This window comes from Hippocampus guttulatus, chromosome 10 (genome assembly GCF_054856545.1).
Source record: "Hippocampus guttulatus isolate MCC_2025c chromosome 10, RoL_Hgut_1.0, whole genome shotgun sequence".
Taxonomy (NCBI): Eukaryota; Metazoa; Chordata; class Actinopteri; order Syngnathiformes; family Syngnathidae; genus Hippocampus; species Hippocampus guttulatus.
The window spans coordinates 16,307,177-16,429,072 of NC_141270.1; the positions used below are offsets into that span (position 1 = coordinate 16,307,177).

The window sequence follows — 121,896 nt, forward strand, 5'->3', positions numbered from 1 at the left end:
ATACCTGCTGCCTGACACTATATGTCACTGGCATAGATGGGTGAACAAAGATGCATTCTTTTCAATTAAATATAATAAAGTGAACCAACTTTCCGCGGCATACCTGATGATCGCTGCACCAGGCCTATAAAAATCCATCCAATGATCCAGAAAGATTTTGCCTTCATCATTGTGCAGCTGAATGCATCCTCATAATGTAAATAACACCTTCATAAACATTGCAGTTTAATACGTGTCAACTTGTTACATTGCTGATACAGCTCCCTTGAGAACCGTCGAATTGGCACAAACCCATCAGAGGGGGTACGAGCGATGTCATGATTATCGCAGTGCCCCCCGAGTTTCCAAACAAGAAACAGGCTGTATTATTATCACATGAGAAAGTCAGCTGTAACTCTAAACTGATTTGAATCAGTTGGTTGCCTTCATCTTACATGTACACTGACTGGTCACTTTAATAGGTACACTTGTAAAATCTCATGAGCTCCAGAACAAGAGCTGTATCAAAAACCCTTTAGAAAGGTTCACTTGGAGACAATACACGAAGCAGAGTCACTAGCATGAGACACTCCTCCACAGTATTCTGTCACACAACCCAGACTTCTAGAGGAAAATTACAGTGGCCTCAAAAGGCCGAAAAGCTTGTTCAGCATTGTTCTGGAACTGAATATTGTTGTCTTTGGCGATACGATTCATGTTTCTGCCATAACACTTCGTAGAGCTGTACAGCGAGTAGTGAATAACAGGTTGTAATGCTGACTACAATGCAGTATGCATGTCAATTCAAATCAGAACATTAAAAAAAATATATAGTTTTTTTCCCCTTTAAATACTGTAATTGTTCTTCAGCACTACCGTCATGTATCTTAGAGAATGAACATACCAATAAATGTATACAGTCCTCTATATTTTTAGTGTAAGATGAGCTAGAGATTTGAGTGTTCATAAATATGCAACAATGGTGCACCACATGCATATACTGTATGTAACCAAACAGATGATTAATATCAGAATCCTAACCACGGTAAATTTCTGCTCCTATCCGGACCTTTGAATTTAATTGAAGGGGGGAAAAACAGTGTTAACATAACACAATCATGACTATGTCTGAATTGAATTGTTTTGTGTTTGCCAAGACATTTGTAATACAGTATACTGTATTTGCATCTCTACACTTCTACAATCCATAAGCACCACACCAATTTTTTTTTTTTTAACTCTGACTGTGTCAATCAAAACTGACTGTCATTATCTTTGAAAAGACAGAATGTGAGGTAGAGATCTTTAATTGGAATTGATAATATTTCATGAGTGGTCATCATGTCGTGATTATAATTCCTTAAATCATACACTTTTATTTAAAATGGATACAATTTAATTGAGAGTGATATTGCTTCTTTTGCTCTCTGAACAGGTCAACTTTGCCCAAATATTCAGTAAAGTAACATTTCGAATGCAGAGCCATCCTAACCTTTGAAGCTTCCCCACTTTTTCATGCTGCATTCTGTGCCAAAAGTCAGTCAAAGGAACATTGTCGCATGCTTTCATTCTGTGGCGCCATGCACACACACTGTCGAAATCATTGGTTGTTTTGCCTGACTGTGGCTTCGGAAAAGTACATGACTCCAGCATGATGACAATGCAGGAGCTATGAGATAAGCAAAAGGAAGTTGAGGAAAGAGAAACACACCCATCGAGAACACTGAAACTAGGCCAAGTTGTGTCCTCCTTTGGGAGAACATAAACAAATGAATCAGCTTACATCTTGCACAATTGCTTGTGATTAAAACCAATTTCACAAGGAGATGCCGAGACGTGGCCTTTGTTTTTACGTTATATCCCTCCACATGGATTCCCATCCCCCCTTCAGGCCTTGCAGAAAGAGCAGGCGGGCTGGTAAAGTTGGGGGCAGGGCGTCTCTCTTTCTTTGGGTCTCGAGAGCCGACTGACAGCTGCTCAAGGAGGCCCGGGGCTGCTGCTTGCTGGGCAGAGGCACAACCACATCCTGGGGGAGGACTCATGCATGATCACGGCCGCTCGGCAAAGCAGTTGAAACGAAGTCATCAGCGATGTTGACTCAATCTGTCCACTTATGGAAATATTTGAGGAGTCGCTAAAGGGAGAAGAAGAACAACGTGACAAACTGTTTAAAGCTTTCTGGAGCGTCGTGAGCGGCGGCCGGTTCGTGTAGGCCCCACGTTCTCATTACATAGGCCACAGGGCTTGACCTATGGTTTGTCACGTAAATAGTGCACCGCACCCAACATGTATCAAGTCTCCTCCTGATTTGCTCCAGGCGTACAGTCGTAGGTTAAAAAAGAGACTCGAAAATGAGGCTTTTTTTGAACAGCTTTCCCATCCAAGCATGATGTGTATCGTGTCCAGTTTCAAAATCCTCATGGAGTTTCTTTAATGGAAATCTGACTTGGGTCGAGTCGTAAGTGTATGGAAGGGCAGGGATGAGGAAAAACAACCATGGATCAGGGTCACAGAAGTCACAGGGGTTTCCAGATTGACACAAAGGAGCAGTATCAAAATATGAGTGTGCTTTTAATGGTGGAACGAGTTATCCTTGTCCTTATCCATGTATACGCAACCACCATCTCATTGATTTATTGCCACAGCCGGCTGACTTTAGTCTAAGTACTTACTGTATGTCGTGAGTGTGCGTGGAAGCCATTCTACAGTGTAAGATCCACTTTTCTTTTGCCCCAATAAGCTCTCGGCTCACTTATCTTACTTAGCATGAAGGGATGACGTCTTCTGACTTAGTTTGCTCTGGATCCCCACACACAAATCAAACCCCCAGAGAAACCATAACTAGATGTCATGAAGCAGCGCTGAAAGGTCCCACGCATCCGCATTCCAGTCAGTGGAGCGAGGGGAGCTCTAGGTTTCAATAAGGTCATGTCATTAGAAATTGAATTGAGCACAACCCGGTGGTGTATTTCCATGAGACAGGATGACCTCCCCAAGAAAGGCTGCTTCAGGTGCGACAATAAGGTCAAAAGTCAGCTTTCTTCTATCCATGGAATATCTTGATGAAAGCAACAACATGCAACAGCCGGTTTTAAAAATGTGGAAATATATGTGCATAATGTGTCTCCTTTATGATGACGTTGTGGTTCTTTTGACAGACTGTTGTGTCGGCAGTGTGGGTTCTGCTCCCACTCGGTGACAGTGTGACGTGTTGTCCGTCTCTGCGCTGTAAGAAAAGCAAGGGTTTTCTTTGGACCTCAAACAGTAATTTAAAACCCTATAATGCCATTTGTATCATATTTGATACATGCATTTTCATTATGTAACTCATTCTTTATAGTACATTAAATCATCTGTATCAAATTTGATACTGCAGGTTTACAATATGATTTGCCCCAAATTATCATTTTCAGATCTAATCTATATAATGCTTAGAAATGTGATACGACAAATATCTAAAACCACATGATGTGGCAAAAATATTTTTGTGGATTTTGTTATAAGGGTTAATGAACATCACAGGTCCCAAAAATCAGATTTTTCTGGCTATTCCTTGATGAGTCAGGCATTACAGGGTTAAGTTGGAAAAAACGTTCAAATATAAATTACTGACATTTATGGCAGCGATGTTAGCGAAACAAAGCAAGCAAGTTGGATTTACTTCTATCTTGAAGTTCAATAAAAGGGACAGTCGTTCTCTACACTTATTTCTTTGTTGTGAAATGCAGGAAAAAACATTTTTTTCACAACGGCAAAACCTAAAAACATTGAGTTGAATTGCCTATCTACGTTTTGAGTTCACCCAGCATTTTCTTACAGTGTATGTGCCCAGTGATGAATGGTTACAGATTGACGTGTGTCTCATTTCAAATAATAACACTACAAATATTTTCACCTATGCAAAAATTGGTAAGTTACTGAGTTATGTGCAGTCCTTTAAAAAGGCGCTTCAGTTGCCGTACTACTAAGGAGAAACAAAACAATTTGACCAGGCTCCAAATGCAGTTTAGTCAAGTAACTGCTAAAGCGTGACGAAGACATTCACTGAGTCGGCATGACATGCATGAGGGGAATCACATAACTGGATGTCCCCTTAAGCTCCTTCTGTTTTCTTACCCATTTTTGCAAACAAGTCAATATGGTCGTCAATAACAGGCTGCTGAACAGGGAAACAAGGACTTAGACACGATCAGGGAAGCAGAGGTGGCAAAAGTATTTACACTCTGTACTGGAATAGAGCTACAGATACTTTTGCAAAAAAATAAAAAATACAAATAGAAGTTGATTGCCATTAGCCTTAAATTAAGCGAGAAAGGTTCCAATGATCCTGAACAGGAGGAGCAGAATGGAAAATGAAGGGAATCAACACCATCAAAAGGTGTTGCCACAATTTTGCTACTGACTAATGAAAAACATGCTTGATTAGCTAATGATTATGACTGGGAAAGTACTAGACAGCACCTTCTCAATATGTGTGTTTTTTTTTCTAATTAGATGAACCACAGAAGGTTGTGGTTCTTGGGATCCAAATGTCATCATCCAAACAGATTCAAATGCTTTTATTTCGAGCAAGCATTTGATCCATCCATCCATTTTCCAATCCGCTTTATCCTCACAAGGCTTGCGGGGGCGTGCTGGAGCCTATCCCAGCTGTCTTCGGGCAGTAGGCAGGGGACACCCTGAATCGGTTGCCAGCCAATCGCAGGGCACACAGAGAAGAACAACCACCCGCGCTCACACTCACACCTAGTGTTCAATCACCCTGCCATGCATATTTTTGGAATGTGGGAGGAAACCGGAGTACCCGGAGAAAACCCACGCAGGCCCGGGAAGAACATGCAAACTCCACACAGGGAGGCTGGAGCTGGAATTGAACCCAATACCTCTGCACTGTGAGGTTGACGCGCTAACCACTGGTCCACCGGGCCGTCCAGCAACCATTTGATGCAGTAAAATTGAGTCAATTCAATGCACCATTTTTCCAGTGCAAGAAGTAAAAAGTCCAGATGTCTGTTTTTTCATTTTCACATTGTTCTTTTTTTTATCCTTGTTCTGAGAATTTGTATTGCAAATTAACAAACAAGGGCAAAGGTGTGAAAGGTTATTTTTCAAAATGTGCCCAGTTTTACTGTTGGCGACCAGACCGAGGTGTTCCCCACCTATCACCTTCTGACCCCTGGAACAAAAATACTTTGACTTCCATTCTTTCTTTTGTGGAAAGATTTTGTCAGGCAAACTATTTGAGACAATATGGTCAACATTTTCGCTATTGGCATCTAAAAAAAATGGTGTTGCACCACCTGCATCCCTTTAGTTTGCGTGTGACACTTCAATAAACTTTCAAGCGTTCAATTACTAATGCTGTCCAAATGTTAACTTTGTGGCTACAGATTTATTGCTGACCAAAGTTATCACAAGCTAATTAGGTGACCACTAGCATGTTTCACAGACTAGAGAGGAATGTTGTTCTGGTGGAACTAATTGGAGATAATAAACTGTCGTTGTTTTCAAACCTCAAAAGTAAATCATTTTGTCATGCCGCATTGTGCACAGGCAGAGACGCTTCATTTCTTCTGCTTCTGTATATGTCAGCTCTCTTGTAACCAGGCATGTCTTGTTTGTGTTTGTTGTGAATTTAACCCACGAGTTTTGTTTTTTGTTACTTTGAACCTTGCTATTTGGGGGGGGGGGGGGGGGGTAGGGGAGCACTTTATTTAGCATTTTGATAATCTAATGTTTCTCATTTGCCTTTTTTTTTTTGTAGATAAATATGTTGGTGACCCACTCGGGAGTCCCAAAAGTCCCTTCACACTTCCTTTTTTTTTTCTCTCTCTTCCGTTCCAGGTACCATCGGGACAGACAAGGCCACCAGCATTTGACAGTTTGGGCTTTGTAGTTTTGTAAGCTTATAATTCCTTTGCCACCAGCTCGGGAGCATGGAGCAGCACTGCAAACTTGTCGCCTGGCAAGACGTTTTCCTGTCCCCGACTGCAGTTCAACATCCAAACCGCACAGTAGAAGGCCTGCCACTACCAACACTGATGGAAAACATTGAACCCTTACAGCAGGCGTTCCCAAAAGCCAGGCTTTATTTACACGAGGCTCCAGTGACACTATTGAGGCCAAGTGGTATAGAACATGGATGGATGGAAGAAAAAATGATGATGCATCACATTCGGTAGATGAATGAATAATCTCAACTGTCAGTATGATGCACTGCCGTTGCACACTTCTCTGACGTTATCAATTAAAGCGGAGCATTGTTATTATTGTGAGAGCACGTTTTGATACAGCTATTGGAATCCACAGCGTCTTGAGTAAGCCTCAACATTAGTGGAGAAGCTCACTTTGTATCCTTCACATGTTGCCGCTCACGCTGTGCCACCCATCGTGCCTAATTTAGGGAGGCAGCCATGCCTTTTGAATGCCAGATCAGGTTTGCCTTCCTCGTTTTCGCTCCCCAGAACCTTTCCATCGTCAATCTTCTCAGGCGGGCTGCGCTTCCACTAAAGTTAATTATGGCCACAGCTTGCACGGAGGCATATCATTAGCAGTAATTGCACACAGCAACCCTCTGCTATTTACCTCCCTTTTTTTTTTGCTCCACATTTACACTGCGCTCATCCATGGAGAAGGAGGCACAGTTCTCGTGCAGAGAATATGGCGCAGGGTAAGAAGTGAGCGAAAGAAGTCGAGTTTGTCGTGCGCAAGCATGTGTCCACGTGTCTCGGGGGGGGGGGGGGGGGGAAGAAATCAGGGCCTATGTCTGGGAGTGTGCTGTATTTTACTGACGCTACTCTTGAGCATGGAGGCAACTGGAAACACAGTGTGTTTGTTGTGTAAGTACGGTATTTGTACGAGCATACGTGGATGTTTTTAGACAAAACAGTGGAGCAGCTGTTTTCTACTTGGCGGAAGAACCGGTTCATATCTGCTGAAGCATCATCTGGAGCTTTTTTGATTCCAAACAGTAAACACGGTAGTCGTCCATGAACACACACTTGTATGGAAATAGGGCTGTGCCAAGAACTGAGGTGTTAATATTGAACGACCCTGAAGTCCACTCACTGGCCACACTATTAGGTACACCTAATTCAAAACACTGTCAGAGGCACATCAAAAGAACAAATCCATTTTGCAAGAACATGAAGTAGACGCAAAAAATATGCAAAATGGCGGACCGGATCTGGCCCCCAGGCCTCGAGTTAGACACGTTCCTTAGACTGTATAATAATGTTGTTGCTAGTGTGCTTCTAGCATTCATTTCCAAAGTAATCAGGACATTTGCAGGTTCACTGACGCGAAAGCACCCAACAAGCATTTCTGCTGCTCTGTATTTGTTGTTAAGAATACACTCCTGCCCTGAGCATAGCATAATGCGTAAACGGGAAGAGAAAAGCAATGCCAATTGCAGCTTCTCCTTTGAGGGTGTTTTTATCCATGCCGATGAATAAAATCTAATCTAGAAATCTCAGTGTGTCAGATAAAGCTGGAATGTGTGCCACAAATCCCACAGGGAACAAACAGCAGCAGCCATTTTGTTCTTAAACACTAGCCAAGTTAAATGATTGAACGTGTTGCTCGTTGCTTAACATCACTGCTGTTCTGCATGTGAAAAATGTCTCTCGGGAAACGGCATCAAGGTTCAATTTGTGTACCCACAACCACTGGGAATGCAGTGTTCTGAAGTGCGAGCCCCGTTTCACCTACACAGTGTTTTCAGAGCCAAACAGCCGATTCAGATCGTGAGACGTTGCCTGAAGGAGGCTTGGGGCTAATGCTGAAAGTAAACAAACAGTGCAACAGTCATAAACACACAGATGAGAACTGCAATCAGGATTCTTTTCACTCTCAGTCTGTGGTGTTGCATGTCATGTTACAAATGAAACTACCCGTAGGGGTCACCAAGGTTGGTGCCCCCACCGACCACATGAGGAGCCCGTGGGCCTGTTCTAAACATACAGTTGCTCACCAGTGACATTGTGATTTTCTCGGAATGTTGTGGAAGCGGGAGAATGTGAACACTGGAAGAGATTCACAGAAATATTGATATTTAGGTTACATCATTATTGTGGGCGGCCCAGTGCTGCACTGGTTAGCGCGTCGGCCTCACAGAGCAGAGGTGTTCACCAAGTTTGTATGTTCTCCCCTTGCCTGCGTGGGTTTTCTCTGGGTACTCCGGTTTCCTCCCACATTGCAAAAAAATGCATGGCAGGTTAATGGAACACTCTAAATTATCCCCAGGTGTGAGTGTGAACGCGAGGGTTGTTTGTCTATGTCTGCCCTGCGATTGGATGGCAAACGGTTCAGGGTGTCCCCCGCCTACTGCCCGAAAATGGCTGGATAGGCTCTAGCACACCCCATAACCCTTACGAAGATTGGCGGATCAGAAAATGGATGGATGATTGTGAGAAATCATTGATATGATCAATTTTCAAATATTGTAAATGAATATCATTCATTATGAATAATAACACCGAATACATATTACTTTTTTTAAAAGTCATTCATGGCACATCAATTAACTGCAATCGAGCGGATTTTTGTACGACACTTGTAACAGGTATTTAATTGGAAAATCTTGGAATTCATTTAAAATAATCAAAGTGAACCGTGTAATTTTTTTATGCTTTACATAATTTAAAAGCTCCTAGGCAAACACTTTGATAACCCCACATATAAAATTATATGTATATTTTGATCAAATTATTAAAGGTATTTTGATCAATTTATTTCAAACGGGTTACCCTTCGCATGAATCAGTAACCAAGAAGTATCTCCCAGTTTTCAAAAGGTTGGTGACCTCTTCTCGACAGGCTCTGTCATATACTGTACTTGGGGATTTACTGGAGCACGTCTTTTTTCCAACAGCGCAAAGAATCTTCACATTCAGTGGGAAATCCTGTCCAGTTAAGATGAGGCCAACGCACAGCTTCCTGGAATGCCTGACATTTTTTAGGGCTACTTGAACAATAAATTTGTAGGTACTCATCCAATGACGATCGTTTTCAATTGGGACAAATTCTCCTCAACATATCAAGCTATAGTTTGGCCTGTCGAGGTTTGAAATAAAGTCTAATGTAGAATGGAAGAGAACACAATGAGGGCGTGTAGGTTTGAGTTTTGTTTCCTGATAGTAATGTTTGACTTGAATGTTTGACCTGGTTCTCAGTTTTGATTGTCATGTGAGATGGTGGTTTACCTTTGGTCTTTTCCATCATTGTTTGTGTTCATTAAAACAAGTCGGAAGGGCATTAACTTGACGGAACAAGAACGATCCATGAGCACGACAGTAGTTCTGTACTTCTGTTGACAACCGTTCCATTCCTGCGGCAACATAACCTGAATTTGGAAATCAAAATGCGCTAATCGATGCTGATGCAGTAATAGTCAAAACTGCACTAAATACTAGTACGGACAACACTGTCAGACCTCACATCCAAAACAATCAAATGAATGACTATGGCCGTCGCTTCGACCCTGTTCCTGCTCATGCGTGCGATGACGTTTTCTTAACGCCACTGTGCAAACTAGTTCTATACGAGGCATTCACAACCATGAAACCTGATACATTTTGTCTGTGTCGTAACCAGATGATCTCCTTCATAGTACAGTCGTCAAACTGCTAAAATGAAATGTTAAATTCCCAATCTGGCACGTCACTCCGCTCCCAAAGTATTGGTTCAAGTTCCTCAGCTTTCATACCAAATTAGTAGTATTGTAGTTAGTCTTGAATCCTGCTTTCTAAGTAACACGTAGTGGATGTAATAAAAATCTGAAACCTGCCACTGGTGACTCAATGCGATTTTTGCTCCTGGAGAAACAGTGAAGCATTTCAAAATGCAAGAGTTAGTGCTAGGAAATGAGAGCCGGTGTGTGGGGTGGGGTTGGTGTACAGCTGAGACACCATTACAAAATGTGCGGATCAAGTGATACAGAACAGGGACACGTGGATCAGCTCGCCGTGAATAGAATGTCCACTGAGCTGCGAACTACAAACATGCACACGCCTTATGAAACTCGAACACCACTACTCTTCATGGATTTTTGAGAAAGGCAAAGGAAAGCCCCGGAGGATGCTGATGAAAGAAGATACAGGCAAAGAGAAAGCGAGGGCCCAAAATATATCCGAAAACAAGTGTGCTATTCTTTCTATGGTATTTGATAAGTTTTCCATTACTTATTTATTTTTTAAAAATACATTTAAGTCAATGCTTTGTGACAAGAGCAATAATTCACACCAGCGTAGTAGTTTCAACAGCAGTCTGGAGTTTCTAGAATCCGAAAGTGACCCAAAAGAGGACGTCTATGTCTCGATCAATGGTTCCCAACTTTTTTTGGCTTGTTTAGCCCAGGACTATAATTTTTAGGAATTTTTCATTTTGGTATGAAACCAAATGTAATGCCTTGAAAATAAGTCACAGAAACACAAACATGTAAAGAAAAAAAACTGCCTTTGTTATTCGTGAGCCGTGTAACATTTTCCTGAAAAAGCTGGCGCTCCTTTGAATAAGCTTTTCAACATTTACATTTTAACATCAGAAAGAAAACACTTAAGAAAACTAATCGAACCCACTGTGGCAGCTTTTCATCATTCATTTCAGCTTTACTTCGACACTTGAGTTGACAGTGGCTAGGCCACAGGTTATTGATCTTAGAAATGACACAGGTCAACCATGTTTTTGAATCAGAGATGAAAATAAACTTTTCTAGATAATTTTTTTGACAGTAAATTTACCCTCGTTTTTTCTTGAGCACATCAGATTTTCATCATAATAGGTAATATACTAATATATTTAGTCATATTTATGAGTGAGGGGTTAGGTTCGGCACGGTAGGATTTTTCATTAAACGTCCTAGCTCTAAATTACAACACAAGGTAAAATCCGGATTGCGCAAGATGTTCAAGGCCAAACTTCAATCCAAAATAATTGAAGGATTTCAAAAGATTTCTATTCTACATCAGCATCATAAAAATACATTTAGGAACACATAAAGCCATCTCCAATTGAAATGTATTAAACCATGCACCATTCTTTGGGAAACGCTGGTCTAGAAAAACCCTGATTTAAAATAAATAATAGGTTTCATTTTGCTCAAAGCGTGGGAGTTATTTTTAACCCTTGGGCCTTCAAGCTGGCATAGGACAAAATTGCCAGTGTCCCTACCGACCTGTTTACCTTTAAACCATCTTCAAGCCGAAAAATATAGCAACGATCTTGAATAAATTTTGCTCAAACATCAGCAGGCAGTTTAACACAAAAATGACTTTGGCGTGTTTGTGTTAAACACACAAAAAATACACGTACACAAAAACACAAGTTTTTAGTAACACCAAATATAGACACAGCCGTCCACAACACCCTGATATATTGCTTGTATATTTTATTTTATGCACTGTACATGTAAAAAAAAAAAAAAAAAAAAGGGGGAAAAAAAAGTAGCCAAGAACATTGACCAATATGGGCAACAGTTGATAGCCATGTTGCACATACATGGGACACATTTCCCCTCTCATACATCCATACATTTAGAATCTTGTGTAAGGCTGCCAGGAAAACTAGCCGGGCTTGATGGCAGTCAACGCAAAGAGCATCATCACAATGGTGGTCGTCTGCTCCCATTAAAAAACAAAACAAAAAAAATTACTTCCCTCGTTGGCAATCAATGAGCCATTTTTCTGCTGATCATAGCTAAGCTTTTGGAGCCAGGCGGATATTAGAAGGCCTGTGTGCAGTTTTTTTTTTTTTTGACTGTGCTTAACAGCAGCCGTTTCTGCTTTACTCTGCCCCCTCCCTTATTCAAACAGTGCTGCTTTCAACACTACGAGAAGTTGAATTCACAGTATTCTTACAGCATGTTATTCTTCCGAAAGTCAATGATAAAGCTTTAAGTGATACTGCATAGGGAGTGTCGACACATATTTGACCCATGTCTGTCCAGTGGAAATGTCACGTGGGATTTTTGTAGTGTGTGGTCGATGAGCGGACAATACAGTGTACACAACCATCCAAAACAGGGGGGAAAAAATGTAGACAAGACTAAAATTAAAAGATTTTTTTTTTCCTATCTCCAAGGCCATGGATAGTCAACCACAAATATTTTTATAACGCCCCTGCTGCCTATCAGGGCTGTTTCTCACAATAGTGTTTCAGACAGTGAGCTTACAGCAGGCCACCAAGGTACAGATAAAGTGCTTTTTTTTCTTAATGCTTTAAATAATTACAAGTGATGGAAAACATTGTCACGAAAAAGGAGGGGGTTGACACATCTAAAGTTGAAAATGAAATGTAAGGGTGACGTACAATGGATGACGATCAGTATAAACATGCACTAATCCAAGTAATGTCGGATGGAACACTGGTCACTTGAGAGTCGGAACAGTTACTACTGTCACTGGATGGAGCTGTTCACATTTTGGAGATGTGAGATTATTTTAAAAAAAGAGAAAAAAAAGCGTAAGACTTTTTGAACCCTTCCGTTAAATGTCCTTGTAGAAACGGTGGGCGGCAGCGCTCGAAGTGAGTCATGCCAGCAGCACACTGGGATGTTTTTCCAGATAGAAAGACGGATTGTGAAAATATAGCAATAAATACATTCTGGTTCTTGTTATGTCGCTCGCTGTTGGGTTCTATCGAAATATGATTAGAGGTACAAACCCCCCCCCCCCCCCCCGCCCAGAAACAAAACAGGAATAGTCCCAGCAGACCATGCAGCGCATGGCCCTTTACGTTTGCTCCCACATCCTAAACTATCCTCCACCTTGGCTGCCATTTTACAACAGCCTTGTGAAAAAGAAACGAAAGAAGGGGAGTGGGGGCAACAGCATATAAATAGTCGCCGAGGCAACCGCACATACTCCCTCCTGGGTCTTGATGACAGGGTCTGACAATTCACGAGATCTCCCTTCAGCGCCCAGCTTCCTGCACAAGAAAGAGCGCAAAGTAAAGACAATAAGTAAATAACCAAAGTTGTATTCATTCTTTTGTTGGAAGTTTCAACACAGATGTGAAACCTTGATCGACAACCATCTTGTCTTTTGGCACGGCGAAATAAGCATACAATTTAAATGCTTGTTTTGTCTAACAGGAAGAACAACGATATTCCACAGAGATATGCAAAGTTTGTTCTGTTTTTTTTAAACAGTACTTAATTATGTAGAGTTAAAAAGGGAAATGAAATATATATCGTTATGTGTTTTTGCAACATAGGTATGTCAATGTGTTGTGCAATTCACATTACTCATGACGGCTACAGGTTGCATTCTTCAGCAATGTGTAAGTCGCAATTGGCTGTGAAAGTTTAAAAAAATAAATAAATGGCAGCATTGGCTCTCTCTTGGATCAACTCACCGTGGGTCACAACAAGGTGTAAGGTAAAAATGGCAGACCCTTGGAAATGTGATTGTTACAATCAGCTTGTGATTGATCAAAGTGTTTGTTATGTTAAATCTACACAGACTCTCAACAAAAGATGACAGATTATTTGTATTTAGAAGTAGAAGCGATCACATAAAGTAGGTACATATACACACACTACTAAGTACTACTAGTACTACTACTACATAGCGTGCAAATAATCTGATATGTAATTGTTACATTGGTGATTCGTTGTAAATATATTTTGCCATCAAAACCACATTTTCATTGTTGGTATTTTATAGAAAAAAAGGACTGTTCAGATGTTTGCGGCGTAACTACAGCAACAATTATGAGGATCAAAGTCATTGTTGTGCATGAATTGTATCTTTTCCCAAAAAAAGATGCTTTTCTATATGCTTTCTCATCCAAAATTGCTGAATTTGGGTGAAACCAACCCATGTTTTACTGCTGATTACTAAAACAATGGAATAAGGTAGAAAACGAATTTTTATGATGGGAGACGAGAGTCTAATCTTTCATTTGGTAGTTTCTGTGTTTATGTCGTGGTCAATCACAATATACTGTGAGCCTCGGAAGCTCAGTCAGAATGTTCTAAATGCACTCAATATTCAGTGCAGATGTACAGTACTGAGCTGGCAAGCCTCAGTTTTAAGCATTTTGTCGCTAATGTGCTAATAGTTCCAAAGAAATTGTGAGACTTTAGAGCAAGTTGAAAGGAAATGATACAGTGGCACATCCAAATTTGAACAATTTGCAACTGAACCAAAATCTCTATGAGAGAGAGAGAAAGCGAGAGAGCGCAGATCCGCTTAACTTAAAGCAGTAAGACTCGTAAATTGATGCTCTTGAATATTTTTAGAAACATTTATTCTATTGATTATTCCATCAATGAATCAAATAATTTGCATTAAAGTGTTACAAACAATATATTCCTTTCCGATTACTGTTTATCAACCAATTATTTTGATTTTCTGTTTAGTTAAAAAAAGAACTAAAGAATCAAGCAAAATGACAACAGAGGGATTGATGTCATAGTCACCAACCTTTTTGAAACTGATAGCTTAACTGGTTCGGTCATTGTTTTCCCAAGTAAAAGCCGATTTTTTTTTTCTCCCATGTCTTATTTTGATTCAACACAAAGGCGAGTTGTCTGCTTTTACGAAGGACAACAGAAGTGAATGAATAATTAGAGTTGAGAGGCTCAAATCAAAGCATTTGGGCAATTCTTAGTTGAACAATGGCTCAAAATCAGAGGTGCCCAAGTCCGGTCCTCAAGAGCCCCTATCCAGCCTGTTGTAGATGTCACCTTCCTCCAACACACCTGCCGGACTACGATCCTGATCATTTGAATCAGGGAGACATCTAAAACAGGCTGGGTAAGAGCTCTTGAGGACCAAACTTGGGCACCCCTGCTCGAAATGATGACTCCATTCTGAACCCTTTCAGGGACAGCGGTTACTAGGGTGGACGGCTTATCAGGTTACCAGGTTACAGGTTGTCATTATTGGTGCATGAAAGGGTTAAGATAGTTGTTTAATCATCAAATCGCTGTCGATTAATCGATGCATTTTGACTCCTCTATTATAAAACACAACAAAAACGGTTTGCCAATAGCCGATGAGAAACAGAAGACTCCAGCCTATCCAAATGGGAGTGCCACTGTCCAGTACTTCACTACATGTCATTCAGAGATGATGCAACATACAACCAGGCGTTGACTATCATTAGTCGAAGGGTCAGCTGCTGTACATAGTTCATGGCAAGCATTAGCAGCCAACTGCACAGTTGCTATCAAAAGAAGAGTGCTTTTTTTATTGTCTTCTTATTATAAAGAGTACTATTTAAACTTTGACCTTCAAGTCTCGTTTTAAAATCTCACACTTAAACCTAAAACAATCTGATTAAAAGGTGCATCTGTACAACTTAAATATGTTTTATTGTCTTTTGTATTAATAATAGTGGTTAACTTTTTTTTTCCCCAATTCTGGCATGGCTCATGAGAATTCCAAGTTACTGATGAAAACACACCATCAGTTTGTTTCTTCCATGGAGAATTTGACCCAGGAATGCATCAATTTGATTACAATAAAGGGTCAACACTTTTTTTAAACTATTGTTTTTCAGAAGAGATGCAAGTAAAGTTTACTCATTTTTTGCACTGATTCCGAATCTGTCGAAATCAGGTTTTCATAATACTGTAATATTATTATTATTATTAAAACAAAACAAAAATATATAATATGTACTTAGGCAGGGGTGCCCAACCAGTCGATCGTGATCGACCAGGAGCTCGCGGCATGGTCCAAAGTTGATCACGAGGGGTGAAGAGGGGGGGGGGAAGACCAACCCAAAAAATGTGTTTCTGTGTGCATGTTATTAATATGATATATTTTTGTGTTCGTGCACACTGCACCCTTAGCATCCTATGAGTCTCACTTTCACGAAAAGTATTAAAAAAATTAAAATAAAAAAGCATGTCACCTTTAACCTACAGTGGGGCGTGACCTGCATCACCGGAGGTTGTTAACGGTCAGCAGTCTGCAATTGCAGCTTGCGATCAGAGCTGTTGCACTCTCTCTTCTATCGTTATTATTCTTTTCATTCAATTTGTTTCATGTACAATTCACTGAGGGTACTGGCAAAGAATGGGAATCCGGAAGGCAGAGAGAAGCATTTTTAAAGGGTACACGTGAGCTACGATAGTTAACACGCTGCAAAAGTGGATCCCATAACTCCGAGTCAGGTCTCGACAAAGGTAGGCAGTGATTTCCTTTTCACAAACCCACAAAATCTTGTGCCTACTTTATTTTTCGGTTTCTTTCATCTTAGGGGCCGTGATGGCTGTTGCTCATCATGGCATGCGTGTGCGGTAACGGGTCGATCGCGGGAGGTGGGATTGATCGTAAAGTTGATCGTTGGTCAAAAATGGTTGGGCACCCCTGTACTTGAGTAATCTATTCAGTAATACTTATGAATAGTTAGGTTCAGCAACAGGTGGAATTTTTTATTTATTTTTTAAACGTCAGCTCGTGAACCCAACAATCGCGACTAGTTGTGCTCTTCCCGCTTCGATGTCAACCACAGGCATATAAAAACTGTTTTGGTCATTAAGAAACGTGAGTTCACTGACTATTGCCTCCGTAATCTATTGTAGGTGCAACAAAGAGGACATTGTGTGACAAGGTTGCATCAAACACACCGTAACATGTGTGCTAACTCCGGCTAGCATCCAGACATGATTCTCATTACATCAAAAAAAAAAGAAATTCTCTATTTATTTTTGCGTTCTACAATTTTACTTATACAATATTGCACTGTGTGAAATGTATTGACCATTTAAGATCTTTATTTTGTGAGAGCACGGTCATAAAAAAAAAATCTGATTTAGTTTATTGACTTGTAAATGTAATTTGTTTTCATTATTATTTTGTCCTGCAACAATGGTATGATATTTGAATGTGCTCTTGTTTTCTTAATGCACTGCTTAGGTATTGGGAGTTCAGGAGTATTAGCAGATCATCAAAATCGGGTAAATCGGACTCGCGTGCAAAAAATGTGATCTGACATCCCTGCTACATACACATGCTTGTCCACTTTTAGACAAAAGTCAGTTCTTTGAGCAAATTGATTTGACTTTGGCAAAATACCTCAGAGCTGTCATTGGCACAAAGATGAATCAAGAGCAAAAACCAGTGATTTTCTTTTGAAAGAATTGTAATCTTCAATCACAATAGGAAGATTTCATCTGCTAATTAATTTACGTTTCGTTTTGCTTGACACGTCACATGGATTTTCATGAAAAGGTCAGTGACTCGAGACTCCGTTTTCCAGATCTTGAAATAAGTACATTTCCAAAGACTGACGTACTAGTCGTTTAAAAAATAATAATAATTAAAAATAAAACCCAGGAAAAAAAACAGTGGTATATCTCTTAAAAACCTGAATAATTAATGAAAAATTCTGGCATACCTTTATGCACAAAACACCAGCCTTTTGTCAGCGTGTCAACTAACCTATGTGTCGCAGTGAGAAAGTAGTGATGTAATCTCTGGGCTCATGTGTCCAACAGCTTTGGCTGCCTCCAAGATGGCTCTCCGGTACATCCCTTTCTTTTTGCGGTTGAAACGGGACCTGAAGAGCTCTCTGAACGGTGAAAGTTTGGCAACAGAGAGCTGAGATGTGGTAGGGGAACCAAACCATGCCACTTTTGCCTGGGGCCACTGGGCCTCGCATGTGGGAGTCTCCTCTTTTCGGGTGCCGCTGATGCTGAGGACGCGTGCCGGCCACCAGGGGAAGCCATGGATTTTTCCCCACACAATGTCTCCCACCGCCACAGCGTGACCTTCTTCGGTCACACATTTTGTCATGCTGCGAGTGTGTAGACGCACAGTGAGCGGGGGCACTGTCTTGCAATCGTCCCGTGAAGGTAATGAAGATGAGGTGACAGAGAGGTCTTCGCCAGGTGCTAAATCACAGAGCTCTGGTGACGTACCATCAGAGCTGAAGGACTTGGACTCGTCTAGGCTGTCGCTGCTGCAAACTGACAGGCTGGACGAATCTGCTTTTCGTTTACGGAAATTGATGAGAAGTGTTAGGTCATTGTGGCCACGCTCCGCTTCCTCTCCAGAACTCCCTGACCACAACTCCAGAGAGTTCTTGCCTTCCCCCGAGTCCTCAGAGTGGGTGAGGCAGGGTCCTGGCGCCCGTGGACTTCGTCTTCTGGCATCTCCCACAAGTTCAGCTTCATACTCGACCATGCCCTCGTCACGTTCCTTCTGTGGGTGTCTCAGGCGGATATTTGGAGATGGTAAATCCTGACACACGGTTGTGAATGGCCTTGTCAGTTTGAGTTTGGGAATGGATACAGTGAGACCAGACCGTCGAGCGTCTAAAATGTGTCTTTGCTCCTTAGTAGGAGTGGAAGGCAGCTTGCCGTTCTCTCCCAAGCCATTATGCGCTAGCTGCTTGGGACAGAATGGTTTTACTGAACCGTGGACTCTCGAAGGGATCTTCATGACCTCTCCCTTGCCCTGTGGAGTGCTGTACGAAATCTTTATGACTGGACTGTGGGGAATAACGTCGCCTCCAGGGAACTTCTCCCCTTCAGGTTCACTCCTTTTGTCCTTCCTGAGACGTTTGCTGTCAATGCTGGTGCCATTTTCCCGTCTCTTATTGTCCTTGACTGCGACTACATCATTTTTCTTTGAGAGCTTATTAGGTGTGTCTTTGTCATCTCCATCGTTGTCACTGTGTAGTGTATTTTCTTTTCTGGAGTTCTTTGCCATCAAACCATCTTTGCTGTCCTCATCACTATTCAAGGTGTTTTTGCACTTTTCGCAAAGTACCTGCCGAGGCCGCAGACGTATGGTACTCATCGTCATGCGGCCAGGCTCTCGTGTCCGTCTCTTCTTCCTCTTTATGGGTCGGGGAGGGGGCTGTGGTACCCATTGGTTGTAGCTGTGGCGTACCCATAAAGGCTGGGGGAAGGGGGCTCCTTCAAAATAAGGAGGGTATGGCGTCTGCCCAGCTGGCACTGGTGTGGGAACTGGGCAAAGTGGAGGCGCAGCAGCTATACTGCTTTCAGGCAGAGTATTTTCATCCTTTGGTCTTTGTGATGCCTGGCTGGGAGCTATGGAATCTTGCTCCTCACCCAGAACCTCTGGTATTTCACACGTTGTTTTAGATCCAGGGAAGTCCACTGGTGTTGTTGCAAAATCTGGCAAACAGAAGAGCCCGGTCCTGAAACGAAGAAGAGGGGAGAAACATAAGAATAAACTCAATTAAGAATCTCGTGATGTATTAAAAGTAAAGTAAATTCAAACACTCCAAACACCTTTTTGAGGTTTACAGAGCAATTACATTCACAGATTAAGTTTAGTGTATTTTATTTTACCACATCAGATCCATGTGAACGCAGTGCAAATGAATACATCGGTGTTTGATCTCAACTTAAAATACGAACAGTCCAAAACGTAAAAGAGTAATAGAGAGAGAATGAAAAGAAAAGAGGAGCTGAAGTCATTACTTTAGAATAAGTTGTAATATTACTGTCATAAATAATATCTGCTGTACAGTTTCACAAAGAAATGGTCAATGTAATTGTCAGTTTAGCACCATTATAAATACAGACGGTCCTCAGTTTGTGATGGTACAGTGTGACAATTTCAAGGTTACAAAAAGCACCCAAATGAACTACTTTGTGCAGCAGTATGAGAATATGTCATTTGCATCACAAGAAGGCAGTATCCGCCATACTGTTTTGAGTTTTCACGTTTTAATATTTGTGCCCTGGAGGTGTTTTTCATATTATTTACATTTTATGCCATTTCATAGTTAGCGACAGCGTGCAATGATCTATTTTGTGCAGCGTCATAAGAATACATTACCATGCTGCACAAAAAAGGCACACTCTGTTGCTGCCATCAAGCTAAAATCCGTGTTTCACACAGTTATTCTCTGTAATTATATTATTGCGCATTGAACTTGGTAGATTTCTTCAGACTTTTGCATTTAGTTCCGTGAGAGAATTTTGACATTCACGTGTTGAAAGTTTTAATTTATTCCCTTGAGGATAACTTTTTTTCTTGTTATATTTTACTTTTCTAACTTCATGAATGTGCTCACAACTACTCTGAACATCACATACTGTTTTGTTAAGCGCTTTGTTACAGCTGCCGCTGTTGTGAAAGCGCTATGTAATCAGCATGTATTGTATTGCATTGCATAACAATGTGACTCTTTTCCAGTTCAGCCTGAACTCATACTTCGTAGATAGATAGATACAATTACATTTTTTGATTTAAAAAAAAGAACCGAAATGGTATTAAAGCAGACTTTATTTAGGGAGATCTTTTTTTATTTTACTTTTGTTTGACTCTTACTGGATGAACTGTGCAACCCTTCTTTTCACCTGTACCTTGAAAATTTGCAGGTCTTGGGGACAAACGAGTACCATCAAGTTATTTTGCATCCAAGAAAAGATGTAATATGGTGACATATTTGTGTTTATTTTCATGTATACTTGCCTAAAACTGACCAAACAGACACTTTGTGATGGCTGCCCTGCAATAGTGTTGTTTTCATTTCATTTTCACAAGACAAAGACACTTAGGGATACCCAGGAGCCCCAATCTCCTAATCCCCAAACCTCTTGACTGCAAAAAAATAAACCCACGAATCACTTGGGATGCTGAGGTATACTCATGATGAGGAGTCAGGAGATTTGTTAATGTATTTATTTACACATTCCTGGCTACTTTGGGGTAATGCGTGTGGTGAGATTATTCATTAGTGCACATTAAGTGAGCTGGCTATCCCAGGGGAAGAGGCAGTCACCACTGAATAAAGGTCTCTTGGTGCCCCCCCCCCCCAACCCCCCTCAGCCATTGATGTGGCACATTGGTACCACAATACTCACCTGTAAATCAACTTCACAGTATGCACACAGTGCTACTGCCTGTGACAGGGAACAGACAAGATGGGTCATGCATACCACAAGGACACAGTGTATAAAGCTCAATATGATGACATGTCATGTTGTATGCAGCATTAAGTAAAGGTCTAAAAGAAGATGACATTAAACATTCTATCTATTTTCGAATCAACAACAGGATATGTTAAGAAGCAAGTACTAAGTCAGCATATTGTGACCTTAAATTGAGGCCTATTTAAAATGAGGGAAGGGTCATGTGAAAAGCAATCTACACATACTTTGAGAGCAACTCTGTCCCAACTGATTCTGCTCATCTATTAATAGTATACACCAGTAGCTTTGAAAGGGTGCACAATGCTTACAAAAAGGCTGACATGTGACAGACACACACACACTCAGAGCAGAGAAGACATTATTACACATTGGGACTTGCCAACAATCTCTGCCTATATGGCCTTCTCATTTGAAAAGTGCTGTCTTTTAACTGACAGAAGATTCAAATTATCAAACAGAACCCAAGTTATTACTTGGACACTCAAGTTAAAAACTGTCAACACTGCGGGATCACCTTAAATCATTATACTATGCCATCTGCAAATAGAACAAAAAGATGTTATGTTTTTTTAAATCAACCCAGGTACAATACCTCAGTTTATATAAAAGAGGCACCACTAAGGAAAATAAGTCAAGAGTGCATACAACGATGTTTTGAAACACTACATATTTACTGAATGCCGTACAGACAATTCGTTATTTTTACTGAATGCGTAAGAGCTGATCTGTATGATTAGCGCTAACAATAAGCTATAGATGAACCCACTGACATTAGCTATTGTTCAAATAACACCATTTCCAATCTCACTAAATGGGTCAAATATCTTGACATCCACGAAACACAAGTGGTGAAAGGACGCACTTACCTAATTTACCGTCAACTATTACGATAATAGAGATATTAGCTACAAGGCTAGCGCGATAGCTACACTGTCAGCTACCATAACCCATATGCTTTTCGTATTGGGGCCCAGGCGGCTAGCCCAGGCGGCTAACAAGCCTTCGTAAATCGTTAGCATCCAAGGTGCGTTAGCCAAGTCAAATTAATTTGAGCCCCAAATTATCAAAGTGAACAGAAAAGAAATGACACTCACTTCTTGTTGCAGTCAAGTAATATGCCCGTGTAGCTCCTTTCTCGGTAGGTCAGCGTCACCAATAGCGTATCGTTAACTATTTGATCGATAGTGACAGGTAGCCGAGAGCCGGCCAGCAGCTCCTCGGCCGCAGCCTCCATGTTTCCCGTGGTGAGGTGTCCGGCTCGGCGGTGCTCGATCCGGGCCAAGGGAGCCACGGTCGCGTCGGCTAAAGCTCCGTCTCCCCTTCGCTATTGAGGCAGGAGGCTACAGCAGGGCATTAAATGACGCCATCACCCCAACCGAGTCAATTACACCAATACTGCCACCGCTGACATCACACTGGCTGTGCAAGCAAGAGAAGCGAAAAGCGCCCAAGACAAGGCCTTCCCTTTCTCTGCCTCACGTTGACTTGCTCACAGTCATTATTGGCAACCTTTTGCCTCGGAAATGTCTAAGGTTTTGTCGGCTTGACGAACACCGCGGGATTTTTACACGATGGTTTAGGCAAAATGTATTCACATTAATTTGAAGAGAATGTATGACAGCTAACATAATACACAGTACAACAACACCGGCGATAGCTATGTCACATTTATTTAGTACGTTCATACTTACTATAGATATTAAATGAGCACTCCTGATAGGTTTATTTGTTGAAAATATTAAACTTCATTCAATAACATTACAACACTTATAAATGGATTTCTATAGTCTATTTTGAATAGAAATGTGATGCATCATTATCATTCGGATGTCTCCTGGGTTGATCGCAAAGTAATTTTCACCATGTCCAACCTGATCCAGCAATTCTCTCATCTTACATCCAGAGAAAGTCAACAAAAAGCAATATTTGACAACAATTAAATAATAATAATAATACATTTTATTTATAAATGACATCAACATGGGTTCTTGCTTATGAAAGTAGGTCAGACTGCCTTCCACATCTTCATGTGCGACTGCTGAAATGTGCACAGCAGCGGTGCCCCTCAGGTCTGTGTTTATTCTCAGCATTTTTAAAATGTTTTTTTTTAACCTTAGGATGGCTGCTAGGATGAGTTTTCATTTCAGATCTGTCTTGACGGATTTGGAGGGCCGAAAAATGTTAGAGATAATAATTATTTTTTCGTCAGTGATTCTGATTCACAGTCAGGGTGATGTGACACCCAATTGTGTGGTGAGAGATCCTCAGGGGTGCCGTGCAAAGCTATCCATCCATCCATTTTCTAATCCGCTTATTCTCACGAGGGTCGCGGGCGTGCTGGAGACTATCCTCACTGTTTTCGGGCAATAGGTGGGATACACAATGAACTAGTTGCCAGCCAATCACAGGGCACACATAAACGAATAAATTTGCACTCCCAATTACACCGAGGGACAATTTAGAGCACCTGGAGAAAACCCACACAGCCATGGGGAGAACATGCAAAATCCACACAGGAAGGCCGGAGCCAGAATCGAACCCTGCACCTCTGCACTGTGTAGCCGACGTGCTAAACAGTAGACAACCAACCATTCGTGTTCACAATCATACCTAACGACAATTTATAGTCTTCCATTAACCTGCCATGCTTGAAATGTGGGAAGAAACTGGAGTACCCGGAGAAAACCCAAACAGGCACGGGGAGAGCATGCAAACTCCACACAGGAAGGTCGGAGTCAGAAACGAGCCCTGCACCTTTGCCCGTGCAAAACTATTCAATTTCATTTTATTGGTCCAGAAATTGAGATGTATTAACTATTGGCTATCTGATCACCTAGCTCTGTTCAACTAGATATGCCAGTTATGCGTAGTCAAAGGCAGAACACATAAAATGTTCTTCCAACTTCTCTTATACAGCTAACCGGTGTATTCACCTGTTGCCATCCATCCATCCATCCATTTTCAACACTGATGATCCTGAAGAGGGTCACGGAGAGTTGCTGGAGCCCATCCCAGCTGACTTCAGGAGGAAGGCAGAGTACAGCCTGAACTGGTTGCCAGTCAGTCGCAGGGCACATATAGAGACAAACGACCATTCACACCCACACCGTCACTGAGTGGGAACCAATCCCACACTGCCCGCACACAAATCCGGTGAGTGTACCACTACACCATCAGTGACTTCACCGGTTGCCATAAAACTCAATAGTTCATGGCTTCATTTTAATATTAGCTGTGTTCAATCATACGAACATATCAGTTTGTGAGTAAACTGAGACAAGATCAACCTGATTTCACAATTAATCCTTTTTATGGGATTTTTGTTTAGTGGTGTGTGGCTATTTATTGGTCAGGAAACACTGCTTATGTCATGTATCATACCCTGTTATATAATGTGTTGGAAAGATTTCACACATGTGACTAATTCGACCGCAGACAACATATTGTCTATCAATGAAACTAGGATGGTTTAACATATTGGATGTGCATTCTCAATCCAAAGTGGAACAAAGAAGAGTGCTGATTTTCTTCTGCGGGTGTTAAAAAGTCCACTAGGTGTCTCTGGTTTCCTGCAGACACAAAGAGACCAATGGCCTGTTAAAGGTCAATCTTTTACCATGTTACCACGAGTTGACCTTATCTCTCTAACGTCCATTTTAACTACACACTATTGCCTGACACGTGATGCTATAGCAAATAGTTCCAACAAAGAAATATTTTAACAAACTGTATTCTTGTATATTTTCTCAGCCCGGGACAGAAAGAGACTGGAGCGACTGGTCAAGAAGGCCAGTTCTGTCCTGGGTTGCTCCCTTGACACTCTGGAGGAGGTGGGCAACAGAAGGATGCTAACTAAGCTAAAAGCTATGATGGACAGTCCCTCCCACCCCCTCCAGCCCGCCCTGACAGCACTAGGTAGCTCCTTCAGCCAGAGACTGTTACACCCGCGCTGCAAGAAGGAGAGATACAGACGCTCGTTCCTACCAACTGCTGTCAGGCTGCTGAATAAAAAATAGCAACAATAATATTTAATAATTGAATGATGTGGAAAACAACTGTAAATAGCACTGCGATTTATCCATTTTGTATTTATATTGCACTTAATTGGATGGTGTTTGTTTGTTTTTTCTTCTTCTTTCTGCCTACATTCTTGCTGCTGGAGGCTGTAAATTTCCCCAGTGTGGGACTAATAAAGGATATCTTATCTTATCTTATCTTAAACAAGTGAAAGTTAACATACTGTATGCATAAAACATCCATGCAATTATTTTTAACTAAATTATCAAATATGTAAATACAATATATAAACAGGAAAGTAATTTCATCTGTGCTGCATGTTGCACATCGAGCATATTTGACAATAAAGCTCGACTTGACTTGATAGAATAATACCGTACATGGAAAACACTACAAAAATTGACTGAAATTAATTTGGCTGCCTCAGCTATGACTGCATTCACTAAAGTAGCAGCCCATACATTTGGTATCTCCAGTGGGGTCTTACTCAACTTGATCCACCTCTTAAGACTATCACTCTGACATTGCCATTAGAATAAAACAATACTACAACACAATATAACTGCATGCAACTGTGCTGTTTACATATCTAGAACAGTTCAGAAGCAATGTGTATCTAATAAAATGACAAAATCATAATATCTTTACATAAAATAGGTAACATCATAATCACCGGAGACACTAATTACGAAATGTATTAATGTATGCAGATTGCAAGAGCGTTTTGCTTGTCAAAGTTGGCTGCAACAGGGTTTTTATGTTTATGATCCTCTGCCATTATCATCCTTGTAAGAATAAAAATGTTAAGCATGGATGTTCATACCTCTATTTTCTGCAGTACAGTAGCATTTCTATCTTCTGATGGTTGATGTTCAGTTCTGGCCAAATCTGTCAAATGTAGGGCTTTTCTGCCCTCTTGTGGTGCACAATTGTCAACAGTTTTTTTTTAACTATTAGAAGGTATTGTGTACATTACATTTTTACAGTCCATTTTTTTCTTCCGTGAAGGTGCTCAAACTGGCTTTTCTTAACACTCTTTAGTTTTCAATACCCCTCAAAAGCTACCTGGCTTCTGTGAACGAGCCAGATAAAGCACATTGTAGTGTATTGTAATGAAAGAAAAATAAATTTGACCTTCAATAATGAAAATATGATCTTGTGGATATTTAACATTCTTTGTATTAAGAGGATACAGTAATGTGTGTAATATGACTTCAATATTGTCATAGCAGGATTAAAATAAATCTTTAAGGATACATAAATACTTCTTTGTCTTGAGAATAGTTTGTTTGTTGTCCACTGATTTCCTCCAGACAAGACAAAAAGTGGCCTCGATGAGAAGGGTCTTTTTTGTTCAGCCGGAAATCTGACAGTCATCCGCATAGCAGTGGAAAAAATTGTTTTTTTTTCCCCAAAATGGAACAAAAAAGTATCTGTTACAATGAAAACAACAGAAGTCCCAGAATTGAACCCCATGGAACACCATATGACGCTAGAATATGATTTGATATGACCATACAACATGTTCATGTGTCTTTTAAAAATGCCCCAGTTCACCATGCCAGTTAATTACTACCTAAAACAAACTGCTTAATCTACTGTTACAATAAATTCTTGTTTAATGTTTTTTTTTTGGTGGATTGGACTAAGAAGGAAGAAATAATAAAAATAATACATATTAGCGATGATACAATTTTTCTCTTTTAACAAATTATTACAAGTGGCAGTAGATAGTAACCACAACAGCCTGTCATTATACAGCATCACACTGCTTCCACCAAGAAGTGTTACTCTATCGGTGCAGCAATCAGCATTTCTTTCACGCCATCTTCGTCACACTCTCACCCTGTTTAGGCAGACTCTGTACTCATCACTGAAAACAACATCCCTCCACTCATTCAGGATCCGGTGCAGGAGTTACCAACAAATGACTGTATTACATCAAAATAAGACTCAATAGTAAAAGAAGACTTAACAGTTTTGCATGGGCCAGAAAGACTTGCCACAGTAGCGCAAAACACAGTCAGTCCAATGTATGGTCTTTAAAATGGTGCATCATTTAAAACAGGCTCACCATAGATATCAAATGTGTTGGAATGAAGGGAAAACCAAACCCTTTACTCATTGCTTATCCCTTTTAAAATTGTGCACGAGCAATAGGAATGCAAATGGTTGGCAAATGCTGCATCAGAATGCACACGTGATCAAATGTAAAGCAATTTGTGGAAGATATTGTCCTTACAAAGGTTTCAATGTACAAAAATTGTGATGACAATGCAATATTTAATTTAAGTGTATTGTAAATTACATTTTTAGGCAGTTATCACAAGCCGTCGGATTTCCCTCTTGTGACTGCAGGCTTATCTTTTCTAATAACCTTTTCAGTAGTGAGATGAGCAGAGTGAAACTGCTCATTGTGCAGCAGCAACCTCTCCTGTGGAGGGCTGTCTTGGTCTTCTCACGGTGATTAACCATGGACAGCGCTTCGCGTGATTGCTTCCGTTTTGAACCCGCAGGTTATCGATCTTTTTTCATCTGGCTAAAAATATTACAGGGTTGGAACGAGAAGGATTTAACTGTGTGCCACATGCCGTCTCCAAGGGAACAGAGGTGACACCGGAGAAGCAGGCTGGGGAGCTATTTTAGTGGACAGCCAGAGTCTCGTTGAAGAGAGAGCAGATGGCAAGGATGCACGTGCATGGTGAACCATTTTTTGCTCAAAGTTAAGGTGCCTTTGATTCACCTGGAGGGGTCCCACTCACTGGTCACTTAGCATAGCGCTCCTCAGGTAATGGAGGGTACAATGGAGCCTTTAATGTACAATGTCAGGTGAAGGGAAATTGGTGGGGCACCTACTCAAGTTCTATGGTTCTTTGTGGCTTCCCACACTTCATTTGCATTAAATGCATGTAGTAAAAAAACGACAACATAATAGTGTTGTTGAAGTGGCGGATGGCAATAAATCAAATAATAATAAAAGTGCATTGCAGATTATTTTAATTAAGCGTTGTGATCATGTTGAATAAAATTCAGTTGTTCGTAAATTTAAAACAATTCTGTGAATCACAAATCTGCATCTGCAAAGATCAGTAAGACAGCAGAAACAGTTCTCAAGCCACAAGAGATCCGTGCAGTTCGAAGGGAATCTCTGAAATTGGATTTCCTTCAAGTGATAATCTTTGTAGAGATCTAAATGGAGAATGCAACACCTTAAACATGCATGACTCATTAGCTACTGATATGTAAGCTTGGAGACAAATAGATACGACATTTATTGATTTGACCATGTGGGTAAAAAGTAAGGTAATAGTATATCACTGTTTATTTTATTTATTGTTCTTTTGTTTATTAAATGACGCAAACACTTCACAACCACTTTCCATGAATCCTTGTGGAGTGGTGCCGTGCAAGAATGTGTTATATTTTGTTGACAAAATCTGGATGAAAAAGCTGACAAGAGAAATATTTGTTTTTCTTCTATTCGCCAAGGAAAATTATTAATGTGGTGCTCGGCTTGTTGTTTATGCAGTGGTTGACAAATTTATGGGACCACCACACAAAGTAAAGCCCAAAGAATTGGTAAAATATTTTTTATCCATACATCTGTGACGTAACCAATGCAGTGGAGTCCTCTCTGGCAACTGTCCAACTGCAAAGCACTGTAAATTGGCTTTATGTAGTCATTGAGAGCTGTGAGCAAGAGGTAGTCTACTAACTGCACTCTCTCCGGCCAAACAACTTTACTCTGACACTCTCTATGTTAGTAACCTACTAACCTCATGATATAGTGACAGGCCAGCAACCGAAAAAAGGCATTGTTAAAAATTACAGTTCAACATATTGAGCTTTGCTTCAACTGTAGATGTTATCTATCGAGTAATTCTCCGTGTTGTATGTGTTGCATGTGTTGCATGCCTCTATGAATTAGTGTAAGGATAACTGAATTAAGTTCATATTCAAATAAGTCAAGTCAAGTCAAGTCAACAGTATTTATAGAGCACTTTCAAACAGCCATCGCTGCATACAAAGTGCTGTACATGGAGCAATTTAACATGCACAATAAACAGTAAGACAAATCGGTAATAAAGGCGGTAGAAAGCACCAAACAGTAAAACCAAGAACAAATCTAAGTCATGCTGAGTCGAATGCCAAAGAATACAAGTGAGTTTTGAGGAGGGTTTTGAAGATGGGCAGCGAGGAGGCTTGCCGAATGTTCAGTGGGAGGTCATTCCAGAGAGAGGGACCAGCAACAGAAAAGGCTCGATCCCCTCTGAGCCTCAGTTTAGTTCTTGGTACTTCTAATAAGGTCTGGTCCACAGACCTGAGGTGCCGGGCAGGTGTGTAGGGGCGGATGAGCTCAGAGAGGTAAGGTGGCGCGAGATTATTCAGAGATTTGAAAACAAATAAGAGGATCTTGAAAATAACTCTAAAATGAATGGGGAGCCAGTGAAGGGATGCCAGAGTAGGAGTTATGTGCTCCCTCTTACGAGTACCAGTCAAGAGGCGAGCAGCGGCATTCTGGACCAGCTGAAGGCGCTTAATGGAGGACTGGCTGACTCTAAAGTAAAGGGCATTGCAGTAATCGAGCCGGGATGTGACAAAGGCATGAATTACCGTCTCAAAGTGTTCATGTGAGAGGAGAGGTTTTATTTTGGCCAGCTGTCTAAGGTGAAAGAAGCTGGATTTAACAACGGCACCAATTAAAATAAAGAAATAACCCAGAGAGTGATTGTAGCATGAAAACTGAGGAGGACAAGATTTGAGCCAAGTGCAGGTACTGCCATGGCGACTATTAGAGGTGAAGCCCCCATTAGCATCAACAGAAAAGAAAACAGCATAAAAATTGAATAAACGACTCCAACTACATCAAATTTTATTTGATTTGGAACGGGAGCGAGGAAGAGCCAAGGCCACAGTGGGTACCATGAGGCAAAGTTTTTAGCAATGAATTCATGAGACCAGTGCTTCTCAGATGCCATGATACAACCAAAAACAATCCCCACCCCCAAGAAGAACTGAATGGATCAAACAATTAAAAACAAAACAAAACAAAAAAGTTCACTCCTATGGTTCACCAATCCATAGCCAAAGTTCATGAAGCTACTGGACATTTCTCCATATCTTAATCTTATTTTAGTGTTGGTACAGTGCATTCTTAAGGACAGTTCAGTTGTGTTTAACTTGTAAGTATAAACCATTTTCATAAAATTTTCAAGAACTGTATGTTTTGAAAAAAAAAAGGTTTATTTACTTTTATGTGCAGTGCAATTTAATGGCATCATTATTTCAGTAGAGTCATTACCCCCTATTTTCCAAATATTTAAGCACATTGTTCAGGTGATGTTCCTATTGGAATTATAAAAAAAAGATACTGCATAGTTCAGTTCTTTTCTGAAACATTTATTTTGTGCAATGAAACACTTTATTCCCCCCATTTTGCTGCTGTAGACTGAAAATTCCCCCAGTGTGGGACAAATAACAGTTATCTTATCTTATCTTATTGTGCATAATGTTATAGTGTCTTACAACAGTATTAAATAGGAATAACCGCTGTCTCATCATGATGGTGGTACTTGGAGAGCTTTGCAGTTTTGCTTCGGTGGTACGAGTAAAACGAGAACCACTGGACTCTTCCTTGCTGATTGTCATACTTACGTGACAGTCGCCCGACCTCGACTCCATTCCCGAACAGACGTTAAGATGCTCGTACAATTACGACTTCCGGTTTTTAAGTTTCAACATAAATCATCCTTTGAAACGTTCTGTAAATACGCGCACATAATCAGTCCTGTGCTAACCTATAATTTAGACGACAAAACATACATTTTAAAAATATGTTACTCGAAAAATCTCCCAGGTATTGTTTATTTATTTATTTTTTTAAATATACATGATATTAGTAGATCGGAATTTACACTTTTAATCAAATTAATTAAAACGACCATATAGGGTCTTTCATGGTATTAATTCTCCTTGGCAATATAATAATTGAACATATTGCAATCCAAAAATTGAAAATGAACATAGATATTATTCTTAAAACTGAATCGAACAACTTCCGGTGTGGAAAGCACGTCTAGTTTAACTCAGCTCTCACTCGGAGCCGGAGAGGATCGAGTAAAGTCCGAGTGGTTCCTCTCAGATTACGGAAGACAACCGAATACAATTGGCCAGACTATCGTGGCCGTGGAACTTGCTTGAACACATTTTCACGTCGCCGCCGTTGCTCCCTTCTCTCTAGACAACAAAACGACTTAAACTCGCTCTGCACCTACATCAAATAGTAGTAACAGTAGCGGTTTAAAAAATAATGATAATAATTTAAAAAAATGAACAAAGGATTGGGTTTGCGTGAAATGTGTACCCAAATTGCTCCTATTTAGCGTTTAGAGTCTCCCACTCTGAAGTGTAGTTTCTCTTCACGAGGCGAGGAATGCTATCTGGGCATCAATGTTTCATTGGGGAAAGTGGAAGAAGAGGATGGGAGCCAATAGTTCTTCAAAGAGACCAGTTTTTGACGAAAAGGAAGATGGTAAGTGATGACAAAATGCTAGAGAAGACTCCTTTCGGAGTTGCTGATAGTGCCTGTTTGTCAATATGTATTTCCTTTACATCGGCTGTCACCGATCTGCTGATAATTAGCATTAGCTTGAGGGGTTGTTGCTGCCTACACGGGAGTTGTCCCAAGTTTCTTTAGAATGAAGCGAAACTGCTCACGTATTGTTTTGTCTCAGAATAATGGCGTTCTGTTTTCCTCTCTGTATATATAATAAAAAGTGCAGCATAACATCCACTCTCCAGACAATGAAAAATATACTTGAATGAACCCTTTGAGAGAGGAACTAGTGGAAGACAGAGAGTTAAGTGCATAATTAGGCAAGATTAGTGTCATGCATGGAAGTAATGTTCATTCATGATGGCTTGTCAGTGAGAAAAATAAGCGTCTCTGAGGTCCACTGCTGAATCTTGATGATAAAGTACAGAGCTTCAGTGTTCGAGGGAGTTAAAGGGACAACTTGAGTAAATGAGGTCATTTCACCACAGGGACATGGTCATGTTGCCTCCACAGCTTCCATAACTGCAAGAAGAAATAACCCATTTGCTAGTCATCGTTATTAACTGTAAGGCAATATCCCAAAGAAATATTTTTACATTCCTAATGGTGATGAAAGTGCAAAAAGAAGTTAACTGCGTTTTAAATGTGAAACGATAAAGATGCCACTCCTGTCATTCCCAAGAATTTTCCTTTTTACCCAGGTCACATGCAATTCTGTGCACTGACAAAGAATGTGAAATAGAAGTCGCCGAATTTGTCAGCTGTAAGGTAGTATCAGAGAAGCTGGATGATGACTGTGTGAAAGAGAATAGCAGAGAACTGGGGTGTAAATTTTAACACATGAGACTCACATTGCACTCTGTTGTGTTGAAAGTGATTTTATGTCACACCACACACTGGTGCGGACATCGCCATGCATCTCATTTATCTTTTTATGGAAGGTGTGTCGCTGGCGAATAAAAGACATTCTTCGTGTTACCTCTCTGCACATTTTTCGTAATCTCATTTTGTAAAAGGTCTGTGACGGTACCCTAACGTATTGAAAAGTGCTGAGGTATTATTGCTGAATTTAAGACATGCAAGTGTAAAAAGGGGTTAACTCAGGGGTGGGCAATTATTTTTTGCATAGGGCCACATGAGAACCAGAAAATATTATGGAGGGCTGGATCAAAAGGGTGAACTAAATTCGACATAATATTAATTGGATTTCTTTATTTAAAAAGCAGTATTTTGCATTTTTTGGCACATTTTTCAGACTTTAAGAGTACATTATTCCGTCGTATCAAACGGGATTTGCTTGACTTGGCGCTACTGCGGGCTTCCGTATCGTCTCCCCCTTCCTCCCTATGCTCTGCAACTTCAAGTAACTGTGCCACCTGGCGTTGAAATGCCTGTCATTACAAGTCCAAATGAAATGAATGCGGTCATTGACATCGAACCTTAATTGTGCACCAACCTTCGGCGGGCCGGATTAAAAAGACCAACGGGCCGGATTTGGCCCGCAGGCCGTAGTTTGCCCACCACTGGGTTAACTTCTGTACATTCAAGATTAACCAGACTTTTGGACTCACTCTTAACTCTCTTTACAAATGAAGGAGTCACTGCCATGCATGAAGAGGCAAATTGGTGTTCTGGTCCAATTTCTAGACGACGTAAGGGACATTCAATGTTTAGAGGGTCGAATTAGCTCTCCCAGGCTGAATTTATACTCCATGTGTCCAGTGACATTTTTTTCCTTCCTTTGCTGGCCAATTCAGATATGGGTCATGGCATCACTGGAATCAGACTTCTTTCAAACGTTTCAATCAGAAGAATCAGATATCTGCCAGCAAGGGCTGGACGATCATAGAGAAAATAATATTCACCATTATTGGGATTGAATTGAAATCAGAATTAATAAAAAGATGATTCATTGATTTCAAAACTTCGTATTTATTCAACAACTGAAACTCAACTGCTCAAATCTATCATCATAGACTCATGCATTCATTCCTGCATGTTGAACATTATTCTTGAAGACAAACCTTTTTTGTATCGGTATCATTGTATCTGGTACTTAAGTGATCATAATATTGTGATGAGGGTTTGTACTGTATATATTATTGCAACGTAATGGCAATGAAATTTTGCACACCACAAATCATTGTTTTTGGACAGAACTTTTCGTTGGTCTAGAGTTATGTTATTTTTTATTTTTTTTTTTTTTTGCGTACAGGTCCGGGCCAACAATTTAGCCTTGGCAGAGATCTGTCTCTTGAGTGCTCTTGCTATTTCATTTGCTTTAATTAAAAGGGGTATATCAGCTTTGGAGGTTATTTTCTTTTCTCCTTGAAAACTTCAGAAGTGAGGATTCTGCACTGTGTCTCCTTTGTGAAGCAGCGGATTCTCTTTCATCCTGTTTCATCCAGTGCACCGATAAGAAACAGTAAGAGGTGCAAAGTGTTGTTGATGCTGTCTTCCGTGCCTGCCTTGTTGGAAATCTTTGAAAGAAGAGCATGTGATCTACATTTGGTAAAAAATAAAACCTGGGGTGGCAGTAGCTCATCTGAGCTTTGAATCCAGAGGGTCACAGTTTGAGTCTCTGCAAAAAAACAAAAACAAAAACGTTGCAATAACCGTAGTTATGTGAGAAATTCGGGTCTTCATCCTGACTGCTTTCAAGGTACCCCAGCAATGCACTGAACACCCCTAGATCACTCTGACGTGGCTTGTTGCTTGCCGGTTTATATACTGTAGAAGGTCTGGTACTCTGTGATGTGCAACAAATACTGAAGATACACCAGAGCGTGAATTGAATCTCCCTTTAAGGTGCAGGTGTCAAACTCCAGTCATCAAGGATCACTATCCTACATATTTTAGATCGGGGGTGCCCATTACCTCGATCACGATCGACCGGTAGCTTGCGGACTGGTCCCTCATCGATCGCCAGGGCTGTAGAGGAAAAAACCCCCAAACATATTCTTGTCTCGATGCATGTTCGTAATATATTTTTTGTGTTCATGCAAACTGGACCCTAATCATCCCATCGGTTTCACTTTCACAAAAAGTATTAAATAAAGAAAATAAAATAAAGCAAGTCATCTTTTAACCTACAGTGGCGTGTGACCTGCGTCACCGGAAGTTGTTGGAGCTCAGCAGTCTGCAATTGCAGCTTGTGAGAAGAGCTGTTGTGGTTTATCTTTTATCACTATCATTATTGTCATTCAGAGTTTGTTTCATGTACAACTCACTAAGGGGGAACGAGCAAACAATGGGAATCTGGAGGGCCGAGAGAAGCATTTCAAAACGCTACGCGTGAGCTACGATAGTTAACAGGCTGCAAAAGTGTGTCCCATGCCCCTGCGTCAGCCTGTTGCTCATCATGGCATGCGTGGGTAAGTTGCGTGTGTGTGCTCGCGTGCGCTGCAACGGCTCAATCGCGGGAGGTTGGTTGATCGAAAAGTAGATCTTCAATCAAAAAAGTTTGGGCACCCCTGTTTAAGATGTTTCCCTCCCTCCATTTGTATAAAAAATACTGGAGCATAGAGCAAACAATGAAGCCGTCAAGGTCAAGTCATTCCGAAAATTCTCCAGTCTGAAAAGAATAAATGCATATTTTCGTCTATTTCATTCTATTTTAAGAATAACTTGTACCAGGGTAGTATCGAAGCTGTAACAGGAGCTGTTTTAGTTTTTCTTTGGCTTTTTTTACATTACTTTGTCAAACGGATGCCGCCCCCCCCATCAATACTTTTGTCATAGATCACGTCACTTACCAGTGCAGGTTAAGAACTTTAAAATGTCACTTAAAAGATTGCCTGTATTGATAATAAAGGCGTTGTAATGTAAACAGTTTGACCGTGGAGCAGATCATTTTACATGGATGTCTAGGATGATTGGCATCCTGGATCAAATTGTGTTCAGTCTCAGAGGTTGTGCCGGACGCAGCTATATTACTAGTTTGATTTTTTTTCTTCTTCAAATTATGTCATTGTCACCTTTTTATATAAATACTTGGTTAAGGTTTCTGCAACAATGTTGAACACATGCTAGTTAAATGGGAGGGAACACTTTTTATATTTTCTTGGTCAGAGCCAGTTTGTGTTTTTTGACAGCTAATCTTGGATTTGTTTCATTACATTTTCTAATAAAGTTGCCCGCTGTAGCTTTTGTATTGCTCCCTTGAATGGCATACAGTGCATTGTTAAAACGCACATGTGATCGGGGTGCTGTGTGTGGGTGTGTGTAGACTTAATTGTATTATTATTTGTGTATTTTTAATAGTCTTTGTTAAAGCCAAAGGCAAAGTTTCCACTTATGTGGACAATAAGCTTCCATTCTTGGTTTGTGCACTTGTGCGCGCGTGCGTCTGCCTGAATGTCTGAGTGTGCGTGACTGCTCTTCCCGTCAAGAATAAGTGTATGAGGCAATGAAAGCAGATTTTGTTGAGGATAAAGATAGCTGCAGAGAGATGGCTGATTACTTGCACTGAATGCTGAGACACTCACTTGCTTTCATCTCTGTTACAAACGCCCGGTTTCGGTGCTTTTATTGGACTCCACTTCGTGGCTGCCTGCAGCTCCTGGCCTCTTCCAGAGACCACCATAATTGGTCATAGCCATGGAGTGCAATATGTGAGGAATACTGTCACAGTCCTATGGTAGTATTTTTAACAGTACATTTTCATAGAGTTGGTTTGCAAAAAAGAAAAAAGCATTTAGTGTTTAGTCAAGACAATTTGTGTTCACGAATAAGGACTTTTGACACTTTTTGCGAAAGTGTTTAATCCCTGCTCACAGACGTTGCGAATTTTATGCACCGAAATTCATTGTTGAAAGGCCATAACCTTGTGTCTGTGGAAGATTCATGAAAAGTCCTTTGAACAAATGATTTAAAAAATGCAATAGACCTGTAGCAAATGAGAAATACAGCTTTCGCCACCATCAAAGACGACTCCCTCTGTCGTTATGGGAAATTGCTCTGATATCAATGCTGTGAATGTGCATTCGTTGGAGCAAGGCATGCGAACAAACAACAACAAAGGTGGCGAAAGAGGGTATTTTTCACAATTTATCGCCACTCTGTTGTCAACGTCGACTTCCAATTTAAAGGTTGAACACCCACACCATAACAATCACACTAGGAAATAAAAAGCAGCGTTGCTTGACTATAAGCCACTGACTTTAGCACAGGGCACATTACACAGCCAAACACCATTTAAAAGAGGAATATTTTTGTAATTTTTCCTTAAATTAAAAGTTTCCAAGGTTCTTAATAGCACATCCATGACATTGTTTTGCCAAAATATGACTGGTATCAAGACATACAGCACACTTTTGGACCACTTTCAAGGTGCGTAGAAATGAAGTGGTTTTCACGGGCGGCCTTGTTGAACTTGCCTATGTCAATTCAATTAAGGCTGAGTACACAAGTTAAGAGAATCAGACTGTTTTTGTCTCAATTTTGCCTCTTCCCTGGTCAAGGACATCAATCGCCTGACTAGCTAATGTCACACAATGTTGCTCCTGGTGATTATAGTTGAATGAGCTATTGTAACAGTTTTTCAGAGGCAGCAGATCATCCCGATGCAAAATTGATTTTGAATTATTATTTTTTTCACTGATGTGTGCTCCCGCAGAGGCACAGGATTAGGACAAGTGACAAGTTGAAAACGGTATGGTCAGCGAAATATCCACATGGATTCTTCACCATCTGCTATCTCGACTTTTTCACCTGAAAGGGGCAAGTGTCTACCATTGCGGTGTTCAGTAAATTGTAGTCGACAGTTCTATCAGGCTGCTGGGGGCAGTTTGACTTTCCAGAGAAATATTTTGCTTCTTTCAGGCTATCTCAAATCCATGTGCACTGCTGCAATTACAGTAGTACTGTAGATTCATCGAAAAAAAAAAAAAAGAAGAAGACAAGCAGCAGTTGTGCCAATTCCTGAAGAGGAACCTGAATTGGACTGTTGGTAAATATTTGGCAGTGACCTGAATGCCAGTGGGGAGCAATTACTAAATCATCAAGAGTCACAAATTGTACTCGTATTCATTAGGTAGAGTGTACGACTGCAAATTTGTGTGTATTTGTGGAAGTACTGGTCTCTTTTTTTCCATCCGTGTAGTTTTCATGTCAGTTAGCTAGAATAATCCTCTTTCTGCCCACTGACTCAACCAAAAATAATATACAGTTATTATATATAGTCAATTCAACAATATTCATACGTTGGTGAAATTATCTTTTATTTATTTATTATTATTATTATTTTTTGGCAAAGTGGCAAAAGATTCAAAGAGAGATGAATGAAGATATAAGTTGCCAACGAGTTCACCTTTCTGCATGAAAGACCTTGGCTTGGATACTTTCATGATGGAGTGGGCAGTTTTTATTTATTTATTTATTTTTGGTCACACTGTGTTCATTTCACTTGTTCAGGCTTTGTTGCAGACTTGGCTGCTGAATTTAGAAGCCTGCCACAGAAAATTACAGAAGAAGCCAGCCTGATTTGTCCCAAGTGGGCCAGACTTTTTGACAGTGATAGAGGATGAACTGATATGTCTGCTTACTCCCGGCCCATAATTAGGTATTACAAAGTAATTAATAATGCTTTCCGTGAACGTTTTTCAGTACTGTAGATAAGGAATGCCAACACAATCTACTTCCAGTACATTGGGCAGGTTGTTTCGTTTTAATGTTAAAAAGAAACATTTCATTTGAATGTTAGTAGTTAAATACTGTATGTGAGGAAAAAGGCATTATCCAAGTATGGAAATCTTTTCACTCGCAACAAAATAGGAGCATTGCCATTTAACAGGACTGTCCATGTGAAACGAGGTTGGAGGAAGGTGACTGTGCTCTTCACATCGCTGCTAGAGGACAAGGCAGACCCGCCGGTCCGTGGCTTCGCCTCCCTCCATCTTGTTCTTTGTTTGAGTTCACTTGGGTTGCACTTGCCTCCACGTTTGTTTATGAGTGTACATGTGTGGAAGATGTTTTTTTTTTTTAATAATATCAAGAAAGTAAATGAGCATGCACTTCAACACAAAATGCAATAACAAGGTTGCTGTAAGACCCATGTTTACATGCTGTAATCACATTTTCTCCTTCTCTAACCACATTTTGCTAAACTCGGGCTTCAAATTCGATTATTTTAGATGCAGGGATGCAGAAGCACCACTAATATTTTTTTATTTGATCATGTTGCTCATGAAAAGCTCCAGTCTGAAGTCCTCTTGACGTTGACTTGCTTCCTTCCGTTGAAGCTTTCACTTCATTCGAGGGGTTCCTTCTACTATTTCCCATCTCTAGTTAATCAGTGTGGCATACACCACTAAAACCTATTTTAATAATTTGAAAATCAGTTCTCTCAGCTACCTATTGCACCCTTGAATAATTTCTATGCAAATCATTTGTGTGTTAGAAGCCTGTTAAAAATGTTGCTATATATAGGCTAAACTTAGATCGACCGATAAATCGAGACTTTGCCTTCCGGCTCAGCTCACTCTAAATCGGAATCAACCAATACAATGTCTGCATTACTGCAAACACCGCCTGTTGCTCTCTCGCACCATCCCCACCTCAGTCGTGAACAGGACCCCAAGATAGTTGAACTCATCCACTTGGGGCAGAATCTCATCCCTGACCTGGAGAGGGCATTGCACCCTTTTCCGACTGAGCACCATGGTCTCAGATTTGGCGGTGCTGATTTTCATTCCAACTGCTTCACACTCGGCTGCGAACCGCAGAAGCCAACAGTACCACATCATCTGCAAAAAGCACAGATGTACTAAACCGCGAAACCGGACCCCCTCAACGCCTCGGCTGTGGCTGGAAATACTTCCAATGAATGTTTTGAACAGAATTGGTGACAGAGTGTAGCCTTGGCAGAAGCCGACCTTTTTAGAAACTAATTCAACTTACTGCCGGCAATGCAGATCAAACTCTTGACACCAGGTCATACAGGGATCGAACAGCTCGTACTCAAGTATCTCATACCCTATTATCTTGTGTATATAACACACACATATAATATATATGTATGTATGTGTTCCTCACTCAGATTTCTTGTGCATTATTTGTGGAAATTTGCTATTCGTGGTTGGTCTCAGTCCCTTTCTTGCATAAATAGCTGGTGTCCACTGTAATTTTGGTTAGCAAGTTGGTTGACCACAGATAAGTGATTATTGTGTGTGTGTGTGTGTGTGTGTGTGTGTGTGTGTGTGTGTGTGTGTGTGTGTGTGTGTGTGTGTGTCATCTCATTTGTCGAGCAGAAACTATGAAATATGTTTGGGATTATAAATGCTCACACATTGATCATAAAACCACATGGTGTTTTGCCCTCAGGGTTTCGCTCACCCTGAAAATTCCTTTAGTTTTACTCTGATCTACCCCTGATGTAGATCTTCTCATTTTTGTCCAATTATCACTGGAGATCCTTGACTGAAACTGTTGAACCCCAATGATAATGAGCTATGTAATGCCGAATAATATTTATGAGCCTTGTTTCGAGAGCCCCGTGACTATGCTACAGTAGTGTTCATAGAACAAAGCAAATGGCGGCTCAGTGATAGTCGTGATTTAAGTAAACAGAATAATGAAAGATGGCTTTCAGCATCTGCAGAGATACTTTGTACAGAAATTATGGGATTGATCTTCGTTGAGTCAATCTTAGATGCTGAAAGTCTTTGTTTCATGAGGAAACACCACCAGAACACCATCATCTTGAATGAACCCACTGAGAAGTGTGGCATGTTCAACCCCCCCCCCCCCCCCAATTAAAATTCTGTCTTGTAAAGGAACCACCTGAGAAACGGAGCGGGATCTGCCTATCAATGAAGCCTGTGACTAATGTGAAATATGTCAAGCCAAAATGTCCTTCATCGCCATCCAAAGCATGTGCAGCTACTGGTAAGTATTCCCGGGATTCAGGATGCATTGAACATTAAAGATCAGTGGAAGGTCACAGTGCTCATGTTTGGAGCACTTTAATGGCATATTTAAAGTGGCGGGAGATTCCCTGCAGCAAATGGAATTTAAATTGTTTGTGATATCGTTACTACATAATACATCCACCTTAGTAAAGCTCAGATCCAGTAGTGGGTTGACTACAATAGGCTATTAAATATGTCTTGGTGGTGTAATAAAATATTAAGTTACCACACAGAGGAAATAGCTGCAACTTGGTTTTGTTTGTGTTATAATCCTTGTTGATACTCATGACGCACACACTCCAATGTGGGTGGCTACTGAAAAACTATCAACTAATGCCTTGAAAACGTTCCCCTGCAATGTGGCTTCATTGCTCTCAAGGCTTTGCATTTCTGCTTTGGTTTTATGCAGCATGCATGTCTCTCTTACGTGGGCTGGTATGGTAGTGCATAGAATTTGATTAAAATATGCTTTATCAAAAGGCAGAACTGGAGGGTGTTCATTCCAGGAGGAGGTTGGATTACATTCCACTGGACTTTATCTATACAGTTAGTTTTCATTTCAGTGATAAGAGTATCATGGCTAGCTCACAATGTTCTGTGCTTTAACAATTCAGAGCTGACTTAAGCCACTTTTACGTGGCATTCCTGGCAGATTGGCACATCAGAGACGCAGCAGTTGAGCAATGATTTATTCGAATGTGCCTTTCAGGGAGGACCCACTGAAGTGGCTTATTGCAGAGAATGTGCGTGCTTCGCTGCAGCAGAGACAGAATCCCCCTTTCAGATAATTAAATGCTTTCAAACGTCAGAGTGACAGCGACAAATCCATTCAACACAAAAGGATGTGGATAGTAAGCCTTTGGTGTTACCTGTCAAATTTTGGTCACGTTAAACCTGGTTACTCTTGCACAACCTGGCTGCTATTCCTTTATTATTGCTGCCTTACACTTGGTTTTTTTATTTTTATTTTTAATCAGTGCCTATATTTTTGAAGAAATACTTTTTAAACTAAAATGTTTTTGTATTTGTGTTTTCTTATTTTTGTGTTTGAATTTGCCTCTTTGGAAATGTTTCAAGACAAAAAAAATTGTAGCTATGCACAATGTGAATGAAGAAAAACAACCCCGTTGGTGACACTGCTCAACAGCAAATTTTAATCAGAGATTACTTTGTGTCACCAACTGTATTTGTTCACGTTGATTTCAAAAAAGTTTACTTTTTTTTCTTGCACATTAAGTTTTTGGAATGTTTCAATTTCGCTCTTAAGTTTGACCTGTAAAACTTTTCACAGTACGGATTTAACCATGAGTTGTAATTAATAGCTTTAATGTTTCAGAAATAAATTCCAATCGAACCCATCCATCCATCCATTTTCCGATCCGCTTATCCTCACAAGGGCAGTAGGCAAGGGACATCCTGAACTGGTTGCCAGCCAATTGCAGGGCACACACAGACGAACAGCCATCCATGCTCACACTCACACCTAGGGACAATTTTACAGTGTTCAATCAACATGTTTTTGGAATGTGGGAGGAAACCGGAGTACCTGGAGAAAACCCACACAGGCCCGGGGAGAATATCCAAACTCCATACAGGGAGGCCGGAGCTGGAATTGAACTCGGTACCTCTGCACTGTGAGGTCGACACGCTAACGTCAATGAAACTTAATTCATAAATGTGGAATCAATGCCAAAAATCATCTTAAGTTTATTTGCCTCTCTGTTAAAAAAAAAGTACAAATTTGTTCACTTGTGTTATCTAAAATAGAAAACCAATTTGAACACAGGTGTGAGCTGAAATTCACACCCAGAACCTTTGACAGTGAGGCAGACATGCTAACAATGTTCTGATGTGCAACACAAGAAAATATGGGAATAAATAAAACCACACTTGGCAAAACACTCATTATTTTGCACTTAAGCTGCCTAGTAATATAAAGTTAGAAGTGAATAGGAGGTGGAACAATAGTACTCTTAATCCTAAAAATGGGATTGCTGACACGTAATAACATCAAAGATATCAATTTGCCCCGTTAGACGATGCTTTGGCCCCTTCACAGTCCTTGGTAGTGTTAGAGCACAGCTCAATGTACCAGCTGACAGGGGAACTGTATACCCTGTCCAATTTATTGATTATGTAGGGATTCTGTTTTCGCAGTAGCCTCCTTAGAGTGAAACCGGAGGACACATAATGGACAATGTGATGATGTGGGTAGAAATTTAATTTACAGAATGCACACCTGCTTCTGTTTTCGACAAGTAAATGACATGTTCTCAAAGCAAACCAAAGCTTGCTTTGTAGAATTATACAAAGACACATCCTGTTACTCTCAACATAATGCCGTATCAGACTAGAATTACCTCCAATTGGGTCTCTTTCAGTATTCCCTCACATTGCACGTCCCAACCTTTTGTTCCATTGCTTTAACCATCACTTTTATCCATCTGTGCACATCAGCAGTGTGGAGGTGCGCATGCGTGCGAGATTCATTGTCGTGTACATTGCATACGAAGGATATTGCACCTCAGCAGGACATTGTCGTCAGGGTAGGCGAGGGAGGCAGTGCCTTTCCTTTCCCCTGCATGTGAATACTGTAATAAAGAACAACTTATGGTTACATTAAATTATGTTGCATTTTAGTTCTATGGTTTGTGCTTTCCAATTATTTTCCCTCTATATCCAATAATTTCAGGCGGCCCGGTAGTCCAGTGGTTAGCACGTCGGCTTCACAGTGCAGAGGTACCGGGTTCGATTCCAGCTCCGGCCTCCCTGTGTGGAGTTTGCATGTTCTCCCCGGGCCTGCGTGGGTTTTCTCCGGGTGCTCCGGTTTCCTCCCACATTCCAAAAACATGCGGTACGGAAGGTGGTACGGAAGATCAATGAATGAATATCCAATAATTTCATTCATTTTTTTTCATTCATCTTCCAAACCGCGATAGCCTCACTAGGGTCGCGGGGGGTGCTGGAGCCTATCCCAGCTGTCTTCAGGCAGTAGGCGGGGGACACCCTGAATCGGTCGCCAGCCAATTGCAGCGCACAATCCAATAATTTCTTTGATTTTATCATGAAAATAGCTGAATTTGCACATTTCCTGTTCAAATGCTTGGGAAGAGAAGCTGGGAGAGTCGCATGAGTCATCGCTCCCTTTGTGCTTCACGCAAGCACGCATACACGCCGGCAATGAATGATGCTGTAAATCTTGGTGTTTCCTCATGAAATTGCCAATAATATACATTTTATCACATATGTAATTTCATACGCTGATGTTCAACCGTCTAATTTACTTGTTTTCAATATGACATTTACTCTTTCATAATGACCACAAAAATGACTCAAAGTGCACAGTGGAGTCCGGTATCTACACATCCACAGTCAGCATATAGCAGTGTTGTGCTCCATGGCCCGATGTGTAGAAGAAGCCCAAAGACATACTTAATTAATCACGTCCAAAATATTATACGCGTACATGGACGTAATCATGTACAAAAACATTCAAACTATATGAGTGCATGGATGGAATCCTCTGTAATGGTTTGCAATTAACAATGCTGCTGATATAATGTGCGGAGTGGTCGACAATGTAACAGAATTACCATAGCGGAGCGCCGATTTGGAACTGGGAGTCGCGGCTTGGAATTGAAGTGGATTTACATGGGACAGGAGATGTGAGCCAATCTCTTTTTCATCAATGGACGCTACAGCTTCGTGTTTGCTTTCAAAACTTAGCTTGTAGCAGACGTGTGCACATTTTCAACATGGCGTCTCTGATCCACTGGTGAAAGGACACTTTGATCCTCTCCTCTTTCATCTCTAACTGCTTCAGACAACAAAGTGTATGCAGAAAAGTGGTGAAGATTGCACGACTGTCTGTGTCCTATGTGTTGTGTTGTGTTATTTTTGTTATTTTGACTTCAAAATGGCGCCGCGTGAGTGGCTGCCTTTCCAGCAGCTCCTATATTTTGTTGTTCTACTTCTTCCTTTCATAACTTTGCTGCTGTGAATTGGGAATTTCTCCATTGCGAGACTAATAAAGGTTTTCTTATCTTATCTTATAGCAATGACAATGTATGACACCAACCCACTATGATGTGTGCTCTCAGTGCTAGCCGGAATACATGGACCAATTGATAAGTGTTATTTCAAAATTGAGCTTTTCACACACTTTTCAGGTCAAAACTGTTGCGAAAACAGCCCCTTAATTGAGATGTAGTTTTTCCAAGTACTTAAAAGTTCATTCAAAACATTTCAGAATATCATGTATGCCGTAGCATGGGCTTCTTGCCAGTAGCAGCTCCTCCACAGGAGCCAATCTCCCACTGCGGAAGCCAGTGGAGCCCACTCAGCATATCACCCTGGTGTGTCAGCAGCTTTCTAACCCAACAGGGGAAGATGTTGTTGTTTTGCGTTGTCTTTGATAGATGAAATCCTATTACGCACGCTGCATGCTGTTGGGTCTCGTCAGTCTTTTCTAAAGCGTCAACTAAAATCTATGTAAACTGTTTCTCCAAATTCCTATTGTTTTGTTGAATTTAGGATCCCCTTGTTTCACAAGTAGTTCTCAATAAATGTTGGGAAACACTGCTCTAAGGGAGCACCCTAATCAAGTCAAGTCACATTTATTTATATAGCTCTTAATCACAAACAGTCTTAATGAGATCCAACACGTGATTAAATTAGCTCATGTTTCCTTTTATCATTGTTACCAACCAGCGATCTGCAGGTGACATTTAAGGATTAATCATCTCCGATCAAAGGCCATACTGTACTTTCACTATTGTTTTTTTTTTTTGTCTGTCAATGTTTTATCTAACATCAGCACTGTACTGTATTTTATGGACTATAAGCCACTATTTTTTTTCCCCAAACATGTGATGCATTTTATTTCTTAGTTTTTACTGACGAGCCACAAGCCATCAATACAGCAGATTCACCCATAGTCTCATCATATCTGACCAATGAAATTACTGAACAAGTCACAGTGGATCAGTGACCCTAGTCCACCCTCATACTGAATATTCATCAGAGATTTGCGATCGGAATGTGCACGTGGGCTGCGAGAGAGAAATATGGAAGTGCTGGGAGTGCGTAACGGTACATGGCTGTATAGGAGCGAATATCGTGGACATACAGTACATAGTACAGGTATGTAGTTGAACGAAAAGGGAACGAGTGCTGTAAATACGGCAGTCTCAACAGTGCAACTCGCGATTGTCCGTTATTTTTTTTGGCGACTGACTTCAACCATCGTGTGGCAACAGAACACAGGACAGCAAGTCCGGCCATGGAGCGACATCCCTTCACTGACTGATTATATACTGTAAGGGTTCTAGCAAACACGTAAAAAAATGGTTTCCAATGGATACGCTACTGCGTGGTGAAGCTCGTCTGCGAATTTGCCTCGTGTGACAATGAGAGATTAATAGAGGTTCTGCGGCGCCACTGTGTCATTAGCTGTGTTTGGTACTGTTTGGGGGAAAATAGATAATCTATTGATGTTATACTGTAGGTGAAAAAGTTAGATTAAAAAAAAATCCAAATGCATGACCTCATTCTTTGTAAATATGCCATATTCAAATTTAGAGACATGCGGCCAATGTGTGTAAAATTTGTTTTTATGTCTAAATTTCGCTTTTGCGGCTTTTAATCAAGTGTGTTTTGTTGTCCAGAAATGATGATACTTATTTAGGCTTTATGGGTACTACACACTATCATCATCAACTGCTTTTTTTCTGTGTTTACTTCACTTGATTAACACTCTCTGGCGAGTGATGCCATTTATAAAGGCCATTAGCAGTATACTCATGATTGAACGTAACTTCCATAAACACTTGAAGGATAGCAATAAAGGTAATTGAACCTCCTGTGCGGATGCTCTTTACGGACTCTTACGGATTGTCTTTTATGAATGGATGATCTCTGTCTTTTCATCATGCTCAGCTATCCTACTCCACTGGTCCACATTGCCTCCCACATCAGGGTGTGGCAACATGCAGCTCTGAGATTTTTTTTTTTTAGTCCACTTCAATTGTAACCTTTGCTTTGAGGTCTAAAGTGTGGGAAAGAGCATTGATTTTTTTTCTTTGTCAATATGCATGACAATCGGCAAAGGTTGAATCAAGGCAACTGGAGTTTGTTGGATTTGTCTTTTTTCTTTATTTCCCAAACATCTTTCATTATTGCCTGTGACCTGGCTTGTTAGATGGCCTTCTTATGTTTTAATTCCCATCCATCCGCCCGTCCGTCTATCCATTTTCTAATCTGTTTATCCTCACGAGGGTCGCGGGTGTGCTGGAGCCTATCTCAGCTGTTTTCGGGCATTAGGTGGTTGCCAGCCAATCTCAGGGACAATTTAGAGCTTTCATTTTACTTACCATGCATGTTTTTGGAATGTGAGAGAACGCCGCAGTGTCCGGAGAAAAGCCAACCAGGCAAGGGAAGAACATGCAAACTCCACATAGGAAAGCCGAGGCCTGAAATCTCGAACCCTGCACCTCTGTGCTGTGAGGCCGACGTGTTAACCAGTCGACCGTGCTGAAATGTCTGTGAAGCTAAGACTGATCAATAGCCAAATTGTTTTCAGACACTGGTCTGAAAGATTTATTACTTATTATATAAATTAGAAGTACCAAGAAGCAAACGGAGGCTCAGAGGGGATCGTGCCTTTTCCGTTGCTGGTCCCTCTCTCTGGAATGACCTACCACTGGACATTCGGCCCCCTCGCTGCCCATCTTTAAAACCCGCCTCAAAACTCACTTGTATTCTTTGGCATTTGACTCAGCATGACTCAGACTTGATCTTAGTTTTACCGTTTGGTGCTTTTTACCGTCCTTGTTACTGATTTATTGCTTTATTGTTGTATATATGATAGTTGCTCCATGTACAGCACTTTGTATGCAGCAATGGCTGTTTGAAAGTGCTCTATAAATACAGTTGAGTTGGTCAGAACGAATATTTTGAAGTATTTAATATGATAAAAAAAAATTTTATTGATGATTAATTTATTCACCAGTATTAAAGTGCTTTCCATCTTTTTCAAATCTGCATTAATTTGGCAGCTCAGCTAAATTGATGTTGATAAAATCAGTAAATGAAGGGACACATTACCAAAGTCGTGTTCTTTTAAATGACTGTATAATCCAATACTTTATCAGCAATCTTAAATTTGTTCTTTATGTCAGCGCTATATTTGGTCACAGTTTTAAAGCATTTAGCCATTTTAGTTTTCTACAGCATAAGAGTCGGTACAAGAACGCATGCATGCATGCTCTTTTGCTGTCGTATTTACTTACTGTTTATTTGATGGCATTATAACTAGGCCCTTCAAGAAATTCTGTCATGACATCATTCTGAGTTTACATTTGGCACACAATGAACTCATTTGCTCAGAGATGTCACAATATGTCAGCAGGTGAAACAAGAAGGCAAGCTCAATTATTGCCGTGCAGTTTTTGTCATTTGATGTACACAGTAAGGCCGAGAAGTGTCTTTCAAATATTTCATTTAATTGTTTAATCTCGACATATTGTCTGCATTGGCACAGTTTAGGGATGGACTAAGGCTTGTTCCAATTTATAAATGTGTGTAAGAACAACAAAACATACAGAGAAATTGAAATTCAGCGACCAAACTTATAAAAACCCTTTTACAGCAGGAAAGATGTCCAGCTGAACACTTAATATTACAGACTAGAACAGAAACTTTCTAAATATATTTTGATTGTTCTGTATTGTGACAAATTTTATAGTGATGAAGTGCTTTTTCTTTTTCTTTTTTTGCAGTGAACTTTGACCACTTTCAGATATTGCGGGCTATTGGGAAGGGCAGCTTTGGAAAGGTAATGTATCCTCATGCTTTTTAGTAGTAGATTGTGCATCCTTCATCCACTATAGTTGTTTGTTGTGTACCGCCGTTGGCGAGCACAGTCTTTATCTCTGCCAAGGAGTGAGAGAATTTCTGATTGCATTGGTCTTCCCATTACATTAAGCTTAAAGCTTACAAGATATATTATTTTCTGACTTTGAAAGACTAATTAATAAAAGTCACTTAAAGGAGAGTCAATTTGTTTTTCAGCCCATGCCAGCAACTCTACTGGGAGTTTTGACCCATATCAACGTTTAATTACAGAGCAGTACAATACTGTCTGGTTGTGCTGAATAAAGCAACTTGGTTCCCACGTGTGCTTGAGACCTGCATTGAGAAAATGAATGACAGCAGTTCTCTTAAGTGCTGTCCATTTAGTTGGTCACACTTCACATTGGTGCTGAAGAGGACATTTTGGATTAATGTCTAAGCTCCATATTTGTTGAGAAAAAATTTGTGTGTGTTAAGAAGTAAAACTGGGTGAGATGCGATGCGGTCTGTGTCAACGCAATTGGGCTCAAGAGATTAGAGTCATTTATCTTCATTTTGAATCCTAAATATGATGGCAAATACTTAAGCCTGCTGTTTCGGCATGTTTTTGCAAATTCATTCCGTTTTGCTCTCTTAACACAATGCTCCCTCCACTCCATCCACAAATATGTCTCTGTGTTGTGGAAAGTCATTCCCAATGCTGAATACATTACCATGCAAAATTATGTTAATGTGGTGTATTCCTTTGTTCCACCGAGCTGCTGTCACTATCCTTCTGACGCAGAAACGAATATGCTGAACGCGGACCAAGGCAAAGACCCGAGAGGGGTCTTCCAACATCTATAAACAATGATATATGATTTGTGTGGCATAGTGGTCCAGTGGTTTTGTTAAAAGTGGCATCAGAGCAGAAGATGGCCTGTTCTCCCCCACAGTCAAAAATCAATAGGTTTGGTTCAGTGAAGACTCTGAAGAACCATTGGTATGTATATAAGTTGAATTGACATTATTGATTGACTGATGATCAAAGTCAAAGTCGGCAGATATCATACATCCAAGTCACCCTGAATTGGACGTGCAGAATATTTTATAATTTTTTTTGCTTTGTTTTTCATCAATATGATATGGCACAACTACTCAGGGGCAGCATTAACCACGCGATTCAACACTGAAATGTTATGTGTGCCTTTCAGGGGTGGGGTCTAGTGAGTGACGTGAGGAGCTTAAGTCCCATTGCCCCAAGTGGATCAGCTAATTTTGCAAGTGAGCTCCTGCTCAGAAGCTTTGGTCTGGTGTAGCTTCTTATGAGTGCCCTCATTTGGTTGTGGGACTGTTTATCCCATTTGGCAAATCGTCTCATTTCACATCGAGTGGCGGCATATCCTACTGCTAACCCAAGGACACATAACAAACATCTGTATATTATGGAACATTGATGGTGGAGGAGTTAAGTTAAGTAAAAGTTTTTTTTTTAAAATCCATCCCACGTTCTAACATGGAGAAACAAAGCGGCCAACGTGTGGACAAATCTGTTTTTATGGCTAAATTTTGTTGTAGCTTTTAATCAGGGACGTTTTATAGTCTGGCAGTTGTGGTATGTACAGTGCTGTGAAAAAAAAATACATAATGGCACGAATATGACAGGGATTTATTTATTTATTTATTTATGTATGTATGTAGACGCTCAACTTGTGCACAGAGTGAAAACATTTCAACTCATTGATTCGTGTATGAGGTGCATTGTGTTGTGTTTTGTTCGAGCCGAGAGATGCTCTGTCCTCTTCCATAGCCGCGTGCAAGCATCGCTGACATTATGTTCTTCCTCCTTCTCCTTTGGGCCCATCTTTTTGAGCGCAGCCCTTTCTTCAATTCTCTTTATTGTCACGATTCATCTTAACACCCACTTTCCAAAAGCCTCTGCAGGCTATACAGCTCCCAGAGGTTTCCTTTAATTTGATAGTTTGTGGAAAAAATATGCAATTTGTGCTTCGGCTTCTGTTACATTTTATGACCCTGGTGTTTGGATTTTTTAAAGAATTTGATCCTCTATGACTTTCAGCGGTGTACTTTAACCCTGGAGAACCCAAGACCCCTTTTCTTCTTTGGAAAAAGATGAATTATACATTAAATGACTGCTATATGTTCACTGAACACCAAGATATACTGTATGTTTTTTCAAATATTCAATGCTTTAATCCTCATTTAGGATTAGGGGTAATTTTGACCCTTTGGGATTTAAGGGGAGCATTTGAGTAGCAGAATTTATAGGTGCCATATGAGACACCGTGGGTTCTCCTGGGTTAATATTTGGAGTGATAAAAGGAAAGCACTTGGAAAGGAATTGCCAAACAATTTAAATATTACTTGACATACCATCATAATGGTAAAGTTTTAATCTTGCTTATCCAACCTCTATACCAAATTAGAGACCACAAAGTTAAAAAGCCTGTTTAAAGGGCGCTTGTTAAAAGTAGTTCCATCCACAAAGGCAGATGTATTTTTTATTTCGATGTCTTTTTATTCATTTATTGATGACTCTGATTTTCAAGCCGAAATATTACTTTTAGGTTTGAATCTTAATTCCTAAGAATTACATATTAAAATTAATGAAACAAAATGATCAGTTATCTTATGTTCTACTTTGTTAGAATCATCAATATGTCTGAGTGAGGTTGTACGCATGACCTATTGGGACCCACCGCTCTGTACTGCAATTGGTATTCAAGCCATTATGTCCTACTGAAGCAGTTGCACACATTCAAAGTAAAGCAATCTTTTGAAAAAAGACAACACAGCTTGTACATCAGTGATGCCCAAACTCGGCCCTCAAAGGCCCTGGCTCTTTTCGACTTGTTGCGCCTGCAACAAACCTGATTCAAATGATCAGCTTATTAGCATGCTCTGAGGAAACCTGAAAATTAGAGGATCAGAAAATGGATGAACTTTTCAAGTCCAGTCTCATGACAAGTCATTCCTACATTTATTTCATATGTAAGACTAATATTTCCCCCCCCTTTTGTAACGCTCACAATTTACAACTGTTCTCTTTGGGTAAAAAAGTCGATCTGTTTTTGCAAAGTCAACATGCAATGCGGCATTAATAGTTTCAAATCTCTTTTCTCTCTTCAGTTGGGCAGGAAATACTGGTAGGTTGGTGTGATTATATCCACAGGAGTGGAGGATGTATGGCAGCTCATTGATAACAGACCTTCCCATCGGGCTCGATGGCCGTGCGGTGCCACCGAAAAGATAATTGGCTGCCCTGACCGTCTTCTACCTTTCCCCATGTGTGTCAGCCCCCTCAGTTCTTGGTTGCTAGGAGGTGCAGGAGACAGCTTTTGCCTCCACAGGGCTCATTAAGGCCTTCAAATGGAGAGCTCACGGGGAGTAAAGTCTCAGAGACGTGACAGTCGTTGACACCGACAGGAGTTCAATGACAACTCCTTGATGCCAAGAGTCAGATGAAAAAGTAAACACAGAGAGGACAACCGAGAGGAATGTTGATGGACAAAGACAAGGACGCTCAGAAGTAGTGCAGGAGCTCAGCTGGGTGGATACATCCAATCGCTGAACCCCACGTACACACACACTACGCAGTAGTAGTAAGTGCTCATTAGGACCCAGTGTGAAATAGATTTATAATGAGTGGGAATGGAGGAAAGAGAAGGAGAAGGAAGAGCAAAGGAAAGAGAGAGCGAGAGAGAGGGCTGCAACACTTTGTCATGTCGGAAGACACCAGCTCCTTTTGAAAGGTCAGAAGATGATTAAGCCTTTGTTATTTATTTATTTATTTATTTGTTTCCCCTCTCTCCGGGGCTTTCAGCAGTTCTTTGCCAGTTTATGCTTTTTTTAAAAAACGACATAAAACTATAATTATAAACATTTTAAACAAAAAGCAATCTTACGAATAGAAGTGATGATTTGTCACACTGTCATCTCCTTTTTGGGTGACAACAGGCTTTCACTTTAGGTAGCAGACGGGATTTTTGTCTGAGTCTATCCCAGTGATTTTCACTGTGGTATGCGTACCACTGATGGAACACGAGTCTCACTCTGTTGCTACATGATATACTGTGATTGTTGAATATTGTTGCAAGCCTGCCTTTCTGGGGAGCAGACTGTTCATTAGCTCTTAATTAAATATTGTCTATGACGTCAATATAGAGTGTGAATTGTGATTCGACAAGGCAGTCACAAGACAGAGAGAAGTTGTATACTTTGGAGAGGTTGTCTCTGGCCGTCTGTCTCTCTGTCCATCCATCCAGTCTATGTAATCTACAGTATATAGAATTTAATTTATAATCAAATGAGAAAATGTTCACGTTTAATTTAGGTTTAAAAAACTAAAATATCTAAACTATTATTTCACTTTTTTGGATGGCAGTGAGTAATTTTAAACTGAATTTACTTTTTTAAGAACCAAATTTGAGTTTCTTCATTGGGCTTCTCTGAGAAGATAGTACCAATAAATTTGTTAAGCCCCTTTTATAAATCATGAACAAATGCATACATAATAAGCCTTCTGAGGGTTTTTTTGTTTTGTTTTTGTTTTTTGCAGCACTTGTTCTTGCATTTTGTCACTGACGTGATCCCATTAGATCCTCTTTATATATTCCCTTCTGCTTAACCGAGTTACTTCAAAGTACCACTTCGCATAAATTAGAGGTGGGCAAATTAGTTTCAATTGCTTTGAAAGCAGTTTTCTGTTATTTGTCTTTACCCCGAAGGGTTATTGAAACTGCATTTATTCTTTGTTATATGCAAAGTACCACTGAAAAGGCAACTATACAGCCTGATTAATGATTCTTGCTTTTATCTAACCCCTTTTAAACTAAAAAAAAAATTGTATTTTGGTTGGTTTTGTTTTACAAGGACATAATTATTTTATGCATGCTCGGTGTGTTGTACGCATGTGTGTGGGCTCGTGTCTTTTGCAAAAACCGTCAACTGTGTGAAAGCAGATGTCATGAACGGCTAATTTGAGCTCTATTTTAGACATCTGCAATAGAGTAGAATGCTTGATAATGCAGTTGGCCATCAATTCAGGGTGGACCCTCCCTCTTGCCCGAAATGAGCTGGTATTGCCTGCAGCTCACCCACTTCGCTTGTGAGGATAAATGGTGCAGAAAAGGATGGCTGTACATTATCTATGCCAAAAGTAATACCGAACTTTTTAACAACCTCTTCTAAGTTAGTTCTCTCCAGAACATCATTCAAGTAATTTTTTTTTTTCTAAAACCATGAAGGAATATTTTGAATGACTCAGAGGTCTGATTCATAACATGAGTGGCATGTTGTAATGTCATGAATCAGCCTTTGCCGATAAGAGGAAATTATTCCCTCCACTCTCCGTGGATAACATATTCATCAGACCTTGAAAGTCTGTTTGCCTTGCTTGCCACCCTCGGAGTCTTCCCAAATTCAACATCATTCTGAGTCCCGATATGTGCATGTGCTAGTGAATGTGTGCGTGTGTGTGTGTTGGTTAAGCTTGCACAGCTAAATTTCAGTAAGACAAGCTCTTCCGACCCAATTCTTTTCCAATTACTGCTCACTGGCCATGTGTGTTAAAACAATTGTCCTCACATCAATCTCAAACTTAATCAGAGAATAAAGCGGTTTCATCTCTCATGGTTCAGTGCATTTCACACTGTGTTGTCGCGCAGAGAATTGGGTAAGGCGAAGAAATAAAAAAATTCTGAAACAATGCTAGCCATGCCTTGATGGAAACCATAAAATCATTTATCATTTCTGACTGTATACAGAAGACACAAAAGTAGTACTTGGTGATTTAGGCCAAGATTACTAAATATCTGAATCTGCAAAAATAGAATTTTTAAATTCACTTCTATTCAGTTCATTCAGCATACAGGTCAGTGTGTTACAGATCACAACAAAGTTTGCTGCACTACGAGCGACCTGGTTGAAACTGACTGAACGTGAGCAGTATATGAGGTTTAGCAATTAGCTTTAATGAGAGACTGACTGTCCGCCACTGGTTTCGCGCCATTCAGAAGCTGAATTGGTGATGAACGGCACCGCAAGGTTGCAGATGAAAAATGACATCAATACGCCACAGAGATGGCTCCAAAAGAGTTTTGCTGGGCGCACGTAACCTACCGTGAGTAGTCGGAGGTTGCACAGAAGCTGCTACCTAGCAAGAGCTTCGGCTGGCTGCTAGTGCACCAAAACACATTGTGGAGTCGCTCTTGAAAATAATCATTGCTTACATGGCGGCGGATAAGCTACATTTCTTCCAAGCATCGTACTCACAAACGGATGATGAGAAAAGATGAAGAAGCCATGTTAAATTCTAAGCTAAGCTAAGATTGACATGACAAACTCAATAAGTGGTGATCGATTACACATTCCACAGACATCTGGGTGGAACCATGTTAAAGCTGCTAACTTCCAGCTTTGAGTAACATAATAGCAGCACAATTAATACGTGTCTGGATTCTAGAAAGAAATTTATATTTTTTGAGCCTTGGCTTTTCAACAATGCTTACCGACCGGTATATTTATAATTACAGACTGGATACAGATCTGATTGGCTGTATTGGATCGGCAGATATGTTGCATTTCATACAAAATTGGTGATCGGTTGTAATGCACTATTTGCAGACTCTATCAATGTCTGCAGAATAAGACATAGCAAACGCAATATCTGTGTTGCCATCGTTAATAAACCAAGCTTTTTCAGCATATACAATCATATTTTCTAATATATATTTTTCCCGGGGTGGGCGGGGTGTTATTCTTGCTGAAACTCTGCATTAGAGGATGACATGGGAGTGGATTTTCACTCCCATTCCATCCCATTAACTGATTGTACTTCACCTGCATGTAGGTTTTCAAAGTGTCAATTCACTACCTGTGGGTAAAAAAAACAAAAAACAATAATAATAATTCTGATAATCTGTAGATGTACGGATCTGCTGACGGGTATGAAAAAATGGCTTTGCTATTTTTCAATCCTTATTTTGCTTCATGAAATTGAATCGAATGCTATTGCAGATAAATCTGTCAAATGAGTAGGATGAATATTACGTAAATTTGCTACCAACACTAACTTGTAAGTCTTCAGACATTTCCAGTTTAGGAAAGCCCAGTGTGGCGCCCCATCCTTTTCATTAAAATGATTGCACAAATAGGTACCAGACATCATTGCCTTGAAGGCACCCAATCTTTGTTAAATAACCGAAAACCCCCCAAACAAATTCACTTTCTCAATAGGTCGGAGCTAATTTGCATCTCACTTGTTGAGATATTCACTAATATCAAACTTCTTTACTAATATATTACTGGACTTTGAATTTGAAGCTGGTCTTTTGTCAATTGGTCAATTGCAGTAAGACTCATCCCATATTTTGGATGACCCATGAATGTAAGAAGCAGCCCACTGATACACTATTAGTGTTATTCTCTTTTTTTTGTCCTAATTATATAATGACTGTCCTGAGATTAAAAAAAAAACAGTCATGCTTCAGAGATAAAAAGTATTTGTGAGCAATGAAGCTTGTGTGATGTCAAACTGAATATATTTGAGCGCCTGTCTTCAAGGATACTAATGAGACCGACACCGCTCTTCCATCCAGAGAGAAATCAATTTGTTTTTGTGTGCGTGCACCTGCCTGTCTCACCCACTCTAAAAAGCTATTTGGTAGAGTTAAACAGGTTCTATGAGCAGCTGGCGGTCAAAGATTACAGCCAACATTGAGACAGCATCTCACTCCAGCATCTCACTCCAAGCCAGCATTGTTTGACTTGGCCGATACACTACAGTCTGTATATATATATTTAACGTGTCTTTTATTGTGTCCTTAATAGAAACAATTATCACATTTTCAGTTGGCTATGCATCATGCATCAGCTGCAATGCTAAATGCTTTGTCACCTGGACCGTAACTTCGAGTAATAAGATGCAGAGTGTAAACACAGCTGCTCAAAACAGATTTCCAGTTTTTGCCCTCCACCATGTCCCTTTGCAGTCCCCAATGCAAATGAAGGTGAAAAACAAGTAAACAGCAGCCCCTGGTCGTTTAACATTTTAACTGTTGACCAGTTTGTCGTCTAAAAATAACTACATACGGTATTTGTGGTTAATGTTACCCACGTGTTGAAAATGTATACAAAGAGCATCCCTATTATGTCCCATTTGGGACATAATAGTCAACTTTAATTTCAGGTTCAAAATTTATGGCCTGTTTTTTTGAGGGAGCAGCTGGCAACATCGGGCCGAGGCGTGCCCAAATCCGGTCCTCGAGAGCCCCAATCCAGCCTGTTTTAGATGTCTCCCTCCGACAATACACCTGATTCAAATGATAAAGATCATTATCAGGCTTCTGTCAAAGTTTGCTGATGAGCTCGTTCTTGAGGACTGGACTTTGGCACCCCTGACCTCGCCAGTGGCTCGAAAAACCTTCACGACCACTACCTACCCCCAAGGCACTGCAAACTTGATCTATGTCAAATCTACCTGCCTAAAAAGGAGCTTTTTTTAAATTTATTATTTCACGAAGTTTAATAGCTTGTTTGGTTCAAGTGGGAGCTGTTCATTAATTGACTGTGGTCTTTTTTTGATACCTCTGTCCCAAAACGACACTTCACAGAGATTTGCCTTAGTCTGGACGCTACTTTTTTTCAGTTTCGGTGGGAAATGTCTCGATTTATATGCAAATAGCTTTTAAGAGATTGGAGGAAAGCTGCCACACATTTCTGGACCGAAAATATTGGTCTTGCCTTCTCCACAGTTAGCCAGTTTAATGTACTGGATTGCTTCTAGTCTGTATGAATATATGAATAAATCCTTTTGAACTTTTATCATTTTACTGTGCTGACCAAGATTCCAGCCAGAAAAGAGCCACGGCTACATGCCTGACAGTTATGGTTGGGCTTATGCTTGACACACAACTCTTGACCAAAATCCTGTGTAACAGGTTGAGCCACACTCAGACATGATGATCACACTTAATTCTGCCAAAACCTTGATTTATCTCCCAAAAAGATCATGTTTTTACAAACATGAACTAAAATATTGGATATGTCATTATTTAAAGCTCTGAAATTGAAATAGAAACATCAGGTGCAGTGGAAATAGTTGTTGTTCTCGTCGTCTGGTTCTGGTTCTTTTCCCCCTCTTTGTCATTTTTTTTCCAGATTCTTGACTGGGTTCTGTCTGTTACATTTTGTTGCACTTTGTGGTACAATGAGGTCACACACCCATGTTTTGAGCTAGAGTATGGGCTCTAGCTCAAAACATGGGCGTGTGACATTGTCTGAATGAAAATGATTGATTTTCATTTTTGCAATTCAACGAATACTAGCATTTTCCAGATATAAATGACCCCCCCCCCCCCCCACACACACACATATTTTCCCAAACATTTTTGGGAGAAACTGAGCTCAATAATTTGTGATCTTTAAATTGACATACATTATCTTGATCGAATATCACCCAATTTCCACATTCTATACATAATTATTAATGCCCTTTCAGAAAATGTCTCAATTTCTTAAGTTTGACCGAAGTGATCTGTTTTTCTCCCAGTCATGGCTTTTATCATCTTTCTCTGTATTGTGAAATGATTGCAGTTCACATTGTGTTTACTTTGTGTGAAGCTCAGGGTAGCTTTCACAATAGTTACATAATCCTTGCCTTGAATGCTATACTTAAGGTCTCAGTGCTATGAAGCAGTCTAAAATAGGTCCACTGAACCACTGAAATGCCAGAGTGTCTCTAAAGACAGCATGCTGTTCAACCAAGTACTTGACACTGGCATGGAATTGTTTTTAACATAAAAAAAGGGTTGTGTATGTCTTGTTAAGAGGTTGTATGTTTTTGTAACCAGAAAAGAAGGACCTTCAAACAACATTTCGTTTGCAGGAGGGGGTTATTTAGACTCCCTTCCATCACAGTGCAGTGCAGATGGCCTTGCTTAGAGCAAAGAGAACTGGGTATTGTGATGAGTGCAATGATCATCTTGCTATAAGTGGCCAGGAGCTGTGAGTTGTAACACTGAGGGGTTGTCGTGAATCTCAACTGACCGATGCCAATAAACTGATAAAGAGGCTTTTTAGTCCAGTGGAGATGCTTTCATTTTTAAACACAAGTGCACGAAGCAATGTTAACAATTCTTAAGAACCTATCTAGTGTAGATAATATAACAAAAAAAAACTGTTTTCTTATAAGATTTTATGATTGGTAATGTATGTTGCTCAATTATAAGTGAGCAGGTAGCTACTGTGATGAAACTAATGCAAGTGAAAATATGAGAGCCGTTCATTTCAAGGCCGACTTAGCTTTTTGTTTTTATTTTTATTTTTTTAAAGAACACACTATGCCCGAGTCCAATCAGCATATCAGTGCTACTGAAGTGTCACTGCTAAAAACTGCAAACTCACGCATTAAGGCAGGGGTGGCCAACCAGTCAGAGACGAAGAGCCAATTTTTTTACTGCGTTACTGCAAAGAGCCACATCATACCCTTCCTCTCGTGCACGTGCACACACACACGCACGCACACACATACACACACACACACACTTTTTTGGGCAAAGATCGACTTTGAAGGGACCAACTTCTCAGGAACGACCCGATCGTGCACGTGCAAGCATATACACACACACGCGCCCGCACTCACGCAGGCGCCCACCAGTGCACTCGCGCACATATCCACGCACACCAGTAACGGGATTGATGATAGGCTGACGTAGTACGTTTTGTGTAGTTAGCGCCTTGTTTGAATGGCATCGCCACTGCTGAGACGTTTTCAGCGCTTGTCGTGTGAAAGCCCGGGAGCCGCATTGAACTAGCCAAAGAGCTGCATGCGGCTCGCCCTGCATTAAGGCTTTATTTTTGTGAACATAATTTGCCATCTTCCCTTGATATTAAGGAAAAAATACCATGCGGGTGCCATGGTGGTGGACTACTTTGTACGTCCACCTCACACCGCAGAAGTCATTGGCTCAATTCCAGGCCCAGCCTTCCTGTGTGGAGTTTCACATTCTCCCCGTGCCTGTGTCGTTTTTCTCCAGTTGGCCACCACATCCCCCCAAAATGTATCCCTCGGTGTGATTGTGAGCGCGAATGGTTGGCTGGTTGGCAACCAGTTCAGGGTGTACCGAGCCAGCTGCCCTTCCAGCTGTTTCAAGTCCAACTCCAGCTGGCGCTGAAACATAATCAAAACAGACAGAAAATGACACCTTTTCTGGTGTTATATTGATTCATTGATTTATTTTTATTATTAATCATTTTAACAGTGGGGCTTGCCACCATCCACTGCTCATGCCCAGACACTCCCACACGCAGACTCGTATACGTCACACGCCATCCCACCAGGCACTAACACATAAAGGCATACCACATGCATGGTTACAGGCACTACAATACGTACAGTATTAAGTTTAAATGTGTTCAAAGCATCTGTGTAGTGTATCCATGTTGAAAATTTCCCTCAGTCTGGAATGAAGCAGTCAAGACTGATGGCAGTGTACACCTCTGAAGCAGACATTGTGTTTTATGATATGTGCTTTAAAATGACGACTTACCTATTCTTTTCCATTTTTCTCTCCATTCTCTCATCACTTCATTCTGTCACTTCCATTCCAGGTATGCATCGTGCAAAAGAGGGACACGGAGAAGATGTACGCCATGAAATACATGAACAAACAACAATGTATAGAAAGAGATGAGGTCCGAAACGTCTTTAGAGAGCTTGAGATTCTCCAGGAAATTGAACATGTTTTTTTAGTAAATCTCTGGTGACTATCTTATGTTTTTACCCTTTCAATGTGGAATGCAAAGCTTTGTCCCTTGTCTGCATGTATGTCCAGCCAAAAGTAACTCGAGGGATGCATGTTTGCTTGAAACTTGAAAGAGATAACAGTACATTCTTTGTGGATATAATGCACCTCGTATTGCAAACACTTCATTTGGCACGAAGAGGAAGAAAACTTTTGCACAGCTTAGCAGACATCACAGGTATTAACTTGGATAATTTACACAAGATATTTTGGACTCGGGAAGCACGCTTCCACATTTGATAATAATTGCGCTTTGAATTGACCTCGGTTCTCCCTCGAGTTGGATAAGTTAGTGAGTGGCGGCTGCTTTCATTATTCAACGCTCATCTCCGGGTGGGACACATTTCTAAATGTAATTGGGGACCTGGCACGCCATTCATGGCATATTGCACAAAGCACTTAACTCTCCTGTAATTGGTAGCGTGATATTGCGTGCATCCATCTTTTCCAGACACGCGGCAAGAATATTTTGTCCCTTTCACATCATGCATGATGTCCTCATAATATACAGTGAGGGACAAGATGTGTGGAGACAAAGTATTGAGTCTAATTGTGAGAGGCTGTGCCCACCTTTACAAGCCACTGCACTAGATCAAATGGAGGCCATTTTAATCTATGTACAGTAGTGAGCTTGTATCATTTTTTTTTATAGTTCAATTCCCATCACGAGTGTTTCACTGCCAAAGCCTTCTGTGTTCTAGTTTGCTGTGCGCCGTGGTGCTCTGCTTACCGCTGCTGCTACAGATACAGAATGACTTTGTAGGTAATAGAGCAACTTGCAATCTACATCCAATATGCAAACAAACACTACCCCATTTGCCGTCTCATTTGAAGCCATAATTCCCCAGTCTTAATAAGACCCAAGTACTCTTATGTCAGGGATAGTCTGATTGCCCAGAGGTGACTGGGATTTGCAAGCATGTAAAAAGCTCCCACCATTACGGCTAATGTTTGAGCAATATTTTAATGGTTTTATTTACAGATTAACAAATTGGATCTTCAAGAGAACATTATATGAAAAATTTTGACTTCTTAATAATTGTATTAATTGTTGGATTTCACGAGGGCCTGCTTTGCACTTCATTAACATTTTACATTTCTCCAACAATGACTTGCTTGCTTGGCTAGCCAAAGTTCCCTAAGCAACCTATTTGACGTGGCAGCTGATGCACCGTCATGTCAAAGCCAAGAAGTAAGCAATGCTGCAGTGCGAGCACAGATTGTTAGTTTGTAACCAGCGTTAGCTTCTAAAATTATGATGTTCGACTAAGAGTGTGTGTGTGTGTGTGTGTGTGTGTGTGTGTGTACTTTGTATAACTTATTTCTGTCCCAGTTCTATATCAAGATGCTCAGTGTATCATGTTTAGTCTGCATTGCAATGAACCCTCTCTATTAAATTCTGCTTGACAGCCTATCAGCTGCACAGGTAATGAGATAGGACTAATGAAGCCTCTGCTTCATCTTGCCACTGTCTCCTTCATTTTATAATGGCTAGAAATGCAATGAATTCACCAACCGTGACTACGAAAACCCTATAGATCTGACAGATTCCATGTTCATGAGCTTACCCCTTTAGTGTTGCAATTTCTGTTGCTAAGCAATTGGGCAGGCCAGTCCAGTAATTGTTAATGGGTGTGCAATAGAGCCGCTGGGAATTGGGGATCTCTCTATTCTCACAAGCAAACATGTGAGAAACACCAGCTTTGATATCGTTTTAGAAGTGCTTTTCTTGAGACAATGCCAGGAGGGAGCCTCATACACATCCGTAGCCACTATGAAGGCAGGAACACACCAAACAGCTGTCACAGTAAATAATTTCTCCCGTCGTGGAGAGAGCAAACAGGAGAGTTGTTTAAACCAGCGCTAGGGCAATATTTTGGTCATATCATGTATTCAGACTTGATAGGATTTGTAAATAGAATTTTCCTTTGTCCTTAACCCACACACGGAGAGTTAATTCTGACTTTCAAGGAGATATCCAGAAATCTGTTGGCCGTTTTTTTTTTTTACCACCAGTATCTGCAGCTGCAAAGCAAATTAATTAAAAGGCTACCTGGTGAATCCCATCAGTTGTGCTGCCTTAAGCAGAGCTGATGTTGACTTTACAACACACTGTAATTGCTCCATCCAGTCCCTCACTGCATAACTATGTGTAGGAGTCGAGGTAACATTTAATGGATTACCTTGGAGGGGTTAAGATTGCGTTCTGTGTACTACAAGTGTAAAATCCTTCCAAGGATTAGCACATGGGAAGACCGACTCTTCCTTTCTCCCGCATGTTTCAAACCTAGAGTTTAGAGGTCATCTCTCACCGTTCTGTGGTTCTTGAATAATCGTGCGTACTTAGAAAACACAATTTTGCTTGAAGCACGACAACAAAATGTTCAAAAAGCATGACTAGTTTTCCCCAAGGAATCAACGTCAAACGGATGTTGCCTTTTGCTTTGTTGAACCATTGATTGAGCGGCAAGGTTAACTAGTGTAATTGCAGGACGTCCTAAAATATATATCTCGATTATTTTTTTTTTAACTAAAATGGGTAATGTGATAGTGTTTTCCTCTTGTTTATTCATCCTCTCATCAGAATCCAATTTGAGCAAGAGGAGTGCCAAGGATAGATCTGCTGCGGCCTGCTCAGGCTCCATTAGGAATATTGATTTCAAGCTTGGGTGAAACAAGGCCTTTTTGCAATTGTGGAACAAAGTCACCCTTTATACCCTCAGTGAGAATTCATAACAAGTTGACTTAAACTTACATCATTTGTCTAAAAAGTGGCGTACCTCCCATACTGTTATAACTTGGGTGACGTGTGTTATTGGCACAGTGCTGCTACTTTTAGAAAACTATTGTATTGGGGGTGGGGGGAGGTATAATACAAATGGGAGAGTCAGTTGTGAAAGCAGGGCAACTTAAAATGTACCGGTACAATAGGTGGTATGCCTTCAGGTGTTGAGAAGCAGGGACAGTGCTCAATCACACAGTTTGAGAAACCTTTTCAGCCACCTGCAAGTCTGTTGTGGTGAAGGGAAGCAGTCACTTCCAACTAGCCAGTCGTCAACTTCATTGACATACAGTAGGCTGCCTTAATTTTGCAGACCAAACACAGCCAACAGGATCACAAATGTGTATCTTTCCTTGGCACAAAACTGTTCTCTTTCTCTCATCTTCGATAGCTCCTTGTTCCCTGCCTCCCCGTGCTCGTTTGTCACTGTGGCCTGATTATTGCAGCCCTTTCCTTGTTCTCCTTCTAGTGAAGTAACCTTCCTCTTTTTGTTGCTGTGACTGGAGCAGGCCAGTCCTGTTCTGACCGAAAGTGCCCTCTTCCTGCTTTTGAACAGACCTCCGTAAACCTCAGGCATTCACTTCTTCGCCAAGATTTTAACTTGTCTCAGCTTTTGATCATGTACCACTGCATAAATGTTGATTTTTAAATACCGCACAGTTTGATTCAGGGTTGTTGTAATAACTCACTTTTTTAATGCAATTCCAAACATGTGCTATGTGCTAGATATAGAAACACACGCTCAATGAATGTGGGGCAATGAGATAACGAGTGCCAGAGCAGAGGAAGCTGTCTGGTCAAGTGGCCCCTGTGAGGAAGATATTGCCCATGAGGTGATAAAAGGGTGACGATGAGGAATGCTGCATCCTGGGGCTAGCCATCTGTTGAGGGTCTGCTACATTGAAGATGATCTTTGCATCTTTGATTCTGCTAGCCTTCATGTATCATACAAAGACTGGCCAGCCATTTGTATGCAGGAGGAAATGTAATTTTGAATTATTTAATAGCAATACAAAGCAGAACCAGCCATTATCTGTCCAATCACATGAAAGTCAAGGGTAAGTCAAAGGCTTTTAGAAGAAGCATCAAACAGTGCTTCGAATGTTTTTTTTTCTTTGAAGCAAGAAGTCGCAGTAAAAAATAAAAAAATCCCAGTTTATAGATGCAGGGCATTGCATCTGAAGAGGAATGATCAGAATGTGAATACCAGACATATACAGTGCTGAGGGTTACAAGTGGAATATAATTCACTATTGGGCTTAAAAATAAATAATAAAAAATAAAAGAAGAAGAAGCCAGTGGCACATTAAAAATGTGTAATACCACCTCCTCTGCATATTGAAAAAAACCCAACATTCTGCCTACTTTTCGAAAAGAATATACCGTTTTGTATTTGTTTATACTGTATTCAGTTTGTTCACCCATGCACTTGATGGATTGGTCCATTTATGGAGCAGAGGCCATGACGTAAAGCATTTCAAGTCCCCATTCTCTTGCTGAGCTTGTGTTTTAATTTGATGTTGCATGGTTTAGTAAACCTGATTAACAAAGGTGCAAATTGTGGTGCAAAAGCAGCTTCCAGTTGATTAAAATCAATTTTTTTAAAAATGGCAACACTTTCGTTTTTTGCATTCACTACATACAGATGAAAGTCCTCCGGATTTTCATGAAATTTCCTCTGGAAAATTGAGGGAAAATTGCCGAAAATTAATCCGGGTATTAGTTGACAACATTGAACGAACACGCGTTTGAGTTTGTTGTTTTGCTTTCACGAACGTAGCCATGTTGAGGCACGCACACTAGTAACAGTAACACCCCTCCCCTCTCATTCTCATGGCCTCACCATATCTCGGAGATTTTGAAATTTCTGTGAGAACGGAAGCCACAAAGGGTGTGCACACAAAAAGCAGATTAATCATTGAATGTCGAGTATTTGAATAGCGTCTATGAATTGTGTAAACTAATTCATGCGTGATCGGCCAGGTACGGCCCAAGTGCAATTTTCAAACAGGTAGACAGGCAAGCTGACATACATGCAATAGATGCGAGTGTTAGGAACACGTTCAAGTGGTCATGGCTTGAGTAAAAGAACTTGAACGGAGATTTTTTGTCCGACTACATTAGAAAGGTCGACAAACCTGGTAAGTCAGTTAATATATATACATACAGGGCATATACTGTATATTTGTATTTTCAGGAAAGTCCACTTTCACCTCTAACTCCAAAAAATGGCATGCTCGAAACATACCGACATTTATCTCTGCAACTGCAATTTTAAGGTGCATTCATCCTCAAATCGCAACATACTCTGAATGCACATCTTGCATTCTGTCGCTTGTGTTTTTTTTTTTTAAATGGAACGTGGCTTTTGAAACAAATGCAGTTTAAGCTTTGCACAAGTACTGCATGCATTGTTGTCATGTCATTGCAAGGTGTGCGTCTTTGCCTTTTGTGTGTGCAGCTTGTCTTTCTTTGAAAATCTAGCGGTGACTTAGTGTGGCGTCCTTCTCCCTTTACAACCAAAACCCCACACCAGGTACTCATTCCAGGATGAGGAGGACATGTTCATGGTGGTGGATCTGCTCCTTGGAGGGGACCTTCGTTACCACTTGCAGCAAAGTGTCTCATTCAGCGAGGATGCTGTTAAACTTTACCTCTGTGAGATGACACTTGCACTAGACTACCTGCAAAGCCAGCACATCATCCACAGGTAGGAAGTCAACCTCTTTTATTTTCACGTACCTGTACTGTACTTCTACCGGCCTTTTCTGTGCCACACTTGGTGCACATATTGTAGATTCAGTTTTATTTTAAATGAATTTGCAAGAACCAATGTTACAATGCGCGACAGATGCGGGGTAAACGGCAGAGGCAGCTTCCAATAGCTGCCGAGCAAAAAAGGTTGAATGCAGTGATTTGTTTACCTCTGTTGAACTGTCAACCAAGATATCATCAGATAAAGTAATAACACAGCAACTGCTCGCCAGATTGACTAGCGATTACATTTGATATAAATAGTTCCTGGTGAGAATTTACTGTATATTGGATTTTCCGAGAAATTACAATTTTGAAAATCTGGTGACTCTATATTTGATTTATGGTTTATTGATGGTAAGCGATCTTCCACTGTATCTCAGAGTGCATCATTAGTGTCTGAGTGTGTTTGTGTGTGTGTGTGCGTGTGTGTGTATTTTTTCAGAAACAGTCCGCAACTGTCAAAATTATACAGTTTTTTAAAAGCAATTTATTACACTGCAGATTTGTTTTCCCCTTTGAATCAATCAGCTGTTTGATCAATATCCATTGTAATACATACCCTTTCCTTTTTGATTTGCTAGCTTTATGCTAAAACTGCAGCGTCACAGATGTCAACCAAGAACAATGCGTTGACAGGAGCGTATGGAATGTCAGTGGTATAAAAAGAGCGACAACACTCAAATTAACTGCTTGTCAAACTGACGTGGGCAGGCATGGAGCTAAACTTATCCCAGTTTTAAGCAATCACTGGAGGTGGAGAACATGGTGGAACCTGAGCCTGGGAAATGTCAAGTGGCAACACATCAGCCGCACGAGTATCTTTTTTGTATGTGTGTACGTTCCGTATCATTTGTCTGGATGCGGCACTTTGAAGTTGCTTGACGGAAATTTTGGATCAAGAATAAAACACATTTTTTCACAACCGACCACATCAGAATCATTGTTCTGTTAACGGGTTTATTTTTAAATATTGTTTAATTGTAAGACTATATTAACAGCTGTTGGTGTGAATGACGTCTGTGTGAGCAATATGATGCAACTGTCCGGCTGACTTATTGTTCACTAATAACTTATCCACAGCGTGTAAATTCCTATTCTTAATTTTTCAGTATTTTCATTGAAAAGTACCATGTGTGTTAGTTAACACTTGACAATTAATCATCTGCTGCCATGTTGAGCATTCAGTCTGCAGCCTTTGTTCAGATGTGCTGAGCACACCATTAATTGTAAGCTGGTGAACGAGGTAGTTCCCTGCAGACCCAGATTTACAACCACGGGAGGCAGAAAAAAAGTGTGAACTCAATTGGCCTACGGTACACTGTCTGAAGTGTGTGCTGTGCGTGCATGTCGAGAACAGTGCACTTGTGTTTATCGCAAGGAAACAATTAACATTACATTATCTCTGATTTAGGATGAAAGCAAATTCCATATCCATGCATATTTACTGTTGGGTTTCTTCCTTTCGCTATTTGATGGTCGGCTCCTTTAAGGAAACTGCGAACTGAGCTGACAGTGACAGTACATGAAAAGTCTTTTACTTTATTTCATCCCTTCCACTGGCATCCGCTTTCCTGTTTTTTTTTCTTCTTTTGTCACCGTCTACTCTCACAGCCATGATCCAAACCATGGCCACCCCTAGCTCCTCAGTTTTGTTCCACTCGGCAAGTTTTTGACAGGAGAATGCCACACAATTATTTTGTTGCATTATCTGAAGGAAGAAGGTCTCTGGTCTCCTAGCAACAGTCAGCTTCTGCTGCTTCTGCTTCTGCTGCTGCTGCTGCTATGCCCAAGGAGGCAAAATTTGTTCTTTTACTCAGGGAGGAAAAGGGATGAGTCCCTCTTGTGTAGTATGCATCAGGATTTTAGCGCACCAAACATCTTGGCTCATTTAATTTCCTCGTTAAGGGTATTTCTGGTTAACAAAGAAGAAATTCCATGACTTCCCACTTGCTACAAAACACCTTAAATGTTAGGGAAATGTGATTCATTAAGTTAAAGGAGTTATTACATTAGTGTAGCTTTTCTTTCGAAGTTCCCCCATGAATATGCATGTATGCCCCTTCAGCCTGCTACACCATCCCAACCCCCATTTTATGTATTTATTTATTTTTGGCAGACAATTTTAGCATTTGGTTCTTAAAACATTGGAAGTAATCGGCCCATGAATGCTTATGTTATGCGTTGTAGTGTGTGTAGTGTAATTAATTTGGCATCCCGCTCTGTGTTAATCATGTGGCTGGCTTGAGTGTGCCGGGAACTGCTAAAATATAATGTACTGATGTACCACTGAGTACATCTCAGTGGTGTGGTTGACTAATATTGAGCATATGCTACCAAACCTGTGCGAGCCTCTGTGAGATCTTCTGATGCATTCTGGCAGGAGTTCAATTCAGAATGCATACTTCCTGCCTGTTATCGTGTGATGGTCATGCTCATCCACAACACACGTGTTGCAACAACATGTACTTCACACTTACTGTACATAGGCCTTGAATCACCTCCCACGGGTTTTTCACATACACCCCAAATAATTTGTACTTCCCATACACATGTCATCTCAGTGAATCCTATTTACCAGACCAATACTAGGATTGATAACAGACAGTGCACTACTGTATTACTACATGGAAACATACTGTATTCATATCTGACATGGCATTGACTCTATGTACCGAATAAAGTTATTGTGTTTGTCTCCTTTAGAGATGTCAAACCAGACAACATTCTATTGGATGAGCAAGGTAAGGATGACATCTGGGTTTATAAACCGAGTTGGCTTGGTTGCCTAATTCCAGTTATTAGCTAGAGTCTTCCTTTGTGGCCTCGATGCATTACATTAAAGTATGCTAGAGATGTATTGTTCATTAAATTACGAAAATAATTGATTTTGGCAGCCAGTGAAATAAATGCGGAGGTTACCATCATTTAATGGAAAGAGTGATTTTTGTCAGTCAATTACACTGGACTAAAAATAAAACCCATTTCTTCCCATTCCTGCCTAAGCAAAATGCTCTCTTATTGACATCCACCAATATAGAGTTCAACAAAAATAAGGTCGTAAATGGCCAAATGTATAATTTCCAATATACCAGGAAGTTATTTTATGAATGATACACATTTAATTCGTCTGCCAATTAATTGGTAATGGGATTGGGGTTTTTTTTCTGTGGAATATCGGCATCTGCCTAAAAACAAAACAAAACATCCATATCACTTCATATCTCTCTGGCAGAGAATATACCACCTCAAATGCATACTGCAAGCTTTATTAGAACTGATTTAACTGTCACCTAGTGGCACAATTTTGTAAATGCACAATCAGCAAAAGAACATTCAAATAGGTTTTCAAAGTTTGAATTCAGTGTTAAATTTAACAGCACCAAAGCGTCTGGGCCGAATGAACCTATCGGCTCTGTTTTCATTTCATCTATAACAAAGTCATAATAGCCTAGGAAAGTTACAATCGTGTGATGCTCATAACCGTAACAAGGATTAACGTCTCTTTTGGTCAATAATGAATGACTCAAACTTAACGAGTATTTGTTTCCTCTCAGGCCATGCTCATTTGACAGACTTCAACATAGCGACAATAATAAAGGATGGAGAGCGAGCAACGGCCTTAGCTGGAACCAAGCCATACATGGGTAACATTGCAGCTGTATTATGTAATTTGCATACTCTTGTGAGTGTCTTGCGAAACATCAACAGGAGCAGGATTTTGGCCTTTGAATCCCCTAACTCTTGATACTTCATTTTTCAAATTCACATTGTACATTTCTGTCATTTATCAGTAATACAGTGCAAATGAGTGGAAATGTGAACGTTCACATCGCATGTTCATTTGTGATTTGTGTGCACCCCTAAATATTGTGTCCTGAAAATATCAAGTTAAGGGCCACTCTGCTCCTAGTAAATAAATACATTAAAGTTTGTCTAGAACCTTGGACGAGACGCTGCAGCAAAAGGTGCCAAATTTGGATGTCCGTCGATTTCCTCGTCGCTTCATGTGTTTGTGTGTGTGTCTGAAATCTGAACTGTCTGTACACTGTGACTGTGTTCCCTCTCAGCTCCAGAGATCTTTCAATCCTTCATGAATGGAGGGATGGGCTACGCATTTGAAGTAGACTGGTGGTCATTAGGGGTGACAGTCTTCGAAGTTCTGCGGGGATGGGTAAATTGTCAGATTCAAACTCTGAACTTGTCCTCCTTGTAGGAGAAACACACATTATTTCCACAACTTAGACCAGTTTCTCTGTCTTTTAATAATATATAATATGATTTTGTCAAAATATCCCAAAGATCAAGAAGCTTTACATGGGTGATTGATTTCACAGTTGATTGATGAGGAGGCACCCCAGAAATTCAACTCTTTGTAAACATTACAAAAATAATTTTCCCCTAACGATGACTTCTTTTATGTTTCTTTCATATTTCCTTCATTCCATGGTAACATGCATCCAGAGGCCCTATGACATACATGCCAGTAACTCTCTGGAGTCTCTAATCCAGCTCTTCAGCACAGTCAGTGTCCAGTACAGCCCGGCCTGGCCCAAAGACCTTGTTTCTCTCTTGAGAAAGGTAAGTGGGAGATATCAGACGTTCTTTGTGAGTTATGATGCAGATTGCCTTGCAAATGGATTTTCACCGCAGTAAAGTCCCCGAGGCAGCGGTCAATTTATTTTATTTCAGGTTTCCAAAGTTGTCACTGACAGCACAGTGGTGCACCTGCATGACTTCTATGGAGGCATCATGGGTTCCGTTGCCACACTGCAATTTTACCATGAGTGTGATTGGTTGTCTCTTTATGTGCCCTGTGATGACTGCTGACCATTCTAGATTGTGGTCTGCGAGGATAGGCTCCAGCTCAGCTGGATAAGTGGTTTTGGTTGCAGAATGGGTTTCACAGTGCGTTCCGATTTCAATCCCATAGAGTACGTACAGTATTTTCTTATCTGTAGTTTGTTGTGAGAGGGGTGTGAGGAATTTGTTTTAAAAAAAAAATACAAAATTAACATTGCAACATTTTCTTTTAAAAAAATGTTGATGGACTTTGACATAATTTAACATTTGAAGACTTTTTTTAAACCACCGCAAAAAAAAAATCTTATTTTGATCATTCCATCCACTCTGCTAATTACTCAACATTTTATGTGAATCTTTTAATATCAGCCCTTGTGAAAGAAGCCGATCTTCTGGAGCATTTTGTGGAGTATTCTGCTCGACATGTATGATGACTTTGTCTCTTCTTTCACTGTTTATCAGAAGAAATTAGAAATATATATATATATATCCATCCATCCATTTTCCGAACCGCTTGATCCTCACTAGGGTCGCGGGGGGTGCTGGAGCCTATCCCAGCCGTCTTCGGGCAGTAGGCGGGGACACCCTGAATCAGTTGCCAGCCAATCGCAGGGCACACAGAGACGAACAACCATTCACGCCCACACTCACACCTAGGGACAATTTAGAGCGTCCACTCAGCCTGCCATGCATGTTTATATATATATATATATATTCAAACATACCTAAATGTTTTTCTTTATTTTTGTGAAGGTGTGGTGCCTCCCCTGAAGTCACGGATTCTGTCACCGACTGGAAAATCCACAACTTTTAGGCAATCATGCTGTATCTACAAACAACAATTCTAAATTATAAGATTACCGGTATTTTATCTGTATGGCTTTACTTTTCATTGAATATGCATTTTATGTTTTATTTATTTCTCTACAAACACGGTTTTGTTTTGGGCCTTACTATCATAAACAAGGTAAATGTAGGGCATTAAGCTTTGTAAAATCAAAACATAATGAAATCAGAATCAATTCAAGAGCAGGCTGACAGGAAGAGCAGAGCAGATAAAAGGGTCATATCAGAGGTCGTGCTGTGGTCGATGGGAAATGGGTTGGCTACAGCTGCGGGGAACATGAGTGGAGACCCTCAGGAGTAGGAGGCAACAGAAGGCTTGGAATCTGACAAGGAGGCAGAGAAACTGTGGACCTTGTGCATGCTGTTTGTTGGGGGGTGGGGGGGGGGGGGGGTTGAAAATTAAAGGCATAAAAACCAAACCTTTCACCTGATTAACTCAATTTGATTAATCTGTTCAATGCTTACTAAATCAAGACTACTTTCCTCGAAAACAACTGCAGTTATTTTAGTATGGCGGTATTCTGTCATTGGAAGACAAGAGCTTGGGTATTATTTGGCACAACTATTGTGCACATGCACTGTGTCTGTGTGAATGTTCTGGATCGAGTGCGGGTCTTTTCCACTCAGCTGCTAATCGATTACTCTGTCTGGTCTCCAGTGAGACAGATCTATCTTGCCCTGCAGGAAGAAACTGCTGAAATCAACAAGGGGCGAAAAAGCACAGGAGTGTTACTGTGACAGCCAAAGTCACACACCATTATTTTTTTCTGCCATAAGTTTCCATAAAGTGAAACGCCATGAACAGTGTCAGTTAATTTTTCCTCTCTCAAAGAAGATGTCCACAGCAGTTGATGCACAATTTCGGGTCTAACATAACGGATGACTGATTGGATGAACACTGCCCCCTGTTGGTTTGTGGATTCACGTGGGTTTAAACGTCACCTCTAATGAATTTATTTAAGGCGCAGTGGAGGATTTTGCCAACTATTTTGAGCAGGGAGCTCAAAAAGGTGAACCAAATGTTCTAAAAAATGGGGAAGTCCCAGTTCGTGAATTATTATGGTGCTATTGGCAGTGTGGAATCAGCTCAATCGGGAAAGAATACTTTCAAGTATAGCCTATACTGCCAAATTCAGCACAGCGTTGCTGATGTGAAAAGTTGTGTCATGATTTAAGACTTGAGCAACCTGCTTCTGTTGTCCTTACACAAGGCTGAGATGTACACAACACACAGATCTATGGTATTTTATTGACTATATATTCATGTTTTATTTTCAGTCAAATTAAACCAACTACTCTCATTAGTTTTGATTTTTTTTTCTGAAACTGCTGTGTTTGAAGCAAAAACTCTCTGTGTGTGTGTGTGTGTGTGTGTGTGTGTGTGTGTGTGTGTGTGTGTGTGTGTGTGTGTGTGTGTGTGTGTGTGTGCGCGCGTGTGTGTCCACCAGCTACTTACAGTGAACCCTGAGCATCGATTCTCCAGCCTGTCTGACATGCAGACTTCTCCCTACCTCGCTGACATCAACTGGGATGCCATTTATGAAAAAAAGATGGACGCTGGATTTGTTCCTAATGTTAGTCTCAAGTAACCCAATGCAGACACACCCATACAATACTTTTTGCAGCTCAATCAGAGCACCTGCAACTACTCAATAATAAATGTCAAACTTGATTGTTGCTTTTTGTTGCTATTTGTTAATACTGTGTTTGTACGTTCCAGTATGTTTAGGTCCCTTGGAGCCTGATATCATTGCTGATTTGCAGACATGAATTGTTTGCTTTTAAATTCTCTCTTTTGGATTCTTCCTCCTGTCGTGCAGAAAGGTCGCCTTCACTGCGACCCCACCTTTGAGCTGGAGGAGATGATTTTGGAATCACGTCCCCTTCACAAGAAGAAGAAAAGACTAGCAAAGAACCGGTCCAGGGACAACAGCAAAGATTCACAGTCTGTGAGTATTATGTTTGATGACAATTTATTTCATACCCAAAAAGATTATTTTTTTAAATAAAATATTCTTACTCCAATACGGCACAGTGATCGACTGGTTAGTACTTGCAGAGGCGCCTTCCTGTGTGGAGTTTGCTTGTTCTCACCATGCCTGCATGCGTGGTTTTTCTAGAAAATGGCTGGCTGGAGGGATATTATGCCAGTTTTCATCGTACTTCTTCAACATTTCTCTGACAGTTGGGATAATTCTAACATCAATGTATTCACCTAATTCAAAACATTTCTGCAAGTATTTTCCACAGTCCACAAAGCTGCATATTTTCCAACCTTAGCCCTCCCAAAAGCCATTCAGGTGAATCAGACATTTAAAACAAAAAAATCCCATTCCAAAACTAAACATTTTCCACATTCCAATTATTTGCACATTACCAAAATTCTACACAATTTACAACAAATTACCCTAATTTGGCCAATACAATTTTAGGTGAGGGATTTATCTCCTGCTTTATAATTTCCTTACTGATTAAACCCATTCCAATTTCAAAATACTAAGATCATCTTTGGAATTATTTATCACATCTCCATCATAAACTTTCACGGTAAAACTCCCAAATGAAGACTTATTATACAAATTGAACTCCTCCTTCCGCATTCCTTGAATGATTCAAACCATTCCAACTTCACAACTTTCACAATCTACAATTCAGCAATTCGGTACTTCCACAGCATTTCAGATCAGCTTAAGTTATTCAGCATTTGCTTTGCTATTTCTGAAGAAGTTGCATCCTGTTGTTTATGATTGATGATCGTATCCAGTGGTGTTTTTGAATATTAGAATAAATCCTTAAAAAAACAGCCATTGTCTACTTTTAATTTTGCCTCATGTGTGTTTAAAAAAAATCATGAAAACAAAACAACCAATTTCAGTTCAGACACGTTTCAGAGATTGAGTTTCTTTTCTTTATAAGTCTAATTCAAACTATACTTTTTACCCTTATTGAGCTTTTAAGTATTTATAAGGCCTCCCACAGCTTCCTCTAGAACAGTGGTTCTTCACCTTATTAGAGGTACCGAACCCAACCAGTTCATATGCACATTCATCGAATTGTTCATTACTGAAAAATAAAAATATGATTCAAGAAGTGTTCCTTCAGTTTTGCCGGTGCGAGACTAGAGTTGCTTAACTTGGCATGACAAATCATGCAGATAGGATGCTGAGTCCCATTACGTTCTGTGATGCATGTGAATCCATGTGGTACATATTCTTCCGACCACACGACATAGCATAACATTCTAAAAAAAATCACACGACGTACTATCACGACAGTTGCACGTTGACTACTGAGCGAACTAAATGTGATCATCTGCAGCGGCTGTGACATAACTAATTGACATGTTGAGTCAGGCGTGTCTTTACCTCCATGGCAGAGTCTCCATCGAACCCCTGAGACCGATTCACCGAACCCCTGGGGTTCGATCGATCCCAGGTTAAGAACCACTGCTCTAAAATCACAAAATCTTATGCAACGACTTTACAATGATGCTGTGCAAATGTCGCCCTCACTTATATTTTCTCCTATTGCAGTGCCTCATGTTGTGTTTTGGGTTAATAAATTATTTGAGCTTTTAACTGATGCAACATATTAGACTTTAAATATTTCTTGAGGCTTGGTGAAAGACAGCGGCCATCTCGGGTATGTGGCTTCGGTGTACATGCGTGGGTTCTGTCTGGCTACTCCAGCTCCCTCCTCTAGCCTCAAAACATCCACCCACCGGCAACTATGTAATGAGTTCCAATGTTATGTTTGTCTAAAACACACAGTATGTCAGTATGTTGCAAACTACAACGACACTAATAAACTTTTCCATAAAGTCTTCCCTGCAGTACATCCATTCTATATAATCTGTTGATTTATCACTGTATATTTTGTATTCACTTCATGGTCCTTCACTTGGCTTTACGTATCATCGTCCTGACCATAAATGACATCTGCAGTAATCGGCACATTTAAAATGATGGAATCAATACAATCAATACTCGGACTCAATGTCCCCCGCATCCCCCAGGACATGGGAAAAGCTCTGTCGGAGGTGGGAGTTGAAACTCCTTCTGACAGGGGATTCCGCCAGGTGCTCCCAACAAACCCTCACAATACGTTTGGGTCTGCCAGGTCGGACCGGCATCTTCCCCCACCATCGGAGCCTACTCACCACCAGGTGGTGATCAGTTGACAGCTCCGCCCCTCTCTTCACCCGAGCATCCAAAACATGCGGCCGCAAATCCGATGATACAACCACAAAGTCGATCATCGAACTGCAGCCAAAGGTGTCCTGGTGCCAAGTGCACATATGGACACCCTTATGTTTGAACAAGGTGTTCGTTATGGACAATCTGTGACGAGCACAGAAGTCCAATAACGAAACACCACTCGAGTTCTGATCGGGGGGGCCGTTCCTGCCAATCACGCCCCTCCAGGTCTCACTGTCGTTGCCCACGTGAGCATTGAAGTCCCCCAGCAGAACAAGGGAGTCCCCAGCAGGAGTATTCTCCAGTACACCCTCCAAGGACTCCAAAAAGGGTGAGTACGCTGAACTGCTGTTGGGTGCGTACGCACAAACAACAGTCAGGACCCGTCCCCCCACCCGAAGGCGGAGGGAGGCAACCCTCTCGTCTACCGGTGTGAACCCCAATGTACAGCCGTTGAGCCAGGGGGCAATGAGTATGCCCACACCTGCTCTGCGCCTCTCACCGTGAGCAACTCCAGAGTGGAAGAGAGTCCAACCCCTCTCGAGAGAACTGGTACCAGACCCCAGGCTGTGTGTGGAGGTAAGTCTGACTATATCCAGTCGGAACTTTTCTACCTCGCACACCAGCTCGGGCTCCTTCCCTGCAAGAGAGGTGACATCCCACGTCCCTAGAGCTAGCTTCTGCAGCCGAGGATCGGACCGCCAGGGTCCCCGCCTTTGGCTGCTGCCCAGCTCACATTGCACCCGACCCCTTTGGCCCCTCCCATGGGTGGGGAGCCCATGAGAAGGGGGACCCACGTTGCCTCTTCGGGCTGAGCCCGGCCGGGCCCCATGGGTGCAGGCCCGGCCACCAGGCCCTCGCCAACGAGCCCCACCCCCACCCCCAGGCCTGGCTCCAGAGGGGGGCCCCGGTGACCCACGTCCGGGCAAGGGAAACTGGGTTCCATTTTTTTTTGTTGTTGTTGTTCATCATAAGGGGTTTGTGAGCCGTGCTTTGTCTGGTCCCTCACCTAGGACCTGTTTGCCATGGGTGACCCTGCCAGGGGCATAAAGCCCCAGGCAACTTAGCTCCTAGGATCATTGGGACACACAAACCCCTCCACCACGGTAAGGTGACGGCTCACGGAGGCGTTCAATGTCAAACCAGAACCCTTCTTTATTTGTCCTTGCAGTTTTTATTTTGTCAACACGTCATTTGAAACAGATTTCCCCTCAGTGTATTGGCGCAACAGTCTTGTGCCCATCAGAGTGTCGTGGCCTCAGTGACAATAACGTCAGCCCAGTACTGTTTTCCACACTATAAGGTGCACTGGATTATGAGGCGCACCTTCAATGAATGGCCGATTTTGTACTTTTTTTTCATACATTAGGCGCACAGCATTTCAGACACAAGCTACAATGCATCCACTGGATGGAGCTACGCTTAAGGAAACTACAACAGAACGATCAGATGTCAGTAAAACTAATTTCATAAAGCAGCCACACTGTTCACTTAACCAACAGCAAGTTATAACATTGACTCGTTAACGTTGAACTCTCTTGCCGCTGCTCTATTTCCATGTTCAACTGCGTAACCAATCGCCTTAAGTTTGAACGCTGCGTTGTAAACATGTCTCTAGCAAGGAGCCATTTTGGGGTTGACACTGTACCGTAATGACCATACACAGGGTGCATCTCATTTTAAGGCGTGCTGTGAGCTTTTAAGAAAATGGAAGGCTTTTAGGTGCGCCTTTTAGTGCGGAAAATACGGTATGTACTGTTTGTGTTTATACTGTTTAATGTCCGCAGCATGTGTACACCCAGCAAGCAGAGACATGAAACTTGCAAGTGTGTATGGGTGAAGCCTGTGTGTTGTCATGCTGGGTTATTTCCAAGGTTATATTAAATTATGAAGCCTTCAGAGCTGTTGTCATGGCCTCAAGAGCTTTTACAAATGTCAGCTTTTATTTTTGTTGTGGGCAAAACATCCACTTTGATGAAGACAATTCATGACGTGTAGTTGGTGGGGAGGGACTGAAAATGAAACTGATCTCAGAGGTTACAATGTCACTTTTGATGCAAACTGACATTGGCATTTGTTTATGCCACGAATGAGGACGATGGTGTTGATATGTGAGATGATCAAGATGGATGCACTTGAATAGTCTGACTGTTTTTTTGTTTATTTTGTTTTTTTTGCAGGAAAATGACTATCTACAGGAGTGCCTTGAAGCAGTGCAGCAAGAATTCATGATTTTCAACCGAGAGAAGTAAGGCAAAGCTGCACCTACAGCTAACTGAGGCTGGCTTGACACCACCTGGTGCAAATGACGGAATTCTGATTATTTGCTGCCAAGTGGCACAATTTGGATGTAGATCGCGGATGCTTAAAGGGGGAAAAAGACACATGTAATCAGATACCCTCAGATTGCAATCTGGCCTCAATTAGGCAATCTATGGATCTACTGGGTACAAACACAAAATTGGTGCACACACACACACACGCACACGGACACACACACAAAACCTAAGCTAAATCATAACTAGATCTAGCAGCAAAGACAAATAAGGAAAAGGATTGCCGACAGCAACCATTGTGGTAATATCAAGGTTCCTCCAATTAAAGGGCAGCCAGGACACCTAAAGAGTTTGTAATGGTTACTATTGTTTTGATTTGACCATTTTAAGATATCCTTTATTTGTCCCACACTGGGGAAATTTACAGTCTACAGCAGCAAGAATGTGGGTAGAAAGAAGAAAAAAACTAACACCGTTCAATTAAGTGCGCTGCTGGAGAGGCAGCCACTCAGGGGGCGCCATCATTAAAAAATTGACACCTATAGTTATTTGCATGCATTTTGGGAATGTGGTGATGCAGGCTATTTCACATGTTCAGTATATGGAAACTGTGATGTGCGTCAACTGGGAAAGACTCTTCATTGGATACTGTCACAAAAATGTGTAGTAATTAGCAGTTCCGCTTAGCATTTTGAGCGAGTACAATGCTCCACATGCATGTTAGAGGTAAGGAAGAACCCATTAAGTGGTCGAGCAGCTGGATAAAGGTGTGAAAAGAGGAATTTATTTTCACCGTTTGAGTCATCGAAGCAAGGAAATGTCTGCTCCAGAATCACAATGGCACTACTCATCTGTTCATCATCTGTTGTCAACAGTTTTTCCTCGGTGCCAAGGTCTTCGCTCTACTGAGTGACAGTCTCATAACATATTGGGTTATTAAGAACAACAATTGCAATTTGGGCTGTTGACTGAGCAGTCCAAATGATTTTTTTTAGAATCATGTAAGTTGTGTTTAGTTGTTGCTTTCCGCAAATTAAATGTAAAATTAACAAACACGACAATCACAGTTTGTAAAAATAAATTCACCTTAAAACAGGATATTATTTAATTCCAAATTCAAAAAAAAAAGACGGCTAAGCAACTCAGCAGATACAGTGAATTAAGCAGGATGAAATAGCAAAGGTTTGGTTGAACCGTAGTTGGTTTTACAGGATTAGCATGTTAACCTTTTCGGGGACAGTGGTTACAACGGTGGACAGGTCATCATGTTAACAGGTTGCAGGGTGCATGAAAGGATTACATTCCATTTATATATGTGCACACTACTTTGGTAAATCATGATAACAGTTCCATCATGTATTGGTTATCTCAACCCTTTTTGGTTCTTTAAATGGTTGGTTTATTATCGACCCAGTTCTGACACTGCAGCAGTACTGAAAGCCTTCTTTATCAGAAATGACTCATTTTGTTCTAATTTGGTGATTATTGATGAGTTCTATTTAGAATGTGGTGACTTCCCCACCCACATCAAAGGCCACACATTGGACTTGGTTTGCTGCTCTGGCTTCTCCCCCTCCAAGCCCACTGCTGATGTTTTTCCTGAAACCGATCATTTCCTCCTCACTTTTAACATCGTACTCCGTCTCTCTACAATCAAAACCTCCCGCCTCATTTCTTTTCGTAATACCAAAAATATCAACATTGACACCTTCTGCTCCATTATCGACCGTTCCCCGCCCCCAGACGCCCTTTCAAACCCGGATGACCTCACCGCTCACTACAATGCCTGCCTCACAAATATTCTAAATTCTCTCGCCCCCCTGAAGACCAGGACTGCTTCATTCTCTACATCTGCCCCCTGGTTTACACCCGCTCTTAGAGCATTGAAATCAAAAAACCGCCAACTTGAGCGACTCTATAAGAAAACCGGTCTCACCATCCATAAGGACATGTACACTACCCATATCACTAAATACAAGGACCAAATTGCACAAACCAAATCCAGCTACTACTCCGGCCTCATCCTCTCCAACGAAGGAAATTCAAGAACTCTCTTCTCCGTCATGAACAAAATCCTCCGGCCACCAAACTCTCTCCCCCTCCACCTGTACTCCACAGCAACCTGCAACTCCATAATGGAACACTTCAATCACAAAATCCTTAAGATCCATCACCAACTCCATCAAAACCTGCCTGCTCCCCCCCCATCTGAACCTTCTTCTCCTTGTCATCTCTTCTCCAGTTTTGTTCCACCAACGACTGCTGAATTATCCAACCTCATACTCAAATCCAAGCCCACCACTTGCCAGCTTGATCCCCTCCCTTCATCCCTTGTTAAATCCTGCCTTCCTTCTGTGCTTCCTCTCATATCTGCTATTATCCACTCCTCACTCTCTTCTGGTATTGTCCCATCACTCCTCAAAACTGCTGCTATCATCCCCACACTGAAAAAACATGGCTCTGACCCCAACAACTTTGATAACCTCCGCCCCATCTCCAACCTTCCATTTATCTCGAAAATCCTTGAAAAAACTGTTGCTGCTCAACTCCACTCCCACCTGTCCCTTCACTCTCTCTATGAACCCTTTCAGTCCGGTTTCCGCCCCCGCCACAGCACAGAGACTGCCCTAATCCGTATTGTGAATGATCTCCTCATAGCATCTGATTCCGGTTTAGTATCCATCCTCATCCTCTTAGACTTGAGCGCTGCCTTTGACACAATCTCTCACCCTATCCTCCTCAATAGACTCTCCTCCATTGGTCTCTCCCACACTCCCCTCAGTTGGTTCCACTCCTACCTCACTGGCCGCACTCAGTTTGTCCAGCTCAAATCCTTCACCTCAAAGCCCTCCCCAGTCACCACAGGTGTACCACAGGGATCTGTCCTAGGTCCCCTTCTCTTCATCATCTACCTCCTGCCTCTTGGCCATATCCTCCGCAAATTTAATATCCACTTTCACTGCTTTGCTGATGACACCCAGCTCTACCTCTCCTGCAAGCCAAACTCCATACTCCCACCCCCCTCCCTCACCTCTTGCCTCTCCGAACTCAAAACATGGTTCACAACAAACTTTCTTAAATTAAATACTAATAAAACGGAAGTCCTCCTTCTTGGCACCAAATCCACTTTATCCAAAGTAAACCGTTTTTCCTTCAACATTGACAGCTCCCTAGTGTCCCCCTCCCCCCAGGTTAAGAGTCTGGGTGTCATCCTGGATAGCATGCTCACCTTCCACTCGCATATCAACACCATCACCCGCACTGCTTATTTCCACCTCCGCAATATTACCAGACTTCGCCCTTCCCTCACCCCCCGCACCACTGCTATTCTTGTCCACAGTCTTGTCACATCCCGCCTTGATTACTGCAACGCTCTCCTCTTCGGCCTACCTCAAAAGTCCCTTCATAAAATCCAGCTGGTCCAAAACGCCTCTGCTCGCATCATCACAAAAACATCTTCCCAGCAGCACATCACCCCCGTTCTCCAACAGCTTCACTGGCTCCCTGTTCAACATCGCATCAATTACAAACTGCTTCTATATACATATATGGCCATCCACAACCTGGCCCCTCCTTACCTATCCGACCTTCTCCAGGTGCATATCCCCTCTCGCTCCCTCAGATCCTCGTCCTCCCTCCGCCTGTCAGTGCCCCCTGCCCGACTGAGCACCATGGGAGCCAGAGCCTTCAGTCACGCTGCTCCAAAGCTCTGGAACAACCTACCTCCGGACCTCCAAAACTGCACACCTCTTTCCACTTTCAAGTCCCGTCTAAAAACACACCTGTTCAGGATTGCCTACAACACATAGCTCTTCCATTTCCTATGTTTTTATGATTTTATGATTTTATGTCCTGTTTTTATATAATATCTCGTTTACTAATTTTTACATTGTATTTTCTTATTGTCTGTACAGTGTCCTTGGGTGGCATGAAAGGCGCTTTTAAATAAAATGCATTATTATTATTATTATTATTATTATAATATCACAGCAGAACGGCTCTCATTAAACTTTTAACATTATGTCTTGCATTCTACAAAATCCATTACTTTCCGGGACCTAAAAATAGCACTGTATGTGTCAAATATTAATGCAACTAGATTATTATAACTGTGTGGACTGCGTTTTTTTAAATATTTTTTTCCTGCTCTCAGGTTGAAAAAGCGTCAAGAAGAGGCTCATAGCGAGACTGGGGGAGATGATGCCAGCGGGGATGGCGATGCGGAGGCTGGCGGCACTGACGACGACGCGGCCGAGCCTGAACCGGAACAGGAACCCGAGCCAGAGCCCGAATCCTCTTCCAAACTGAGCATGTGTGGCTCGGTGTGCTCCTCCCCTGGCAGCTGCTAGTGCAGTGCCACATCAGCTCATGGTGCACGATAAAGAATGAAGGTCTCTCAGTGCCATGCCCATAGATATATTCTTTCCTCTCTCCTTTCCAGTAGCCAGGAGCGGTGGAACCACACAGCAGGGGTGGGGGGGGGGGGGGGGGGGGTGGAACAGATGCACTGCAAGACCCAATTAATTTTATTCTGTAGCTCCCTTCCCCGGTAAGGCAAGAATGAAGCAGATTCTCCACCGTCTTGTCAGTCCTTCACAATGCTCCAACTTCTATGCAATGTTACACTTCATTCACAGCATGACAGAGTATCACATGCTAGGAGGTGAAGCAAAATGCTCGGCAAATCTGATGCCATCCTCAGCAATAGCTGTTCCTGATATTTTGGTGGCTTTGGTGGTTTTAGTAGAGATGCTTTCCCTCGCCGCCTCTTCAAAATGAGCCTAGGATGACTGAATTATTCAACGTGCACAGGCAGTTTTACAGTTTTAGCTTGTCTCTGCTTCACTCCTCCCCACAGCTTCTCTTATGTCACGAATGCCCTAATTCAGAGTGATTGTTTTGTTTGTTTTTTTCAAGATGTCCTGGTGTGCTTCTATTGCCGCACCTTCATAAAGTCATTCACATTTATGCAACAGTGACCAACTTAATATTATTTGCATTATTCACATTTAAACCATAAATCAAAAAGACGCAGTGTGTCAGATGTTGTATAAACTCTGACTTGAGGTATGTCCCCTTTAGGAGTAAATGTCAAGAAGCTGGAAATTAGATTTGCTTCTCAAAATGTTCTCTTTTTGTTCGGCAAATGCTCTGGAAGTAGCCAGTGAAAATCGCCTTCCTGCAGTGCTCATCCTGGGGATCGAACTGACTGGCTGTCAGCATTTCAAATAGTTTTCACAATCAAGTCCAATAATTGCCATCGTGGTACGTTTAAGGCGAGACCATTACTCTCGGTTTAAACACGTGGGAACATGTAGCAATGATCCAACTTAAAGCCCGTCATAAAATGAAAAACATGTAAATAGCGTAACTGGTAGGTAAATAACGTCACCACAGTTTTATGTGGGGCTGCAAACTCGACACATTTAAACTCAACTAAAGAAAGAAGCTTGTGGAGTGAATCCTTCGCATTGCTTCATTCTGCTCTTCGCTCCAAGTGTGCAGGCACATCTTGTAGGCAACATAGGCCAAAGCTTTTCTACCATTTGCATAACCATTTCTAAGGAAGTATGTGAATGTACGTGTCTCTCTTCTTTCTGTATGGCATGGATTTAATAGTCCACTGTATAGTCATATTGCCAATATGTAGAAACTCTCAGAATTCAGGTACCGGAAAGAAGGGAATTTAATGACATGCAAAAGTGCTGATTTGGTCTGGGAGCTGGATAACTTAATTTAGCTATGGTATGACCTAAAAGCTTGCAGTCAGCTGTCAACCTACTCCTACTTTTGTTTTGATGTCATCCACAGGCACTTGTATCGAAAAGTTGACGTAAGAGATTAAAATTGTCTTATATATCGGTCATAATTTAAGCGTATTTACTATTTTTAGCAATCGTCTGGGATATTTATTAGTGTTTGAACAAGAAGAAAGCTTTGCTAAGCTAGGCTAATCAACTTTCAAAAACTTACAGCGGTACCTCTATGGTCAAAAACAATTCTAAACAGGATGTCAACTTCTGAATTGTTTGGATTTCGTTAAGTAATCCAAGTAAATCAGCTGTACAGCTGTGAAAATATGTGCCCGGCTGTAATTCAAAAAACAAGAGGATACTCTTTAAAACACTCTTTGACAAGGGGCAAAAGTTACGTTGCTAATGCAACCAGTGTCAGTCAGCAAGCGCCGTCGCAATACGTTGCCACGCAGCTGAAGAAGACGCGTTTCGTTGCCACCACTCTTTCATTATTTTTCATTCGTGACCTAGAAGTGTTTCTCATGTGAATTTTCACTGTAATTATGACATTTCAGAGTTATGAATGCACACATTGAAGTAATTGGCCCTGTGGTGTGAGGATACACTGTCGCTTGGCCCAAGGCAGCACGCTCAGTTACTGCGATAGTATATTGATATTTTATGGCCTTGAAGTGTTTAAAACATAAATAAATAATATATTTACTGTAACACATTAGCGACAGAACTTTCTTCAAATTTCAAGGACCCCCCTGTATCTAATTTCACAAGATTTTGACTTCACTTCCGTCTTACTTGGCCGCATAACATGCAGTTAATTCTTTGAAGCTTGCTGAACGGAGTTCTTTGAGTATGCTGGTGTTTGACCCGACATTCTTTTTGAGCCAAGTTCACCCATGTCTTGTAATTAATTGATTAATTAGAATCAACGAATCCAACGTAATTTTGTCCCTTTAAAATAGTCAGCATGTGTTTTTCCCCACACGGTTTAATTCGAATGACTGGATTACCAACATTGAAACGTAGCATCCTTCAAGTCTGTCATATACTCTGTTTATTTTTATTTGATATTATTATAAATATATTATGATTATTGTTATTATGTTTTGCATGTTGAGTGTGGTATAAGCTTGATTTCGCCAAAACCTGGAGCTTGAGCTTGAATGGCTGATTTGTGCATGCACAAGCTATTGATGATAGCATACCTCAATGCTTACACCATTGTTGATTCCAAGTGCAACTTGCTTGCGTGTCTGTTTTTGGACGTTTATCTGTACTGAGACGCCTAAACCTGGTGTTCTATAAACGCCATGGTGTTGTTGTATGGTCTGAATTACATTCTACGATCTGTAAGGTTGTCTTGATATTTTTAATGTTGACATAGCAAGAATGATTTTGTTTTCTCCTGGACTCCCCGTACAGTCGATTACTTGCCATGATTGTGACTACAGTTTGACAGTAGTAGTAAACATACATTTGTTGCCAAGCTGTAGGACATGAAAGAAACCAAGCCCACGCGCTATACACAAACGCTGTTGCATTTCAGTGAACCTCCGTTTATCGCGGGGCATATGTTCAGATGACGTCATATAAAAAATGGTTTTATATAGTTTTACACCGACCACACGCTTTCAACAATTTGAACATGTTAGTCGGCACATTTTAAACAGATGTTAAATGTGTTTGAACACAATAATTTGCAAGTATAACATTTGTAAAAGAATACCGTGCAGTATTGAAAAGTGTGACGTGCCGTGGATATGCCAGGAGAGTACTGTAGTTGTGTCCAAGGCGGTTCCTTAGCCAGTTGAGAGTAAACACCAAACTAAGTAACTTCCTTCATGAAGCATAAAGTAGTTTTATCTTCTCCTGATCGATCAGGATCTTACTTCATCTGACTCTCAGAAACCTTCAAAGATGCAGGATGGTCGTGGATTACAAAACATTTTTTTATCGATTTATTTCAAACTGCATATTATTATTTTTATGTTTTCAATACTGTACAGGACTGATCCATCCATCCATTTTCTGCACCGCTTATTCTCACAAGGGTCGCAAGCGTGCGGGCTTATCCCAGCTGTCTTTTGTATTGATGGCAAAAGCAGTCAACCCCTGCAGCCTCAAGTACTACACGTCAACGCCAAACGATACCGATAGTTTTGCCAATCGTGCCTACTCCACATGAGAGGTGTCTTGTCTAGTCCACCAATATTATTGCACTTCAATGTAGGTGAACAGACTTTGCGATGGCGATTAGAACGACACTCATCTGATCAGACCTACCATCAAAATGCTTTCAATGCATTAATCTAGTGTTCAATGACTTCATATTCTTGCTTCGATGTTCAAATATCAAGGCTCGTGCACTTTCTGGGTGAGTTGTTTGAGGGGTTCCTTTCACTTCCTTCTGCACATGAAGAAAATATTGCATATGGAGGGCGGGGGGTGTCTGAAAACAGTCAACACGCCATTGAAATAAGATGCATCACAAGCCTGTGCACATTATGCTGTTTGCCAATTGTTTTTAAATGGATAATTGATTTTCACGATTAGGTGTGGCTTGCAATGCTAATCTGTTTTGTTTTTCGATAACAGTGATCATTCCGAGATGGACATTGCTTGCTTACCCTCCTGACGTGTTCCTTTCAACTGTTAATGTTTGGATGCTCTTCGGTGTTTTCAAAGCCTTCTGTGCTCGTATTTGACCAGCAAAGCATGTCTCCTAATCAGCCGTGGTCCAATTCGACGCCCTCAAGGTATGCAAAAGGATACATGTTCTAACTGTCGATTACAGTTTGGAAGTCGGTGCCCTGTTACCATTAAATTAAGACAATGCAATTTGTTTCTCCTTTCCTCCATGTAATTCTTGTGCAACAGGATTTTTATGAGGTAAACGATGAAAAGCCTTGCACTGTAAACTTACTGAAACTGCTTTTGTGTTCATAACATGCTGCTTCAAATAAAACTCCTTCCCAGAAGGCGTCAGTTGGGTATTTTTGTCTCCTGAAGGAATAAAACCTCAGTTGAAAAGATGAGTACAAGTGTGTGTGTGTATATATATATGTATGTGTGTGTGTGTGTGTATATATCCATCCATCCATTTTCCGAACCGCTTGATCCTCACTAGGGTCGCGGGGGGTGCTGGAGCCTATCCCAGCCATCTCCGGGCAGTAGGCGGGGGACACCCTGAATCAGTTGCCAGCCAATCGCAGGGCACACAGAGACGAACAACAATCCACGCCCACACTCACACCTAGGGACAATTTAGAGCGTCCAATCAGCCTGACATGCATGTTTTTGGAATGTGGGAGGAAACCGGAGCACCCGGAGAAAACCCACGCAGGCCCGGGGAGAACATGCAAACTCCACACAGGGAGGCCGGAGCTGGAATCGAACCCGGTACCTCTGCACTGTGAAGCCGACGTGCTAACCACTGGACTACCGGGCCGCCCTGTGTGTGTGTATATATATATATATATATATATATATATATATATGTGCATGTGTGTGTGTGTATATATATATACTGTATACATATATATATATATATATATATATATATATATATATATACACACACACACATAGTCAAATAGCATATTTGCCTTAAGACATTTTTCAATGTTTTGGGGAAAAAAGAACTAACAAGATGAGTGCAGTTGCCTCAATTGTGGATGACCTTGAGTCATGACCAGGATGACTGAGAATCACACTTTTAGCATGCACATTGTTTATTTGTATTGTGACAGTAAGTTGAAAAAATGATTTTTTTTAATTTATAATCGCTTAATCACTCCTGTTGAATATGGAATTTGCAATGTGCATCAAGCTTGTCAGAGACCATGATTAGATGAGTGTTTCTCAACATTCATTTAGCACCCATTTCACATCAATGAAAACAACACACGTAAATATAAAAAGGATAAATGCAGATGATGATCTTACTTCAATTTACCAATAAATGTTCTAATTCCGTGTGAAATGTCGGCCTGTTGAATTGTGATCACTGAGCTGTTATATTCACTAGAAGACATGACTCATTTGGCTGCATATATGGCAACAGGCGGATATACACAAGTTTATTGTACCTTCTGCTGTTGAATGGAAGAAAATTTTAATGATCCGCTCATCAATGCGTCACCAATACGACTTGACTTGCGTTGATGGCTTACTAATGAATAAATATCAGTAATTATAATAGTAATGCTGTAAACATACTCCCTTTGTTTGTAAAAGCAATTTCTCAGCCTTTGTTAGCTGTTGGAGAAATTTGTCCTTGTATGCTACGTTTGCATGTGGGGGCAAGGCCCACCCTGTCCATAAAACCTTGTGAGTCAATGTAGTCTTCTCTCCTTCTGTTAATGGGCCTGTAATTATGTAATGTATAACAACAGGAAAAGGAAGTAATCCAAGGCTCCTCTGTTGTTAAAGTTCAAAATCCTCAAGGAATCCCTCCATGGATGTCTGATTTAGGACTTAATGTTCAGCGGGTCCTCGAGGATGTCCACAGGTGTTCCCGTCTTGTCCAACTGGGGGCGCCACTTTGGGTCTCCAATGGCCTCCAGGAGAGCCGCCAGCTCAACCTCCAACTTGCCAAGAGTGTCTTCCACTTTCTGCAAAATACAGAGGGTATGTTTTTGTCCTAAGAGACTAAATAATACATTAATAAGCTGTAGTATGAATAATGGAATCATCGGTCATAAATTATGCAATCCTTTGATTCATATGAATTATACAATTGCCCAAAGCAGTTAGGAAGGGAAGGTCAGATGAAGTCTAAGAGTTCTTGATGAGTTTTTGAGACTTAGAACAGCAGCAATAAATGACTTGAATTAGAAATGTTATATTGTGGTGAGCCACACTTTTAGGTGAAAAGAAACATGCGGACTTTTTAGGCAGTGCAAAGAGGGTGCAACCCCAAAATTGGGATACAAAGCATTCTCTGTCATCTTCTCGAACTACTAAAAGTTGAAAGTGAACTTTTGGGCCAGGATTTGCAAAAACATAAATAAATCACCTTTTCCACTACATCCAAATGGTTATGAAGACTTGTGTGTTCTTGACATGCATTCGAAGGCATGGCTCGAGGCGACCGCTCAGTATCCACCTCTGAAAATGCAATCAGCAGGCATTGAGTGAACGCACAGTGTGAATCAGACACAAAGCTGTCTACTGTGGACAAAGAAAAGAATACACTCCTTACAGTCTGCTTGGGTGAAATTTAACCTATTTTGAGGTCCAACAAAATGGCCTCAATGTCATTTTTTATCCTGAAATGTGATGGCTTCTGAAAGAGGCCCAATTTACCAACAAGTTAAAATATTGTAAAATAAATAACATTTTTGCACAAGCTGGTGGACACTGACGCTGCTCTAAGGCCTTCCTGTTTGGAGTTTGAATGTTCTCCCCACGCCTGCGTGGGTTTTCTCTGGCTTCTCCAGTTTCCTCCCACATTCAAAAAACCTGCATGGCAGTTTAATGGAACTCTCTAAATTGTCCCTTGGTGTGATTGCGAGCGCGGATGGTTGTTCGTTTATGTGTGCCCTGCCATTGGTTGGCAACCAGTTCAGGGTGCCCCCCAACTGCTGCCACTAAGACAGCACGCCCGCAACGACGACTGTACACAATTTGCATACTATGAATTTTGTTCAAGTTTTGATGCATACAAAGTACAAAAAGAAAGAAATGTAAACATATTTCCCTCCTCTCAGGAATCCAGTATTTTTTCAAATGCAGAAAACTGTGTAATCAGATAAGTAAAAGTAGGAAAAAGAAGTGCTGCAGAAGCTTGTGCTTCTCAGTTGCATTTGTTTCAATTTTGCAGACATAACAAAACCAGCATTTTTACGAACTATTTTAAACCATAGAATCTTTCACAGTAACATTATAGTAACCCTAATCTTGCTGGAAACCCTCCCATGCATCATTTATACCCTTCAAGATATGTTTTACAAAAGACATGAGAGGAGAATTTAGGAGATTTAGAAAAGGAGAATAGCAGGGCTCTGTTACCTCATTTCAATTTGCTGGTTCTCAACAGAGTAAATAATAAGAAACTGACTAATATGCTCACCTGGTCATGACAATTACACTGAAAACGGCAGTTTGTTGTTCAGTCTCAATGGCTGCTCGGTTGTGGGCTACATGAAATTTCAACACCCCGCTGATGCTGAACTGCCTTTTCTGTTATTGAACATTGAGGCACTGAGAATTTTTTTTTTGTCTCCATCATTGCGCACATACCGGGCAGCTTGCCTGCCGCGGACCACCGGGAGAGGCTCTTCTCTCCTGGAAAAATGGACTGAGACGCTCACTCATTGCACACTTGTCGAAAACTGTCTTCCTTTTAAGATCCAACTGGCAGTGGACCGAGAGGAAGCAGGCCAACATATTGAGATCGCTTTCCAATTGCAAGAATAAGAAAAACAAGCCCAAAATATGTTGGGGGTTTTTCTGAAATAGAGGCCTAACTGTGTTCACGTTATTATTTTCAACTCTGACCTCATCTTTTGTTGTAAATTCACCCATCATTGATGTAATACTCTCTGTGGTTAATAGCATTATATATATATATATATATATATACTGTATATATATATATTATATAATATATATAAAACTTGTAATCGTAACCTCGTGCTAGATTCTTGCTCGGCACATGTACAAAGTTTGAAGGAATGTGTAATTCTAATTACTCCCAAACACCAACCACAGAGGCAATCCGTAAATATCTGCTTCCAATTCTCCGAGGAGAAGGTCATCCAAACAAATGAGTAACAATGTCTGAACAATTTATACACCCTTAATAAATTTACAGTGGTAGCCAATGTCCCCCAAGCCTCCACAGGCAAAAAAAGGCAAAGTGTTCTCTCGCTGACTTCCTGTTATGGGATTTCTTGATCTTGTTCAGCCGAATGAGGACTTCTCTCGCCGCATCTGACAGTGATTGACAGCAGCACTGATGAGATCTTCTGGTTCGGGTCAGGAGGTGCACACAAATATCGTTGTATCAAAATGTGCTGCTGGCCCTCCCTTTGACTGCCAAACATAATTCCCAATCTCTTATCCAAACCAGTGCTTTTGTTGGATCAGTATGCACACATGCAATTTAGAAGGGGGGCGGGGAGGGTACCTGAGGAGGAAACAAGCTCGAGGAAAAGCAAACAGGCATAGTAATGTAACGTAACGTGACTGTGGCGGGGGCAAAGATGAATGAGCTTGAGTGTCTATGTCACGTTCCTACCTGCAAGCGCAGGGCAGTTGAGTCCACTGCAAAACTGACTAATTGATGCGAACGAAAGCAGCAGTTTTTCTGTGTGTGGGGAATACAAAATGCGACTAAAAGACTGCAGAGTAGCTTACATCTCGACTCAAGACTAAAAGCTTTTAACTTCGAATTTAAGGAATTAAATTCGAAGTTAGTTTCCTCTCCGTAGTCATCCGACCGCCACCGGAACACATCACACAGTGCAAATCAGTTCCCATTCAGATTTTGTTTTTAACAGTAGATCTCAATGTTGAGATCTCAACATGGGGCAAAAATCTCATTCACACACATTTGCTGAAGGCTCTGAATTCATTCAAAACACATCTTCATACAGTACTTGTAGTAGAGCTAATTACCGTATTGGCCGGAATATAAGATGGTGTTTTTTGCATTGAAATAAGACTGAAAAAGTGGGGGTCGCCTTATATTCGGGGTCTAGACATTATACCCATTTACGACGCTAGATGGCGCCAGATACCATTGAAGCGAATGCTGAACTTGACTCCCCAGGCCAAAGTGAACCCCTGGCACGAAGAATAAAAATAAAAATAGCGGTAGCACGAAGAAGAAAAATAAAAAATTGTGGTAAGAAAGAAAAGAGAAGAAAATAATAGAAGAGGTAACAGAAAATGGAGAAACATAGCGACAATCTGGAGAAAAGTGGGTCGAAGATCGGCCAGGTTAACCGGCAGCTGAGGAGAAGTTATGATGTAATTTACATTTCAAAAACCGGAAGCCATTCATTTACAAATGTGATTGCACTTTAGTTCACATAATTAAATGTGCAGATATTAAGATTTGAGTGAGGCAAAATAACATGCTTTTCCTCTCAAATATATTGTTAGAATCATTTGTTTCAGATGTACTGTAATTATTTTCTGTAGAAAAATTAATTTGGTGTTCAAAAAGTCTTTTTTCAAACTTGAGTCTTGAAAAAGAGGGGGTCGTCTTTTAATCAGGGCCGTCTTATATTCGGGCCAATACGGTAAGTTGTACAAGGTGTACGTAATATTTTGTTCAGTTCTGAGGTCTATTTAAGAAAGTGCACTCATACCAGCAAATAAATGTTATCCAGTATCACTTGTCTTCTTTTAACATTTATCCCGTGGGACACACGTGTTAAACTCTGGTCGTCGGGGGCCACTGTCCTGCATGTCGGAGATGTTTCCCTCTTGCAACACACCTGACTCACATGACCAGGATCTGATGAGAAAATATTAGCCACCTATCTCAGGATGGTGTGATACAGTTCTACACCACTGCCAATTCCACCCACGGTAATGGACTCAAGAATCTTTTGCACACAAAACTGAGCATTATTGCCTTGGCAAAGACAACGGTTTAGATGCAGCACTTGTATCGGATAGCGTTAGATCATGAAGCGGTCGCCATGTTGTTATTGGCCGGCGATGAGGAGGTAAATGAAATCCTCTTGCACGCTGTGAACCTGCTTCACTTTCTGTCCAGTGAAGTGGCAAACACACTGCATGCTTGCCTACGACCGACCATTCTTGCAGTATGAAGTCACGGCAATCTACGCTCAAAATGCATGAAGTACCCATTGTGCTTTCTGAAAACAAAACTATGGCGTCTGATCCAAACCAAAGATATCCACACAAGAGATTCAACAAAGAGTTGCTTTTCCGCTCGCAGTAAATTCGATTCAAAGAAACCGAAGCTGCAATGAATTGCAACCAGATGTGCCTCAAGACATGCTGATTCATATTTAAGCGCATTCTTGTTGCGGTTCAGCTTCATTCTCCACACACGGCTCTCCGTCAAAATGACTTTTTGTCACCGCTATCACACCAATCTGTACATACATACTGTATAAAGAAATACCCCCCCAACCCTTACTGCCCAGCTGCCAACCTCGCCACCTCCCCTCTGCCAAGCTGCTTTTCTTACCTGCCACAGTGTAGCCAATCAAGAGGATGAGTAGTCCAATTGTGGGGGTGGAAGGGTGGCACATGGTGTGTTTTTTTAAAAAAGGAAGTGCGGGGGGAGATAAACAATTAGTTTCTAGTGCAATAGTCCTTTGTTCCAACTTTGCTGCCTCAACAATGTTTCCTCCGGAGTGGTTGCGCCCCGTTTCCTAATGAAAACATGGAATGCAGAGTGGGAAGCTTGGTATCTGGGAAGGGGTGGGAAGTTTGTACTGGGGAGGGGACTGACATCTCAGTCTAACTAAACACGAATAGAAAATATTTATTTTCCCTCCGAGGATGAGTTCCTAGTTCATCAGTCATACTGTGTTGGTTTGGTGCATTTGTGGGTGTGTTATGCTCTGCGTTATACAAACACCCGGCATTTTTTCCCGAGAGTGCGAAATATTAGGTGCACCAACAAATGTTCAATGATGACACCGTCCAAGTTTTTTTGTGCTGGTTATAGTGATATCCAGTGTTTTTGTTCGTTTTGCCATCAATATGAGGAGAAAAAAAGGGATCTGAACCCGTTCATGCACCAATAATGATAACCTGTAACCTGATAACATGATAAGCTGTCCACTGTAGTAACTGCTGTCCCCTTAAAGCAGGGCTGTCAAACTAATTTTTTGTCACGGGCCACTTCGGACTGACGGCTTCCCTCGGAGGGCCGATGCAAAATCTCAACGTTATTTATTACCCGTGACAATTTGACATTTCGGTCCAGATTTCAGCAAGGATGATGAAAGTTGACACACATGACATAAAATGACGTGGTGGGCCGGCTCTGGCCACCGGGCCTTGACTTTGACACCCGTGCCTTCAAGGGTTAAACCGGTTGCGATTTCAGTCATCTCCTTTTTGTGTCCTTTTTAGAAAATCTTTGCTCGATAAAAATCAAGAGAATAAAAGCTCTCGGCTTCTGCTCTTTTCCCAGCAGCAATCCTGTGAAATCAAATCAATTTAGCAGCAAAGAAGGCCCTCTGTGCTCAAAGTGATTGCTTCTTTTTAGTCGCTCTGACTCGGCTTTCTTCTGCCTGACTCACACACATGCGGACATGCACACGTGCAAGCGCACGCAACCTGGTTGTAGTAAGCATGGTTATCTTCTTTAAGCCAGACTGTCTTCAGCCTCATGTTCTGCTCACTTGTCTGCACTCTAAAGCAGATCTGCAGGTTAAGTAACCGAAACACAAACGTGGGAGAAAAAGTGAGAGAGAAAACAAGGCAGACTGTGATGTGAACGTCCCTCGGGGCACGTGACAGGTGGCCACTGAAAGTTAAGGTAAATATGATGAGACACAGTGTGCCGCAAACGTGCAGAGTGAGAAGTTGATGGCATCTGGTTGCGCTCGTGTGTCATGTGACAAACTGCTGGAGGCAGGGTCACCTTCTCTGTCTATTCCTGCGCGCTTTTCCTATTTGTCTTGTGTGCCATCATGACAAAATATCACACCCAAGGAAAGGACGCAGTGTTACAGTTCAAGGTTCGGACTTGTTTGGTAGGCCAAGATTAAGAAAAGGATTACCTGTAAGTGTAGGTCATACTAGAGGTTGGTTCAAGTTAATTTACGGTTTAAGGAAGGATAACGTAACGCTGCATGAGGACTGTGAGTGTGTCCTTTCTGCTTCCTGTACACAGAGCTCATTGTCTGTTTTGCTTGCATCTCTGTAGGGCTTTCCGTTTAGTCCGATGCATGTGGCTGCATGTCCATCATGACCAGTCTGAGGATCATTCATTAATCCGTTCAGTCGTTTAAATATTAGCTTTGTGCCGGAGGTTAAGCCAATCACTGTTGTTCCCCTGTAGGCAAAAATTGTATTTCACAACAAGCCCATGTCTAAAATCTGCACCAAGATGGCAAAATTGTTAAAGGCAAACATGCTGGTAGACGAAGGAAGCATCGTGAGCATCAAGTGTCAGAGACGAGCAATATATCAAGAAAGCAGAAAATGCACAGCAAAACAAATGGGAGGAAACATCTGTGTCGAAAGCGCCAAAAGGAAATTAGGATTAGGATTTACTTCCAGAAAAGCCAAACGAAAGCCATCATTAACACAGAAACAGAAAAGAAAATACAAGGTTACAATGACTGGATGAAAGGCAGTGATAATACTGCATTGGGCAAGGTGATGATGCTGGGGAATGTTTGTCAAGTGCCATCGCAATGAGATCTATGAAGACGGCTGCCTAAAGGAAACAAATGTCCACAGTCATTCGTGATATCGGTTCTGCTGGGAGATGATGTCACGACATCATCAACAAATGCACGTTTTGGACACTTGACTTATCCCATCAACTGACCGAAATAAATAGTGTCAGAACCATTAGCAACCTATCCATTTTCCATATTGCTTCGTCTTATCAAGTTCACTGTGAAGCTGGAATCCAAAGATGCAACGGTGTGCAATGTGTTACTTCAATGATGAACATTATCAGAGAAACGGCACCAGATCTTATTTTAGCCAATGGCCACTATAACCGACACGGATCTGAAGTTGTCTACAGATATCCGAAGAGCATCTTGCACAGGCAGGTACCTTAATTCTTGGCTTCACAAACGGAGGTGCAGGTTTTTAATTTCTCATTCACAGTTGTCTCCCCTGTGAGGTTGAGCCCCTGGATCACTGCTCCTTAGATAAATCCTAAGTCTGCATCTATCCCCTTAGACCGTCTGATTTGGTCTACGTCATAGAAAGGGAACGTAATCCCGGTCTGGGCCAGGAATAGAATGCTGGGAGGGGCCAAGTCACTGGAGAGACGCTCCCAAGTGTCCCGAGATAATCCCTTCTTAAACAGCTTCCGACCTGGGTAAGAGTTTGGGAACTTGGGCTTAGACCGTGGGGAACAGTACTGGGCAGTATCCCACCCTCTCATCATCTGAGGAGGATTCACACACAAATGCAGAAGAACTGTTTGGATTCTAAGAGGACTCTGCTTCAACCAAGATGAACTTTGCTGCCCAGTTATTTTATTCAAGCTACTTGAGTGAGAGACTAGAACGATTGTTTTCACCAAAGCCTGCAATTCAAGGCATCGAGGAGAATGACCCCTTTTGGCACAGGTGGGAAACATGTTGTGACCCAGAACAAGTCAGAACTCTCCTCTACCCAGATCAATCCAGTAGTGATTATCTGTGTTTGTGACCCCCCCACCCCCTTTCCTCCCAAAAAACAACAATAACCTCCAGCTCTAAACAAAGACGCGACTTCCGGTGAATTCGCGTCTTCCAACCCCTCTTGCAGTTTGTACTCCATTTGTTCATCTTACTCTAACAAATCCTCCATTTCATAAGAGTCTTGTTTTCATGGAAGCCTGTGCTTTACTGATAGCCTAATGATAACCTGTAACCTGATAATATGATAGGCTGCCCCCTGTAGTAACCGCTGTCCCTGAAAGGGTTGAAGACAGCAGATAAAATGAGACATTTTGGCAGGGGTGGGACATGTGAATTGATGCCGGCCCTTCGAAACTCAGTCCAGCATTATTGCCCAGTCTTTGTGACAAAACTCCACCCCCAGTCCAGAACAATGATGGGACTTCAAGTGCCAGCTCACTTCTGGCCTCAGTCCCTGCTCCTGTTCTTAACTCCACTTTGTATTTGTGTGTGTGTGTGTGTGTGTGTGTGTGTGTGTGTGTGTGTGTGTGTGCGTGTGCGTGTGCGTGTGCGTGTGCGTGTGCGTGTGTGTGTGTGTGTGTGTGTGTGTGCGTGCGTGCGTGCGTGCGTGCGTGCGTGCGTGTGTGTGTGTGTGCATACAGTGTATATACTTGATGTGCCAAGGTCCCAAGTATGCACAACCAATACTATTACCTGCATGTGTGAAGTAAATCTCTGGTTCTGAAAACATTTAGTTACCGGTACATTTTACCGTGTATAATTTGACAATTAATTCATGACATGAACTATTAACAAACAGTAATGCTGAAAATTCATTTGTCGCTCCAATTCACCATAGTTGTGCCATTGTAACTTTTGAGGGTACGCCACTAGACATACAAAGAAAAAAAAAGACCGCACAGGCTCAGGAGCACACTGTGTGTAAACAGAGCTGCATCCTTGGGCTTTTCTGGTCAATGTGTTATTTACAAGTACACTGAGTGGCTGAATAATGGACTTCATGCATCTGATAAATGGGGCAGAGGGCAAAAATGGAGCCAGATGACAGAGTAAAAGGTCAAAGATTTGTGGTTTAAATAGAAGCAGCTCTGACTGATATGCAGTCAGGCTGTTTGGAAAGCCACATGCTCCTTAATATAAGCGATGGTAATGAAACACAGCAAAAGCAGACCAAAGCTCAAGTGTATATGAAACAAATTCATCACATTTCCTGACAACCACGCTTTACTGCAGTGGAGAGCTAATTATCAGTGCACGGGCTCTACTGCGCACACAAACCCGGAATTTCAATCCTTGCCGTTGACCAAATATAATTTGCTTTAGCATCTAGGTGACGGGGTTAATCTCCAAAGGCTATAAGCCTATTATTGTGTTTAGACTGTGTGAAAGGTCTTCTAATTAACTCGGTGGTGGTAAAAGCAGCTCCTCCCGTATAATATTTTGTTCAAAGGGTTTTTACACTTTCGTCAGATAATATGAAATGAAACTTGGCTGTTTAAAGGACCATTCCATTATATTTGAACTCAATTTATCAAGCTGCTATAAATCCAACTGCCCTGCCTTTGGCCCCTTATTGCCACTTAAATCGTTTGTGTGAGCCATGAAAAGAAAAAAGTTAGCTTCTCGATGCAATCTGTCACAGTGAATAGAAATTGTGTTGACATGAAAGGTGACAGAGGTGGGTGTTCTTATCCATACCATTTTCAGGAATTCGATATATTCATATTCGTTTCAATTAAGTTCTACACCTTGAATGCTCGCATTGAAAAACGGCCACCTTGACTACATTCTGACATTCACCTTCAAACATTTAATCGGCTGTGGTTTTATGTCTCATTTACAGTGTCCCGAGTTTTATATGGCTCGTCAAGTCGCTGATGTCCTAGGGTTCTGAAAATGGACTTGAGTATTGTCTTTAAAAATCCAGTCATATAAACTGTCCCAGCATATAAAGTTCAAACAAAATGGCTCCTTCTTCTCGACATCAATTTGAAACAAATACGTTCTGAAATTTAGACATGAAAGTGTACTCAATAATATTGTGTCCGGATTGCAACATTGAAAAAGTAAAATAATACCATTGACACTATTTAACATCCACATTTTTTTTTTTTTTGTAGAAAAAGAAAATCCATATTAATGTGACCCTTTTACTTAACTTTTCGCCATCCAGACCAAATTGTTGACAGTAGACTTAAAGAGGCCACGGCATTCGTGAGGGTGGTTTAGAGCAGTTTGCAAAGTACTTGAAAAGGAATCTCGTAGATGGACGTACATCAGTGAAATGAGGATTCATGCAGAATTTTGGCAGTTGATTGTTCCCATCTTTTTTGTTTTTTTTGTTCTCATACTTCCCCACGCAATGTGCAAATGTTATTATATCGTGATTTGTCTTCATTTCTTATTCCAGATGTAAAAAGTGTGCGGTGCTTTAAAGACGTACTGTAAGTACTTTTATCTTCTAGAGAGGAGCTGCGACTGGGCCCTGCACAACCATATGACCCTCACAAAGGAGCGCTGCTCAGTAATGGCGTCGTGGGCCGCAGACCGACCCTCATTGAACCAGAGAGGCTGAAAGACTTTGGTGAGGAAGAACTCCTCAACGGGGACGTGAAGGTCCGTGAGACCAAAGTGGTGGTCGAAGCACCTGTAATCACGCTAAAGGAGCCACCAAAAACCAGACGAGTCAGCGAGTTCAGGATCGTCCCCAGACCGGTCCCTCAGTACCTGCGCTTTGAGGACATCAGCGCCGCCGCCTTTACTATCCAATCAGGCATACAGAAGACGCCTTGCACAGTAAACATTACAATAACAAAACTTTGAAACCTTGAGATCAAATTTCATAGCTGTACTGCAACATTTCACTCTAAAGCACAGGTGTCAAAGTCAAGGCCCGGGGGCCAAATCTGGCCCGCCACATCATTTTAAGTGGCCTGCGACTGCAAATCAAGCATGTCGAGTTCCATGATGGTTGCTAAAGTCTGAACCAAAATTTCAAAATGTCATATGTCATCCACAATAACAGTCATTATTCTTGACTTCAGATTTTAAAACTAGTTATTCGTCAATTTGTTGTGCGCTGTGTATGTAATATGCGGAGGGGATTAAACATTGATTTGGGTTCCCAAAATTCATAACGGCCCTCCAAGAGAAACCGTGACAACAATGTGGCCCGTGACAAAAATGAGTTTGACACGCCTGCTCTAAAGTGTAAAGTGAATTTGAACGGCAAGCTCTATGACTGAATCTCCTTTGGGATGAATAAATCACTGCAACCCGTCTTGTTTCTCAGTACTCCCGGCTGTCCAAACAGTATGGTATGGAGATTTATCTGAAGAAGGAGCACTTGCACTACACGGGCTCAGTGAAGGAGAGAGGAGTGTTGTACATGCTCTCCTCGCTAACACAGGTAAGACAGAGAATCCCCACTTCCTGTCTGTGAGGTCCTGTGACGTAAGAATGTTACAGCTCCGAAACAAAGAGAGCTGTTGTGTTGTTTCATTTTTAAAACATACACTTTATTAATTCGTTTCACACTGAAGCGAATACAGACACGTCGATGTTGGACTACGCGCCTTCTCAACTGCCTTTCGATTCGAGAGGCGTTCGAAGACCGCCTCAGAAAAAAACGTAAATGAACGATTACTTCAAAGACACTCAGAAAAGCAAAAATAATGCAACAAAACAGAAAATCAAGTGAATAACATAAACAGTCTCCTACACTAATATGCCTTGTCAGTCAGATGTGGCGGCACACTAGTTAAGTAAGAACTACGTGACTGCAGTGTTACAGAAATTGGTGGGGTGTCAGTTGAGTCGAGTCAAGAACAACGTATCGTGAAAGAAGCCATGTTGCTCATTACAGCTGAACTGACACGTTTTGTATACTTTGGATTTGACTTTGTCAAGTAATAAAGGGAACTTACAGTATGTGTGATGTAAAATGCATTTGGTAAAAACACCCTTGTAGGCATTCATTTGGCCACTTATTCCCTATGGCATTGTCGGAAATATGAAACACAATATGGAACGAATAAAAAATGTGCACGATCCAATAGCGGTCATCGTGTCTGCCCCACAGATCTGAAGTTTGGGCTTTGACTCTTGCTTCTGGACTTGGTCTGTGTAGTTTAGACTCTATGTTCTCCCTGTGCTTGCGTGGGTTTTCTCCATGTACTTCGGCTTCATGTCACATTCCAAAAAGACATGTTGAGTACATTGAAGATTTTCAATTTCTCATGGGGGTGAATGGTTGCTTATCGATATGTGCACTGCCATTAGGTGACCAAGCCATTCGTTTGCTCGTTGGAAGTCTATTTCCCAGTTCATAGAGGTGATGATTCGACCAGCAGTGTCATTGCGTTGTAGTTTTGGGATGGATGAAGAAAACGGATGGATGGAGAGAATAAAAACAAGCCATCCAGTGAAGCATTGACCCTGACCACTCATGCCTTCACCACTGTGTGTCGATAAATTTGTTTCACAAAGACGACCAACTGTTCCGAGATTTTTATAATTGATCACTCCATGGTGCATGTTTTCAGGAACAGCAGAGGAAGGGAGTGATCGTTGCCACTGACTGTAATTTCTCCATGGCCGTGGCCCATCATGGAGTGGAGCTGAAGATCCCCGTGTTTGCCATCATGCCGTCATGTTGTTCCTCACCTCGTCTCAGGATCTACAGAGATTACGGCGCCATGGTCATCTCCTATGGCAGTACCGGTCACGACTCTCAGAACCACGCTCGCCATCTGGCCAAAGAAAATGGATACCGCTACCTGGAAGAGTGAGCAATTTATATAATATGTTTAATATATAGAATAATTTCAACCTACAGAATATTCACTTGAATATACCTGTATGACAAAGACAAGAATGTCCAACTTGATTCCCTTTTTTTTCCCAAATATTCACTCATTTTGAATTTGATGCCTGCAACACATTCCAAAATAGCTGGGACAGGGGTACTTTTACCAATGTGTTACATTACCTTTGCTTTGAACAACCTTTAACAAGCGTTTGTAAACTGTGAACACTAATTGTAGAAGAGGTGTAGGTGTAATTCTTCCCCATTCTTTTTTGATGTCCAACTTTAGTTGCTCTGCAATCCAGGATCGCGATTGTTGTATTTTGGTCTTCATAATGTGCCACACATTTTCAATTGGACACAGGTCTGGACTGCTGGCAGGCTTGTCTAGCACCCACACTCTTTACAATGAAGCCACGCTGTGGTAACACGTGCAGAATGTGGCTTGGCATTGTGTTGCTGAAATACAATGTTGGTTGGATAACAGCATACTGTATGTTGCTCCAAAACCTCAATGCGCCTTTCAGCATTCATGGCTTAATCACAGATGTGCAAGTTACCTGTGCTATGGGTACTAACACAACCCCATACCATCACAGATGTTGACCGTTGAACCTTGTGCTGATAACAATCTAGATGGCCCTTTTCCTCTTTGGCCCCTGAGGACACAACATCCATGATTTTCAAAAGCAATTTGAAATATGGACTCGTCAGACCACAGAACGACTTTTTCACATTGCGTCTTCCTCGATAATCTTCAGCCAAGAGAATACGTTGGCGTTTTGGGATGTTGTTCAAATATGGCTTTCACTTTACCTAGTAAAGTTTAAACTTTTGTAGATGGATTTGTAGATGTAGCGACGAACTGTGTTAACTGCCAATGGTTTTCCAAAGTATTCCTGAGCCCGTGTGGCAATACCATTTACATCACGATGCTGCTTTTTAATGCAGTGCCACGTGAGGGATCAAAGGTCACGGGCGTTCAATGTTGGTTTTCAGCCTTGTTGTTTACGTGCAGAGATTTCTCTTTACATTGAGAAATGATGTCCTTAAACTCCTGAACCATTTGCTCACGCAGTTGTTTATAAAATAATGAACCAGTGTTGGAGACATTAAATTCAAAATGAAATATATTCCCCAAAACATTTTGAGTTACTTTTTTGAAAAAGCAATTTAAGGCGCCATTTTTGTGCCGTTTAGAGATGAAAGTGCGACCTACCTGGCGGGACTGGGCACAGTGGGCATGGAGATTTACGAACAAGTGTCCAAGCTTGATGCGGTGGTGGTTCCTGCAGCTGGACAGTACGGTCTACTGGCCGGCACGGCGGCAGCCATCAAGCATCTCAACTCACACGTTCTAGTCATAGTAAGTGGATGCGCTAGAAGGGAGACTCCATAATCTTCTCTGAAAACTTGATGATTAATTATCAGGTTTGATTTTGCACCTCAAAATGGGGTCACCTTCCCCTCATTGCTTCCTATTGCAAAGACAAGCCTTTACTCGCCTCCTACATTTCCCCAGTGTGGATGTTTTTCATTGAGTCGGGCTTTTCTTAACAAGATAAATGTATTTGATGTTACTTACTCTTTTTTTCTTCCCACTGCTAAAAATCTGACAGCTTTAGGTCTGTTTACACTGGAGGGGAAAGGATGAGCCTCTTATTTTTCACCTCAAATATTTAATGCCGTCTTCTGGCTTTACCAAATTGCCTTACATTATCGTGCGTGGGGGCTGATGGAGGTGCCCATGCATGGATGCTCTTACTAATTTGCTGGGATCAAAAAATTTAAGATGCACGAATAAATCTTTGTGAAACATATTCTAGAGTACACTGCTCAGTGTCTGTGTGGGGGCTGTGCATATGAGGGCGGCCTGAAAGAATATTTTTGTATTCACAATGTTTATTTTATGTTTGTGTGGCCCCCAAAAAAATGCTGCAGCGCACATAATAATTCTGTGCGTGGACTCTCTCCAAACAGGGAATAGAACCTGAAGGTTTCCCTTTGCTGCTGCAATCTCTCAAGACAGATGGCCCCATCAAAGACATTCATTGCAACCCGAGTACCAAGCTGTACGGAGGTAAACATGCCATACTTAAAAGGCTTTAAGTCATGAATTAAATGCGGAGTTGAACTCTATCAGAGCAAGGTTGACTAAGCATTCATGTTTGCTGTTTGTATGCTGGTGCTCTTGTAACGCTGCATATGTTGCTCTCCTGTCTGTTGTCAGATCTCATGGGGTGCGCACTCGGTATCAACACCTTCCAGCTGGCCAAGAAACTAGTAGATAAAGTCATCTCTGTCAGGTAGTCCACAGCAAACCGAAAGTTTGAAGTTTCGCCAAATGTTTCAGGAGAAGATGTATTAACATGCGGTGCTGGATACCTTCGTTTTACTTACATCGTTCACACGAGTCATTCTGTAACACAGAAAATATAACTACTAGAAAAGATGTAGTGCAGACTTGGAAAGTGGCTGCAGTGGAGGCCTGACAAAGTATCTCTTAGGAGGAACTGGGAATTTGGAGATGTCCAAAAGAGGTCCAGACTTCATTCAGCCATTTACTGTAAAGTATTCTCGCCGAAGAATTAATAGCGGTACGGTTTAACTGTGACACTCTCAAAAGAAATGATGTAAACCCTTTGAAATCAACAGTATGTTTGCATAAATTGGTCCTACAATAGGATCTGATCATCGTATAAAGCACAATACACAAACTATTTCCTTAAACAAATATCACTCACCCCTCCCCAGAGTAATGGTAGACCATTCAGTTTTACTAAACTGTCTGTTTTCAGCAATGTTCTTGGGATGCTTTGTGTGAGGTCAGGACTCTGCCTGAGCCACTCAAGAAGGCCTATTTTTATGTTGCATCTACTCCGTTATTGATTTACTTTTGTCCTTTTGAGTCATTGTCCTATTTCATCACTGTTGTTCTGTTCAAGCTTCAAATGGCAGACAGAAATGTCTTGATGAACTTGGGGGTTCATTTTTCCTTGGGTGGTAGCAATGCGTCCAGGTCCTGGGTGAACAGCGGCGTTCCCAAACCATACTGAGCAGTGTGTGATGACATTTGGATCAGAATCAGAATGAGAATCAGAATCTGATTTATTGGTCAAGTATGTAAAACACACAAGGAATTTACTTTCCCAGTATGCATGTCCAGAGGACCATAAACAAAACAAGGACTAACAGAGGGAAATAGAACGAGAAGCCTGGCAGTTCGCTGTGAAGCGGCCCAATATCTTAGATGCGGAAAGACAACCATAGGGAAGAGGTTCTGATTCTGATTCTGGGCTGTGGTGATATTTATTTTTTTGTAAAACCACCACCGCCATGTAATCTTTTTGCCTGAAAATTGTCAAACTTGTCAAAAACTAAATGGATGCACCATAAAAGTTTCACAATACAATCATGACAACTCAAATGAAACCTTTAAGCCTCTTCTGGGATGACAGTTATGGATCTATTCCATTTAAGAATTACTTGGTAGGTTCTCGCGACTTTGTGTTGATGTGTGCGTTTGTAAAAGAAAAAAACTAATCTTTAAAAGTGGCTTTTGAAAACTGTAAAAAGCTGGAATGTGTTATGGATCTGCCGAATTTCGGTTGTCTTGAATCCGAACTGCCATTAATGGGTCAATGTGTTCGTTCCTCGCAGTGAGGAGGACTCTTTGGTGGCAATGTTGAGGTTTCAAGAGTTTGAGCGTTCCACGGTGGACACCGAGGGAGCCATGGGATTGGCTGCCATCTTGGCTGGACAACTGACAGAACTGAGAGGCAAAAGGTGCGTTTGTTCAGATTTGATCAGATGGGACCGCTTGCGTGTTTCTGACAGTTGCTTCCCTCGATAATCGAGGAGGAACAGTGCTCATTTGCATGCAAACACGATCAGATTTTAGCAATATGGTGTCGAGCTGCCACACTTCCCCTGGAGCAGCTTCTCAAATGATCAGATCACTTCACCCGCTATAATTCTGTCACGCTGCATGATGAATTGTAAGCGACAAACTCCGTCTGACTCACAGTCCGCAAGGATTGGATTGTACTAATCTGCCGTTGTTTTGAAAGTCTGTGAACACAATTTGAGTGATTTGGCTATTTGGTTTGTGAAATTGTCCTCCAAGATGCATGTTAATATAGCAGAGTTTTCCACTTGTTTTGCTAACTCAGACCATGATATTGTACTGCATGAACAAAGCTATTAGGGTATTTATATTGTATAATACTGTAGCGGTTTTATTGAGTGATTACAATCTCAATATACATACTGTATTTTTTTTCCATAATCATCCAGCCCGAATCCTGACTCACTGCTGATTATGAAGTACCGGGAGCTATTTTATATCCCTATTTTCACATTCACTTATTCTAGTGATGAAAAATGGATTTACCACTTATTGATCTGAGTCCTATGTTCTCAAAGGAGAATGTTCATCTTTCAAAGTGGGCCCCAGCGCTTGTTGTGAGAATGACTTGATAGTGACATGAAAAACGTCAACAAAATGGGAACAAATGTCGCTGCAAGTCAATGTCCATGAATGGCTTGATTATCTTAAAACACAAAGGCAATTGGTCTGCTGTCATGAAGAACAAAAGGAAATCACAAAGAATTCAGATTGGACTGGTTGAAATCATGGCATTTGGACTTTTTAAAACGGTTACAAAAACACTGCCTCCCCTTTTGCTTCTTTTTTTTTTTGTTTGCAATAAGCTTGTTTGATTGAGTTTGATTGTTTTCACTGTTTCTATCTGATACAGACAGGAGAGTAGTATGCTGACCCTTGACTCCTGTCGTCTGGAGTTTGTTGCTGATGTCATTAACAGTTGTTTAAGGGTCTCTCTCTACAGTTCTGAAGGTTTTCCTGGTGTCAACCAACCACTATGTTTTTCTTGGTCTGTCTGTTGTGGTGATTTTATGAAACAAGATTGAAATATTTGTGTGTAGGGTGGCAGTCGTGGTGAGCAGTGCTAACATGGAGCTGGATCTGGTGAGGCAGTGTGTGGACCGAGCCCTGGTGCTGGAAGATCGTGTCAGCAAGTTCTCAGTGCGGCTGGGAGAATGGCCGGGAGACATGGCCAAGCTGCTGGATGTGCTGTCCAGAGAGGACGTCAGGTGAGGCAACCGACACTTCCATCAGTCACATCAGCGTACTTGGACAGAGTCAAATCATAGCAAAGGAATTTGAAAGAAGGAATGAATTTTACCGTGGTAAACTGCGCACCCTTCAACAAATACCATTTGCTGTTGATGATCAGTTTTAATTACGACGTAGGTTGCTGATTGTCAAACCTGAGGGCAAGCAATAAATTGATGGTCAAAAACGATGGCTCCTTTTCAATAAAAACACACTTGATTCATGTGCAGTGTAAATGTGTAAATTGGTTTGTTACATTCTATACATCCATCCATTTTCTGAACCGCTTTATCCTCACAACGGTCGCCGGGGGGTGCTGGAGCCTATCCCAGCTGTCTTCGGGCAGTAGGCGGGGGACACCCTGAACCAGTTGCCAGCCAGTGGCAGGCTGATGAACACTCCAAATTGTCCCTTGGTGTATGTGTGAGCACGGATGGTTGTTCGTCTCGGCGTGCCCTGCGATCCACTGTAGTAACTGCTGTCCCTGAAAGGGTTATTGTTCCCCATAAACAAATAATATAAATTGATTTCATTATATTAGTTAAAATTTGACCATCATTATTCTTTTATTTAAAAAAATAAAACACACTACTAAACTAAAAAAAAACAAAACCAAAACCTAATGGGAATAATTTATGATGAAAAATGATCAAAAAGAGTACAATAAAAGCTGCCACAAGTCGCTCGTTTGAATGGTAACACTAACAACAAAACGTTGCAACATGTTTCTTGGGATGTTCTTTTGATATCGTTGTCAATCGCATCGCCTCTCTTTGGCTAATTCTCACTGATACACTTTGGACAAATCTGAGAAAAGTTTCACGTGGCCTCTTTGCAAAATGTATTGCCCAACTATTTTATTTGTATTTGGATATGTAATACTTCATATACATAAAAGGCCCAAAAGCACACTCCACACACATTAAAGAATAACAACTGAATCCCTCATAAGTGAGCACTTAGGCAAAGGAGCCAAGGAAAAATGTTGGTAGGTTGGTAACGTACAACAGCGTACATGTTTTGGGGTACTATGAGTAAGATTTACTATTCAAAATTAGTGGCATCTTGAAGAACTCAACTAGAGGCAGGGCTGCCATCTGTTTTGCCTGGTGAGGTTAAGAGGGAGCCAAGAGAGCAAAACTCGTCACGTACAGTAACCATCCCAAGCAATTCATTTTGTTGTGTCCTTCCTTAGGTTGCTGGATGTCAGCCATCGGAGGTATAGTGACAGGTCGGATCTCTTTAGGGCAAAGGTAAGCAGTCAAATTGTTGGCTCAACCATCCCTTGTCAATATGCCGTTTGGTTTTTAATGAGTATGGAAGAAGCATTTCTCTGAAAAAAAAAACATACCCCAAAATGTCCTGAAGGAATATTTTAAGTACCATATTTTCTGCACTATAAGGCGCGTCGGATTATAAGGCACACACACCTTCATATGTCGGGCGCACTCCATTATAAGGCGCATAGAATAGAAGCTACAATAATGGCTGCGGTTGCGCTATGCATCCACTAGATGGAGGTACGCTAAAGGGAATACAATACAAAACAGCTTTATTTATATAGAGCAGTGGTGTCAAAAATACGGCCTGTGGGCCGGAACCGGCCCCAAAGGAGGTTCGATCAGGCACGCAGGATCATTTAAAAGTGGAAAAAATGCATAAAAGACACGGAATGAATATTTTTAACAAGGTGCAATTCGTGGAGTATCCTCCACTGTTTTGATCAGAGTAGAAGACAACAGCAGCCTCAAGTCAAGTCAAGTTAAGTTCAACTTTATTGTCAAATGTGCTGTATACAGCACAGATGAAATTTCTTCCCTCTTAAGACAACATGCAACAAGAGCACAACACAACACAGCAGACGCTATCAAGGACATGTGAATACTTCATTCTTTACGCATGTAATAGAATAGAATCCTTAGTTTGTAAGGTGTAGGCAGGGATTAAATTTAGATTGTATATGCACATGTGTAAATGGTTTAAAAATTCCTTTCTTTATAAATCTCGTTTAATCTTAAAGTGCATTACTTGATTTTTCAAGACCAATTACTTGTTCAAGTTTTGTGCCGTGGGACAATCAGCGGGATCAGTTGCAATGTATATATGTGAATGATAAAAGTAAATTGCACATTTGTCTAAGGAAATCGAAGGTGCTTCATGAAATGTTTCGTAAAAGATACTGTATGTTCTTTAAATGTCAACATTTTCCGAATGTTCTTGTGCTTCTTTAGACCAAAACAAAGGAAAGACATATTATTTTGGTTATTTATAGCAGAATATTGTATAATTTTAATGGTCCGGCCCACTTGACATCTACTGAGGCCGTATGTGGCCCACAATGTAAAATGAATTTGACACCCCTGATATAGAGCAAAGCCATGCAGAACTGGTCACAAACACTTATAAATACAAATAGCATTGTAAAACAGTAAATGAAATACAAAAGTTATTAAGACAATTGATTCAACAAAAAGGCACACAAATCTTGCGGGCTCACATCCACAAGGAGCTAAATCTCCTTAGACGTCTTGCTTGTCTCCTTCTTCCTACGGTTCGTCAGGAGTTAACTATGCTTTTGGTATTATCTTTGTTTCATAATAGCTACGCAGAGCTCACAAAGTAGTTGTCTGAGTGTGTGTTGGCAAATGCGCATGTCAATTAATGTCGGGCAGAACCCTTTTAGGTGACAATTGGTTCCTGCTAATAATCTCCACTAGATGACATCGGAACACTAACAGGGAAACATCTCAATGGGGAATACATGTACAGTATAAAGAGATTGTAACACCATACATAAGGTGCATCAGATTATACTGCATACTGTCTACCTATGGGAAAATGTAATGATTTTATGTGTGCCTTATAGTCCGGAAGATACTGGTATTGGTAGCACAATATAATGACTTCTGGGGTGATGTTTTATTGGAGACTGTAAACATCAACCACAACTTCCACAAGCATGACTCTATCCTGGATGCCACCTGGGGACTGCATGAACAGACATGACAAGATCAACCATCTGGTTTTCTGTGGAAATTAAATCAGGCACTGAAGCCAGCAATGGGGAGGAGGGGGGTTTTGAACAACAACATTCCGTATAATTTATCTCTTGGTTGCTCTGCTTTTAGGTTGTGCAGGTGAGATTTTGTTGCGCATGTGCCTCTTTGCTGCCATGTCAATCTGATCCCCTAAAGACCGTTATCAACAGTCACGCTGTAACTTAAACGATGTCGATTAGCAAGGGGTTCCTTCTTACATCCAATTTGATATCAGATATGCCCTCACGCATCAGCATTATCAGTCAACTTCAGCAAGCAAAACATGTTCATTAAGATCGGCACACATTAATATTTCGATGATGTGAATGGCACACTTGCATGCTGTTACATATTGCATTTTTGAATTATATTCATGGTTTGTATAATGGTGACGTGATTGGTATTAAAAGATGAATCCCCACTGAAGGCCCAGGCACCAAATGCACCGCCCACCACTGGAAATCCACTAGATAAACCTGTGAGCATTTTCTGGATTATTCACATACCAAAAATAACAAACCACAGCGTCCACCTCAGAATGACACCAGACAATATGTATATCCATCCATCCATCCATCGGTTTTGCACAGTTGGCCTGGAGCCAACCTCAGCTGACAATGGGTGAAAGTTGTATTCGCACCAATGAACAATTAAGTCTTCAATTAACCTAAAATGCATGATTTTGGAATGGGGAGACAATCAACGTGCTGTATTGGCAACGGCCTTGATTATAAGACGACCCCCTCTTTTTCAAGACTCAAGTTTGAAAAAAGACTTTTTGAACACCAAATTAATTTTTATACAGAAAATAATTACAGTACATCTGCAACAAATGATTATCACAATATACAGGTATTTGAGAGAAAAAGCATGTTATTTTGCCTCATTCAAATCTAAAGTGCAATCACATTCATAAATGAATGGCTTCTGGTTTTTGAAATGTAAAGTTCCTCATAACTTCTCCTCAGCTGCCAGTTAACCTGGCCGATCTGCGACCCACTTTTCTCCAGATTGTCACTATGTTTCTCCATTTTCTGTTATCTCTTCTATTATTTTCTTCTCTTTTCCTTCTTACCGCTATTTTTTATTTGTCTTCTTTGTGCTACCGCTATTTTTATTTTTATTCTTCGTGGCAGGGGTTCACTTTGGCCTGGTGAGTCAAGCTCAGCATTCGCTTCAATGGTATCTGGCGCCATCTAGCGTCGTGAATGGGTATAATGTCTAGACCCCAAATATAAGACGACGCCCACTTTTTTAGTCTTAATTCAATGCAAAAAACACCGTCTTATATTCGGGCCAATACAGTACATGGAGGGGGAAAAACCCCAAACAGACACTAGCATGAGAGCTCCGCCCAAGAAGGCCAACACTCCTGGTGATTTTGTGCTTAACTGTGTGTGTCTATTAATAGACAGTCTATGCTGTACTGTCGAATAGGTGTCCATTGTTGAAATGCACTGAGCTGTTATTGTCAAAATATCATTTCCTCAGAACGCACGGGATTAAGCGTGTGTTGTGTGACTTTACACACATTGGCCGTGTGTTTTGTGCCAGGTGGAATGTGTGGTGGAAACAAGGGACAAGACACAAAGCACTCAGCTGCGGAAGACGCTGAGTGAGCGGTACCCGTCTCTGTGCTGGCTGGAGCGGTGATCGGCAGAAAATTCTGAAAACCATTCGTCGTAACAATGTTAAATCCGGGGATGAAATGACACATCTATAAAAAAATCTGGGAGGACAGAGAACTCAAATCACATCCTGACAATGGATGTTATTCATATCTGTGTGTGTACAGAAAAGCAACACAATTATAGAGCAAATGATATTCATATAACATCTCCTGTATAATATTAATTCCAAGCATTGGAGTAGTTAGTGAGGTTGGGTCAAGCTCGTGTAATTTGCTCTCTCTCGGAAGCACGACTGATGCAGTGCTGGTGTAAGCTCCCCAACAGACACACATGGAAGCATCTCATGCCCAATATTGGTTACGCTCGCACAATCTACTGGAATTCTATGGAAGAGCCGTTTCAAAATTCTGTCTTTGCAAAGTCATTATAAAAGATGGAGTTATGATGCAGCGCTTGGATTTCGTTAGATTCTGCAAATGCAACCAGTGAGTTTTTTTGTCTGTGTATATATGTAGTATATATGAAGTTTATCATTAATATGAGTTCAATATATACTAAGATGCCTCATTTTGGAATTCTTATTTTTGAACTGCTGTAAATATGTTTCAGTATTATTTATACTCCTGTCTTAGGTAGCATAGTCACTCCAAGCAGAAACAGTCTCAAGAATATATAATAAAGGTATACTTGACCTGACCCTGTTAATGTCTTCATGAGGTACTATATATTGACAACTCTAGATGAGAACGACTGATATTTTAAAAAAGTATTTCAGTTACAATATGAATACACAACAGGAGAAATGCTAATACTGCAGAAATAAAAATAATAGCTTCTACTGACCACCTCCAAAGAATTTCTAAGAGTGCATCTCTACTACATGTTGGCTAGTTACCAGCTATACCAGAAAATCATTTACCTCTCTGTCTACTGGACAGATTTGCTTCTCAGAACATTTAAGTCACTGTTTTATTTTTCCACTACACTGGTTTACAAGCTTTAGTAACATTATTTTTCTATGGGGCTAAATATTATATGACACCTCATATTCTGTTAGCCGGCGCAGAGATGCTAACTGTTGAGTGAAGTGCTATTACGAACTTTACGAAGACAATGTTTCAAGGTAAAAATCCCATTTGCGAAAATAAAATAAAAATAAATAAATAAAAATAATAATATTCAAATAATGTCTCTGGAAGTAGCAGCTAGCAAGCAAACCGAGATTACCGCTTCAGCTGGTCGGATTGTGGTTCTTTGGCCACAAAATGAAGTTCTTTTGTGGTTATGTTATATTGCATTAGTTGGATATTAGTTGAAGAAAGAAAAACATCTACGAGAAACACAATTTGATGTCGTTTGTGCTAACTTTTATTTCAATTGTTTACATTACGAACACCAAGTGCAACGTTTCGAAGGAGAACACAGGAACGATGAGATGATTTTTCCTGGAATGTAAACATCAGGAATGTATGACAACGACTCATAAAATTGTACTGCATTTCCAGCTTGCTATTTCTCTCCCAAAATAGCTTTTAATGACCATCTCTTTAGGAAAAAGATTAAAATCTACACAATAAGAGTTATCACAGCAATGCAAGTTTCAAGTTAAAAATACCTCAGTGATTTATCTCACAGAATACTTCAATATTTTAAAGTTAGAAAAAAAATCCTTGAAGAAGAAAAGGCACTAGTGTCATGTTCCGAGGATACAAAATGTTCGCAGCTGAGTTTTTTTGTTGAGGACACATCAGTGCTGTTTGCGCCGCTCTGGGTTGTATCTGATGAGCAGGCCCAGTGAGGCAAAGCCGAACACAAAGGTCTGGAAGAACCACAAGCAGCTGGTGGGCATGGTGATGCCTTTGTTGCTGAAAACACCAGATGACACATGCAACGTTTCCAATTTCAGCACGTTTCCACTTTACCCAACAGCATCACCTAGTGGACAAGCTCGTCTTTCTTACCTGCAGACTTTCAAGGAGACCAAGGCCTCAACCAAATGGATCACGCAGGTCGCCCACCACCTGGAAAAGCACGTCAGATCTAATTCAGAATAACTGAATCTACAGTATTTCATTCATAAAAACGTTGTTTATAAAGATACCGATATCTAAGCAACCTTGCAGAATGCGGCACGGAAGCAATTCAGCTAGTTTATTTGGAGTCATTGCGATGCCGCTTCAATGGGGGCAGGTGGAAGCCGACTCGAATTGGACACGAGTGTGAACACACATCTGCACCTCTCCAAAAGTGGGTGTGCACACTTGTGCAACCATGTTGTTTCTTCTTACTTCTCCTCTGATCTGAAAGATTTCATTTTACCACATGAGTTCAGTGTGTTCGAGGTGACAGTGGTACTTTTTAAAGTATTTTTTTTTCTTGGTAAATAAATAAATAAACAGCCCCCATATTTATCGTCACTATCCATTGACGCAGAGGCGCTGTGTGAAAATGTTGCCCATCGAGGAGTCACGTGAGGACAATTTGTCAGGCAAGAGCAAGTCACGTGCTGAAGCCAACCTGAAACCCGATTTCCCAGCAAACCTATTGCTGTGTTTATTGCCACACTCTCCCATCGTGTGACAACAAAGTGTGCTAGTGGGCGCGGGGTGATAACGACCTGGGAAGCATCGCTGATTAAACAATTGTACAAACATGTGACATCGCCTTTTGAAGACCAAAAGAAGCATCACACATTTCTAATACCGCCAAATGGCCATATAAATGATTTGGCTGATGCATCGTCACCTGATGCTTGTTATTTAGCTCATGGTGCACAATGTAAGCTAAGCTCTTACCCTTTGTACAAGACGCTAGCATGGTTGTCAACAAGATAGCGGCAGAAGGTACCAAACGGGCCCAGGAGATGGTATGGTATGATTTCAGGCGCAAACACGATGCACTGCAACAGAAAGTTATTCGTTATTTAAAAAAAAAAAAAATCATCATCAAAATAAAATTTTAAAAAACAGGCTCACAGCAGATTAGAAAGTCATGAAATCACTACGTGACTAACTGCCAGATATGCGAACAAGTTAGTCTGCTCAACAGAACTCATGTTCTTTTTTAACAAGTGGAAAAGCCACAAGAACATCTGACGGTCTTCCTGTCTTAACCCATCTCATGGTGAAGGCAAAGCAACACTAGTAACGTTTGTTTGGTTTTTGCCACGCTAGAAGCAGGTTGAATGCAGATGTGGAGCGTGACTGCATCAACTGAATGTAGAGCAAAGTTCAACCTTGTTTTTTCGACCGGACACTGAAATTTTACATTTGATGCTCCTCGGGAGGCCAAAGCAGCTCATTCAGGCCATTTTGGACATGCACGTTTTTGTAGCAAAATGTGTTCATATATATAATGGTCTTATTGAAAATCATTTTGATGAGCAATTTATTTATTTTTTTGGTGGGGGAAGGGGGGGGGGGGGATTGTGGTTTGCAGTTGTGAGAAATAAACTACAAATACTTCAACTATACTTAAGTAGATTTTTCAAGTACGCGAACTACACTTGTGTTTTTCTGATGATTTTCATTTTCCTCCCTACTTCTTCGAACGGATGTTTACTTTCTACTCCTTGATTAAAACAGACTTCTTTGCCTTTTTTTTCTCGAACTTCCATGAATGACGACACAACATAAATAGGGAGAGGTTAAGACTTGATTGATTTAAGATCGCAAGGTCTTATGAGGCGACAAAACAGGGACCACAGCAAAAGGGTGCAACATGAACCGGTGAGTTTTTACCGCAATGGCAACAGATTCAGAGAAGAAAGGTTTTCTCCATTCATTGCCTCATTTAATATAATTGTTGATGTTGGCGATGAAATTATTCGTGCTGAAGGTGTTGTCTTGTGCCAGCCTAAAACCCACCAGCTTCTGTTGTTAAATTATTATTCATCTAATTGCCCTCAAAAAAAAAAAAACAGACAGGAAAGGTGTATTTTTACAGTTAGTAGCTAATTTTGCAATATTTGTTTTTTACAACACAAAGCTATGGGAACACATTTTGATGGCATTAGCTTTTTTTTGGTTAAACTATATTACCGGGAATTAACAGCTTCTTTTAATGATAAACAGATTTGTGTCTCGAAACAGATTTTTCATTTGATTCTCGATTTTTGAGATACATTCTCTTTTTGTTGTACAGCACTTTGTATGCAGCGATGCCTGTTTGAAAGTTGAGCAGTTGAGTTGTTGTTTTTAAGATTGACCTACAAAAGCTTGCACCACACATATTTTGCCATGAGCTGGAATTTAGAACATTTCAAAATAACTGATTCCATCTGTTGTTGAACCGGACCTACCTAGAGTAATACTACTGAATCCCAGGCATCTCAAAAAATTGACAAACATTTCAAGATAATTGCTTTTAAAATGATTTATTAAAACCTGATTTATTTGAGAAAACCATGGGCAAATTTGGAATTAGCACAAAACAAGTATTAAGAAAAGTTTACTTGCATCTGTGATAAACACGTTTAGTGAAAATAAATGGTTGACCTGTGTTATCAATATGAGCACTATGAAATAAAAAGAGAACTATTATCTGTGGGCAGTTTTTTGTATGCAATTATAAAAACTGCTATTGACAGTAAAAAAATAATTATATATACTATATTGTTAACTTTTGCAACGTACGCACACTTCCAAGCCAGTTGCCTCCTTTACTTGGACTTCAGTTCCAGAGTTTGTCAGTACTTTCACGTTTACCCCACCAATCTTTTGATGCATCTGCACTTTTACTCAAGTACAACTTTTTCCAACGGTGACTAAGCATATGGAATATTTATAATCATCTATAATTCAAAATTGAGCTGGTGGACCTCATGTTACGTCCAACGTGTGTCAAATGTGCCACGTGTGCTGCTGCATTCAAAATACAAAAGGTCCATTGGAAGTTTGGGCCCCTGTACAGCTAACTGTTGGCCACGTCTTGTCTAAATTCCAACACTCAACTAAAAAGCAACTTTTTTCAAGCTAATAATTATAAATGAATTAAGGACAGTGAGTTGTTAGAGTATTTAAATCACCTATGAACGAATTTTACCGTCAGTAGATTCAATGCAACCACATACTTAAACGTGGAAAAGCGCAACAAAGGGACAAAATGTGTACCGGGTGGTATTAAAAGACATCTGCGCAATCCTGTCATATTTTAAACGAGCCAACACTGAAAGTATATAAAGTTTTGAAGGAAGTTTATCCGTAAACGAAAGGCTTCTGGCTGACTTGTAAGCCGCAGGAAAACGAGACGTGTTCACTTGCAGTTTGAACCTTGCGCAAAACTCGAAATCGGTTTTCTTTGGGGACGCCACAGTGAACTCGATAAGATAAAACACACTAACGATCACCAAACAATGACAATGGCCTCGGAAGCCACTCTTATGAATCTGTCACAAAATAAGAAACGGTACATGAGCACGAGAGAAATATGTATAAATCACAGAAAACCCTACATTGGTGTCATTCGCTTTAAATGTGAGTTGTGGTATCCTGGGTACATTTAACGCACACAAGCAAGTCAACGTGAAGTTCGCAAAGACAGCAAACATCACATTTACTTCAAATTAGAGTCTATTTAATTCGTCTTACTTACAGCAAAATACCCCACGCCGAAAATAATGGAGACAATCCAAAAGAGGCTGGTTCTTTTAAAATAATCACTTCCATCACTTTTAGCCATTGCTGCTGCTGCTGCTGCTGTTGCTGTTGCAACCGTCAAATATGTCCGTGTAACACCGTCGGTCGGCACTGCAACGGCCAGCCTGCATGCAGTGTATTTTCATATTAGGGACGCACTTATAATTTACGAAGCATACACGTACGGTGAGATATACGATTTGAACTGTAACATTGATCAAGTCAACTGCTTATTGAAACGTTGTTTGTATTAATTACAATGTTTTCAATGTATTTACAGTATTTTTGTCGAGCAGGAACACACCCGTTGAAATAGCGCCCCTTGATGGTTGTGAAAATATCGCCTGCATTGATACAAAAGGTCCTTGTATTTCTTAAACCGTTACGGTGACATGCGACGTTGAGTGATTATGAACATCACAAACTATACTTTCATTAATTGTTTACTTTAAAAACTGTGTTGAGATGAGATTTGCTACGAACCACGCCATGCCAAAACTGTATCGCACATTTACATTCCCAAAAGCAAATGCGGCAATGTAAAGACATTCCCATACGAAAATAAACGATTTCTTGCAATCCGGTCCAATAATGTTTTCTGTATCATGTAGCAATCAATACTTGTGGCTGTTTAATTTTGCTCTACCCGCTGTTATCCCGTTGATTGATGCAAGGGTGGAACAGGATGTTAAGATAAGGCTGTCCGATATCTAAACACACTGTTGATTTGCGGCTTCACATCAAAGTTACTTTTCACAAATCGGGGTTCTTATATATAAAACCCAACTTCTGTTATGTTTTAGTACGTAAATAAATTGATTATAATATATACTGAATCAGTGGGACATTAGCAGCTCTTGAGATTATGGATGAAAACCTATGGCTGAATTAATAATGGTGATATTTCTTGTTAAATTGATGCAAATGTTACCAATCAAATGGAATGGAAAATAGAACTCTGCAAAAAGTATGGGAATGTTGAAATATATTTTACACAACCCCCAAAATGTTTGAGTGAGTCATACATCCATCACATTTGTTAAATGCTCAGACGGTGTAACCAGCGTCACGTTATATTGAATCACTTGATCACTGTATGTAAACTTGGCCGTAGCACTTATTTATTCTGTAAGACTCTTTCCCATGCTTATTTAAAGACAATAATGAAAAATCTGAAAATCATGACCATAGCTGTCATCTTCCTAAAATAATGGTTTTAGAAAATGAAAATCAAATAAAAACAAAAAAAATCAATCAAAGCTCCCCCCCTTTTTTCAATAAAAAAAATAAAGAACTGGTCTACAGAAAATTTTAATCTAAGATGGCTTTACGCACCCCTCAATGTATTCGTGATGTCACTTGACAAAAAAAATCTTTACTTTTTGTCGAGCACATCTTTTTTAATTATTTATTAATTTATTTTTTTCAGTTTGACTTAATAAAAGCATGTGCAAAACGAATTTTACCACGTGTTGTAATTTATAACTATGAAATTCCAGGAAATAAAATCCACCTGAGCCCAACCCTTAATTCATAAATATTATTATGGATATTATTATATTTCATGTTATATTTTTGTATTATTATTGTCATTATTATTATTATTATTACTATGGAACCATGGTGTGCTAGATTAAAAAAGAATTAGGGTAGATTCGGAATCAGCACCACAAAAAAAATCAAGAAAAGTTTACTTTCATCTCTCATTTTTAAAAATATCAAAATGTTTTGAATGGTGTAATATTATTCCAGCGGTAGGATTGCATGATGTGTTCAATTGGGGATCTTGGCCATTTTAGCAGAGGGCGCCGCCCCACAAAAACATTTTTGTCAAAAAAACAACAAAAAAAACAATCCTTGGGCCATTATTTCAGGAAGGTGATAATATCCTCATATTATATTATGAAATCGCAGTGAGGTTTGAAGTGTTTTGTGGAGACTCTAATCAGAGCAAAATGTGGCTCTGATCTCTGATAGGATTTGGCTGGACTCTGTAGTGAGTTAGTGGGACTTCGAGGAGCCATCTCCCCTTGGAGACATTGATTCCAGTGGTTACTCAGATAAAGATTCAAGATTGTATTCGTTTGTTTAGGTACCGTGGGTCACCTTCACACTGCACTGTTTTCGAATACATGTCCAAATACAACTTTGACCTTTAGCATTGTGTGGCTTTTCACTGCGTTCTTTCTCATGGGCTTCTTCATGCTTCTGGCTACACAATGTTTTGACAACATACACATGAAACATCGAATCTGAAACATAACAATAATCACTTTCTGGAAGCTTAGCACATTCAGGTAAGTTAGCGACAATGCGGGTTAAAGGTCAATGAATTTGCACACAACCCGGCCAAAGCCTGGACATGTTAAAGCGCTTGACAAGCTTGCCGCCCAATTGGATGAGGGTCTTCGCTGTAATGACACTGCACGGAGGGCCAGGTAAGCATCCAGTTAATCAATGAACAATGAGCCACCTTTGTCTTTGCTCTTGTGATAGCAGCCTTCTGCTTTGCATATGAAAAGAAAAGAGTAGCCATTGATGGGCTTCAGATCACAATGTGATTTTATGTTTTTTTTCCACCCGAAACTATCGTTGCTGATTAACGTGGAGCGGGTTGCAAATCTTCCGACATGTGTTTGTGTTTAAAATTTGTCACATGACTGTCAGGAGCCATATTGGGAATTAAAGGACGGCTTTTTGATACACGCAAGCATGTATATACTAGCTATTTCATGTTTGCAAAACTAAGAAGGAACTGTTGCCAAATGCTTGATGTGGTATGGACATGCCGAGCATGCATGACAACCCCTGAAGCCTAATCATGTATGATAGAATAAACTCGAGTGATAAATGTTTACCACCGCTACTCCTGAAAATGATCGCAATTGTAACCACGATACTACTCAAAACAGTAGTGAGAAATAATATAGTTTTGAGTAAAGCAATAATATGTGAATGAATGAATAAAAGAATGAATGAATGTGGCAAATTAGAAACAGTACAAAGTACTACATTTCCCCAGTGTGGGACAAATAAAGGATATCTTAATCTTAACAAATGTCAAAATGGAAATGTGAAGTTTTTTGAATTTTTTTTTTTTTTAAACTTAAAAAAAATAGTTTTATTGTGAATAAAATTGTTTTATTTTTGTGTTGTCAGGCCATCTGAAAACCGTTCACGTAATTGTCTTTGATGACCTGTACATTACCTTTACTCTACTTAACCTGTACTGTCCTTTAACTTATACCCAAATACTGTTTACCCAACATTAAGAATGTGAGCAGAAAGGTTTACAGAAGAGAAATGAAACATTATCAGCTATCAGTAATAATTCCACAAATTAGGTAGCATTGTGAATGAAATGCAGAAGTGCTTTGTAGTACTTCTATTGCCACCTTATTTTCTGATATGTGCAGGACATCCAAAACACAGTCACGGCAAAAAGGCCAACAGCTGCAATGAGTACTTGATGTTAAGTGGTATCGATGAGTCTATCCGTCAAAGTTCTTTTATGTCACATTTGCTATTGACCTTGAAAACACTTTGATAAAGATGGAGTGATAACGAGGGACTTTTTTGAGGGGGAGGGAGAGGGGGGTGAGGGGGCACACTTCTTCTGCTGACCAACTCTCTCCAAAGAATAAACCCCACCCCAACATTGTGTCGCTGCTTTACCAAGTCCTCAGCTGATCAATATATAAGGTATCCTGACATAAGCAGTGGACACACAGTGAAGGCACACGCAACCGCACTGACCTCTGTCACATCAGACGTCGGTTAGAAATCCATTTGTGTTCAGACCGTCATCCATTTAAGCGCTGCCATGTGGAAGGACTCCAGCAATGGTAAGAGCAAATACAGTACATTGTGCTTTTTTCTGGGGGGGGGGGGACATTTGTCTTTTCTTGCATCCCAAAGCACAGAAAAACATTAGTTTATGTGCACATGGTGTGGATCTCAAGTCTTGACCAGCGAGTTTAGTATTACGGCAGTGCTGGAGAGGATGTTCAATAAGGATGGGCGACAAGTTGGCAATATATTGAATTGTTAGATTTTTATATGTGGGTGTCTAAAAACCCTTTGCAACCTTCCCTTTTCTTATGCATTATAAAACTGCAAGCATTCAGTTCTTTCCGCTGACATTTCAATGATTTGCCATATTTTACACTCGATCTGTTTTTTTCATGGCTTCACGGTGCACATTAAAAAAAAAAGTTCTAACTTAGCAGTGGTCCATAAATATCGGACAAATGAAATTTTGATTTGGAGCTTCTCTGATGCCACCCCCCCCTCCCCCTCTACTCAGATGATGCCAGACCCACGGCCTCCAGCAGCGCCTCGTCTCGCAGCGCCAGCCGCAGGAAGAGGACCAGCTTCTCCAAAGAGCACGTGGAGCTCCTGCGGGTCACTTTCGAGACCGACCCATACCCCGGCATCAGCCTCAGAGAGAGCTTGTCTCAGACGACAGGCCTTCCAGAGTCCCGCATCCAGGTAGGGCACAAGCTTTCATTGTGTTTGGCATCAAATAAATTTGTTCAGAATTTTACCAAGCAGTGTAGTCGATGCAGTTCAGAGTCTCTGGGTTTTCAAGTTAGCTTAAGTTAGAAATGCGATTCCTCGCCTGGCACCATTGCCATTACACGCTTGCCTAAATGATGAGAAACGTATTACATTATTACTGTGACAACCAGCGGCCCCATAAAAACTGGTCAGATGACGTAGCGCAACCACACATGTTGTAATGTATACTCTTATTATCGGAAGGTCTGTTTCCAAAAGGCATTGAATTGATACCGCTATCACTTCATTTCTTTCAAGAAAAGATGACACAAGCACTTTTTTATCAGGATTTTGTTTGAGGTTCCACACGGTGCAGCGACTCGGACAGCTGAGAGTCCCTTGATGTGAACCCTGCCCGTTTCCAGAAAATGATTAACAGAGCAAGAATGACTTTGTTGATCTGTTGCTTTTTCAGATGTAAACTCTTGTTTTTTTCTGTTCCTCTCTGCCCAGGTGTGGTTTCAGAACAGGAGAGCTCGAACGCTGAAGTGCAAAGGGGTCAAGAAAGGCCTGTGGCAGACTGACAGTCCAATTCAAAATGCTCAAGCTCCACATCAGAGTGGGCAAGTCTCTCTGGGGCGAGAGGGCCCCCCGCCGTGCTACCCCACACGGGTGAAAGAAGAGATGGAGGAGTCCTGTTTTTATGGACAGTGTCCTCCAATGTACCCCACTATTGAGGAGCATCAACACTATGGCTCTATGTACGGTCTTCATCAGAGCACACCGCTGGGCAACGGATCGAGCCCGCACCTGAGAGGCTACTGGTCCCAGACAAGCGCCCTGACGGACGCAATGACCCCGTTGTGGTCTCCTGCGGAGGGCCGCAGCTGCAGCTCAAGCGCCCTCGCCTTCATGCGCACAGAGCAACAGAACTACACGGCCCGCGCCGGCTCTCACTCCACTAACCCCGACACACCCGACTCGGGATACTGGGATGCCAGCCTCGATAAAAGCCCCCCAGCAGAGAGTCACTACTCACAGCTGGATGGTTCATGGAGTGTTCCGAAAGGTCGCAGGGGGTCTGGATTTTCATCAGTGGTGCAGCATGCCCCCTTGCCTGAGTTGTCCCTACAGGAGATCCTGGGGGAGCTAGATGAGGATTGGCTGGGCGGGGAAGGATTGGACAGCCACGGTACTCATGAGAAAATGGCTCTGTGCTGAGGACTCTCTCAGCGGACATTTGAAAAGAATCAGAAATCATATATAGTCTTTGGTTTTGTTCTGTTTTGTGTTGCTTCTGAGGTGTGTGCATGGTAAAAAAAAAAAAGCCAAACTGTTACCAATGGGATCAGTATTATCCAAAGCCTTTTTTACGTTGCATGTTATCACTGTTGTATTTATTGATTGAGCCTCTATTTATTACCCGTATTTATGTTTTT

General features: G+C 41.0%; 5 protein-coding genes and 1 long non-coding RNA gene across 8 annotated transcripts; 3 read left to right on the forward strand and 3 right to left on the reverse strand.

Moving 5' to 3' along the window:
- Nucleotides 1-12,645: 12,645 nt before the first annotated feature.
- Nucleotides 12,646-22,285, reverse strand: pwwp2b (PWWP domain containing 2B). Its single transcript, XM_086122663.1, has 3 exons — nt 21,942-22,285; nt 17,375-19,100; nt 12,646-12,902 (listed from the first exon to the last, which is right to left on the reverse strand). Exons 1-2 carry the CDS (start codon nt 22,079-22,081, stop codon nt 17,375-17,377), a joined length of 1,866 nt encoding a protein of 621 aa, XP_085978789.1. The 5' UTR covers nt 22,082-22,285; the 3' UTR covers nt 12,646-12,902.
- An 8,681-nt stretch (nt 22,286-30,966) lies between these two features.
- On the forward strand, nt 30,967-82,105 carry stk32c (serine/threonine kinase 32C). 3 transcript variants are annotated; one of them, XM_086121876.1, is made up of 12 exons: nt 30,967-31,396; nt 48,108-48,163; nt 59,791-59,942; nt 65,303-65,476; nt 68,227-68,264; nt 69,078-69,167; nt 69,591-69,694; nt 69,985-70,101; nt 72,618-72,743; nt 72,990-73,118; nt 77,546-77,613; nt 81,795-82,105. In XM_086121876.1, exons 1-12 carry the CDS (start codon nt 31,315-31,317, stop codon nt 81,988-81,990), a joined length of 1,332 nt encoding a protein of 443 aa, XP_085978002.1. In that variant the 5' UTR covers nt 30,967-31,314; the 3' UTR covers nt 81,991-82,105. The 3 variants fall into 3 exon arrangements, with proteins under 3 accessions (XP_085978002.1, XP_085978003.1, XP_085978004.1); XM_086121877.1 differs by lacking the exon at nt 48,108-48,163; XM_086121878.1 differs by lacking the exons at nt 77,546-77,613; nt 81,795-82,105 and adding an exon at nt 73,205-73,946.
- Nucleotides 82,106-87,107: 5,002 nt separating this feature from the next.
- Nucleotides 87,108-92,773, reverse strand: LOC147199450 (uncharacterized). The gene is made up of 3 exons (XR_015102072.1): nt 92,570-92,773; nt 88,412-88,503; nt 87,108-88,007 (listed from the first exon to the last, which is right to left on the reverse strand). It is a non-coding gene; the product is annotated as an uncharacterized LOC147199450 (long non-coding RNA).
- Nucleotides 92,774-95,397: 2,624 nt separating this feature from the next.
- LOC147199451 (uncharacterized) lies at nt 95,398-111,017 on the forward strand. Its single transcript, XM_086122630.1, has 11 exons — nt 95,398-95,654; nt 98,174-98,504; nt 99,001-99,117; nt 100,253-100,494; nt 101,716-101,881; nt 102,496-102,595; nt 102,746-102,821; nt 104,176-104,301; nt 105,463-105,630; nt 106,848-106,905; nt 110,245-111,017. Exons 1-11 carry the CDS (start codon nt 95,539-95,541, stop codon nt 110,341-110,343), a joined length of 1,599 nt encoding a protein of 532 aa, XP_085978756.1. The 5' UTR covers nt 95,398-95,538; the 3' UTR covers nt 110,344-111,017.
- Nucleotides 111,018-111,666: 649 nt separating this feature from the next.
- Nucleotides 111,667-116,052, reverse strand: tmem254 (transmembrane protein 254). Its single transcript, XM_086122892.1, has 4 exons — nt 115,914-116,052; nt 113,117-113,220; nt 112,283-112,342; nt 111,667-112,186 (listed from the first exon to the last, which is right to left on the reverse strand). Exons 1-4 carry the CDS (start codon nt 115,998-116,000, stop codon nt 112,069-112,071), a joined length of 369 nt encoding a protein of 122 aa, XP_085979018.1. The 5' UTR covers nt 116,001-116,052; the 3' UTR covers nt 111,667-112,068.
- A 3,728-nt stretch (nt 116,053-119,780) lies between these two features.
- mxtx1 (mix-type homeobox gene 1) lies at nt 119,781-121,678 on the forward strand. Its single transcript, XM_086122482.1, has 3 exons — nt 119,781-119,802; nt 120,264-120,448; nt 120,971-121,678. Exons 1-3 carry the CDS (start codon nt 119,781-119,783, stop codon nt 121,676-121,678), a joined length of 915 nt encoding a protein of 304 aa, XP_085978608.1.
- The last annotated feature ends 218 nt before the right edge of the window (nt 121,679-121,896 follow it).

Bases quoted from the DNA above. Each gene is read 5' to 3' on its own strand.
- pwwp2b (XM_086122663.1), bottom strand. From the start codon at position 22,081: ATGGAGGCTGCGGCCGAGGAGCTGCTGGCCGGCTCTCGGCTACCTGTC. The intron at 19,101-21,941 runs GTGAGTGTCATT...TCTTCGTTTCAG, and splicing joins TTACTTGACTGCAACAAGAA to GACCGGGCTCTTCTGTTTGC.
- stk32c (XM_086121876.1), top strand. From the start codon at position 31,315: ATGTTTCATTGGGGAAAGTGGAAGAAGAGGATGGGAGCCAATAGTTCT. The intron at 59,943-65,302 runs GTGACTATCTTA...ACCCCACACCAG, and splicing joins GTTTTTTTAGTAAATCTCTG to GTACTCATTCCAGGATGAGG. The intron at 69,168-69,590 runs GTAACATTGCAG...GTTCCCTCTCAG, and splicing joins TGGAACCAAGCCATACATGG to CTCCAGAGATCTTTCAATCC.
- LOC147199451 (XM_086122630.1), top strand. From the start codon at position 95,539: ATGAACTTTGCTGCCCAGTTATTTTATTCAAGCTACTTGAGTGAGAGA. The intron at 95,655-98,173 runs GTGGGAAACATG...TTTATCTTCTAG, and splicing joins AATGACCCCTTTTGGCACAG to AGAGGAGCTGCGACTGGGCC. The intron at 102,596-102,745 runs GTAAACATGCCA...GTCTGTTGTCAG, and splicing joins GAGTACCAAGCTGTACGGAG to ATCTCATGGGGTGCGCACTC.
- tmem254 (XM_086122892.1), bottom strand. From the start codon at position 116,000: ATGGCTAAAAGTGATGGAAGTGATTATTTTAAAAGAACCAGCCTCTTT. The intron at 113,221-115,913 runs GTAAGTAAGACG...TTTCTGTTGCAG, and splicing joins TCGGCGTGGGGTATTTTGCT to TGCATCGTGTTTGCGCCTGA. The intron at 112,187-112,282 runs GTAAGAAAGACG...TGGTGTTTTCAG, and splicing joins GTCTCCTTGAAAGTCTGCAG to CAACAAAGGCATCACCATGC.
- mxtx1 (XM_086122482.1), top strand. From the start codon at position 119,781: ATGTGGAAGGACTCCAGCAATG. The intron at 119,803-120,263 runs GTAAGAGCAAAT...CCCTCTACTCAG, and splicing joins GTGGAAGGACTCCAGCAATG to ATGATGCCAGACCCACGGCC. The intron at 120,449-120,970 runs GTAGGGCACAAG...CTCTCTGCCCAG, and splicing joins TTCCAGAGTCCCGCATCCAG to GTGTGGTTTCAGAACAGGAG.